The sequence below is a fragment of the Sus scrofa genome, chromosome 10, assembly GCF_000003025.6.
Source record: "Sus scrofa isolate TJ Tabasco breed Duroc chromosome 10, Sscrofa11.1, whole genome shotgun sequence".
In the NCBI taxonomy this organism is placed as follows: Eukaryota; Metazoa; Chordata; class Mammalia; order Artiodactyla; family Suidae; genus Sus; species Sus scrofa.
This window is the reverse complement of record NC_010452.4, coordinates 61,852,641-61,996,819: the sequence shown is the minus strand read 5'-3', so window position 1 is coordinate 61,996,819 and position 144,179 is coordinate 61,852,641. Positions and strand designations below refer to the sequence as shown.

The following is a 144,179-nucleotide window of genomic DNA, read 5'->3' as shown; positions in this document are numbered from 1 at the left end:
CATTTCCTGGTATCCAGAGACCTCGTCCTGTTCCCGACTGATTCCCAAGCATTCAGCCAAATGCCTGGCATTAGTCTGTGTTCCATATATTTTATTTTTTATCAACTAATAAATGCAGGACTAATAAGAATCATTTCTCAATTGAATTCAGTGGAAAAACCTTCCAAAATAACTGTGATGTTACACATCTATGTAATTGAAAAAAACCAAAAACACAACTGGGGTCGAAAGAAGGATTGATTTTAAGAAAAATAAGGGGGATCTTAATTTTAAATCTGCATAGCTGAGGCACTGGCAGGATATCTTCATAGAAATACTGCATTATGGGCTGGGAGAGAGATCAGGAATTGAGGTTAAGTCACCAAAAGAAGCGATAATTGGAACTCTGGTGGGTGTGTACAACTGCCAGAGTTACAGAACTACAAAAGCTGCTGGTTCAAATACACTGTCAAGTGAAGCAGTTGCTTGTGCTTGCTATTGATACTGAAATGTACTAACTATTCGCAAATGAAATATAATTTGTCTTTATTAAAAATGATGAAGTGCCCTCGAGGACAGATTTATCATATACACAATATTTATGAAAAAAATGATTTATCTTTAGCATTCCCTGATTAAAGCCACTTGACTGGGATCACTCCCTCGCTCGGCATTTCAAGCACTTATTCTTTACACCAAAGCTAATTTGTGCTTGTTTGTACATTGCTCGGTAAAGTGTTTTAAAAACCATGCCTGTGTATGTGCTATCCACCCAAAACTCATTTTCAGTTTCTAAGACTCTTTTTGCTTTCACTTTTATTCCATTTAAAATCTTTTATCAAGGTTACTAGGTGCCAGATACTATCCTAAGCACTTGACAAATACTATGTCACTTAATTATTCTATTGAGGCTGCGTATTTATTTTTAACAAGGATATCACAGAAACGGTGTGCTCTGCTCAGTGCATCATATTAGGATGTACATGACGTTGATAGGTCTTATTCGTGCTGAAGTTAACCCTGATCATCTCATTAAGGGTGTCTTTGGCTGAGTTTCTCCGCTGAAAATACAGTTTTTCCCATTGGAAAACATGAACGATTTAGTGCTCTGCAACTATCCTGTCTCTCCTCAAACTTCCATTCACTAATTTTGACTCCATCAGTGGCTCTGACCAAAAGAGTTATTATTCTGCATTCTGCCGGTAGTTTTTTCTTTCTCTACTCCTCCTGCCTTGATTAGGTGGAATCTTACATAACGAAGAGTTGTATCTTATCCTCCATTGATTTATTTATTTGGCTATTTATTTCAGTATGGAATTCTAGATATTTTATTTATGGGTTGTAATCTATTACTCCTACTTTTTTTGTAGCCCCAAATGTTCAGTCTGGGACACTGGGAGCTCTTTCAGTTGGGCTCCCATGATTTGCCCTCTATGTTTTGTTTGGGGGTTTGGGGTTTTTTTTCGAGCATGTTCTTACTTCTTGCCACCACAAGAGGCTCCAGCCTCATCTGTCAATTCGTCCTGCACCAGATCTGGAACATACCACTTCTTCAAGTCTCCTGTTACTGGCAAGTGGGACTTAGAAGCCAAGATTTGGCAGCATGATGGCTCATTGCTATTGAGGTGCCACTGCTTCTAGCCTTGCTTTGTTTACAAAGCTTTGGGAATATTTCTGCATTTATTAACCCATTCACATCCACATTTTTTACATGCCTATATGCGTACAACTGTGTGTCTATCTATATATCTACCTATACATTTATCTGTTTAAAATAGTGAGTTAATTTGATACCTCCAATTCAAATCTAACATAAAGAATTGATTTCACCTTTTTTTTTTCTTTTCTTATATTTCACTTCTTTCTCCAACAGCAAGAATCCTGGCTCTATAATTCTAAAATTCTAGACTCTTTATAGCAAATTTATTTCATTGTTGAACACTAATGCCCCCCCCCAATCCAAAGTCTTAGAATTGCTAACTCCTACTCCTGTGAGAAACTATTTTGGACGTGAATAGAGAATTTGTTAACAGTAGCTTGTGCCTTTAGACTGACATTACCCAATCAAAATATTTTGCAAAGTTGCATGGATTCTTTTCCCCCCATGTTTGCCTTCAGTGTATTATTGTTATTTATTTGTAGCAACGTTAGTTCATTTGGTATAATGTGTATTCTGTTTTGGATTGTCCCACATCCTGATTGATTTTTTTTTAAATGTTACATAGAGTAAAATTTGCTCTTTGTGGTATATGTTTCTGCTGGTTTTAACAAGTGCATAGAACTGTGTACCTACTACCACAACTGTGATACAGGAGACTTCAACCAACCCAGGAGATGCTCTTCTGCTGTCCCTTTTTAGTAATTGCCTCTCTCCCCTCCAGTCCTCGGAAGCCACCGATACATCCTCCTCTTGCCCACCCCATAGTTTTGCATACAAACCTTTGTGTCTGATTCCTTCCACTTAGCGTGTACATTTCAGATTCATGGTGCATTCATTATCTGAATCAATAGTTTGCTCTTATCACCAGAAGGACTCCACTGTGTACATGCATTGCAGTTTGTTTCTCCATTTGCTAGTTGAAGGTTATCTTGATTGTTTCCAGCTTTTGGTGATTACAAATAAAGCTGTTACAAATGTTTGTACACAGGTATTTTGTATGACCACACGTTTTCTTTTCTCTTGGGAAAATGTCTAGGAGCAGGAGGGCTTAGTGTTATGGTAATTGCATGTTTAACTTTTTAAGAAACTGTCAAAATGTTTTTTATAATGGCTGTACTATTTTGCATTTTCCCTAGAAATGTAGGAGACTCCCAGTTGCTCTGGACAGTTTACTTTGCAGAGTTTAGTGTAATTTAGAAAGTTTAATGGTATTTATTGTAATCAATTTAGTTTTCAGTCTTTGATCAGAGTCTAAAAATTGAGGAGGGATGCTACAAACTTGATATCTATCCACTCTTCAAGATGATAAAATCATATGGAGAGTTTGCTTTGAGAATAATAAATGATGCCCTTAGTAGTCCATTAAAGACAATTAAGGATCAAAGGCAAATCGACTTCATAGGATACTACGTCACCAGTTCTTCACTTTTACATGGTAGAAATAATTTTGGAGACCACAGAGGAAATACAATCAAGTAAGATATAACTAGCATTGGTTTATTATTACTTTCATAATAGGAAGGCGGAAATAGTGTTTTAATAATTGGAAAAAGACATTTCAACAGATTTTTTTTTTCTTTTTTGGCCACACCCACAGCGCATAGAAGTTCCCAGGCCAGGGATAGCATCCAAGCAGCAGCTGCGACCTATGCTGCAGCTGTGCCAAGGTGGGATCCCTAACCCACTGCACTGGGGCAAGGATCAAACTGGCACAGTCACAGAGAAAACACTGGATCATTAACCCATTGCGCCACAGCAGGAACTCAACAGATTCTTTTGAAAGGCCAATTCTTTTAATTTTTTAATATACTTCCCAATTATCTTTTTCTTTCTCGTGACCTCCACAAGTACTAGAAATATAGAGCAATGCATGCTTCTGTTACCTTCTTATATCTATGTATAAAATTGCCTGAAAATATATCTGAACCAGCCTTGCTAACAGTCTCTAAGGTCTTTATGTAGTGTATTCATTTCTAAATATTGTGTTCCTTATGATTTTCTGAGCCCTGGGCACATTGGTTCTCAGGACATGGTGTCAGATCTAGTTGTTCATGTCAGCTTAACTTACGTGATCATTTTCTCAGTTCCTTATCTACTATAATTATGCACCCTCAGTATTTTTGTTCTAGTCAAAATAGTATTTTTCCTGTTTTGGGTGATAGCAAATTGCTTACTAAATACTCAGTGAAGTATTTGCTTCCTTTTTTTTTTTTTTTTTTTTTTGTCTTTGTTGGGAGGGGAGCAGTTTAGTGCAAACCCTACAATATACACCTAGAGTGAGAGAGATGAGAGTAAGGCTCTCCGGATGGATATAAACACTTAAACAGATATATCCAGTGTCCCAAGTAATAACCTTAGCCCTCAGCTCAGCCAGAGCCTACAATAGGAAAGAATAATGCAAAAGATATGCTAATTAATAAAGTCTTACTAATTGGTCTATTTTGAGGATAATTTGTTTCATAAGTACCATCTTCATTAATGTTTTTATGGCCCACAAATAAATGAAATATGAAAACTTACACTCACACGCCCTCTGCAATCTGTAAGAAAGAACTGCAGGCAGTCACACTGATCACCCTCAGACCTAATCGGGGGGTGGCATCTGTATGGTGACAGGAGCTGCTGGGAGGTCACCCAGGTGACATGCACTCTTTTCACACACACCTAGAACAGCTCCTGGTAAACGAATAATGTTGTTGAAGCAATTTGCTGACCCAAATATTTAATATCTGCATAGGAGGAAGCAGCGTGTCAAAGAGGTTAATTGTTACCCCAAGCTACACAATTAAAAAGAGGCAAAACTGGAACTGGAACTAAGAATTTGTTTAAGACACTGAGCATGCCTGTCTCTCCAAGCTTCACTGTGCAGCCATAGGAACCACTGCCTGCAAAGATAAATTTCCCCCCCTCTGTCTTATGGCTTCGCAGCTGCATTCTGGCTGCTAGGTGAGTCATTCTTAGTGACTATCTGAGTTTAATGCTTTAACGTGGAGCACACTGTTCATTTTAAAAGTCACCCCTGAAATAATGACCATGTGCCCGTGCAGTCAAGTTACATCTCAAAATCTGAACTCTGCCTAATTAACCTGTGTTTCCCCAGTGTACAAGAATTGAGAAGATTCTACTGTCTCTGTGTCAGTCGGCACCTTGAACAGTAGCAATTGTTGGAATGAGAAAATTAAGAATAATGCACTCTTGGATTCAAAAAACAGCAGAGCTCCAATTCTCCTTTTCATAAACTAGAAAAATTGAAAAAGCTCATGCCATTTGTGTACATGTCTCCAGTAACTTGAAATTTAATTATTTTAGAACTTTTATCTTAACTAGGGTTTTCCTTAAAACCCTCTTTCCATAAACTTGTGCCCATTTCTTTGAATAGAACTCGAGGCACTACTCAGTCATTTCAGGAAAGTACATCTTCCTTTGCTTTGCTTGAGACGGAACAAGAGAAGCATTGAGTTATGATGTTTAGAGCTTGCTTCTTTTTCTGCCATGCCTAACTATTAGGGTTCGTTTGTTTTTTTTAATTGATAAAATTGATGAGATTGAGGGACCATGTTAGGGATAAAATGATTGCAGGGCACTAACATTAAGAGGAAAACGAGGGCTCCAAAATAATTCAGTCTGAAACGAAGAGTCCTGCAATAATCCTCTCTCCTAATCCTTACTGAGGAGAGAAACAATTGTCTGTATTTTTCTTTCTCCTCACCTGCCTCTCAAAATATAGCAGGTTTTCTCATCACAATTGTATTTCACAGGAAGGGTGTGAAGATAAGTGAGTACCATTTGTAAAACACTTTAAAGTCAGAGGTGCTATGCTCGATGATAGTGAGAAAGTAGAAGGAAAATAGGTGACAACTTGCTGAAAAATCTGTCATTGTCCATTTATGGACAACTTCAGGGTAGCTCATGATAAAGTCTTCACCCAAAGGGATCTTAGATTGATTTGCACAAAGAAGCACACTGAGTGTCACTGAACACTTTTATATCACTCTTTCAAAATGGCAACAGTTACACAGAGGCATATAAAAGAGGCTACGAGCTATGCTGATGTACAGAAAAGACTGAGAAAAAATTATGCAGAGCAAAATAAACTTCCTGCAATGAACACACACACACACACACACACACACACACACCTAAAACAAAGCCATGGACATACCAGTTACACTTATGCACAAGTATTGTGAATTCAATAAATCTCAAAGTGGCTTTTGCTCTTTCTCTGAAGTTAATATCTTAAATAAAAGCTTCATTATCCACTTAGCATTCCAAGTTAGAATAGAGGGCTAGGACATGACCGATGACGTCTCCTCACAACTGCCACAATCTTTTACAATTGCTTAACTGCAGCTCTGTAATGTTTCCTACCTGGCATCTTTACCTTCAAACTTATCTAACCCCCTAACTCATCCTAATACGGTCATCCAATTCCAGTTCCCCATGTGTGCCTGCACTCATACACACCCACTATGCTGATGCTGATATGGCCATTCCTGCAGAAAGAGCTCTGTTGAAGCTTTTGGCCAACAGGTAAACACAGGAACCCTAGCACTGCAGGCCAACTCACTTGATCTTGCTCATTAGCTTTTAAAGCTTATCGCATACCCATCTCCAAGGGTGGGCCAATTCCTGTAATAAGAGAACTCTGCATTTCCCAAGTTCTTCATCCTCTACTGGGATTATCTTCTCTGAGCTGGCTTTTCTTTTTTCTTTTCTTTCTTTCTTTCTTTTTTTTTTCTTTGCCTGCTATGTTATTTTCTTATCTCCTCACAAGAAACAAACTAAATAAGGAACAAAAACTGCAAGAAATTTGCTCATCATAATTAAGTTAGGGCATTATCTTTTTTGTAAAATTTTACAAGACGAGGTTGATTTTCCCTCCTCTTTTTTAATGCATCCTTTTGTTCACTGCCTTGTATCACAGTTATTTATTTACTTATTTATGCTTACTTATATATTCACTTGTCTGGCTTGTCTTTTAAGGTAAAGCATAGTTTACCTCATTTATGTACCCTTAGAGCCTGTTACAGGGCTCAAAACAATTTATTCTTGATAAACAGTTGAGAAAGGGAGGGAAGGAGGAAAATAATGAAGGGAGTGAGTGAAGGAAGGTGTGACGGCAGAATGGGAGATGTATTTCTGACAATGCAACTTGAAATTGCAGATGCATTTTCCTTCAGAAATACTACTATTTTGGTAGCTTCACATGGACTTAGACCACAGCATTTATTTCTCAAAACTTAAAACTTAGTTCACAAAATCTCTCAACTTTAAAATCACAGTATTTTACTCACGATATCTCAGATAGAATATTTATATCACTAATCGTGTGAGAAAATACGTTGAGATATTGGTTTATAAAAACATTACAGGAGTTCCCGTCATGGCTCAGTGGTTAACAAATCCGACTAGGATCCATGAGGTTTCGGGTTCGATCCCTGGCCTTGCTCATTGGGTTGAGGATCCGGTATTGCCATGAGCTGTGGTGTAGGTCACAGACACGTCTCGGATCCCACGTTGCTGTGGCTCTGGCGTAGGCCGGCGGTGGCTACAGCTCCGATTCAACCCCCAGCCTGGGAACCTCCATATGCCACGGGAGTGGCCCAAGAAATGGCAAAAAGACAAAAAAAAAAAAAAAAATTTATAGGAGTTCCTGTCGTGGTGCAGTGGAAACAAATCTGACCAAGGACCATGAGGTTGAGGGTTCAATCCCTGCCCTGGCCTCACTCAGTGGGTTAAGGCTCTGGCATTACCATGAGCTATGGTGTAGGTTGCAGACACAGCTCAGATCCCACGTAGCTGTGGCTATGCTGTAGGCCGGCAGCTGTAGCTCTGATTCGACCCCTAGCCTGGGAACTTCCATGTGCTGTGTGTGCAGCCCCCCCCGAAAAAAAGCAAATAAATAAATAAATGTAAAAGCATTACATACCCCATCCATCAACCCTGTAAGCAAATATGTTCTGAGCACGAAACACCTGATAAAAGGATATTTGGGGACATGTATCATTTGTAATTTACATTCAGTAATGTAACCCACAAAAGCAGTTCTTCCTCATTAAAAAAAAAAGAAGCCATTCAACTATACCTGAGGCCCTAAATCTAGATTCATCACTGGTTGGAGTTCCCATCTTGGCTCAGCAGAAACAGATCTTACTAGCATCCATGAGGACACAGGTTCAATTCCTGGCCTCACTCAGTGGGTTAAGGATCTGACGCTGCCATGAGCTCTGGTGTGGGTTGTAGTCATGGTTCAGATCTGGCTGTGGTATAGGCTCTGATTCAACCCATAGCCTAGGAATCTCCATATGCTGTGGGTATGGCCCTAAAAAGACAAAGGAAAAAAAAAAAAAAAAAGAAAAAAAAAAAAACACCAAAAAACAAAATACTTAAGATTGGTAAGGTATTGTAGGTAGTCTTGAGAGAAATTATCAGGATGGTATACATGGAGAAGATTCATTTTCACTGGGGACACTAGTTCCTGTTTCTTGTAACATGTACTCATATGTTTTGTTGTTATATTTGAAAACAAACTTTACCTAACATGGTAAGAGTGATAAACCAATCACTTAGAGCCATCCTCTAAGGCTTTATGGGTTTATAAGGTGGAATAAACCTAACTCCAGAGCAGGTAAAACATAAAGGACAAAGTGTGTGTACTGTTTAGATGACATTTAGTCTCCCTTAACCACGGTCGGTTGGCGCCCTGATAGAAAATTCCATCTAAACTCTACAGAATGTGAAATGAAAGGACCTTAATGTGGATGTTTATTCCCAGTATCTGAGCCGATTTTTGGTAGCCCCTGCCCTTTTTGGCTCCTGGAATAGCTTAAGTAAGATAGTAATCTAGCATGCAAGATCTCAGATTTTTTAAAATTAATATTATCATAATGTTTCTCCCAATAGGAGATAGTGCCCGAAGCTCTCCCAGATAGCTCCAGAATTAATTCTGGATAAAGAGTATATTAAAAAAAAGACAGTGAGAAAGTCCTTCTCCCACGTGATAGGTCACCGTCCTCCAGATCTACTCCCTGCCATCACTTTCGCGTGCAACACACCGAGAACCTAGCTAGCTGACCACAACGAGCTTTACCTGGTGCCTGGAGGAAATGCATGATGGGAGCCATCTTCAACAGCTTCTCACTGAAGACTCAACACATAATAACTGTGGTCTCTTTCCCATGTCCATTATAAAAAGAGCGGGGAGTATTGAAATCATGCACAAAATTTACATACTGATGTCAGAAAAAAAATGAGAGGAAAACAATCTTAAGACAGTGGGTAGCAAGTACCCATTATATTATAGCAGGCATCCTGGTGACTCACAGAGGATGCTTCTTGATAGTCCTCTGTCCAGTTGTGATGGTAAAAGGAGCAGTATTGTGGCCATGGCCTGAAAAAGGCTGGGAGACCAGAGGCCTATCCCACTAGGCAATGCACACAGACCAGCAGAGGTGGTGGCTGGGCGAGGGATTGGAGCAGAGGGGACTTAAGATAGTACAGTAAGAGCAGAGCTAAGTGGCAGGCTGTAAAGTGCAAGTGGTGAGGGCTATAGTTCATCTCACTCAGCTGCCTCCTCCTTAAGCTGCCTAGGAAAGGGGGACTCCCTCTGGAGGAGCTGTGCACAGACTGAGAGAGTATCAAAGCAAGTCGAATTAAATGGTGCAGGAGGTGAGCTCTGACAGATGCTGTGGTGCACCTCCAAGAGACCACCCACCCATCTTTGGGACTGAGGATCTCCCTGCTTCCTCTCTCAGCCTGGGTCCTCCCCAGGAATTCTCCTCGCACAGGCTCCACACCTCCTCTGAAAGCACGCTCCATCCCAGGACTGCTTAATGTGGAGGTCCACAGTCCCAAGGCCCTTCCTCAGCTGGAGGTGAGGTGCCTCTGAAGGCACACCCTAGCTCAGGTGTCACTAGTGGGGCTCTCTGAGGACCTGCTGGACTCCAGGATGGTCCCTCTGCCCATCCCCATGTCCTCCTTCTCCACCTGCACACAAGTCTTCAACCAACAGCCTGTTTCATGGGGCACACGACACATGGAGTGTGCTACTGACTGGCACATGCATGATGATGGAGGCAGTATCATACATATTCTTACTATTGATCGAAATAAGAAAATATTATTGAAAATTTATGAGAGCACCTTCGACTACATGTCTGTGCCTTTTATAATGAGGTTCAGCCTTCTCAATCTGCAGAAGAAAAAGAAAAACTGAGGCCCAGAAATTGAAACTATTTAAAAAAATTTTTTTTAATTTTTTATGTTTTTAATTATAGTCGATTTATAATGCTGTGCCAATTTCTGCTGTGCAGCAACATGACTCAGACATATATATATATAAAATCTTTTTCTTGTATTATCTTCCATCATGTTCTAGCTCAAGAGACTGGATGTAGTTCCCTGTGCTGTACAGTAGGACCTTGTTGTTTATACATTCTAAATGTAACTGAAAACTAAATTTTTAACTTCCAGTAAATTAGAAAAAAACTAGCACCAAAACCGAGTTGTGGGTTTTTGTTTTTTGGATGTTTGAGAAATGTTCTCAATACTGCCTCCCTTAAGTAGAGGTTCTCTAATCCAACTCTGCATCAGAATCACAGTCTAGAGGTTTTTAGTTTGGTTGCTGTTGCTTTTGGCTTGTTCATTCATGTTAATAAAGATTTCCGGATCCACCCCGAACATACTGAGACAGACTCTGTTGTGGAAGTTTCCAATGGAACCTATGTTTTTAAAAGCTGGACAAGCAATCATGACAGTCAGGTAAGTTTGGGAAATGTGATCTAAAGTCTATAGCTAGTGAGTTGTGTTAGTTTTCTAGGGCTTCCTCAATGGAATGGCACAAACTTCAACAACAAATCTATTGTGTCACAGTCCTGGAAGCTAGAGGTTTGGGAGCAGGGCTGGCACCTCCTGAGGGCTGTGAGGAGAAGCTCTTCCACACTCTTCCTCTAGCTTCTGGGGGCATGCAACCAGTCCCTGTAAATGCGTTTCTGCGTCTAAATTGTCCTTTCTATAAGGACACCAATCATACTGGACTGGGGGCCCATCCTCCTCCACTCTGACCTTACCTAAACTAATTACACCCGCAACCACCCTACTTCCAAATAAGGTTATATCCTGGGGTTTATATGAATTCGAGGAGACACAATTAAACCCATTACAGGAGTCCCTACCTCTGCAGGAGTTTACGACCATCCCTGCATGATTTGATCCAAAAAAGGAAAGAAAGAAAAAGGAAAAGCTAAGAAGGTAAGCTAAGGAAAAGCACCTGGCAGAGGCAAGGATGTCCTCTGTTGCACATGGTCTGATTTCAAGCTTAAAATGTCAGTGTGAGGTTGTGTGTGGGAGAGCTAGGATCCACCCTAGACTTAGACGATTTAATTCTGCTCTTTCCCATCTTAGAGGGAACACTTCACTCACTGTTCAACACTGCATCTATTGTTATTGCTAGCTTCATCTAAGACTTCGCCACTGATTCCATTAAATCAGATCCCTAAAGACAAAGATTTGCTCACTTTGATCATTAATTTCCTGCTGACTGCTTGAACATTCTTTGACCTCCAATACTACTATTTTTACTGTTTATTTTTTTCTTCCAGCTTTTTCTTTTTTTTTTTTTTTTTTTTTGCCTTTTCTAGGGCCGCACCAGTGGCATATGGAGGTTCCCAGGCTAGGGGTCTAATTGGAGCTGTAGCCACTGGCCTACACCAGAGCCACAGCAATGCCAGATCTGAGCCACATCCGAGACCTACACCACAGCTCATGGCAATGCTGGCTCCTTAACTGGTTGATCGAGGCTGGGGATCAAACCTGCAACTTCGTGGTTCCTAGTCGGATTCGTTAACCACTGAGCCACGACGGGAACTCCTCTTTCAGCTTTCTACAACTAACATAAGTTAACATTATTGATTGTCCAGTGGATAAAAGGGAATGATACCATGTACTACAGGAATAGGATATAATAGCTACTCTTAATCTAACGTCAGTGATTTTACTAACTACGGCAAAAGTGTAGGACCAACAAATATGTGTGCAGTTGTAGAACTGATATAAGTGATTATTAAAGCCACCCATCACTGCTTTAAATAGCTCTTGGGGAGTTCCCGTCGTGGCGCAGTGGTTAACGAATCCGACTAGGAACCATGAGGTTGCGGGTTCGGTCCCTGCCCTTGCTCAGTGGGTTAACAATCCGGTGTTGCCATGAGCTGTAGTGTAGGTTGCAGATGCGGCTCGGATCCTGTGTTGCTGCGGCTCTGGCGTAGGCCAGGGGCTACAGTTCCAATTCGACCCCTAGCCTGGGAACCTCCATATGCCGTGGGAGCGGCCCAAGAAATAGCAAAAAAATAAAAATAAATAAATAAATAAATAGCTCTTGGGTATTTTTTTTTTCTCCTGCATTTCTAGACTGTTTTTTTCTGAATGTCACCTAAGATAAGATAAATTTTCATTGCCTCCTAGACATAGTCTCATAAAAGAGGATGGTATCATTTTAGGAAGATAATCGATAGAGCGGCATTTTCTAAGAGTGATGTTTTATAGAGATTTAAGACCTAAATAAACAAATCCTAACATGTAGGAGTATCTCTATAAGATCTTTATTTTTTTTAAAGACTCCCCAAAGAGTTAATTTTAATTAGCGGCCTAGTGGAAAGCAAGCAGTATTGAAGACCTTTCCAAGATTTATGTGGAAGGAACCTGTTGGCTTATTTCCACGATCCTTGTAGGCAAGGAACCAAATTGTGTTTTAAGAAAAACAAGGTTAAACTAGAGGAGAATTTTTAAAGAAACAAGTTTTGTTTGATGTATTAATAGTCAGTTCTGTACAGAAATTTTGTATTCTTGTGCAGACAGAAGTCAGACTGACAAAGATCACCATAGGCTTCGTAAGAAATAACATTTTTAACCTTTTATTTCAACACTGTGATAAATCTTTCCCAACCAGTCGATGAAAGGAGAAATAATCCCTTCTGAGACGTATCTGTTTAGTCCTCAATTGAATAGCGCATGCTGCCTATGGACTATCAGTGCTATGCTTGTTTTGGGATCTAATTGTGCAGAATTAGTGCACAGTGTGAGAAAAAAGTTAACTAACTCTGGTTAATTTCTCCCGAGGGCTGGAGGTTGCTCACCTTCTGGGACCTCATTCTAAGTGGAATTGGGAGAGTAGAGGGGAAAACAGCCTTCAAAAGCTGATGTTATAGCCATTAATGTTCTAATTTTTATCACTCTCTCCATCCTTAATACATTCCTATTCTTTTTCTGTAAAAACTCAGTGTGTGGAGAAATCATGAGAAAAGGGTCACAAAACCATGAAGATTTTTGTCATTCTCTACGTGGCAATGCCATTTGCTTTGTGTGTGTACAAGAGACCGTAAAGTTGACTCCCTTCACTATTCACGTGGTGGGGCTTAGTGACAGTTGTTGTCACTGCACTGTACGCTCTCTGGGCTTCTGTTTCACATGTACCTCTTTCTTCAGGGGTGTGAGTCCCCTGGGGTGTCAGAAGAACTGACATTCCTGTTTACAGAATGTGCTGGCTTTTAAATGTTTTCACCTGATGCCTCGAGGAATCTTTCCAGAAGCTTTCCTTATCCAATTAGCAAATGTGGTCATGGTTACCTGGTGCAGGTGCAGGCTGGCCAGCCAGGGAGCCGAAGTAGAAGATGATGGAGTGTTTATCCCTAACAAGTGCAGGCATGGGAAAGGGCGAAGCTTCGTAAGAAATAACGTTTTTAACCTCAGGGAAAACATCCCAGACCGGAGGACCGTATAAGCCTTTAAGCCCTAGTCTGGTAGCCAATGAGGTTATAAAGGTGGAAGCTGACAGCATAACTTTTTTTTTTTGGCAGGAAATGTCACCGCTTCCTTGAAATTTAATCCAGTAATTATTTGACTCTCCAAGCCAAGGATGCCCTGAGATCCACCAAAACCTTGAACACCAGGTTCATTTCCTCGCAGCTCTAAAAGCAGAGGAGAGCAAACTCCATTTAGAAGACCATGAGTCTTCTGACTGGCATGCATTTGATCTGGAATCTTTTTTTTTTTTTTTTCCTCCTTTTTTAGGGCCACATCTGCGGCATATGGAAGTTCCCAGGCTAGGGTTGAAATCAAAGTTGTAGCTGCCGGCCTAGCCACAGCCGCAGCAACGCCAAGTCCAAGCCACATCTGCCACCTACACCACAGCTCATGGCAACGTCGGATCCTTAACCCACTGAGTGAGGCCAGGGATCCAGCCCACATCCTGATGGATACTAGTCAGGTTCCTGACCGCTGAGCCACGATGGGAACCCCTCATCTCGCATCTTAATCAGTAGCACTAAAGGCTTCCTGGGCGGAAGTCACCATTGGAGGTCCCCATGTCACCTAAAGAAGTGCACAGTTCTACCAAAAAGTAAGGAAGTGAATGTAAAAGAAATACCTTTAAGGGAGGTTGTCACAAGCATTGCCGAAATGGAAGTCAAGCCGTCATAAAAGGCACAAAGGAGGGAAACTGGGTCAGAGGGGAAGAGTGGGGGTAGGGGAGGGGATCAGTAAGCACAAGGCTGAAAAGACAGGATCAGCTACTCCCAACTCCATAACCTTCCCAGGCTAAGTAGATCTAAGTATTCCATTCCTTTGATGAATATCAGATGTATAATCTACTTAAAAAGAAGTACATAGGCTGAGATACAGTAAGAAAAAATTAAGGCTATCCTTAAAAAATACTGCAAAAGAACAGTCTGTATAAATGCTAACTAATGGTAAAATTTTATTCTGTACTTCATAGATGTGTGTTTAATTTATATCTGGCATTGACTTTTTTTTTTTTTTTCCAGTTTATTCTATGGATCTAATGTACTCTCCATGCCTGGTAAGTTCTGAGTATCTAATTGACATTCCTTGTTGACAAGTTGAACTAAGGATGAAGTTTGGAAACAGAAACACAGCTTGCATCTTGAGCATGATATAGTTATTAAATATAGACTCTTTCAAATTGAGGGAACAAATCCACAGGAAACTGGGTATATGTTTTTTGTTTTTTGTGTTTTTTTTTTTTTTTTGAGGGGGGCTTGTTGTTGTTTGAGGAGGCTGGTATTTTTTTTTTCCTTTTTCCTAGGTTTATTAACATATAATTGATATCTAAGATTATATAAGTTTAAAATGTAAAAGGTATTGATTTTTTACACTTACATCCTGCAAAATGACTACCAACATAGTCTTAACTAACACCTCATTATGTCAAATAATTACCACTTTTTTGTGGTGAGAATATTTAAGATCTATTCTCTTAGAACCTTCCAAATATTTTGTAAATTATTATTAACTATAATTATCGTGCTGTACATTAGCTCTCCAGAATTATTCCTCTTATAACTGGAAGTTTGTACCTTCTTATCAACATCTCCCCACCCCACCAAACTCAGACCCCTGCAAATAGCCATTCTACTCTCTGATACTATGAGTTTGGCTTTTTTAGATTCCATATGTAAGTGAGATCATGTATCATTTTTCTTTCCTGTCTGACTGACTTAACACATTAACATTATTAATATAATGCCCTCGAGGTCCATCTGTGTTATAGCAAATGGCAGAATTCCCTGCTTATCCATGGCTGAATAACATTCCATTATATATATATATATAGATATATAGATATCTATATATATATACACCACATCTTCTTTATCCACTTATCTGTCAATGGACACTTAGATTGTTTCTATATCTTGACTATTGTGAATAATGCTGCAGTGAACACAGTAGTGCAAACATCTCTTTGAGACCCTATTTTCATTTCCTTTGGATATATTGCCAGGAATGGGATTGCTGGATCTTATCGTAGTTCTACCTTTAATTTTTGAAAGACTCTCCATACTGTTTTGCACAATGGCTGCACCATTTACATTCCTGCCAGTCATGCCCAAGGGTTCTCTTTTCTCCCCATCCTCACCAACACTTGGCATCTCTTGTCTTTTTGATGACTACAGTTCTAAGCAGTGTGAGGTAATATTTCATTGTGGTTTTGATTTACATTTCCCTGATGTTAGTGATAGTGAGCGCGTTCACATGTACCTGTTGGCCATCCGTATATCTTCCTTGGAAGATGTCCATTTACTTTCTCTGCTCATTTTTAAGTCAGATTCTTGCTTTTATTGGATTGAGTTGTCTGAGTTCTTTATGTATTTTGGATATTAACTCCTGTCACATAGATTGTTTGCAAATATTCTCTCCCATTGCTTAGGCTGCCTTTGAATTTTGTTGATTGTTTTTTCGGCTGTACAAAATCATTGTAATTTTATATAGCCCCACTTGATAATTTTGCTTTTGTTTGCTTGTTCTTTTGCTATCATATCCAAAAAATTGTTGCCAAGACCAATATCAAGGAGCATTTTGCTTTGTTTTCTTCTAGGAGTCTAACAGATTCAGGTCTTATTTAAAACTTTAATCCATTTCACATTAATTTTCTGTGAGTGGTGTAAGATTAAGCTGATGAAAAAGCACTGAAAGAATCAATAAATTTGAAAAATAATGGCATGGATGGACATACCCTGTTGTAAAAGTGAGTTAAAATGAAAAAAATTGAAATAATGAAGCATTCATACAGACATAAACAAGTAGTCAGCACACAAAATGGAGAGTTCATAAACAGGCCTATGAAATGTGCTATTTTTATATAATTCTTATATTAAATTACTCAGAAATTATAAACTATTCAATAAATATTTTAGAATATGTATATAAAGATTTTATATATAACTGTTTTTACACACACACACACACTAAAATGAAGGGGGGGGGGATTTCCTGATGAATTCAAGAACTAGAAGAGTAATAGAATAAACTATAAAGTAATATTTTATGATCTTCAGAAGCAAGTCATACAGTCCAAGCATCACAAAGGGAAGAATTGCCAGATATGATTATATAACATCCAAATCTAATCTATAACACAATATAACATTAAAATATTCAAAAATTCAATAGCCATATAAGAAATATTAGCAATACATAAAACATAAACAGTGATGGTCCTTCAGGTTAAAAATCTCCAATATTAATCTTGATATGATTGGCAAACTGTCATTAAAAAAAAAAACTTTGTTGGAGTTCCCATCGTGGCTCCATGGTTAAATGAATCCAACTAGGAATCACGAGGTTTCGGGTTCCATCCCTGGCCTTGCTCAGTGGTTTGAGGGTCCAGCATTGCCATGAGCAGTGGTGTAGGTCATAGCTGTCACTTGGATCCCATGTTGCTGTGGCTCTGGGTAGGCCGGTGGCTAAAGCTCGGATTAGACCCCTAGACTGGGAACCTCCATATGCTGTGGGAGCGGCCCTCAAAAGGCAAAAAGACAAAAAAAAAAAAAAAAAACTTTGCAAAGATTACAAAGTAGAAAGTAATGGTGGCATACAGTGAGTAAATATAGGAAAAGCTGAGTACCTTCACTAAGAATCAGGGGAAGAAGATGTTTTCACCAGGAGATAGTCATAACCAAGAAGTGGGTTTCACCAGCAGGGCGGGGGATATGCCTTTTATTTCTTGGTGGTGAGAGAAGTTGTTGAAAGACTTTGGTTGGGATTTGTCAGTATCTGTAACTTTTTAAAGTGCATAACCTATGTCTGACTCACCAACTCCACTCAAAAATGCTCCCCCCAACATTAAAATAAACCAAAGTGTTTAACAACTTAAATTTTCATCAGCAGCAGAGAGGTGATAAACTTCCTGGAGCACCCATACCACAGCCATTAGACAGGAAGGTGTAGATACCTCTCTCTCTCTCTCTCTCTCACACACACACACACACACACACACTGTAGCCCCCTCTACACTATAGTGTCAAGAAAGAGCTTCAGGGCCTATTAAGGGATCAGAAGCAAAAGGCTGGAAAGCACTTTAATCAGCCTCTATTCACATACACACCCATATAAATGCTTGGGGTGAGGGCAGGGGGAGACACTAAATGATGAATAGAGCTTAACTCAGAGGTGGCAAGAGAAGGAGGAATATGGAAGGAGAAAACTCCTGACCTGAGCAGCACTTGAATGAATTTTTATGCATTGGGATCTAAAATTATCACTGGATTTTAGTTTGGGACAGACGCTCAACTGCAGGAGATGGAAGGATGACACAAGGCAAGTCACTGGCGTCCGAGAATGGAAACATTCTTTCCAGGGTCTATCTGTAAAGGGAAGGGTGACCCAAGGACAGAAGGTAACAGATAATATGATTTTTTAAAGCAAATAATGATATATTTGAGGTGTGTTTGTTTAGATTTTTTTTTAAGTTAAAAATGCAAGTACTCAATAAATGTTTACATTACAGACTAATTTACACAAAGCAAAAATTCTTTTCAATTATGAAAAAGAATGAAAACAGAGCAGGGCACCCTGAACTCCAGAGGATTCAGAAGGTGGGTGTGATAGTTCTCAATCTGCTATACCCTGCCCCCTAGAACAACAGACTCAGACACAAAGGAACCCTGCTTAAAGCCTGACTTTTAAATGCTTCATTTTTTTCTGACAGGCGTTATCAATCTTTGCTTTTAACTCTGATGCTAGCTTAACTGTATCTCAACTTCCTTTTCTCTGAGATTAAGCATTTTAAAAGCAGTGATTTCTCCCTTAAAAAGTGGGAAGATGACACTGAATAAAGGCTATTACTTTACTGCAGGAACAGTTCCCTGAGTCTTTGAAGATGCATAAATTGAATGTTGTACTGTCTTTATGAAATTCTCCCTAGATCCCTGACTAGTCTCCTCTCTGTTCACAGATGTTTCTGGCTATTTGATGTGAGGTTTGAGAAGGAGAGGGATCATTTATAGAGTAATTTGATTACTTCAAATTAAACTCATTTGGACAAAGAGCAGTTTAGTTCAGCCTGAAGTGTTTTTGTTGTTGCTTTCTTTTGTTTTTGTTTGTTCTTGTTGCTTGGAGATATAATCTTTACTTTTGAAGACTATCAACCAAGAGATAAGTTCATGTTTGCAAATCAATGAATAAAATGAGAATCCAAATGCTAAAAGTGGAGGGATGTGAATAAGCAGAGGGTTTATATTTTGAGTTGTGGATTTAATAGGACTAGTTTGGGCATGGGTTTCCCAATCTAGTATGCATTATGTATGACTTGGATACTTGTTCTGGGCATGCATTGTTTGGAGGCAATAACTGGTAACAGTGCAGTAGACTGAGAATAATGAGTTACAAGCTCTCACTTCCTATGTATGGAGTTTTCTTTCTGGCACATGAAGCTGCTCACATATTAACCAGAGATTTACAGATGAGGCACTATGCAGAATGATCTGGCTGCATTTTTTCTCTTATTCTCTGCAGCATATTTTACTAATCCACATAGGTTCAGCTTTTACTGTTTTCAGGCTGAGAAAGTCAGAGCTCCACACTCAGAAGTAAAGATGGAAACGCTGATTTTTTTTTTTTTTCTCCCGTTGGGAATAACCCTCTGGCCTCCAGGCAATTCTTGTAAAAATAGCTTCTGTCTGCCTTGTGCCATTATTATCACAGACACAATTCCCATCTTGACTGCCCGGGACTGAAATCAGTTTTCTGCATTCAAGAGCAGTTCATCTGTGCACGGGTTGCTTTTATAGAAGTCATGGTGGTCTATGTCCTCTTGAGTTGTTGGTGTTTCCACGAAGCTTTTATTTGGGATTCCTAATATACAGTGTAGAAAAAGCAGGTGATCCTAAGCATCTTTGTCCCACTCTAACTTACCTCAGCAGAGACCCTATTGTTCCAGGCATGTGGCCAGCTAACATAAAAACCAGAAGGAAGTTTCCTTCATTCACCCACAAAATATAAATATTTCATGGGGTCTTTGTACCAGCTGCACATATGTTTAATATGACTCATTATTTAGCCAAGGATAACAAAGAGCAGCATTTGAAAATGTGGGCTTTTTAGTACCAAGGAAGAAATGGTTAAATGAAAGTGGCCATGTATATAAAAGAAGCCCACACGCTTTATGAAATGTACAACATGGTAAATTTTTTTTAAATACCATGTCTTCAGATTATATTGTTTCTATGAACCTATAACTATAAATTCTCCCCAAAGCAGTATTGACTCTAGACTATAAATAGGGATGTCCACTTTTCTTTTTAACAAAGTTATAATAAAGCTGAAAATAAATTATGTATAAAGATATAGTCTATGACTTGACTATTATAAATATGATTGTTTGGGTCACGAAGGTTATTAGCTAATAAAATGACATCCAAAAGGTATGACAAAAAAGAAATAAGGGTTTGGATTTTTTCCTCTGATTTAAACAAACTATAAAGAGACCTTTAACGACCATTCAAGCAGCAAGGTTACATTTATCTGTGTGCCCTGTGACTAACAGAACGACTTGATTACAGGGGCTTTTATCTTTTATTATAACTAGCTGGGTGTTTTCTAAGCCAGTCATCTCACCCACACCTATGGCTAATGTCACTGCCAGCAGGGAGACCTGCCAGTGCCATTAAAGAAAGTACATGAAGTCAGCGGAAGCCTCGAGTTGTGCTTTAGATTCCTGGAGTGGTGTAGATCCTGACACATCATTCCTTAAAACTCTCTTCTTGGACAGTGTAGCATTCATGGCAGTGGCGAGAACTTCTTCCACTGCCATTCACCAATTTATTTACTCGTGATGTCATCTTTTATGGAGTGTCTGCAGGCCATGTGCTGGCTGTGTGAGACTGAAGGAAAAGGACATTGTAAACGGAGAGAGCAGACAACAGTAGAATGCTGCAGACTCAGAGAGTCAGGCCAAAATGCATCGGTTGTGTGCAGGAAAGAAGACAGCCTTTCCCTCCACAGCACCATCTCTCTGACAACCCCTTCGATGCCTCGGGATCCCCCTTCAAGCAGGAGGAGCAGAGATCTAGATGTGTTCTTACAGCTTCAGTCTCTCGTGGGCTTTAAAGTTTCCTTTTTGTGTTCATTTCATTTATTCTAGTGTGATGATTATATTTCGAGTTTAATTCTTCCTTTTCCTTGTCCTTGAGACTCCTATGTTGTGCCATGTGCCAAGTTCAAGGGTAGAGACACAATCTTGCATTCAAGGACTTTACAGGTTTGAAGGGGAGGCAGACATCAAATACTTACACAAATGCATCATTACGAACTACCGTAAGTGCTATGAAAAAAACAAACATGATTATGTATCGGGGTAACCTGCTCTAGTGGAGCAAGTCACTTGTAAGTTGGGAGATGAAGTTTGTGCAAGAAGTGACTAAGGAGTGAGGACAGTGAAGGTCAAGTTTGAGAAAGAAGCGACTAGGAAGTGAGGACAGAGAAGGTCAAGGGAACATCCTCTGCTGAGGGTCTCGGCTGGGAGGTGGTACCTTCCATTCAGGGAAAGGAAAGAAGCCTCGTAGGAAAGAAGAGGGCGGAAGATGCAGCTAAAACATTAGGCAGGAAGTCTGTTTGGCCTCCTTTCCAGGAGTGAAGAAGATGTACTTATTCAACATGTACTTGTTATTCATTAATTACTCTATACCCCCCACCCGCCCCCGAATGATAAGTCCATCACGTCTTCAGTTTGATTCATCTCTGCGCCTTAGCTTAATTAAACCATTTCAACTTTTGGATTTTTAGTGGGTTTTAAGTCAGTCTGCCTAAAAGGTATACTGACCCTTTTCTTATGGGTTTCATTTTATTCATTTTTCCTACCGCTTTCATTTTTAGTAGTTTAATCCTTATTCTTTTTTAAAGTTAATCTCATTAATGATTAATTTCTCTATGTATCGCTTTTTATGCTTTTTATGCTTCGCAGGGTTTGTTTGTGATTTTATAGTCAGAATATACTCCTTTTTAAATAAGTGTTTTCTTTTTAAACACACTATTCCAGAGATTTAAACCATGAAATAAAACTTTTTTTTTTAATAACTTCGAAAAAGAGCTGATACCCTAAAACCCCAGGCATCTGCTCTAGCAAAGTAATAATTCAGCTGGCCTTTCTCTTATTTCTTTTTTGAAAATGAATCAGATAAATGTGTGGTTAGAGCAATTGTCCTTAAAATAAGCTTATTTGCAAAGAGCAGTCTTTAAATCTCTTCCCAATTTTCAGAGAAGATTTAACTTAATAAATTAGATTTTTTTTTTCCAGTTACAGATTCCTGTCTGAATTTCTTTCATGCTTTTGGGCCTGTTCTTGCTCATTTGTTAGCAAGCAAGGTACATATGCAAAACACAATCTATGGCTCTTCTTCATGAGAAACATATATTTAATTTGTCTGTTTTTGTATTCAGAGTAAGACTGGTCTTGGAGAAAGAGTCTTAGGTAGAGTCTTAGGAAGCAGTTTCTCCTCTGAATGTTTTGGAAGTGTAGACTTGCCACTGTTCCTTCCTTGAACATCTGGTATTGTTCAGTATTACAGTCATGTGTATCTGAAGTTGCCTTTGTGGAAGGTATTTAACTATGAATTCATATTATTTAGCAGAGACACAGGATACCTAGGTTGTCCCTTCCTTAAGGAAGCTTTGGAACTTTGTGTCTTTGCCCTATCATCCAAGTTGTCTGAACTTAGTGGCACAAAGCTGGACATCATATTTACTGATCTTCTTTGTATTTGTAAAAATAACACTTGGTATACTTTGCATCTTTTCTTTTCTTCTTGATCCATCGAAGACTTGTAAATTATACTGATCTCCTCAAAGAACCAGCTTCTGGTTTCCCTGATTTTCTCTCCCTATTTTCTCTTTTCAGTGTCATTTACGCTCTTATACATATTACTTCCTTTTCTCTATTTTTAAATTTGTTCTTCTTTTCTAGTTAATTTGGAAACTGGGATCAATTTGAGTCTAATCTTATTGTCTAAAATAAACATTTCTTGTATGACCAGGGCCATGTACATTCATCATATTTTATACACATATACATGGGGGGTTTCCAAAATTTTGATTAGAGATGCAGTTTTTTGTGCTTTTCTCTCTAATTCAACTAATATGAATCAACCAGTGTCTCACCTGTTCACTTTTACTTCTTACTTGTCTAGTAAAAGATTATTTAAGATGGGAATTGCTCTGTACATTTTTTAAATACATACCAAAATAAAGTTTACAGAGTCAAAAAAAAGTAAAAAAATAAAATAATCATTTCTGTGCTACGCATTTTCTTCTAAGTATTGCTTATCTGCAGTCCACACATTTTGAAGAGTTATACTTTGATTCAGTTTGAAATATTTCTCCTTTACTTTTGTATTTCTTCTGTTACCTAGGAAACATTTAGAGGTATGATACTTAGTTTCAAATAGTTGAAGATTTTCCAGGTATATTCCTGTTAGTGACTTTATATTTAATTCCATTATAAGAGAAATAACTTTGTAATATTTAAATTATTTTGAATTCATTAAGCCATGTTATATGTCCCAGAATATGTCATTTAAAAATTAGATGGGTGTACTCAAAAAAAAAAAATCATATATTGTGCTGTTTTAAGAAGAGTGTTCAAAATGTCATGTAAGTCAGGCTGGATGATAGTGCTGCTCAAGTATTCCATTTACTTACTGATTTTTCTATTATTAATTAATTCCTGAAAGAGAGATATTGTAATCCTCAACTGTAATTGTGGATTTCTCTAGTTCTTCTTGCACTTCCAGTGGTTTTTACTTTCTGTGTTCTGAAGCTTTGTTATCTGAAGCATAGATGTTCAGGGCATGAAGGTATCTGCAATTTCCTTTTTCTGATATCAGTTTTATGACCCCAAATTTCTTATGATCTTGGAGTATACTCTTTTACATCCACTTTGTTTTGTTTGTTTGTTTGTTTGTTTGTTTTTAGGGCCACAGTGGGGCATATGGATGGAAGTTCCAAGGCCAGGGGTTGAATCGGAGCTTCAGCTACTGGCCTGTGCCACAGCCATGGCAACAACAGATCTTTAACCCACTGAGCAGGGCCAGGGTTCAAACCCACCTCCTCATGGAAACTAGTTGGGTTCATTACTGCTGAGCCACAAAGGGAACGCCTCTTTTTTTTATTCATTTTTAACCTGTGTCTTTATAATAAAAATACGTTTCTTATAGCAGCAAATAGTTGAATATCAGTGTCTATCCATCTGAAAATCTCTCTTTTAACCAAATGTCTATACCATTTATAAGCAATAAGACTGGATTTAAATCTATCGTCTTGCTCTTTGTTTTCTATTTTTCCATCTCTTCTTTTTTTTTCTTCCTTTTTTTATTTTTCTGGTTTGGAACTGAGTATTTGTCATGATTCCATTTTATTTCCTTTCCTGACTTATTAGAGACAACATGTTGTGGCCTGTTTTTAGGGGCTACTTAGGGAGTTTACAGTATACATTTTTAACGTAACACAATTTAAGTCATTATGACACCACTTCACACACAACATGAGAACCTTGCAAAAGGATATTTCCTTGTTCCCATCCTGAGCTTTGTGATGTTATCGTAAAATTTACTTTTACATATTTTATAAACTACATAGTGTACTGTTATGTGTATCTTATTAAAAATCAGTAATTTTAAGGGACTTTTAAGACGATGACTCTCCCCCCGTTGACCTGCAGAGTTACTATTTCCTGCTTTGTGTAAATCCGTATTTCCATCCGTGTCACTCTCCTTTCACTCACAGGAGTTCCTTTAACATTTCTTTTGATGCAGGTGTGCTGGTGCTAACTTCAGTTAGCTTTTTGTTTGCCTGAACAAACCTCTCTTTTGCCTTTGTTTTTGAAAGATATTTTCTTGGGTATAGATAAGAAGTTGGCAGGTTTCTTTTTTTCCTTTCGGTTCTTTAAACTATGCAGCTTCACTGTATTCTGGATTGCACTGTTTTGGATGAGAAGTCTCCAGTCATTTTCATGTTTGTCCCTCTGTGTTATGTTTATTTTCTCTCTGGCTGACTTTGAAACTTTCTCTTCATCATCTTTGAAACGGGCTGAATGGTTGTGTCTCCCCCAAATCCATATGTTGAATCCTTAACCCTCCCAGGTGATGGTCTTAGAGGTGTGGCCTTTGTGCGGTGATTAGGTTTAGATGAAGTCATGAGGCCGGAGCCCCCATCATGGGATTAGGGTCCTTACAGGAAGAAATAGAAAGATCAGAGCTCTCTCCACCATATGAGGACACAGGGTAGGAAGAGGGCCTCTCCAGAAGGCACCCTGAATTTGGACTTCCAGCTGCCAACACCAGAAGAAGTGCCTGTTATTGAAGCCACTCAGTCTGTGGCAGTTTGTTTGGGCAGCCTGAGCAGACTAAGCCACTGAGTATGAAGGATGGTTCTTGGTCAGTTTTCTTTATGCTCCTGGTGCCTTAGGTTCACTAAGCTTCTTGAAAATGTCCCTTTTAGTTGACATCAAATTTAGAAAACTACTGGCCTTTTTTATTCATATGTCTTTTCCATCCCTTCTCTCTCTTATCTTTCAAAGACAATAGTTGCATGTTTAATTTTGTCCTATTATTGAGACAAAACCCTTCTGACTACTCTTACTGATAATCCTTGAATTAAAACATTTTTCATGCCTGACCTATGATGAACTATTCCTGGGCCCATGTGGGCCCCAGTGACAATTCTCTTCTCGCAATGGTTCTTTTCTTGGTCTCCAGTAGGGTCTCCACATGTACGAAGAGATCAGCACTCAGCTGAAGACTGAAGGGCAAGTTCTTCTGATCTTGAAGCCCCACCCCCATGCCTCTCTCCAGGCATTCCTCTCTCCTCTCTGATATTGTACCCTTTGACTCTAGTTCCTGTTGCCTCTCCAGACTGCACTCAATCCAGGAAACTGCCAGCTGTACATACAACACAGGACCTCTCTCTGGGCAGTAAATTAAGGCAGTCCTTTGAGCAGTCAGGGCAATTGATGAGCCTATAGACTCAAGGGCTCACCGTGTTTATTTCCTGTTTCTCAGAGATCACCGTGTATAAACAATGTGTAGTTTAATTAGGAATAAATTGAAAGGCAGATGCAATTATCTGTACAACGTTTCCTGAAAAGCATTATGAGTTCCAGGTGCTTCTTCCTTCAAATAATCTTGACAACTCTTGGGACATATATGGTCATTCTGAATAGCTATATGCTCTGAACTCTTCCGTACTCTTCTAAGTGATGCTTTATTTAAGTTTTACTCTGTATGAAGATTAACATAGATACTTTAATTCAGCAAGTGTACACTGCACAAGTGTTTAGCTGCTAATTGCTACAGACATAGAAATTAATAAATACAGCGCCTATTACTGAAGAGAGTATATTCAAGAAGTAGAGATAGTTACAGAAGCAGATCATTTATTTCAGTGTAGTATTTTTTTCTATGAGATAGGTAAACAAAGGGTGTTACAGGACCACAGAGGAGAGGTTGTATCTAAGTTGGGTTCTAAGTGTTAAGCAGAAAATGCTAATGAAGACAGTGCATAGTGCTAGAGAACTGCAGAGCAAACATACTGATAAGAAGACAGGATTATCTACAACATTACACCATAAAATAATGTGGCAGTTGGCAGATAAGTAGTGTCACAGTGAACAGGACATGTTAAGAGGTGGCATTAGATTTGCTGGAGATATCAGTAAGGGCTTGGCAATTCTACTAAACCATGGAAGGAAAAACCCTGAAGTTTTAGCACATCTGGTTAAGGAATTAACCCTTTGAGAAAAACTCTCAAGTTCATAGTAATATATAGATCACCACTATTAGTGGAACAAAACTGTAGAATTAAGTTGGTTATCTGTGATGACAGAGTCAGTGCCATTGATTTTTTGAATTGTGGATAACATGAAATTATTTTAATAGCATCTCAGTTTCAACAGGAAGCACTGACTAGCAAAATCATTATGTAATAGAGGCATTTGGGGACTTTTTTGTTGGTTGGTTGGTTTTGTTTTTTTTTAAGAGAACATAGGAAAAAATAAAAATCTAACATATTTACAGCTAAGTAGGCACAGATTTTTTTCTTCAAACCCTAGACAATATCAATGTGCAGAAATAGAAAACACTTAAGGAGTTCTAAATAGGAATAAAATACAACCAAATGTTATTGTCTTAATTTTGCCTCAAACCTGAAAAGAGTTATCTATATTGCCAATTATTGTGTCAAATTCAATATAATATGACTTGGAAAAGTTCAAATCGGTGATTAATAAAAATTAGAAGTAGATAAGTCACAGCCAAAACTGATAGGAACAAAATGCAGGATTTTCAAGGACATAAAGGAAATATACAAAACTGAAAAGAATAATTTTAATGAGAAGCTCACAGTTACTAGATTGGTGACCAGAAATATGTACTCTTATTATTCCTAGCCTTTTACTTGTACTGATTTTTATAACATCCATCTTGGTTTGTAAATATAAGATATATTTGAAAAAATTAATATATGTCACTAAAAGCAATGCATGACAAGTCAACAGAGGTGTATGCTTTGTTTTACATATACCTGATGTAATTAGATATCAGCTGCTTTCTCTGAATACTCTGTACCCGCAAACTGTGGAAAATATAATAGACATATTCAAACTAATATCACGAGGGAGCTTAATCTTTTTGAAAAACAAGAAATCTGTATTTTAAAGAAGGGTAACAATACATGAATGTCACATGAGAGAATGAATTTGTTGTGGACAACCATCAGCAGAAAGTAGCTAATGGTTTTATTAAAATGACTAGGAAGTCTGACAAAACCAGCACAAAATAAAGACCTTAGGAGGATTAGGGAAGAATACCCTGGGACCCAAGTCTATAGAGATAGTCTAGGGAGCTTAAGGCTGGGGCCATTTGCATGCATCACAGCAAAGGGGATTTTCTTACTTATACCTTTTTTTTTTGTTTATTGGTATAAATATGGCTCCTGTTCTCATTGGCTGCTTCATGGATGATTTATATCAGTCCAGAAAGTTGAGTTCAGTGTGGTCAGGATAATCAGCTTCAGGAAAGAGATAACACTGCACATTCTAACTTTATCCTGACAACATTCTACAAATTAAATCGTCTTTTAATATTCTGCATTGTCAGTATTCACTACTTAAAGTAATTCTGCAGTAAAGTCTGTCAAAAGGGAAAAACTAACACTCTAAATGTTGATGAATGCTAATCAATTTTTATTTATTGAGTTGCTAGAAAGGAAAATAGATCATCATTCATAAGTAATAGTGCTTTAATTTGTGTCTCTACTTGTGATTGATCTGGAAGAAAGTGTAGTGAGATAGGCTTCATTCTGCAATCCTTGCCTAAAGAATCTGATTCTGTACTCCCCTTTGTTAGCACACAAAATATAATCTTTTACAAAAGAAACTGGTAAATCAAGAGCTGAGAAACTCTAACAAGAACTTAACCTTTGATGAGCCTTGGAGTAGGTATCTGAAATGGAAGAAGATGATAGGAGATACATACTTCTGTAGTATTCACGACTCTCATAAACACGAGGAAATCCTACACACGGGAAAACCAAGGCTGGCAGTGCTGAAAATAAGCCTACATCTAAGTAAACAGGCACATGAGGAATGAGAATTCTGCTCTGCATGGTGCATGGCTGCAGCCCAGAGGACTTAAAGATGTCAAAGTTTCCTTTATTTTGAGCAGCTGCTGTGTTTCTTTCCAAATTAAAAATGCCTGAGATGCACGTGATCGTATGTCATGTAACATCTCACAATAAATGAAATGCATAAAGAAAAACACATGTGGTATAGGAAAACTCCTGGCTTCTTTGTGATTGGTTGTTGCCTTCAGCCATTGATAATTTATTGCACTGCTTTTTTCAAAACGTTCTTCCGTTTGTGGAATCCAATATTCCTGCAAAGCTGATCCACGGTCACATGCTAATGCTCGCTTGGTTCCCTGTAGCACACCAGCAGACTCCCTGCTCTGGGGCCAGAGCATCCCTGTGGTGTATAATAACAGAGCAAGTTATTCAGGTGTGGGATTGAGGGAGATTAACGATGGCAAATACAATTGGGTTTAAAATGAAAATGCTCTCATTGTGCTTTTTAGGATTTAATTGCCGCTAGGATGATGCTATCAATTGTATTTTTAGGTACTGTCCTCTACCGTGGCACAAGACATATGAGTTTTAATATCAGCAATACTTTGAAGTTAAATAATGACCAGCTCCTTTGCCCTCGTCCAAGGTGTTCACGGAATTCAAAAACACATTTTTGCAGTTAGCCTCACAGTGACCCCACAAGGGAAAGAGCTATGGACACCTAGAAGAAAGTCATAAGACAGAGGGAGATGCAGGTTATGAAGAGCTGGTATTATTTTTCTTGACTTTCAGAAGCTTCAAGAGTAAAATCTGACTCAGTAAGAATAATGGTTACTATTATAATAAAAATTGTTAGCATGGAAGCATAAGCATACTCATGGATTGAATCATTATTAAAATATTTTCCATTGATAAATTTAAAAAAAACAATTTTAAATGCCAAATAACTATGCATAGAACATTGTAGAAGATATAGAAAAATGTTTCAACTTTTGTTCTACTCTCAAAAAAGAGCAAAATATATTATTATGTTATATACAACCAGAGAAATGGCACAAGTGTCGGCAAGTCTGGAGAAAAGGAAACTCTTGTGCACTGTTGGTGGGAATGTAAATCAGTTCAGTCACTATAGAAAACAGTATGAGGTCTCCTCAAAAAATTAAAAACAGAACTATCATATATGATCCAGAAATCCCAGTTCTGGGTACATAGTAAAGAGAAATGTAAACAGGATAGCAAAGGGACATCTCTATTCATGTTTGTTGTGGATTTTCCAAAGTAGCCAAGATATGGAAGCAACCTCAGTCTCCATCGTGAATGGAGAGAAAAATAATATGTGGTATATATGCATGTTAATATTAATTTCTATATTTGATGGAATATTATCCATGAGAAAGTAGGAAATCTTGCCATTTGTAACAATGCGGATGAACTTTGAGGACGTTATGCTAAGAGAAAAAAGTCAAAGATAAATATTGCATGATATCACTCAGAAGTGGAATCTAAAGAAGTCAGACTTGTAGAAGCAGAGAGTGGAGTGGTCACCAGGAGCTGGGTGCAGATGTAGATCAAGGGTACGGACTTCCAGTTATATGATGACTGAGTTCTTGAGATCTGGTGCCCAGCGTGGTAATTACAGTTCACAGCACTGTGTTACACCCTTGAAAGTTTCTAAGAGAGGAGACCTTAATGTACGTAAACATTTTCACCACAAAACCTATGTGAGGTGATGGAGGTGTTAACTAATGCTAGAGCGGTAATGATTTTTCAGTAACAAGCATCATTTCAACACAGTGGATGTCACAGTTACATGTCAGTTTTATCTCAATAAAGCAGGGAAGGTAAATAACCAAAAATTCCCTCTATTTCAATGTTGTCATTGTTTCCTTAGCTTTTATGTGTTTGCTTTCTAACCTTCTTTAATTTAGGCACATTTTATATATACTATCTGTATTATTTACAGTTTAATAGGGAAGCAAAAACACTAAGAATGATGTGGACTGTTAGATATATCATAGAGATTTAGTTTTAGAAAATTCTGGACACTGGTCAGGAAAGCAATGGAAAGCTGATGTCTTTGCATCTATAGCAGTCAAAAAGTTGCTGTGACTTTGTGCCTCTTCAGGGACAGTGGATGGGATCAAAGGTGGGCTGCATTTGGGGACAGCAAGAACAAACCGAAAAACATGCACCAGTGGAGCACCTGAGAACCAGTGAAACCTACAAAGATAAACTAAAACCCATGTCTGTCTCCTACCACCTCCAAACTCCAAAGATACAGATGCTCAGCAAAAGAAGCTACCTGTGCGCCTGCTCTGGGACTTCAGGAAGTGGAAAGAGACAGGTGAGCTGTAGATGAGTCCCAGCACACATGAATGTCATGGTACCCTCAGAGATCAGGACTGCCACCTCACTTTTACCCTCCAAATCTCACTATTCTGGTAGCCAAACCTAAACCAGAACCGCACGGAGAAAGAAATTCTGGAAAATACAATTTTATCTTAGCTCTATCAACCAATACAAAGTTGTATTCTATCAACTAATACAAAGGGATACAGTGTATCGCTTGTCAAAATGTGCCCTTCCTTTCACGATGCTTAACTTCCTAATAAAAACAGAAAAATCAGGATTCTGCATAACATGTTCAGCTACCCTTCCTACACATGAAAACATGCTAACTCCCTCCACAAAATGATTTACAAACTCCCACATCTCACTGCACCCATCGAGTGATTTCTCTCATTCCTGAGTCATATTTAACGATATCCTGCAACGTAGATCCTGAGATATCCACATACCTCATGTTAGGAGACAGGGGTGTGGGTTGTTGAAACACAAAAAGAAACTAAAGAATATGTAGACAACTTTTATACAAAAACCAGGCCATGTTTGGAACCAATACTATCCTCATTTATGCAACTGTACCCAAGGTCATAGCCAGTTTTTAGACCTCCCTTCCTCTGTTGGCCCCTGGCTTTCTGGAAGCATTCTCTTTTCAGCAATCCTTCCTTCTCCAGAGTTAGGATCAATCGCCCCAGTCATTTAAGCAATCCTATTCCACATCCTGTTCCAAGTACATGACGCCATTACTGCATCCCTTAGCAGTGTTCTTCCTCTGTTGGGAAGTAAGATCTTCAGAATCTAAGAGTACAGGCTTTGGGAAATAGGAGGCAAAAAAAAAGCATTAGTGGATTGCTGAGGCTAATGCAGAGGAAACATTTTCATGTTTAACTCTTGATTGCCAAGACCTAAAATTTGCTCCAACCATGCAAGATGCTGCCACTGAGATGGTACCACGGCTGGACCTTCAAAAGACCACGACACCATCCTGTCAGTGCAGTCATTTCAGAGTGATGAAGCAACTAGTGAGACCTAAGTTCCACAAGCATCAGCTCACTGGCAGACAATTTAATTTACAGTAAAAGTTTTTACCTTAGTGTTAGGAGGACTATGATGATGGTGAATAAGGCATTGACAACTTATGGAAGATGGCAAAGAGAAATGTTCCTGACAGGAAAAGCAAATTTATATCTAGAGTAAGAGCATGTTCCAGGGAGAAAAAAAAAATCCCCTTCCAGGATGGGGATGGTGTAAATAAACAGTGTCAATTGGCGATGGGTTGATTTTCCTGGGAAATGATGCCATATTAGGTCACAGAATGATCTCAGCCTTGAAGAGGGGGTCTGTGTTGTGGAGTCTCCGCATAACTTCCACCCGTGCTCCCAAGGTCCCTTCATGCCTTTGGTCATGGATCATGAACAATGGTGACTTGAAAGAAGTTGTCATAAACAGAATGGTTTTCTTGTCCCCTTGATGATTAAAATTTTATGCCTCTGAAAATTCACCTGGGACATTCACATGGGACCCACTCATTGCCTGTTCAGAGAAATCCATCCAACACTTCTTTCTAAGTTCTCCTGGTTATCACTTCTCCAACTGTGTTTCTTCCAATCCCTGACCATCCAGCCAACCATAAACCACTGTCTGTGTAGCTCTAGGCCTCTGGTCACTCCTCCTTTTAGACAAAATGAGTAAAATGAATTTCAACGAGTACTTTTAGAAATTCAGCTGATTAGGGTAATTTTCCTTCTACACTCTGTTTCATGCTCATGCTGAACTGAGGCTAAAAAGTGGCCATGCATTTTCGGATGGTAGCAGTATTAGATGGAAAATCATCTGTAAACCAGGCCATGTTATTTCTTCCTCAGTCACTTGATCATCAAAAGCTCCCTGTAAGGACATAAGGTGTAGGCTGAGAAGAGGGAATGCAGCAGAATAGGGGCTCTGGGCATCTGAGCCACTTACGTGTGAAAATTACTTATGCTTTCAGTACCCGACTGCACACATGCTACTTCCTTTCAATGATGGCGTGTTGATGTACTCACCCAAATTTACAATGATGGGTTTGATTGCTTACAGGAGGTTGCTTGTGACTGGCCTATCCTTGGTAAAGTTCTTTTTTTCCTGCCAGGTCTCTCATCTGGTTAATTTTGAGCTCTCTCTATGTTGGAAATCATAAAGACCAAAGAATCTAATTCATTCTGTGTTAACAGAGAGTAAATATGAAGGCTTGTAAATCCTTTCCCTTCTACCCTCAAATACATAAGACCCTTCCATGTAAATTCCAAGGAAGACCTTCCTCTGGAATGCCACGGAATCAACTACAATGTCAGATTCTTCTCAGAAGGATACTTTGGTTTCTCTAGATTATAATTCAGTCTTAATCTGGAGGGAAACACTGGTTACTCGTGGAGGAATAGGGACAAAGGTTGATGAGGCTGAATCATCCCGCTGTTCATTTAGAACATGCTGATCAATAACATTGATTTCCATCACACCCCTCATTCCTGATGCTTGGTTTTTATACCTGAGAACTCCAGATTCACAGGCTCTCTTGTAGGAGAATGTCTCCTCCTTCAGCTGTAGCTTTTCTTTTCTTGTGACGTTTCAAGATGTAGTTTCATCGCTATGGTTTCCAGTTCTTTGTACTTTTCATCACTATGGTCTAATTTACATTCTTATTTTCTAGACATTTTTCAGGATAGCTGTCTCACTGATACCTTTTTCTTCTTCTTCTTTTTTTTCTTTATAGAGCTGCACCTGTGGCAGATGGAAGTTCCCAGGCTAGGGGTCAAATCAGAGCTGCAGCTGCAGGCCTACACCACAGTCACAGCAATGCAGGATCCGAGCTGCACCTGCAACCTACACTGCAGCTTGCAGCAAAGCCGGATCCTTAACCTACTGAGTGAGGCCAGGGACTGAACCCATATTCTCATGGATACTAGTTGGTTTCTTAACCTACGGAGCCATGATGGGAATTCCCATTTTTATCCTTAACCATTACTTCTTGCTGTCATATTTAACTCCGTCATTAAGGCAGAAGGCATCCTTTTTTATGTATTGCCTGACTTCTCAGAAATGTGAGAACTGCTTTGCCTTCACCTGGAGACTGCAGGACTATACATTCTTTATATCTTAACATCAGCTTTCACTGAACCACTGGATGTGAGATTGTAAAAGAACAAACAAATGGTGTGGTCAGGTGGTAAGCTGGTCTATCCCAATTTTAGCCTTTCCTCAGATGCCACCATTGCCACATAAGCACTGCCATGGTTTCAGGGCAAGAAAGGACTAACCTCTGAGTCATTCTTCCTCCCTGGGCTACAGTTTGAATTAACATCACAGCAAAATTCTTGGCTCTGTTTTCACAACCTCTTCCCTCATCCTCTTTGTTTAGGTGCAATTAAATAGGAAATTTGATAACTGGGTATAAAAAAGGAGTATGGTGAAGTCAAAATTTAATAATCAAATTTCTATCTTAAGTTCAAATTTACTAGCCTCAGTCTCAGGAGTGAATACAGGAAACTGAGTCAGGATTAGGAATTGACAAGAAATTTCCCTTTTCTCAATATATAATTTCCCCTTATCCAGAAATTATAGGTCTGTAAGTTTAAATGATAAAATAATTATATGAAAACACTTAGATACCAGGTGTTTACTGCAGAGTTCTGTAAATAGTCAAAAATGTTTAAAGTAAACAGTCTAAATCTCTAGTCATAAATGAGTAACATATATAGAATATGTGTATTATATTATAAACATGTAACTATTGATAAGAAAAATTATCCTTTCTACAAAATCGCTTACTAAAGTGGAACAAAAAAATAGATTGTACCTATTACGATTCTATTTATTGTAAAATTAGACACACATGAACACACACATATACACCAACAAACATATTTACATGTTTACAACAGACAAGGATATGCTACAAATTATTAAACTGGTTACCATTACATGGAATAAACTATGGGGTGATTATTATTATTATAATTTTTGCCTTTTAGGGCCACATCTGCAGCATATAAAAGTTCCCAGGCTAGGGGTCCAATCAGAGCTACAGCTGCTGGCCTACACCACAGCCACAGCAACGCTGTGGGACCCAAACTGTGTCTGTGACCTACACCACAACTCACGGCAGCACTGGATTCTTTAACCCACTGAGCAAGGCCAGGGGTCACACCTGCGTCCTCATGGATATTAGTTGGGTTGATTACTGCTGAGCCACGATAGGAACTTCTGTTCTTCCTTTTTTATATCTGCAATTAAACTACTACTTACAGCAATAATTGGTATAACATTGTAAATCAACTATATGTAAATAAAAAATAAAAATAAATAAACTAAAAAATTACTACCAAGAACAATTTTTTTTAAAACTCTGTTTTTGATATTTTATGTAGATTCTAATTACAAACAAAATCTAATATGCTGAGTGTCATGATGGCTTTTGATGGCATATTTTATGTTTATCTCCTATTCAGAATATGGTGTAAAATATATTTGCTCTACCTGAGACAATGTGTGGTGGCCACTAAGGTTGTCCATAAATGCTTCAAATGCTGCTCATTTGAAGTCGATGATGGGCATAATTTGCTTTGGCCAGTGGAATGTTACTTCTAAAATGCAGAAATAAGATAATCTTTTAAAATTCATTTATTCCCTTTCCTTGCCGGGGAAACTTGTAATGTTTCAAATAGAAGAGTTTCCAGCAGCCTTGGTCTTAAAAAGAGGAGAGGTAGCCTGCTGCTGATTTTCACAATTTAAATATGTATTTTTAGGAGCCACTAATAAATCTGGGGGTTGATTATTACAGGAGTTCATATTAATACGTCATGTTTCAAAGATTCTATGCTGGAGACAAATATGCTGAGGGGCAAGCAGTGTGTTTAAGAATAAGGCAGACTTTAAAAATGCACAAAATTCTATAACAAATACTATAATAATAAAAATCATTTTTGTATACTTACAATATCCAGGAATCATACTAAACCATTTATATGTATGTAGTAACTCATTTTAGCTACACAGCACTCACTATAATCTAAATTTTGTCTTTGAGGAAATTTAGACACACACATATTCAGGAACTGGACCAGGGCACTTACCTAGTAAGTGTAAATCAAGAACAAATAAAAATACAAAATGTTATGAAATTAATAGGAACGAATGCTTCCAACTTTAGTAAATACCAGCTCTATGCCATGTGCTGAACTACGTCTTTTTTTTACATAAACCTAATTTAATCCTCCCAACACATTTCGGAAGTAGGGGCAATAATCACTTTTGCAATGAAAAAACTGTGGTATAGGGACACCAACCAACTTGCTAATAAGATCATACAAATGATCAAGCATAGATGAAAGATGAAAATTTAGGTCCATTGCTAAATAAAGCCCATGCCCTTTGCACCATATTATGCTAAGTTCTGAACAAACATCGTCATGTTATGAAAGGAAGAAAAACAGGTTTTATAACAGATCAAATGACACCAATAAGAATGGAAGGAATAATTTTTAACCAGCTATACTTAAAATCGGTTCAGCCGCATTCACTCAGCACAGTGAAATATTTAGGTGCTAACATTTGTTCACTCATTAAGGACAAGAAGACAATGTGACCTAAGCCATTTGAAATGGCAATTTTGTGTTGCTTTAATATTTTCTTTATAACCAATTATTACAAAACTTGTTTCTACTTATAGCCAGCTTTGCCAAAGTCATGATGTAATTAGTCAGTTGTCATTGATAGTATCCTCTGTCCTAGACCTGATAAATGTAGTACTTCCAGTATTTTAGTATCATGATTTATTCCTCTGCAGAAAAGATCATTGTGTTTTATTTAAAAATTATGACATATTTTTATAGTATACATTCAAACATGTATTCTTCAAAGTTTTGATTTCTGGTTACAAATTCTGCTGTTATATTTATACATTAGCAAATTCCAACACTTTTAAGAGGTCACTGATTAAATGTGGCCCCATTTAAGAGCTTAATTAATTATCTGCCATTAACAATTAAATCTCATTTATAAATTTAATACAGTCACTTTCATTTTAAAGTACTTCAGTGGTCTAAGTGGTAAAACTTCCCAAGTATTTAAGTAATTCTTTTGGTTCTATGAAATTAAACTTATAATTATGGAGAATCGAATATATTAAGTGTTCAGCAGTATATTTCAACTTAAGATTTTTTTCTTAAATTCACGAGTACAGATCAATTATTTTCTAACAATTTTAAATTCGAATCACAAGACTCCCTTTAAGTGTCCTAAATGATACAAGTAAATAAAACATCAAGTAGCACTTAGTTTTATATTAAAATATGCATTAACCATCTCGATTTAGTCCTAAATATTGCTATAGTGAATTATAAAATCTTCCTGGGGTCAAGGGACCTTAAATCCCTATGAGGACAATTCCTTCTCACTTAATAGGGGTTACTTATTAAGCAGAATTTTTGATAAGCTCTATGAATGAGGTGGCTTCCTTTTATTTAACATAACAGGGTATAATAAGCTGCAGTTGTAGTATACTGGAGGAACTTCATAACTCACAGAAGAAATTGCTCTTTGGGATTTTGAAACACATAGCCCAGGTTCCTGGTCTGGCCTTGTACATTCACAAAATATTCAGGCTACTACAGTACTTTAACTTATCAGGATTTCCCTGGCAATCAAAATACTTAAATATTTAAAGATACCAGAACTTAGTGTAGTCTTGCATTTTTTTCCCCATATTCTTCATGACCAATAGGCTAACACAACTCCTACAGATATTAAGTGATCTTAAAAAATTCCAACGCTCTGTGGATCTTTGATGGTTTCATTTCTAGACAAATTGTCTAACTCTAGCAATCTTGTACTTAGATAAAGTGTCAAGAAAGAGTTTAAGAGCTTTCACCTGAGATGTAGTAAGTTGGAGGGACTATCACACCCAATATAAAACTAAGAATAAGCTAGGTAATTTAGAAAAGCATACATTTTCTTGAAGTAATCAAAGACTATCACAGGGCAACCAACTACTCTGAAATTGAAGAAAAGGCAGGTGTTGGCAAAGGGAAATGGAATATGCACACTGACTCCGTGAAAGAAAGCATATGAGAAAGGTGCAGCTCCTAGAAACTGGCAAGAACTTGCATTAAAAAAAAAAAAATAGATGATCTCGACACAAAGGTAATCTGCACCCCCTTACAGGAGCCTCCTCTTCAGAGAACTTGCCAAGTGCTACTGAAGAAAAAGTAGGCATATAAAATTAGACACAGAAGAAACTTTACTTGGTGGTCAGGCTTTGAAGAAGGAAGCAAACACTACTGTGGAAACAGCACAGCCACTGCCACTCCTATACCCTCCATGAACCAAAAGCCTTCATCTACTCACGAAGGGACAGAAGTCCTGTGGTCCATGGAGCAGAGGTGAAGACTGACGGTGGTTAGGCAAAGAAAGAAGGAAACAGGCACTATTCCTGGAAGACAAGCAGAAAATGTTCCTTGGCTCAGACCACTAGACTTCTCTAACGGCTGAGGGAATATCAAAATTGCTGAAAATGTTGGGAAAAAATAAGCAGCACAGAACATTGAAGAATTACAGAAAACATCAAATGGTCTAAGATTCCTATAATTGGAATCTAAGAAGAATACAAAGAATGGAGAAGAAGCATACCTAAGAGATAATAATGAAGAATTTTCAGAAAGTAATGGAGACATTCACCCCCCAATCTAAAAGCTCAAAGAACCATAACAGGTAAACACACACACATATGCAGCTGGACACATCATATTCTAACTACGGGAAGCCAAAATTAAGAAGAAAATTTGAAGGTTCTCAGAAAGATGGGACTTTTTTCAGCAAACAAAAACTGATAGAATTCATTAATAGTAGAATCTTACTATAAGAAATGTTGAGAGAATTTCTTACCACAGAAGGAGTATATCAAACAGACACTTGGATCTACATGAAGAAATGGCTGTCCCTGGAAGTCCTTAAAATTCAAATATGACTTTTTTATAGTTTTATTTAAAAAAAAAAAAAAAAACAACAACACTGTCCTGTCCAGAGCAAAAAGGAGTAACAATATACCAGTGTACTGTTGATTAATGGCATATTGAGAAGGGAAATGAATGATGACAAGGCCACAAGAGATGGAAGAATTAAGATTAAATGGCTATAAGGGTTTAAACTGCATGGGAGACAGTATAACATTATTTAAAGTCAAACCAGGAGTTCCCGTCATGGCGCAGCAGAAACAAATCCGACTAGGAACCATGAGGTTGCAGGTTCAATCCCTGGCCTTGCTCAGTGGGTTAAGGATATGGCTTTACCGTGAGCTGCGGTGTAGACTGCAGACGCAGCTCAGATCTGGCGTTGCTGTGGCTGTGGCGTAGGCCAGTGGCTACAGCTCCGATTAGATCCCTAGCCTGGGAACCTCCATATGCCATAGGTGCGGCCCTAAAATGATAAAAATTAAAAAAAATTAAAGTCCAACCATGCTTAATGAAAGCTGTATATCACAGATCCCACAAAGGACCGTGAATGGACTTAGAGGTTAACAGAACTCTTCTGCATCTCAGTTGAACTGATAGTTACCTGACTGTACATCTATAAAATGTTACGACTATACATACAAAAGAGAGTGTGTTTTACTGTATAGAAATAATACATCAGTAAATCTAAAATAAGTAAAACTGGGAGGAAGACTTCTAATTCTCATCTCACAAAAATATTGTGGGGTTCAGGATCACTGGAGGGCACAGAGCCACTGTGATAAGATTCACGGTCCTCATCCATCCAAGATTTCAGAGACAAGAACCCACTCCCTGGAACCGGGAGTCCACTCCCCCAAGCTGCTTATCAGATGAGCTTTAACAGCAGAGGGAGTTGATGGAGGGCTTTGATAGAGTGGGGAAACCTAGAAGCCAAATCCTTACTAAGGCTCAGGAAGAAAAGGGTTCTCTTATTTGCATAATTTTAGTAACTTTATGGGCCTACAAAGGAATGATGAAATTTTTAATCTCCATAGTGATTCTCCTAACTCAGTTTTTGACACCGACAGAAGCCTCCTTTCAAAGTCGTTTACAGGAATATGGAAGATCTGAAAGGCATGGGGGTGAGCAGAAGAAAGAAGTTACTGAAAAGGGACAGGTCTTCATTGTACTTGGACGTCTCTCACAAGCAGCGGGTCTGACTAGAGAACCACGGCGGGGACCCTCGTGTTTAATTTCCTGACATTTCTCGAATCAAACCTAACGGTAAGGTTCGATTAACATAGTTTAGTAAGGACGTTGTTTTTCTGGGTCTCCTCTGACATGTAAGAGAGGCCAAACTAATACTAAAATCTAAGCAGGTCTTTTGTTAAAACAAATATTCTAAGCTGATCTTCCCGTCAAGAGCACAAACCCAACTACAGATCACTACACAGACTGCCCTTCTGATTCTGTGTTGCCAGCTGTCTGGCTAGGGCTGGACCCAAAGCTCCTCTCAATCAGAGGATGGAGGCTACCATTTCGAGATGGGTGCCAACGATTGGTCCATCTTCACCTCATCCTTCATGCTTGGCTGTGAGGCTTTGGTGGACTGCTAGTAAAACACCTGCAGGAAGCAGGCGCCGGTTCTAAGTGGTATGCCAGGACTCAGACTACATTCAGCCCCCTTTAAATGTGTGTCTCCAGTTTCTAACAGTTGTATGGCAATGATCACAAATTGTTTTGAAGAACATATTTATCCCTACATAGAAATGTAAAGCCTTTCTCGACTCTCAAAGGGGTAGAGAGAAGGAGAGCTTGGCTTTGGAATCGGGCAGACCTAAATTCCAATCCCTCTGTTCCTTCCCAAGCCAATCCTCTCTGTTCCTTTTTTTTACCTATGGTCACCTATAAAATGGAACTGATAAAATCCACAAAGCAATTGAAAAGATTAGAGGTAAATGATTTGGAGAATCTAAGCTAATTTAGTACTGAAACATGCCACATGCAAATTAATCTTTCAAGCAGTTACTTCAAGGTTTGTGTTCCAAATACACTCCTTGGGTGAAAAGGAAAGAGTGGATCTGTGTGTCTCCCTTCATGCTTTGTAGTCTGAAGCTGAGACTGGTCATGACCTGATGATTCTATTCAGGTATGGATACATACGTCCTGAATCTGGCCAAAGAAAATAAGAATGGAGAAGGCAAAACCATTTTTTGCTCCCTCTACAGGCAGTCAGCGTGTTGGGATCTGATCACCCTTTTTTACAGCTTTGGCATGAACAGCTATAAAAGGTAAGTGGCCATATAACTATCAAATTGTTTTTACAGTCTTTTCACTGAAGATAATCTTAAGAGTTGAAACCTCAATGAATGTTGAGCTGTTTCTTTTGTTGGTGTTTCTCTTTGTTGTTTTCAAAACATACCATGCTGTACATGAAAAAAAAAAATGTATTGGGGAAATAAAAATAAAGGTAAGCCAAGACCAAAAGTAAAAAACAAACAAAAAAAACCCCACTTATCCAGGAAAAGAATGGATCTATTCTTCCTTTGCCTTTTATAATGTAGTCATCACGATTATTCTATTTATACAACGTATGTACAGGTGATGCTTTTGTATACATAAATATTTTTTCCAAAAGCAGCTAAATATAAGGAATATTTAATCAGATTTTTTCCATACTTCTGTGGGATAAGACTCAACTTCTTGAATAAAAAAAAAAGGCATCTGTTTAATAATTTTGGAGGTATCCTGTACTTTTTTGGATATAATATAGAGGTGATGGCAGATATTGTTGAAGATGATGGAAACTAGTTTCTGCCATTCCTTGAATACCTTCCTACTGGTTTGGGTCAACAGAGTGTATACAAGTAGGTTTTGAGTTGATTAGTCCCATTAGGTTTCAAGTCAATTAATTTAAATGCAGGGAGTTCCTGTTGTGGCACAGCAGAAACAAATTTGACTAGGAATCATGAGGTTGTGGGTTCGATCCCTGGCCTCACTCAGTGAGTTAAGGATCTGGCAATGCCATGAGCTGTGGTGTAGGTTGCAGACGTGGCTCAGATCTGGCGTTGCTGTGGCGGTGGTGTAGACAATCAGCTGCAGCTCTGGTTAGACCCCTAGCCTGGGAACCTCCATATGCCACAGGTGCAGGCCTAAAAAGACAAAAATGCAAAAAGACAAAATAATAATAATAAATTAAATCCAGATCAACCTCACAATAGAGATGATGGTCCAGACAAACTGTTCAACAGAACTGTCTGTGATGATGGAAAGACTCTGCATCTGTGCTCTCCAATATGGTAGCCCTTAGCCACGTATGACTACTGACTTCTCGAAAAGAGAAACTGAATTTTTACTTTTTCTTATTTCAATTAGTTAAAATTTAAATAGTCATTTGTGGCCAATTCTTTCATATTAAATAGTACAGTACTAGATTACCTTTTATTTCAACATTTATTTCTTTTTTTATATAATGATTTCTTTTCATTATAGCTGGTTTACAGTGTTCTGTCAGTTTTCTCCTGTACAGCATGGTGACCCAGTTACACATCCATGTATACATTCTTTTTTCTCACATTATCATGCTCCATCATCTGTGACTAGATATAGTTCCTGGTGCTACACCGCAGGATCTCATTGCTTATCCATTCCAAAGACAAGAGTTTGCATCTATTTACCCTAAGTTCCCAATGCATCTCACCCCCTCCCCCTCCCCCTCAGCAATCATGAGTGTATTTCATCTCATATGACACCAAATGAGTATCCCATGAGATGTCTTTCACTGAGCTTCACTATTCCCTCAAAGACAGAAGACTGGAAAAGTGATGATAATATAGAAAACAATGCAATTTCTTTTGAGACACAGAGAGAAGGAAGCCCACTGTTAATAAAAACATAAACTGAATGAGCATTTACTCTTTACCTACTTTGTGTCAGATAATGTGCAAGAAAGTATGAAAACAAAGATAAGATATAAGACCTGGAGTTCCCATCGTGGCTCAGTGGTTAACAAATCCGACTAGGAACCATGAGGTTGCAGGTTCAATCCCTGGCCTCACTCAGTAGGTTAAGGATCCGGCGTTACCATGAGCTGTGGTGTACGTTGCACACACAGCTTGGTTCCCGTGTTGCTGTGGCTCTGACGTAGGCCAGTGGCTACAGCTCTGATTAGACCCCTAGCCTGGGAACCTCCATTTGCCACAGGTATGGCCCTAGAAAAGACAAAAAGACAAAAAAAAAAAAAATAGGTATAAGCCCTGCCTAAGAAGCATATTGACTAGGAAAGAAATAGGCAAATAAAAATGATAATGCAGGTAATAACGTATTATAGCAGAACAACATACTCGTGGCCATGGGCATATAGGAATGAAATTAGAAATTAACTTTGGTTAAAGTGGAATTAGGTGAAAAAAAGTTTAGGAGTGGAATATTCAGGACAGTATAAGATGCCTATTTTAATCCACAGCTGGATTAAAACATATATATATTATTATATGATAATATATTATATGATATATGATATATTATAATATTATATTATATATATATGATATATATAACATATCATGTATATCACATATAACATATATCACATATATTATATATATATATAATTATATATATTTATTTATATATAATATATATGTAATTATATATATAATTACATATGTAATATATATATACTCTAAAGCATATTATTAGTGCATTTTTCAGTGAGTTTTGGCCATTCAACTTCATATTCACTCTGTGAATGAAAGAAGTGAATACTATTTCAAGTAAACTTTTTCATTCTAGGTTTATATATTAATGTTACTTGTTCCCCCAGTAAGAAAATGTCACAGAAAACAAACTTACAGTTACCAAAGGCCAAGGGGGTTGGGGGGAGGGATAAATTAGTAGTTTTGGATTCGCACATACAAACTACTATATATAAAACATATAAACAACGAAGTCCTACTGTGTAGCACAGGGAATTATGTTCAATATCCTGTAATAAACCATAACGAAAAATACTATGCACATGAAACTGATCACTTTGCTAAACACCAGAAACTAATACAACACTGTACATCAATTATACTTCAATTTGAAAAAGAATATCTCATCCAATATAAAAGGAATATTTTTAAACAAGTTCATTTGGAAAGACAAGCATTTAAATATAGTCACCCTCCAACCATGCAAATACATGAACTCCAACCATTGCCGGGTCACAATGCAGTGTCGTTTAGTAAATGTGTAGAGTTGTGAAATCATTACCATGACCCAGACTTAGAACACTTCAAGGAGCCCACACATGTCCCTTGACCTGGTGCAGGTTCGTCCCTAGCCTCACTGCCTCAGACAGTCACTGATCTGGCCTCTCCGTGGAGCATTTTACATAAAAGGAACTTCGGGACTGTTTTGGAACTACACTTGCTATGTCACTGAAAATGCTGCCTTAGCTGATTCAAATAAATCTGAAATCACTAACATCCTCTAGAGGCCATGGGAGAAACACAGTGATTGAGAAGAGTCTTGAGTCAGGAGCAGGGTTGCTGCATCCTGCCTTTCCTGCTTGCAGGGGGCAGGATACTCCACTTTAGAGCTTGTCTTTGCTCCCTGTGCGTGTGTTGAGTGACTGCTGCAGGAAGAGGGCTCCTGTTCAGTGGTGGCTGCTGCCCTTAGTCTCAGACAAATGCCTCTAAGATGCTGCCCTCCTCTTCTCTGCTGGCAGACTTAGCCATCTCATGACGCTGGATCAGTAAGTAGGAAGCAGGAGAAAGGTGGGAAACAATAGTTTCCCGGAGGTTGTGCAGTTTCCTCAGAACGTGCTTGCTTTCTGCGAGGGAGCACTTCCTTTGATGGAGTCTTTTAAAAAGCATTGATTACTTCCACCCCCATACGTGCACACACAGACGTAAAAAGTCAAGTGCCACTTATGTAAGAATGGGGACTTAAAGTTCACTTGGGATTAATTTTTCTTCTCTTTTTCTTCCCTTCTCTGCTAAATAAAAGCAAGTGAGATAACGTCAAACCAATGTGTCCTACTGTGAGTTTCGCTGCATTATTTTTTAAAAATCTTTTTGGGCACGAGGAGAAAGCCATGATTAGTGATTTGTGATTTAGTTCCATTCTGATTAATGTGGATTTAAGCTGCAATTTCTGCCATTATGAATTAAATGTCACAGTTCATTAGAGTAGAGCCAATTCAGTCCATTCCAAGTTTATATTCATGTTTCTGATATTAAATCCTTTCCTCAGGATTTATTAACTTGGCATCAAGATGCCCCAAGTGTATCTTTTTTCAATTAAAGAAGAAAATATCAGAGCATAACTTTTTCAGTTGCATTAATGTTCAAGAGACAGGTGTGAGCTACAGAAGCGAAATGATCTCTTGGTTTAATTCTAATGATTTTAGAAATAACTTGAAATACAAGATATAAAGAATTTGCACTTGTTTCCACTATTTACCCCTATGGTTAATTTCCACACAGCAATTAGAGTTATCTTTTAAAATTTTAAATGAGTTATTTTTTCTTTCTTTGTCCAAATCCATCAATGGTTTACCATTAACCTCTATGGCAGAGCTTATCACACACTAAAGAAAGCAGTGGTTCTCAGCTGGGGCAGGGGGACAATTTTGATCCCCACATCCCTCCTAGGAGCGTTTTGCAATGTCTGGAGATATCTTCCGTTGTTCCAACTTGGAGATGGGATACTCGGGGCATCGAGTGGGTAGGGGCCAGAAAAGTGGCTAAGCATCCTACCGTGCACAGAAGAATCCAAAATGTTAATTGTGCTGAAATTGGGAAATTCTGAGCTACAGAATCTGACTCCTCACTGACTCACAGCCTGTTGCTCTGTCCGTGGTCGCCCTCCCTAGCCATGTTTTCAAACATGTCACACATATTCCTGTCAAAGGACTTTTGCACTTACTGTTCCTTCTGCTGCTGGGTTCTTAACCTAGACTTCGCATAGCTTCCCCTCTCACTTCATTCCATTTTCTGCAAAGTGCCACCTCTCCAGAAAAGCCTTCTCTGATGTCCTCATTAGTTTTATGCCTATTATGCATTAGTTTTATGCCTATTATTAACTTATCCTGCATTAGTTTTACACCTATTATTATCTGATATTTTCTTTTTATTTGAGCATTTATCTCCACTATCACCCCCACTACCCCAGCTAAAATGTAAGTTCCATAATAAATAGCAAGATTTTTTTTTTTTTTTTTTTTTTGCTTTGCTGACCACTCTACCCTTAGTATGGAGAACCTCAGAAAGACAAAGCTAAAAACCAAACAAGAATGACCACAAAAATTTGTGAAATAAATTAATGAATTTGTTAGGCTAGCTAATATTCCCTAGCCAGAAGTCAATAGGGAGCTGTGTTTGGAATATGAGAGCCCAGGAGTTGCCATCATGGCACAGCAGAAAGGAATCCGACTAGGAACCATGAGGTTGTGGGTTCGATCCCTGGCCTTGCTCAGTGGGTTAAGGATCCTGCGTTGCTATAAGCTGGGGTGTAGGTCGCAGATGCGGCTCAGATCTGTCGTTGCTGTGGTTGTGGTGAAGGCCAGCAGCTGTAGCTCTCATTCGACCCCTATCCTGGGAACTTCCATATGCTGTGGGTGTGGTTCTTAAAAAAAAAAAAAAGGAATATGAGAGCCCTACTGTCAATATGTAAACCCCAGCAGAAGGCAAATGGGAGAACCAGAACTTTGTATGTGACTGACAGGACCTCCCACCCTCCCTTCCCCTAAAAATGCCCAGACTCAGACAATTCTCCACCAAGAGGCCATTTGGACTAATTTCATCACAGGCACTCCAGGAAGCCAGGGTCTCCCGGACCGCCTCTCATCACTCTATGTTAAAAAATATACTCAACTTATGTTCAAACCCAGCTTTGAAGGTTAGGTCATCTAATCATACAATGCACAGTGCCACCTTGCTGGAGCAGTCTTTGAGGCTTTACGGAATTTCCTCTGTTAAGAATTTAGCTCCTGGTACACTGTCACTCTCTCCAAAATCATTCTTTTTATAATTCTTGATACTTTCAATCTTAATGTAGATTTTCCTTCCAATAACCCAAGCCTTTAGCTACTTAACCCACTTTCCTTCAATAATATTGTTCCCTATCCCAACTAGGGCACTCACTTCTGAGGTCTTATGTAAATCTTATATTTGTGAAAATATGCAATTTTTTGAAACCTCATTTTTAAGCATTCTACTCTCCTAACATCTATTTTTGTCTCCACTCCAGTTTAATATTTCCAGTGATTGGCAAACAAACTCTGAGTTAATCTTGATTTTTTTTACAATACCCTACCGTTTTCTTCAGGATCCAACCACTTCTTACCACGTTCTACTGTAATCAATTGCTTACTTTTTAGATAGCTTTATAATTATCATACATGAAAATAAAATCATTTAATTTGCAATGGGATAATTCAATGTTTTAATATTAATGAAGGGAAGATAGTTTTCAGGCTATTTTAACAATAATGGATATTTCCTTTTATATGATACATATATAAAAGACACAGGAAAAGGGATGGGGGAATCTGTAGGTAGGTCATGAGTCCATCATGAAATAAGCCTTGTGAATTAACAGAGTATGTTGAGGTTAGCATCAGAAGCTAAAACGAGTAATACTGTTTGTGGTGAGAATTTGGGTAACTTTGAATGTAAGGGAAGGTGATAGGAATCACGTCTGAGGAGGGGGCTCATTTATGAAGTTGACTCTCATTGTGTAACAAAGCCGAACAAAGGCGTTTTTGGAGTTCGTTTCATTGGTTTCATTGTCGTGTACTAAATGTTTCTTTACGGTTAATTTAACAGAAACCTGTGGACAGTCACAATCCTACATGACAAAGTTTTTCACTAACTAATGGATATAAATGATCAGAGGGTATAAATAATCTTCTGAGAGTTTTGCTTGAGGACAACTGGTTGTTCGTTTGCCAAAAAAAACCAAAAACAAAACAAACAAAAAAACACATTACTGATGTCTCCTAGTCAATAAAGTATAAGAAATGGTGAGCTTTTCTTCATTTAGCAGCTCAAATTATTGGTTGTATATTGAAAGAAACTGACTGGGAGTGTAGTTTTATATTAATCTTACTTGTCTCTATTTTAGAGTTTCAAAGCAATCATTAAAGGGTCAAAACATTTGAAAATCTGGTAATTTTAAAACCAGATGAGATGCTTGGCATCCCTTTCTTCATGTGTCTATAAGTTAATATCAGCAATTAAACTACATTTTTGTTCTGGCTTGTGTTAATGGCCCTTATCAGAATGATGAGTATGAAAATGTAAGAATCCAATATGAGAACTTTACCTTCTATGTCTCCATAATCACTTTTCCACATTATTTTTAAATGCACAGCTCAATAAATTATCACTAAATAAATACATTTGAAATCAACATGTACATCAAGAAATAGAATCTCAGCAACTCCTTTCACACTTCTTCCCAATTATTTAACGCTCCCTGCCATTTAAAGATAACCACGACGTGAATAATTTGTTAAATCTTCTCACAGTCTTAACCATGTCAACTTACATGCCAAAATTCTAGAGTCTAGCTTTGCATGTTTAAACTTCACAGAAATTGAATTGCATAAGATGTAATCTATACTATGGCTTGATATTATATTTATGGTAATCATTTTTCTGTTCCTTTTAATTATTGTTTAGTATTCTAGTCATGATTACAATACAGTCTTTTTTTTTTTAACTGATAATAGAGATTTGGATTTGTGGCAACCAAGACAGCTGGATTATTCCAGGCGATAAAATTTCCCAAATATCAATGATCTAAATCAACAAAGGATTATTTCTCACCCATGCTTCATGTCCATTGCAGATTGGTAGGTGACTCACAATATGATTTGTCATCCTTACTCCAAGATTTGGTCTGACAGAGCAGGCACTATTTACAGTGCTGCCTGACGCAGCAGTGGTGAGGTGTGGGGAGGAAACGAGCAAAGATCACACTAGCTCTTAAAGCTTCTGCATGGAAATGACACCTGTCACTTCTAATGTCATTTCATTGACCGAAACATGTTACATAGCCTTGTGTGACTTCAAAGGGCAAGGAAAATGAAATCTCCCTGGAAACAAGTGAACTGGGTATAGGAGTAATACTGTCTACCAGATGCTGTCTTTGATTTCTGCAAATATTTGTTTTATTCAACTTCACATAATCAGAACACATTAACATTCACCTTAATGGAGAAAACCTAAAGGTTCCAAACAGTTCCTATTTTGAACTCAAAGGTCAGGATCACCATATCATGTTAGTTAATTCTTATATCAGGTCTGGATGTGGTTCTGCCTGACACAGAGAACTAAAAAGAAGTAAAGAAGTATGTTCATCAAATAGCTGCAAAAGTCACCATCTTTTTAAGTGCATATGGAAAATACTTCAGGATAGACCATATGATGGGTCAGAAAAATAGTCTTAACAATTTTAAAAAGTTTAAAATCATACCAATTATCTCTTCCAACTACAATGGTATAAAACTAGAAATGAATACCAGGAGGAAAACTGGAAAATTCACAAATATCTGGAAATTAAACAACACACCCCTGAACAACCAACAAATCAAAGAAGAAATCAAAAGGGAAATCAAAAATATCTTGAAACAAATGAAAATGAAAACACAACATAAAAAAAGAACTACAGGATGCAACTAGAGCAGTTTCAAGAGGGAAATGGACAGTAAAAATGCCATTAAAAAAAAAAGATTTCATATAAAAAGGATTCCTAACTTTTCACTTCAGGAAATTAGAACAACAAACCAAACCCAGTTAGTAGATGGAGAAAAATAACAAAGATCATAGCAGAAATAAATGATACAGAGATCAGGAAGACAATATAAAAGATGAACAAAACCAAGAGTTTTTGTTTTTTTGTTTTGTCTTTTTGCCATATATTGGGCCACTTCCATGGCATATGGAGATTCCCAGGCTAGGGGTCTAATCGGAGCTGTAGCCACCACCCTATGCCAGAGCTACAGCAACATGGGATCTGAGCCACGTCCACAACCTACACCACGGCTCACAACAATGCCGGATCCTTAACCCACTGAGCAAGGCCAGGGATCGAACCCGCAACCTCATGGTTCGTAGTCAGATTTGTTAACCACTGCGCCATGACGGGAACTCCTTTTTTTTTTTTTTTTTTTTTGTCTTTTTGCCTTTTCTAGGGGAAGAGTTTTTTTTTTTTTTTTTTTTTTAAGAAAAACAAAATTGACTAATATTTAGTTAGACTAAGGGATAAAAAAAAGAAATTACAGGAATAAATAAAATGAGAAATGAAAAAGACATTACATCAGATTCTGCAGAAATACAAAGGATTATGAGATTACTATAAACAATTTATGCAAGGAAATAGAAAAAACTAGAAGAACTAGATAAATTCCCAGAAAAAATATAACCTATCAAGTCTGAAACATGAAGAAACAAAAAATCTGAACAGATCAATAATGAGAAAATAAATTGAATCAGCAATAAAACAACTACAACAAAAATCTCCCAAGAAACAAAAGTCCATGACCAAAAAGGTTTCCCTGGTGAATTCTATTAAACACTTAAATAAATATTAATGGCAATCTTTCTCAAACTATATACCTACCTTACAACACAAACACACAAAAGTGATGGAGGGAACACACCCAAACTCATTTTATGGAGCCAGCTTTACTCTGATATCAAAGCTAGATAAAAACACTACTAAAGAAGCAAACTACAGGCCAATAACTTCAATAAATGTAGCTGCAAAAATTCTTAACAAAATCTTAAACTGAATTCAACAGCACATTAAAAGGATCACATACCATATCAAGTGGGATTTACCCCTGGCATGCCAGGATAGTTCAATATACAGATGAATACATGTGATAAACCACATTAATAGAATAAAAGGGAAAAAAAGTACAGTTATCTCAAGATGTACAGAGACATTACTAAATAAAAATTATTTAACAAAATACATCATTTTATTATTGTTTCATTGATTAAAATCATCGAATGAACTAGATAGAGAAGGAAATTAACTCGGTGTTAAGATCGTATGTTACAGACCCACGGCTGACATCACATGTGATGCTGAAATCTTGTTCTCTAAGATAAGGAGCCAGACAAGGACATCACTGCTGCCACTCCTACTTAGTAATGCACTTGCAGCCCTAACCAAAACATCAGGCAAGGAAAAAAATAAATAAATAAAAGACATCCAAATCAGAAAGAAAGAGATAAAACTGTCTTTGCAGATGAATGAAAATCTTAAATACTCCACCAAAAAAAAAAAAAAAAAAAAAAACTTCTAGAACTAAATCAACAAATTCAGTGAAGTTACAGGATATAAAATCAACACACAGAAATCAATTGTATGTCTATATACTAACAAAGAAATCTCTGAAAAAGACACTAAGAAAATAATTCCATTCACAATAACATAAAAATATTTAGGAATAAATGTAACCAATTAAGTGAAACTATGTACACTGAAAAATATAACACTCTCATGAAATAAACTGAAAGAGACTCAAATAAATTTTAAAATATCACAAGTTTATGGATTTGAAGATTAAATATTTTGACAATTACCATGCTACCCAAAGACATCTTTGCTTAGACTAAATGCAGTCCTTATCCAAATTTTAATGGCATTTTTTTCAATGAAATACAAAAAAATCCTAAAATGTGTATTGAACCACAAAAGACCCCAACTAGCAAAAGTAGTCCTGAGAAAGAAGAACAAATCTGGAGGCATCACACTTTCTGGTTTCAAAGTATACTACAAAAATACAGAAATCAAAACAGCATGGTTTTGTCATAAATATAAACACATATCAGTGGAAGATAATCAGGAGTCCAGAAATAAACCCATTAAACTAGTATTTGATGAAGGATCCAAGCTATTCAATGGGGAAAGTATAGCATCTTCAATAAATGGTGTTGGGAAAGCTGGACAGCCATATGTAAAGAAATGAAACTGAACTGTTACCTTATAGCACATAAGAAAATCAATTCAAAATGAATTAAGGATTTAAAGAACTGAAACTATAAAATTCCTTAAAGAAAACTTAGGGGTTACAAACCCTGACTTTGATCTTGGCAATTTTTTTTTTTAATTTGACACCAAAAGCAAAGATTAAAAAGTGGGACAACCACAAACAAAAATGCTTCTGCACCAAAAAAGAAACCAGCAACAAAATCAGAAAGGAACCTCTGGAATGGGAGAAAATATTTTTAAACCAATATCCAAAACGTATAAAGAACTCATACAACTCAATAACAAAAATACACAATCTGATTAAAAATGGGCAGAGCATCTTAATAGATATTTTTCTAAAGAAGATATATAACTGGCCAACAAGCACATGCAGAGATACTCTCTATGAACATCACTGGGAAAAAGCAAATCAAAACCACAATGAGGTATCATCTAATACCTGCTGAATAGCTATCATGAAAACAATGGGGGATGGAGTTCCCACTGTGGCTCTGCTGTTAATGATCCCCACTAGCATCCACTAGCAATGCAGGTTCGATCCCTGGCCTCACTCAGCAGGTTAAGGGTCCAGCATTGCCATGAGCTGTGGTGTAAGTCGCAGATGCGGCTCAGATCCAGTTGCTGTGGCTGTAGTATAGGCCAGCAACTACAGCTCTGATTTGACCCCTAGCCTGGGAACCTCCATATGCCACGGGTGTGACCCTAAAAAGAAAAAAAATTAAATTAAAAAAAAAACAATGGGGGAGATGGGGGAGGAGCTGGGAAGGAGGGGGGAGAAGATATACATTGGTCAAACATGAATAAGGTAATAGTATTAAATTCTCCATTTGTGTAAGACTGGGTGATAAATACCAGCATTGGTTCACAGAAGTTATTAAATCTTCCTAGACAGACACTGAAATTAGCCCCTACTTTTCACCTGGGGAGAGGGTAGTGTTCTTTGACAAGGCTGATTCTGATCCCTGGTTTGGTATCTACCGTATGAATCAACACAGGCCTTAGGTCCATCCTCTTGAAGATGTTTTCTTCATAGTCCTTGACTTCATCTGAATAGAGCTTTGCAGAATATCCTTTAGCTGTTTGGTCTGTTACTTTGTTAGCCAACTTCCTGTATAAAAGTTTGGGGGTTGACTCAAATTTCAAACAACTATCTTTAGGCTGGAAATTCCATTAGCAATATGACTACCTCAAAACCCCAATCTTCTATACTTGATTTGTGTCACCTTCACATTTTAATAGCTAGATACAGTCTTTTTTAAGGCATACTTCAGAGACACTCCATAGTTTGTGCTTTTTCGTCTGTATGCCTCTCTGTTTTAAATAATCAACTGGACTTCCAATGGGAAATCATATCTTTAAAATCTTTTCCCTAAGGTATTCTTCGAATTAGAAAGATATATTTCCAGCATTTTATCGTTTTATTAATCCGATTAATGATCATTAGCACTTGCTTTGATTTGACTCTTGCCAATAAAATAAGTTTTAATAGAGACTGAATTAAAACAACTTTGGATTTCTGACCTAAAACCACCTTGGTCAGATATAATTCCTCTCACTTTTAACAACAGTGGCTTAAAGCCACAGTTATGTATTTAGGTTACAAATGTGCTGAGTAGTTCTGGATTTGGGATTGCACTAGACTTTTGAAATTCTGCAGGTAGTTTTCAGTTTGGCTGGAGGCTGCAGGTTCCTGAATGACCTCCCAATTTTTGCAGTTGGATGGCTGTCAACTGAGGCAATAGAGGTGACTTGGCCATATGTAACTCATTAGCTCTCAGGTGCACACAGATTTATTCACATGACAGGAGGACTGTAAGAGTATCAAGCTGCACTGCTCAAGAGCTTTTTAAGCTTCTCCTTGCCTCATTATTTATTTATCAGTGTTTCTGTGGCCAAAGCAAGTTACATGGTCAACAAAGTTTCACTGTGGGAAAATAAGCTCTCTGTCTTGCTGGAAGTTACTGTAAAGTATTGTTATCATTTTTGCAAACTACGTGTTATCGTACTTATATTCAGATTTAATTTGTATAATAATTGCTTCAGATTGTTGAGCATAGATTAATATAGGAGGTAGGCAGAGTTCCTGCCGTAGTACAGCGGAAATGACTCCAAATAGGAACCATGAGGTTGCATGTTCGATCCCTGGCCTTGCTCAGTGGGTTAAGGATCTGGCATTGCTGTGAGCTATGGTGTAGGTTGCAGACATAGCTCAGATCCTGCGTTGCTGTGCTGTGGTATAGGCCAGTGGCTACAGCTCTGATTCAACCCCTAGCCTGGGAAACCTCCATATGCCACGGGTGCGACCCTAAAAAAAAAAAGACAAAAGACAAAATATATATATATTATATATATATATATGAAGTAGGCTTATATCACTTTATGAGTTGTGGAATGCTCCTGAATTTTTACTCCTTGAAAGTACGTATTAGCATTATTTCCTCATTAGACATTTGAATATAATTATTTTGGTTATTGTTTGTATGTTAATACCTCCTGCCACCTTTTAATATTCAACTTTATGTAATCTTTCCTTTTTGCTTTTTAGGGCCACACCTGAAGCATATGGAGGCTCCTAGGCTAGGGGTGGAATCCAACCGTAGCTGCCAGCCTACACCACAGCACAGCAACTCAGGATCTGAGCCGCATCTGTGACCTACGCCCCAGATCACATCAATGCCAAATAGTTAACCCACTGAGTGAGGCCGGGGATCTAACCTGCATCCTCACGGATACTAGTTGGGTTCATCACCACCAAGCCACAGTGGGACATCCTCCCATTTACTTTTTAAATAGTTACTGATATACCATGCTTAAACTTTCTCTTCTCCTGTTTGTCTTGATTTGTCTTGTGGTTCTTGGTTATTTTTCTCTTACGTCTCATCTTCTGTTTAATTGGGCATTTTAATTTCTCATTTCTCCCTCCACTAATTTGGAAATGATATACTTTAACCATTTTATTGGTTACACAGAAGATTAAAAAACATGCATTTGTCATTTATTAGAGTCTAAATTTCATCTGTAAGTTATCTCATTCCTAGATAATGTAACAATTTAGAACACTATTCCATTTACCACCATTCTGTTCCTCACTTTCTGATTTTATACTTTGGTAGTGCTGTATTTTAAGCACCAATGAAATCAGTAGTATTTTCATTCATATTTATAAACATATATCTATGTATTTATTATTTTTGTTTCTCTCCATTTGTTCCACATCCCTGAAAGGCCAAGTAGGTCCATTTATTCTATATTTAAAAAACTCCTGGGCTCTAACTTTATCACATGTCTATTGATTATGAGGTCTCTAATTTTTGTCCAAAAATGTCTATTTCATCTTGTTCTTACATAAATTATTACTGAGAATTATACTTTGTGAGCAATTTGCTTTATGTTAGTTACTATGCTTTTCATTATCTCTGCTGAGAAGTCAACTGATAACAAAAATTGTCACTCAGTTGAAAGTAATTCATCTTCTGGCTACTTGTAAGGTATTTTCCTTGTCTTTTGCTTTGCACAATTTTACCAAGAAATGCTTAGTTGAAAAGGTTGTTCTTCCTTCTCTTTCGTTCTCCGTCCTTCTCTCCTTCCCTTCTTCCTTTTGTAACATTCTTGGTGATTATAGGCCATCTTCATTTTGTAATATAGTGTCTTTCATCAGTTTTGGAAAGTTGATAGTTTTTGTCTTGGTAAATGTTATTTTTATCTCATATTTTCTTCATCCTTTTCTAGTTATTTTAAGTTTTTACTTTCCCACTGGAAAAAAATTGTCATGTCTTTTATCCTTTGAACATTATACGGATAGCAATTTTGGAGTTCCCATCATGGTGAAGCAGAAATGAATATGACTAGGAATCATGAGGTTGCAGGTTCCATCCCTGACCTTGCTCAGTGAGTTAAGGATCCGGCGTTGCCATGAGCTGTGGTGTAGGTTGCAGACGTGGCTTGGATCTGGCATTGATGTGCCTCTGGCATAGGCTGGCAGCAACAGCTCCAATTCGACCCCTAGCCTGGGAACCTCTATATGCTGTGGGTGTGGCCCTATAAAGACAAAAGACAAAAAAAAAACAAATAATTTTAAGTCTAAGGCTTTAATTTCATTATTTAGAACTCAGATCTATTTCCATTTTGTATTGCTTTGCATTTTTTTGTCCATGTTGTTTGTCTTCTTGGGTGCCTGCTTCTGTATAAAACTGTCACATATTATATTTTTAAACTCATATTTTTAACTACTTGAAAATGGGGGTGATTTTTATTTTACCACAGAGAGTAAATAAATTGGGTACTTTCAGGTCGTTGGGAGCTAAAGAAACAGAGGTAACTGCAGTTGTAATTTAGAGAGTGAAATGATGGACAGCAATGCTGCACTGACTCCAGTGTGTTAAGATTACAACAGACATGGAATCAGGGGTGCAGATGTGCTCAAACTCACAATGAGAGAGTGAGTGGTTGAGATTATCTGATAATTCACCCTCATCCCCAGTAGAAGTGGAATTAATGACTACACATCTTAGTTCTTCATTCTGGTTCCAGTTCCCATTACTCTCAACAATATGGTTCTTTAAACACCACATCACAAAGTAAAAAACATTCATGGTGGGGGTCCAACAGGCATGCCTCTGTGAGACTGCCTTCTCCCTGCCCGAGATATTCGCTGTTCCATTGGTTCCCTGTGAGGTTCATTTAACACTGTGGGAAAAAAAAATCTCTTTACATCCAGGAAAAGATATGCACAGCCCTTGGCATATCCCTTCAATAGAAAGATTTATAATAGTTCAGGATTTGCAACTTAATGGGGTAAAACTTCTCCCACAATACCCTAACTGAGAACCAAGTCTACATCAGAATGGTTTTCTTAAGGGGTTCTTCATATGTTAACAAGCCTCATTACTTCTGAAATTTGATTTAGGAAACCCAGAATAGCAAACAAAAGACCACAAGCTACCCTTGGCACTCCACTACTCAGATAAATGAAGGCCAATATCTGACTGAGGAATGTCTTGTGACCAAAGACCAATTCATTATTGAGGATCCATTTTAAAGAATTATAAGTACTTCAGGACCCAGGAGAGCAACAGTCATTTCTGGTTTGTCTGTTTGGTGTCTCCAGCACCTGGTACATAGCAGATTCTCAACAAATTTCAACAACTGGCAGGAATGCCTTCTTGCTGTCTTCTATCCATCAGGCAGAAGAGCAGCCTTCCCATCTCAGAGACAAGGGTGTCCATCTGATTTTTGAAAGCCTCCAGGAAAGGCATGCCGCCACCACCTCTCAGAACCCTTTTGCATATCTCCCATAGTCCGGCTGGGCCTCTGAATGAAGTCTGTTTGCCAGCTGCTGCTGCTTCCTACGGATCTGGCCTGAAATGCGCTGACCACTTCCCATTTCAGTAAGCTCATGCCTTAATTATTTCTACAACAGCAAAGGGGGTGTTTAGAAACATCCTGAGCTCTACTGCAATATTTAAATGTGTCTAAGCCCAAGCATTGAAAATATTAAAAAACAAACTATCCATAAAATGACCCTTAAATAAATGTCATTTGATTTGGACAAATCTTTTCACAATGAATATAAGGAGATGAAAATAAGACCTTTGTTTAATGTCTACCAGGATGTCAGGTTTTACACTAGGATGAGATTATTTCTGTTTTCAGATTTACTTATCATGATTATATCCCTCAATGTTTTCTTCTATTAAGGCAGAAGAAGTCTGCGGCTTACATTTTAGGATTGAAATATATGCATTATTTTCAGTTATAATGTAGGTTCTTAAAACAATTATTTTGCTGCAGAAAACATGAGATCCTCTGTCTATAAATTCTGAAAGACAACTTGAGGGATTTCTACATAAATAAACAATGCATATGATATCTCAAAAGGAGAAGGAGTGTTAAAACTGGGTTACAGATTTCACATCTGTGAAATTTTAGTTTTTATCAGTAATATAACTCCTTTTTTTTTAAACCCCAAAGATGGTGAGAGATGAGGAAGTTTTACTTGGGAACAAAATGATTCACTTTAACAACATCTTTTTCAGCTTCTTTCCTTTCATCACAAGTTCTGTGAGTAGAGTTCTCTGTTTTGGTGCTGATGTATCTACAACTCCTAGGACAATGCTGCACACACAGGCAGCACTGAATACATACAGAGTTCTGATCGTTGTTTGTCCATTTATTTTTCAAAAAAGGTAGTTAATTGTTATTAGACCTTCAGAAGATAATTAGCAGGCTCAAGAAATCAAGAAATTTCCCTAAGATAAAGATCTAAGACATATATCTAAATTTAGTTTCATAGAGATCACACGTCTTAAAACATTCCTGTTATACTGCCAGTAGCATGAGGACTTTTGGAGTGTGGGAATACCAAGCCCTATTGAAAAATGTGCTTTCAAAGGCATTTGGCCTATGAATTAGTGGTTCATCCATCAGTGAACACCGTCTTGTCTTAGACAATAAACTCTTAGTGGGAAAATACTATGTCTTTACAACTGGTATGTTGAGTGCATAACCTGTGGATTATGATGAACAAAATGTCAGTACCTCTTCCTCCCAAGATGCCTTTCACATTTACACTGTGGCAGCAACTTCTTTTGCCTTGGAATGCAAAGGTGGGCAAAATCTTTGGCTTTTCTGTTGGCTATTAAGTAGATACCATATGGCAATTCTATATCACAAAATATAAACTTGATCTACTATCTAGAATTAGATCAATCAAGGCATTAATAAACACTTCAATCTTCATTCAAAGTTAAGACTCCTTCCTCTCCTGTCCCAGGACCACCTTTAGATCCAGATAAGAGAGCCCTCTGCCTTGCACCCCAGGCTTCACAGAGCACAAAAATAATAACTAAAACATTTATTAAAGAAAATATGAATCTGGAGTCTGGAACTCAGGGCTGGCAAAGCAGGATCCATAACCCTAAAATCCACTCTTATGGTTAATATCATCCAGGCTACAGTGAAACACTTAATCAAATCCCTTGTCCCATGTTCTTGAAACAAAAGAACACTGTGTATGAACGCCAAGAAGATGTACGGGCTGTGCCACTGCTCATGTCAAAGGCAGACCCTGGATGGGGTGGCTGGAATATTTAAGCAGTAGAAATGCTTGAATACATGAACTAATCGTATAGACTGGGATCATCCTGCTGAAAGTATTTCTTAGACAAGGGCTCCCCGACTAGCAAATGCTACTAGTGTTAGTGTCTGGGCCAGAAGTCTATGACTATCGTGTTTACTAGGGATTTTATTGGGTCACCTGCTTTCTCCACTGCTTAGCCCCCTAAGTTCTGAAAATGGACGAGAAATAAACTGGTTAAATGCCTAACCCTTTCTTTACCAGTAAGAAAAAGAGTAAATTTGTCAAATCCTTCTCAAGAGAGCATTGGCACAACAGATTTTTATATCATGAGGTCCTTCCAGTAGTGCTAAATAGCCATTTTCTTGCCTTTATCTTCCAGTTGATGGTTCTGGAAGTATTCATCAATTAAAGCAGAATTTGCAATGGTTAGTTATACCTGGTCACTGAAGAGAGCATTTCAACATCGTATTCTTCTGTGCCTCATGTGTTCACTGGCTCAGTTTACTTTGTTTTACTTTGTTAATGGCACAAACTGTTAACATATTTAAAATATTCTCAAGGGAACTAACTAATGCAACTTTCATGTAACAATGAAACCATTTCCCTCATAGGTAAGGGGGAATTTGGCATTTGCCATCCTATTTTGCATTTTAGAAACCTGTTAGAGTGAAAGCTTAGACTCTTTTGCTATCTGCTAAACACATTATTCACCCTCTGTTTAAACACAACTTTTTTAGCTCTTGCCAGTGATGATCAGCTCTGGTTAACAAATTATTCTTCCTTTTTTGAGCCAAAGCGTTCCCCATCTAACTGATGGTTTCAAATACATCCTGCGTGGTAGCAAAAACTGCTTTTCCCTAGAGGAAGATTTTCAATTATTTGAGTAGAGCTTGCTTCTCATTTGTATTAACTTTTCCATGTGTTTATGTGAATGTGTGTAGTTTCTGAATGTGTTTAACAGCTTTAAGTTGGGTATAAAATGGCATTAAATGAAATTATTATCTACCCTGTTATAATTTATACAAATCTGCAATTAGGATAATTTCTTTCTTTTTCAATCGAGGCTAAAATGTGTCCCATACATCTCTCTTAAACAGTAGAAAAACCATCCATGAACAGTGGCTTGGGGCTTTTAAGAGGAATTCTAAATGAGGGAGTTACGGTACACATTGCACTCCTTCCCTCCAAACCTGCCCTTTGTGCTGCCTCCCTGAGATGCTGTTTCCTTGTGCTTCCCATACAGTCGTCACTACATAAGCAACCTCTTCATGCTTGCTAATTCACGAATTCTGTCCAAAGCTATCAGCATTGAGTTCTTCCCATTTTCCTAAATACATTTAATCTCTTCTTCTTCAAAAACACCCACCCTCTTGGTTTCAGCTCATGGAAATTGTCTGAGTCATTTATATATTCTACAGATACTTAATGAGCACCTATGTCTCAGACACTGTTCAAGAACAAACAGAGGGTTTAGAAGTTCCCATCATGGCACAGCAGAAATGAATCCAGCTAGGAACCATGAGATTGCAGGTTCAATCCCTGGCCTTGCTCACTGGGTTAAGGATCCAGCATTGCCATGAGCTGTGCTGTAGGCTGCAGACACAACTTGGATCTGATGTTGCTGTGGCTGTGGTGTAGGCCTGCAGCTGTAGCTCCAATGGGACCCCTAGCCTGGGAGCCTCCATATGCAGTGAGTACAGCCCTAAAAAGTAAAAAAATAAAATAAGTAAAAATAAACAGAGGGCTTATAATACAGTTTAATCCCCCAGCAGAAAGCACTCTGTTATTTCTGTTTAAATTTTAAGATTTTGAGGAGGTGATAGCTGACACACCTGCAAATAATATGCCTACATGTACTCTTTGTATCCATCAGTGATTATACTTGAATGCTAAGAATAAAACTCCAAAGTAACAGTAGCGTGAACAAATTAGGAGTGTGCACATACACTGTTATGGAATGGATTGTGCGCACACACTTCCAAGTGTGTTTATGGAAGCCCTAACTCTCAGAGCCTCAGAATGTAACCATATTTGGAGACAGGGCCCTTACAGAGGTGATTAAGTTAAATGAGACTGTTAGGATGGACCTAATTCCGTGTGATCTGTGTCCTTATAAGCAAAGATGAGGTGATACAGAGAGACACCAGAAAAGCATATGCAGACAGAAGACCCGTGAAGAGGTAGCGAGGAGACCGTCATCTGCAAATAAAAGGGGAGACTTCAGGGAGAGAAAAACCTGCTGACAACCTGATCATGGACTTCCAGCCTCCACAACCATGAGAAAATAAACCTCTATTGTTTAAGCCACTGTGGTATTGTTTATGGCAGCTATCTTAGTTTAGACTACCCATGCAAAAATACCATAGACCGGGTAGGACTGAAGTAGCAGACATTCATTTCTCACAGCTCTGGAGTCTGGAGGTCCAAGATCCAAGTGCTGGCCAATGTGGTGCCTGGTGAGAACTCGTTTCTGGTTTGATGAGCTCATTTCTGGTCTGACGAACATCCTTGTTCTGTCCACATTGGGGAAGGGGGAGAGGGAGAGAGGGAGGGAGAGAGGGAAAGAGAGAGAGAGAGGCAGATGGATCAAATCTGCTAGCTCTCTCCTGTCTGTTCTTCTAAGGGCACTAACCTCATCATAAGAGCACCACCCTCAGGATTTAATCACCCCCTGCAAAGGACTCACCTCCTAACACCATCACGAGGGTTTGAATTCAACATACGGATTTTGGTGGGACATAAACATTCAGTCCCAATTAGCAGTAATATAAAACTAATACACACACACACACACACACACACTCATTCTCTCCCACCTTCCCAACTTGAAGTCTAGAAGCTGACATGGTAATTTGGGGCTCCCATGGTTGTTCTGAGACCAGCTCTTTCTACTTTCCTGCTCCATCACCCACCATCTGCTCCACTTTTAAATTCAAAGTTGACTCAAGGTGGCTCTTGGAATTGCAGCCAACAAGCCACATTCCAGGCAGAGGGAAAAAAAAAAAAAAGAAAGAAAAAAAACTTAATAACTTGACAATTATTATAAAACCTTCCTATCCATCTTTTTCTAGCTTGTAAGATAATTCTTCCCCTCATGGGTATCTTCTCTGTTCAAGTTAGAGAATGAAGTGATTTGGAAAGGGGACCAATTTAGTATATTCTATCTAGACACCCAATAAGTATTTTAAAAAATTAGAATATTCCCATCACTTTAAAAATTATAGAATATAGCAATAAGGTCTAAGACTAGGCCTGGGGCAGTGCTTTTCAATTTCAGAAATAAAGCCACCTGGCATCTCCTTCAACACTGACACACTAAAACTCAAGGTGCAGTTACACTTCTCTTTCTTTTCTGGACCTAACTAAAGCCCTTGCAATGCCCCCTTCAGTTGTTCTCTTTCTCCTCTATAGCATCCTCAAGGCATTCTAGGACATCCTAGAGCCATTCTGGTACAAGTACTTCAAAAACCTTGGGCTATTTTTCATCTTATTCATGAATTAAAAATTTCATTGGTCCATGCTTCTATGTTAGCCTCTCAGCAATACAGTTGCCTCCAATCATAATATCCGAAATGTTCCCTGAGGATAATAGAGAAGTGAATGGATAAAGAGAAAAAAAATCAAATATTTCTTGCAAAAAGGAAACAGTACATATGTCTGATTTACTAGGCACTACAGGGGGAAAACCATTAAAACATATCTTCCCTTAGCTTTCAGAAAATAAGTTCAGATATTCCGTATCACAAGAGAATTGTAAAATAACTTAAAAACAAATATCTTACTAAAAGTATCGCAATATTTTCTCCAAACAGCACCAGATATTATTTAAATTTGTAGAAAAACTCTTAGAGATACTATTTTCATATTTGCAAGTTGTTTTAAATTATAGATTTTTTTTTTTTACTACTTAATCCTTACCATTCTGAAAGATGTATTTTTGTCCCTCTCTCTTTAAAGATTGAAAGGGGACTGTAGAAAGGCATGTTTGTTTTGAAACTGGCCTGTAGGGCATAAAATTAATGATCTAATCTATTTTTAATTCTTTGTGAATTCTGGGTATACACTGTTTCTTCATGAAAAATAATAGCAATACTAACAGTTTTGTTTCTTACCTCCTTTTTTATCTGTGAAATGTGAAATGTGTTTGGTCATTTTTACTGCTAAAAAAAAAAAGAACTTAATATTTCTAACATTTTAGATTATCACTAAAACATAAGAGAGACCAAATTATTCACACAGTTTGAATTAAAGCTTCAAGATACTGGCCAAAAAAGATAGCATGCATTGTGTATGTATATGTTCATATGTATAAACTTCATTGGATAATGCAAATAAGAAAACGGAGAAGGATGAAATATCATAAATTGTACTCAGATGTGCTTGAAATATGAAAAAAACTGGGCTATCTTTGAAACTGCACCTCCCTTATGAACTCTTAGATACATTCTTGATTTTTTTTTTTTCCCAATAGACATTGTACTTCTCTCAGTAGGCAGATAAACTAGACATTTTGGAAGTATCAGACTTTTACATCCATATTCTCACTGCATCTCTAGAAAACTGGCCGTCTATTATAATTTTACCAATAAAAATATATGTATATTAGCAACATACTAATAGAAAATAAACCCTTGAAAATATTACTAAGTAGAATCGCATAGAGAAAAACTGCTTTTCAAATTAGAAAATGCATCGACAAAAATAAAATAAACAAGGTCCACTTGGTACATGAGAGGGAGCATCAACATCTGTTTCCTTGCCTCAAATATACAGATTTCTTGATGTAAAGTACTACTTCACATTGTGTTTATTCAAAAATTCATTGAATATGAATTTTTCTTTAATTTAATGACTATCTGATGTAAGCCATTCTGCAGGCATGGTGCTTGGTCCTGGGAATGCAGTGATTAGCAGGGTGCTTAAAATCTACTGGATGACGCAGATGTGAATCCATTAATCAGAGATTGTATGTAGTGTGTGAGTTAGGTGCCGTGATGAAAGGGAATCTGATGAGTGGAGCTTAGACAACAAAAAAAAAACAAATCTAGACTAAGGATCAAGAAGGAAGAAAAAAAGTTCAACCTGAGCTCTGGAATATGAGCAATTGTTAAATAGAAAAAGAAAGATCACGTTTCAGATAGAAGTAGAACAAGAACAAAGAGCCTGGGGTGGAGGGAGCACAGTGGATGTGAGAAATATCAGAAAGAAAGCATTATTGTTGGGCACAGAGAACCATGGGAAAAAGGAGAAAGGGGGCAGATTAAGGGAACGGGGCTGGGGGGTGCCATGCAGAGCCTGGTAACCATATGGAGGACTGTGTTCCATGCCTAGAGCAGAGAAGCCACCAAGTCAGACTTGGACTTCAAAAGGGTCAGTAAATAGTCATCAAGCTTTTGTGTTCTTCCAGTGAGAAATGATGACAGCTTCAGTTATGGAGGTGGCTGGGAAGATGGCAAAGAGGGATACATTCAAAAAGGAGAAGGAAACATTGGAAAGACTTGTTGGATTGTAGCTAATGATGTGACAGGGAGAGGGAGAAAGTCAAGGGTGAGTCCTGGACCCATGCTTGCACAACTGAAGAGTGATGACACCGTTCCCTAAGATAAAGGATGCTGAAAGAGGGTTAGGCTTTTGAGGACAGATCATGCACTAAAAAGACTGGGATTGAAGGGCTTTAAGCATTGTGTTAGTTAAAGTCCATTCAGGAGACAGAAACCACACCAGTAGTTTTAAGAGGGAGAATTTAATACAAAGAAAGCTAAATAGATATGAAATAATTAACTAATGAAAGCATAAAGAAAAAATTGAGAGGTCACTGAGGTGTAAACTGCAGCAACAGCTACCATCCGTCTAGCTGAGGGAATAAAGGGAACACCGAGAAAAATGCAGGCTCTTAGAGGAGAGTCTTGGCAAATCTGAAAGTCAGATCTTCGAGGAGAAGGAGGAACAGTTGTCCCATAACTCAAAGGTGGAGGCCTCTGGGCCCAGGAAACAGCTCTGAGAAGCGGGCCCTGGCAGCTGCTTCTGGTTCCCGAGTTAAAACTCTTTCTGCAAGTGCTGGAAAACATGCAAACTGAATTCAGTTGCTGTTTCAGGAAAGAACTGCTGGAGTGAAAAAGCCAGGGCACGGAGGGTGACCTCAAGGAAGAAGTAAGTCACTATCAAAAGCAAATACACACACACCCCCAGAAAGATAAAAAGAATGGGACTCTTTCAGCCTTCAGTCATCCCCTCATACCTCTGTTGGCAGCAGCTACGAGAAATGCAGTTTTCAGAGTCCAAGTCAAAGTATCACAAAGTGGAGCAAGAAAGGGTTGAGCTCAGCGCTGAGGGGCAATCACATAACACGTGACATAACATCCAAGGGGCAAGGACAGTCAGGCCAGTGGTTATATGATCCTGGGACTCAAGTCCTGGGGTGTCTGATGTATATGACAGAGTCTTCAGCATGAGGGACAATGACGACTGCCAGGAAGGGAGAAGAGTGCCTGGTGCAGAGTCCTGAGGAAATGAAAGTCTGAAGAGCTGAGGAAAGAGGTCCAGGGGAATCTGGGAGAGAAAAGTGTTCAGAGAAAATGGAGCAGAAATTGTGTACACATTTTTAAATGATGGAAAAATACCATTTAAAAACACAGGGCGTGTTCAACACTGTTAAATGCTGGTGAAAAATCAAGTTACACGATGAGTGTAAAACCACAGCCTTTAGGCCTGGGTGTGTGTGTGTGTGTGTGTGTGAAACCTTGAAACCTTGACTCTGCAGGGACGAACTGGTCTGAGGACGTGCCTGGGTGGTGTGGTAAGGTTTTTTGGTTTATGTACTTGTGAGTGGGTGGATGTATGTATGTGTTTGCGTGTCTTTATTTTTGTAATTCTCCCTACTGCACACAGTGCACTAATCTGAGTGCCTTGCTCTTTCTGGAGAGCAGTGCCCAGCTTGGGGGGCCCAAGGTACCGTAAGACCTGTGATACCTCTTTAGGATACCTTGGAGCTCTGAAATAAAGGTCAGTTTTTTTCCCCTTGGGCTCAACTTGTGCTGTGGTCACTTCATTCAATGAGACGGACACCCCGGTGTAGTTGTGGAGCCTTCTACTCCACCAGGGTTCAGGCGTCAAGTCCTTGTTTTGGAAGGTTGGTGTGTGCCAGTGAAATGTGGGTGCCTTGTGCACTGGAAAGACCAGATTCAGAAGCCTTTCTCCATGGTGTCTAGGACGGAGTCTAATCAGTCCCCTGTCGGCTCTAGATATGCATGTCCCCAGGCGGTGGCAGAGCTGCCGTGCCCTGCTCCTTTAGCTAAGTGAGCTCCCAGGCAGCTGAGAGGGACGTGTCTGTGGTTTGTGTGGCCATAGCGGCAAGGGTACTCACGTCCGCAGGAAGAGGAGGAGGAGGATGGCTGCGGACCTGGCAGGTGGAGACGGCCACAGATGTTAGCACTAATGATATCAGGCGAGCTTCCATTCAGGCTCTCTGCAGGCACGACACTGCCTATTGCTGGACACCAGAATGGAATGGCTGGTTGGGGTTCGCTGGGGCCTTGGGCTACGGCAGACATCGGCCTGCGCAGCAGAAGCAGCAAAGCTGCAGCGGCCTCTCGGGATCCTGCCAGGCGGTAGTTTGAGGGCGGCACATGCGCAGTTCGCTGCCCCGCGCCGCCGTGGGGCGGTCCCTCCCCTGCTCAGCCTTGTAGCCAGAGAGACTCCCCGGAGCCTGGCAGGAGCTCTGGGTGAAGGCACTGCTACATTTTGCCTCTGATTGTGGGCACAAGGAGTCTCTGAGCTCCGCGGATTGCAGGATAGGTGGTGTGAGCCAAACTGCTTGCCTTCGCACCAGGGCACCCACCTGTTTGTCATCTGAGGACTCCCGTGCCTGGTGCCCGTCACTCCCGAGTTCCCGCGAGATCTGGCTTCCTGGGTGGTGTGGTCTCGGTGGCAGTGCCTGCGGTGATTCTGCCTTTCTCTGCACATCCCCTCCGCGCCCGACGCTGGCAGCTTTACAAAGAGCCCTCCGTCGTGATGTGAACCACCGCTGACCGAAGTGGAGTGAGAGGTGAGTAGAGTTGAGGAAGCGAGAAGAGACAAAACTTGGGCTAACTCCAGCTGTGAACGAAGACGCCAACGAGGTAACTAGCAAAAATAATGGAATCAAGAGAGGTTTCTTGGCTCGATTTTCAAGAGTTGGTAAATTCGAGCTAAGTTTATGCGTGCCATGAAGTGGTCCCGGTGCGAAGCAGTTACATACAGCAGAAAAAGGAGAGGTAATTGATGGAAGGTGCTTGAGAAGGCTGGTGGCCCTCGGCACGTGAAGAAGGAGGGTTTTTTTTTAATTACCAGTACCGATCTATTGCTGTTATTAAACAGTTGTTTGTTAAAAAAAAAAATTCAGGAGAGAGAAGGCGAATATGCCCTAATCCTGTATTTTATAATCACGTAATTACCTTCACCTGTGCTCTGTGTTGCACTTGGGTTAGAACTGCCACCTGTGAGGTCACTTGCTTTCAGCCTGAGAACAGTCTCAGAAATTTTTATAAGGATATCTGTAGCAACATTTTTCTCAATTTTGTTTATCTGGGAATGTCTTTATTTTGTCTTTACTTTGAAAGATCGCTTTGATGGATATAGGATTCTTAGTTGACAGTTGTTTTCTCTGAACACTTTAAACATGCTTTTCAACTGCCTTCTAGTCTGTATGGTGTTTGATGAGAGAAGTCAGCTGTTGAAATCAAATATTTTGAACCTTATTCAGACTCCATATCAACGTTCGTGTTAATTTTAAAATTGAAGCTGAAAATATAAAGCACTGTTTTTCTTTTTAAGTCTTATACAAATTGGGAGACAGGCTACAGATTGAGCAAAATAGTATTAATTGTTTAAAAACTATATATTTGCTAAAACGTCTCCCATCACTCAAAGGACACAAATTCCTCTTACTAGACACTTCACACGTCATAATTTTCTTTGAGAAACAAAAGTATCCTCACAAAGTAATTGAAAAGATTGTATAAAACTGCTGAAAACAGTTGAGAAATATGGACCTGCAAACGTGTGTCAATTGTATGTTTCCTAAAATTTGTTTCACGGAAGATGATTCGTGTAAGAAGCTCACTGAGAAAATTTCTGGCCAAATAAGTTTGGGAAATTCTATTCCTCTTTGAAATATTTCCATGTTAAGGGTTCTGCAAAGTGTTACACTCGTAATGTGACTGTGTCTACACTAGACATTTTAAAACTTATTCGGGCAAAGGACATTTTATCTGTGGGTATATTAACAGCCTGTGAGCAAACGTTTTGTGGCCCACACTTTGGAAACTGTGACCTGAGAGAAGAGTCAGTTTACAAGCTATAGATTGGATGTCCTAGCTATATTGACATCATCTGAAAAAATGACTTAAGAGGAATGTGCCAGATTTTGATTTTTTCTCTTACTAGATTGTATGCACATTTTTATCAACATCATTATAATGAAAATCTCAAAATTTAGGTAAATTATTCTTTCAGTGTGAGTCCCAGATATTTTACTTCTTTTTCTCCACCCTCCTTTTTCTCCCCACTGCTCTTTCGCCTCAACGATTCCTGAGTAAGACAATATAAGTGAAAGTAATTCATTCAAAAATAAAACTGTGGTCTTCTGTATGTTACCTTGTTCTAGGGGCTTCGGTATTGCACGAGCAGTATTCTTTCATGTAAAAGACCCCCCCCCCACACACACACTTCCCTTCAGTAAAGGCTGTAGATTTTACTTGTACAGAATCGCAAGGCGATTCCTCCCCTGCCATCCTAAAGTCCCAGTGGTCAGTGATAATATTTTGCCGTCTTATTTGGGGTCCACGTGTACTAGTGCTGGTCAGAGTGGTTCACTGTACTTGTTTCCATATGTTTAAGTTGCTGTCTTTTAAAGTCATCAATAATCTCAACAGTAACACAGATGACAAAAAAGTGCTGTTTTCGCGTTGACTTTAAATGGAAATATGCCGTAGACTTGCATGAGGTGCAGTATTTCAGATACAATGTTGCCTTCTTATTGGCAAAATGCAATTATACAACTAATTGGCTGTTATAGTTCCGTGTGATGCGGGTTGGGCCCACACCACTTCTCCTGCTGGCAGTGCAGGAGTGGGTTTACTTTGCACCCCCCTTCAATATGTTTTATTATTTAAGCCAAGAGAATGGTCACTCAGTGGATGTTCCTGGCAACTCCAAGACACAGATGCTAGGCTCTCACGTTTATCTTTTTTTCCAACAGGAGCAATGTGGAAATAGTGCCTAATTTATTGGCTTGGAGCCACTTAAGCTTTTTGCTAGGCCTACTTGCAGGATTTGTGACAGCCACAAATTCACCTTTTTGCTAGTTACCTGTTAGATGGCTGATTAGCACTTCTGAACATTTTTGATGATGTGCTTTTGGCAGAATGATTTTAATTAAAAAGATTTATTTCATTGACTAATCCCAGCTCTTCATTGGTTTTATACTCTAGCCTCTAATTTATGATGTTATGCCCCTATATTTCTGCCACCCTTATAATTAATTAAATATAAATTATAGAATGAAAATTTGAAAATTTTAGAAAATTTTATGTGTAACATACTAAAATGGATATTTGTAATTTATTCAAAGTTCATTGATGGTTTAGAAGAGCAGCTACAGCTCTAATTCGATCCCCAGCCTGGGAACCTCCATATGCTGTGGGTTTGGCCCTAAAAAGACCAAAAAAAAAAAAAAAAAAGAGGGGGGAGATACAGGAACACATTATTACCAAAAATGTCAAATTGCCATAGGTGATCCTGGTGTTAGAATAAATACATCAATAAAATCTGAAATGATGACTCAAGGAAGAAAAGCAATTAATTTGGAGGTTTTTCCAATTGAATGGTGAAAACAATATACCAATTAGAGAAAGTGCTGGAAACAGATTCACAGGGAGGAGGAAGTGAGGCGGGGGAGTTTCAGATATTTTTTTGATAGGTTGCCCAGGTCTGAAAGGGCTTGTGTGCCGTCCTGAGGAATTTGAACTTTATGATGATCTCGTAAACAATAGGAACCACTGAAAGTTGTGGCAAGAAAGTTCATGTATGTGTTTAAAAAAAAAAAAACAAACACTTTTGGGAGTATGAGAGACAGCTGGTTTTAGGTGAATACAAGCAGGAAATTAGTGAGAAATAATTTCAGCAGGCTAAGAACTAATAAGAATTTCCGCTACGACCACAGCAGGGGAAGGGGTAATAATTAGCAGGGTTTCAAAAAGTATTTCTGGGGGAAAAAATCTGTATTAATGGGGGTAGCATCCTGAATGCATCTCATGGCAGCTTTTCCCTCTCAACGCCATGCTGAAACTCCATGAGGAATAAAATAAACCTAGTGTGAGAACCAGGGCTAAATCAGAGAATTTCTGAGGCTTTGAATTATCTAGAGGGAAAAATGGGAAGTACATTTTGTTGTCTGGGATCCCTGTCAGAGAACAGGAAAGCTATTTGGGAAGGCTGGCACAAGTGTTCTCAGAGCAGAACACTGCCAGTTCCCTGAAAGAAGTCTGTCCTCCCCCCCAACCCCGCTTTATATCAGGAAGTCCTGCGACTAGGGAGCCAACCTGGGAGGGAGATTTCAATTTTGACAGCATCTTTCAGCTGGCTTACTAAAACAAACCTTGAAGTAATAGTAACCTTGTATGGCTTTAGCAGGTCCCCAAAGCCACTATCAGCTTTGCCTCCTAAATCATTCTTGTATCAAAATGAAAAAACAAACAAACAAAAAGATGCTCTACATTATTCATGACTTAACTCAGAACCTAAACCATATCAAAACACACAGTAAAGAAGTAAAGCTGTGTTAAAAAGAACTTTAGAGACATTATTTTATTATTAAAAACAAAGACTGACAATGATTTAAATGTATAACAGAACAACGTTATTATGTAAAGATGAGCCATACAGGGAAAACTGGTCAAGTATTATCAGATGACATAAAAGAGGATAAAGAAAAAGTAGTGAAAGAATAAATAAAAGCAAATTTTAGTGCTTTGAAAATAAGATATGAAAACACTTAAAGGGAGGTCCCTGGCAGGCTACTGCTGTGGTGTGGGTTTGATCTCTGGTCCTGGAACTTCCACATGCCACAGGTGCAGCCAAAAAAAAAAAAAAAAAAAAAAAATTAAAAACACTTAATCTGATAAAGTCAAAATAAGAAACCAAAATAGGCAAGTTTAGGAATATAAATTGATATACGATGATAGATACAGAAAGCATTAAAAACACCATACATTATTAAAATATAATAAAGGATATTATATGCAACTTGATGGCAGAAAGTTTGAAAATCTAGAGGAAATTCATTTTTTGGCAAAAGGACCCAAGAGTGAAAAAAATTTAACAAATTAGTTGTAGAAATTGGGAAGATTAATAAAAATCTAATAAAAAAATAGTAAGGTACAACACTCAGATTTGCAAGCTGATTTCTATTTTTAAATAAAAATATATCAATTTGTTTTATTCAAAGACTGACAAAAAATATGACAGCTTCCAACTGATTTTAAAACCCAAACGTCTCTAAATTCTAGCCAGCTTAAAGGTACACAAAATATTTAATTTCATTTGTAAATAAAGGAGTGAAACTTCTAAATAAAATTTGAACAAGTTCAATAAATAGAGCAACATGTCATGATCAGGTGGAGTATTGTAGAAATGAAAGATATTTCATTATTAAGAAACGTAGCTTTATATGTTGGTTAATGTGTTATATTAAATAAATTATTGCAGTAAAAAAAAAGTATAAGTTCAAAATACCTAGATATTTCCTAAAACTCAGCTGTCATTCTTAATCGATTTTTCAAGTAAATTACAAAGAGATTCCTCCCTAATCATAAGAATGGATAGGTTCCAGAAATGTCTGAAATACTATATAAGATTGCAAATGCTTGACTATTACTGTTCAAATCAGCGAAGAGAAAAAGAAACCTATGTATGATTGTAGACACAGAAAACTCGAGATACATAATTCAAAACTAGCAAGCAGTCATTTTTTAGAATTAGTAAGACTTTGATAAAGCACCTACATATGCATAATAAATACGTAAAATTTCTATAGACTTTCTATGTTCACAATAAACACTTTGAAATGGAAATGAGTATAAAAGGAGATCTTCACTCAATAACATCAAAACCAAAAAATTATAATAAATGAAAGGAATGGAGCCTAATATGAAAATAATCACCAAACTTTATTGAAGAGTAAAAGAGGGCTGAGTGATTAGCAAGAAATGTAGCTTAAAAATGCCAGTCATACACATATTAACAATTTCAGTCAGAATCCTAAATTGTGGTTTAGCTGAATGGAATGGCTTTAGAGTCCACATGGGAGAACATGAGTAAGAATTTCACAGAATAGGGGAGTCCCCGTCGTGGCGCAGTGGTTAACGAATCCGACTAGGAACCATGAGGTGGTGGGTTCGGTCCCTGCCCTTGCTCAGTGGGTTAACGATCCGGCGTTGCCGTGAGCTGTGGTGTAGGTTGCAGACGCGGCTCGGATCCTGTGTTGCTGTGGCTCTGGTGTAGGCCAGTGGCTACAGCTGCAATTCGACCCCTATCCTGGGAACCTCCATATGCCACGGGAGCAGCCCAAAGAAATAGCAAAAAGACAAAAAAAAAAAAAGAAAAAAAAAAAAAAGAATTTCACAGAATAATTTTGACAAATGAATGGTAGTAAGATTCTCCTTGAGAGATTGTTAAAGGTATGAATTTTTGTCAGGTTTTGCAGTTACAACCACAATAGCCACTTCTCACAAATATAAGTGAGAAATTAATTCATTAATGATATGGGCAACACATAGGATTTTAGGCAAGAAGATAGATTTGGAGGCTCTGCAGCTAAGATCATCTCCCAAGACCACATAAATAGAGGCCCCTTGAAGAAACCTCTGCTACTGTAACAGAAAAGACAAACTACAGCCAACACAGAAATAGGGGAACAAACTAAAGGGAACTGTTGAAGGCCTACTTAGACAGAGACTGGGATACCAAAGGATAAATGATAAGAATAAAAATGCTCCAGAAATAGCCACACCCTTGAAAGAGATTGAAGCCTTTAAATCATCATAGTCTTTAAATTGAATAAAGTTTATATAGAATAGCCAGTGTCCCCAAATTCGTCCCAGTAATATAAATATGTATTTCTCTATAGAGAAATATAGCTTCCTAGAACTCAAAATATTTTTTTCAGATACTTGTGTGTTATGTCTAATGACCAAAACTAATAATGTGCATGAAAGATAATATGACTGAAAAGTAAAAGAAACTAACAATAAGAATAATTTCACAAAGGGATAATGGTTTGAAATAACTCTGTGTTACATATTCAAGAAAGTAAGGCATAAAATTAAAATTTTGGCAGAGAACTGGAAACTGGAAAAAAAATAACAGAATGTGAATTTTGAAACATATGTAGAATCTAAAAAAGCCAAACCGATAGAAAAAAAGAGTAGAATAATGGTTGCCAGGGGCTGGGGGATGAAGGAAACAGGGAGATGTTGGTCACAGAACATAGACTGCTAGTTATAAGGTGAATGTGTTCTACAGTACAGTATGGAAATTATAGTTACTACTGTAATACATACTTAAGGTTGTAAAAAAGTGTTGTTCTTAAATGTTCTCACCACACAAAGAAATGGTAATTATGTGGTATGACGGGGGTGTTAGCTGTGTTAGTTACTATGGTAGTAATCACGTGTGTGTGTGTGTGTGTGTGCGCACGCACGTGTGTGTATATATGTAATCAACACATTGTACACCTTAAACTTAGACAATGTTATGTGTCAATTATATCATGATAAAGCTAGAAAAATACAATAACCAAAATCAAGAATTTAAGGGGTCTATTTAGTATCATTTAGAAACAACTGAAGAGAAAATGAAAGAAAAGTAAGAATAAAATATCCCCAAACAAGGAACAGTGAAAGTTAGGGATTTAAAGCAAAGAAAGAAGGACAAAAGTTATAGGGGCATAGATTATCTAACAATTGTGTTATTGGAACTCCCAAAGGAAGAGGGAGAATGAGGTAATGTTTTCATTTTCCCCAAACTGACAAAAGATACCAAGTCATAGATTCAAGAAATACCTATGAATAGAAATTAAGGTTTTAAAAATTCTATGTATGCTACTTAAACCACTAAAAATGAGATGAAGGGACAGTCTTAGCACAGCCAGACATATAGTGACATGTTACCTTCAAAGATCAACATAAACGCCAGTGACAAATTTTTCAAATTAGAAAGTGGACGTCAAAAGACAACAGAATAATAACCTTGAAAGAAAATAACTACCTCAAAAAGAATTCTATGTAATTTAAAAATATCCAAAAGTAATTTAAAATAAATATTTAGAAAAACCAAAACTGAATTTTCCTCCAGCAGACCTATACTAAAGGAAATACTAAAGAGTGTTTTTCAGAGGAAGAAATGCTCTCAAATAAAAGTTTAAAGATTTAAGAGGAAATCTTAAATCTTAAGAGCAAAATAACAACAAAATCTATATTAGATGTAAGTACATCTAAAAAATACCAACTCTCTAAAGCAATAATTGTAATGTTTTTAGAATATGTTATAATATGGAATTAGTAAAACAGTACACATAATATGTAGTTAACGATTTCTAATATTCTTTAATTACTTGACAAGAGATGAATTAAAATTTGATAATTCAAGGATGAAAATATATTCCTTTAGTTTAACCACTAAAAGAAAGTAAAATATAAGCCTATGACATAATCAGAAAAAATGAATATTAAAAAATATATGCTCAGTTGATCAATGGGAAGGAAAAAAAAGAAAAGAACATAGAATAGAAATCAAATAGTGAGGTGGTGGATTTAAATCCAAACGTATGAGCAAAGACATTAACTTTAAATGAGACATTGTCCTAAAATACAAGATAAATATTGTCACGCTGAGTAAAAACATCAAAATCCATCATGTGTTTCTTAAACAAAAGCATCTAAAACTAAAACCACAGAAATAATATACAAATATAGAAAATTATACTTTGTAATGATTAACCAAGGCATTGGTTTAACTATATTAATACTAAATTAAGATTCAAGGCAAAAATTCTTACTTGAGATAAAGACAGAACTTTCATAATATGAAAGGTTCATTTCATATCAGAAAAATGAACCTTTTCTGATAAGATATAAAAAATACAACTTTTTATGTAACTAAAATATTGCATCAAACACATAAGGATTAATAACTATGAGAAACAGTTTAATTTATGTTAAAAATGAGAGGTTTTATCACAGCTTTGCTCCATTCAAACAGAATAGAGAAGTTAAATCAGTAGTTATATAGAAGCTTTAAACAACATGATAAGCTTTAAATAACACACTTAGAAATATATAAACCACTTAATCCTATAACCACATAATATATATTATATTCAAGTGCACGTAAGCATTTTTAATTGACCGTATGTTGAGTCACAAAGCAAATCTGAACACATATTAAATAACTTAAAACTTTTATTGTATATTTGTAACTGTTGCATAGTTAAGCTAGAATTTAAACACAAAAATATAGCTTTAAAAAAAACTCCATACATTTGGAAATTCAAAAATAAAATTATATTTCTAAGTTATCCATGGTTCAAGGAAGAAATAAAATAGAAATAATAAAATATTTCTAAATTAATGATAATGTAATCGATATTAAAATCTCCTTAGTGCAACCAAAGCTTTCCTATGAGGAAAATTTATAGCCTTAAATTTACACATTAATGTGGAACTTTAATTATCCAAAAATATAGGTAAGAAGTTAGAGATGAGCAAATTAAAATCAAATTGTACAAGTAATATAGAAAAAGCATAAATGAATGAAACCAAACACACAAAGAGAAGATTAGCAAAGTTAAAATTGATTTATAGGAAAGTGTGATAAAACTCAATCTCTGAGAGACAAATTAAAATATGAAAGGTTATACAAAAGGGGAATAAAAAGTATTACTCACTAGATTATAGAGAAATTAAAACAATAAAAATGGATATGGTGAACAAATTTTGCCAATAGGCTTGAAAGCTAAATTATATAAGTTTTCTTAAAAATACAGCTTATTAAAATTGACAAAAGAATAGAAAATCTGGACACTGCTATAAAACTAAATAAGTTTGATTTCTAATAAAACTTTTCATAAAAGAAAGCTTCATCAGTAAATTCCTAAGGAAAATTACAAATGTAAAAAAAAGCTCAATAGATCATGAAATTATAGCTATGATATTAAAACCTAATAAAGACATAATGAGAAAAGAAAATTATAGTTCAGTCTTAATATTAGATTAAAGTATTCTAAATAAAATATTACCAAATTAAGCCAAGAAATATAAAAATATTATATAATTAGCATATTTATCCTAGAAGTAAAAATTTTATCTGAAATTATAAACTCAGTTAATATAACCTTCATTCACACATTAGTAGGAAAAATAATGTGACCCTCAACTGGTGAAAAACATTTAATAAAATTCAATATTATTTCTTTATTAAAAAGAAAAAAGCAAACAACAATTACAAGTAAATTTCCACAAAGAATATATAGAAAAACACTTAAAGCAAGCAACCTACTAGAGATAATCTATAATCACTACTCCACAAAATGACACCTGTCTTTTTCATTGTATATACAGTCTCTCAAAATACAAAGCCCACACTACTGATAACCTCTGGGTAGTAGATGAGGCTGTTTGAGTGATAATACAAACAGCTTGACAAGAGGAATGAATTCATAAATTATTTCAGTGATTAAAAGCAGATTTTTAAACTATAACACTGCTTAATTGTATAGCTAGGGAAGAATTGCTCTCCCCAATTATGCCATGTCAATTGTTTGCCCCTAATTGCTTATTGTGCATAAATTGTCTTTCTCAATGTGTGGCTGGCTCTGTAGTTCCTCCATTCTCTCTGCACACGTTTAAAATGATCTGTGTTCTGTATCTGTGCTCTACGTCTTCAAGTGAAAGCAGATTATGGTCTGCTCCTATTGATTGGATGAGAGGGATGTTTTCCATTTTCCCATCTTTTACTGGAAGAGTTAACTAAGCAAAATTATTTAAGCCAAAACCCTATCCTTGTAAAAGTAGTAAACATCATTTCTGGAAAGACAGGGACTGTGTACTAGGTAACCCTGTGATACTCAGGATACATGAGATGTAGCAAAGGCAGTAGTGTGTACTGGATAAGAACATGGGTTTGTAATATAACATCTAATTTTCAGATTAAAGGAAAAAATGTATAATCATCTCAATCAATACAAAGAATCACTGATAAAATCCGACACCTAGTAGTGATAAAAAGTAGGAATGAAAAGAAATTTCTTAAACTGTTAAGATATCTATCAAAATCCAAAATCTTGTAATAGTAAGTTGAGGGCTTCATTCCTTTTCATATAAATAAAAAATAAAATAATACATCTATGTGATCCTTTACTAGCAACCTCAGAAAAATACAATGAGGAAAAGAAAAAGAAATACAGTCATTTTCCAGTATCCATGGGGGACTGGTTCTAGGACCTGCCATGAACACTGAAATCCACAGATCCTCAAGTCCCATAGTTGACCCTGTGTGTCTGCAGTTTCACATCTACAGATTTGACTAACCATGGATTCAACCAACTACACATCATGTAGTATTATAATACTTATTTTTAAAAAATTGCCTATAAGTGGACCCATGCAGTTCCAACCCATTTTGTATAAGGGTCAATGATAGTGCAGAGTTTGACAGGAAAAAATACATCTACTATTATTCAAAGATAATGTTGTGTACCTGGAAAACCCTAAATAATACACAGAAAACTTTAGGATTAATAACTTATTTTTTTAATTTTTATTTATTTTTATTTATTTATTTATTTATTTATTTATTGCCTTTTAGGGCCACATGGCGTATGGAAGTTCCCAGACTAGGGGTCTAATTGAAACTGCACCTGCTGGCCTACACCACAGCCACAGCAATGTGGGATTCGAGCCATGTCTGCAACCTACACCCTAGCTCACAGCAATGCCAGATCCTTAACCTACTGAGTGGGGCCAGAGACTGAACCCGTGTCCTCATGGATACTAGCCAGGTTTATTACCACTGAGCCACAATGGGAACTCCCAGGATTAATAACTTTTAGAAAAATGGTTGTAGGAGTTCCCTTAGTGGCTCAGCAGTTAATGAACCCAACTAGGATCCATAAGGATGTGGGTTTGATCCCTGGCCTCACTCAGTGGGTTAAGGATTCATGTTGCTGTGGACTGTGGTGTAGGTCAGAGTCACTGCTCAGATCTGGCATTGCTGTGGTGTATGCCAGCACCTGTAGCTCTGATTTGACCCCTAACCTGGGAACTTCCATATGGCAGAGGTGCAGCCCTAAAAAAAATAAGAAAATTTAAAAAAGGAAAAAAATGGTTGGAATAAGATTAATATAAAAAATTATATTACCTTTCTATATCACAACTAACATAAAATCTATCTTAATAACCTTTATATATAATTTGAGATGTCAGGTAATACTAGATTGATTCCTGCAGAAAGAATTATTATTTCCTCTTGCCAGGACCAAGACTGGATGTTTTCTAAATTATCCAAACAATTCTGAGAATACAGTCTGTAGAGCCTTTTGGGTGCCAATACAGAGCCAGGGTTGCATGCTATAATCTTTTGGCTTTGGAGAGTGGCCAGTTCTAACACTGGTTTCTCCAGTATCTAATGTCCATCAAGTAGGTTTATCTTTTGAAAGTCTCCTAAAATGGACTGATGTTCCAGTGTAAAAACTGTAACTCTTGGTTATACTCTAAGATAAATGAGGCGAACCAGTGTCATGTCTTATATTTAAGTCTTTAAGCCACTTTAAGTTTATTTTTGTGTATTATGTGGGGGAGTGTTCTAACTTCATTGACTTATCTGTGGCTGTCCAGTTTATCCAGAACTACCTTCTGAAGAGACTATTTATTCTCTTTTGCATATTCTTTCCCCCTTTGTTGTTGATCAGTTGACCACAGATGTGTGGTTTATTTCTGGGCTCTCTATTATGCTCCATAGATCAATATGTCTATTTTTGTACCAGTGTCATGCTGTTTTGATTACTGTAGTTTTATAGTATTATTTGAAGTCTGGGAGAGTTATGCTTTTGGTTGTTCTGTAGTATGTTATTTAATTCTCACATACTTATGATATTTACAATTTCCTTCTTGTAAATTGATTGCTGGATTAACCCTTTTATCGTGATGTAATGACCTGTATCTTTTATTACAGTCATTGTTTTAAAGTCTATTTTGTCTGATAGAGCCCAGCTTTCTTTTGGTCTCCATATGCATGAAACTTTTTTTTTTATATATCCCTTCGTTCAGGCTGTGTGTGCCCTTATATCAGGAGTGAGTCTCTTGTAGGCAGTACATAGATGGGTGTTGTTTTTTTAAATCCATTCATCCACTCTGTGTCTTTTGATTGTAGCATTTAATCTATTTAATTTAATTATGTATAGCTACATACGTATTGCTGTTTTGTTGTTTTCTGGTTGTGTTTGGTAGTTACTTTCCATTCATATTGATAATTTTGTCAATCAGAATGTTTTTGGTTGGAAGTGTTTTCCTTTCAGCACTTTGACTATACCATGCAATATCTTTCTTTAACTTTTAACGTTTTAATTACAATGTTTCTTGGTGTAGGTCACTTTGGGTTCCCCTCGTCTGGAACTGTCTGGGACTCCTGGAATTTGGTGTCTATTTCCCTCTCCAAGTTAGGGAAAATTTCAGACATTATTCTTTAAATACGTTTTCTGTACACACACCCCTTCTGGAACCCCCTATAATGTAAATATTAGTATTGTTGATGCTGTTACAGAGGTCCCTTGAGGTATCTTAACTTTTTAAAATTCTTTTTTTATTCTTTTTGATTGTTCTGTTTGGGTGAATTCTGTTGCCCTGTCTTCCAGATCATTGATTTTTTTCCTTCTGCTTCATCTAGTCTGCAGCAAAACTCCTCATGTGTATTTTTCAGTTCAGTTATTGCATTCTTCAACTCTTTGACTTCTGTTTTGTACTTTGTGTTTTCTACCTCTGTTGAGATTCTAGCTGTGTTCATAAATTCTTCTTCTGAGCTTTGTGAGTATCTTTATGAACATAGCTTTGAAATCTTTATCAGGTAGATTACTCATATCTATTTTAGTATCTTTATTCTGAGATTTTATCCTGTTCTTTTGTTTGGAACATATTCCTCTGTCTCCTCATTTTGCTTAACTCTGTGTTTGTTTCTGTGTATTAGGTGAGATAGCAATCGCTCTCAGTCTTGAAAACGTGTTCTTATGAATGAGATAAACCTTACCATTTAACCTTGCCCCAACTCTTGGTTGTCTCTTGAGCCTTTGTGATTGTTTAAGCAGCCTGATTTTTTTTTTTTTTTTCCTTTTTGCTTTTTAGGGCCACACCCATGGCATATGGAAATTCCCAAGATAGTCAAATGAGAGCTACAGCTGCTGGCCTGTGCCACGGCCACAGCAGTGTGGGATCCAAGCTGCACCTGCGACCTACACCATAGCTCATGGCAATGACAGATCACTGACCTGCTGAGGAAGGCCAGGGAATGAAGCCGCATCCTCATGGATACTAGTCAGACTTGTTGCTGCTGCACCATGACAGGAATGCCCTGATTTTTTTCTTGATACAGCTCAGTTGTTGAGGGTGGCAGGAGCTGTCTCTCTGATGGATTCAGAACCCTGGGGTACAGAAGTGCAGTCTTCTCTGACTTCCAGAGCCAGGCACTCAGTGGATGTTACCTATGTAGATTGTGTATTCCCACTGGCTCTGTTGGAGCTGTGGGAGTGGCATGAGTGTGAGATGCTCAGCTGGCAGGCTCTGACAGGCTGTGGGAACAAGGCAGGGGTTGGGTGTGCCCCCAGCTGATTCAAGGGAGACTGAAAAAATGGTACTCACTAGTGCCAGCACTAGAAAGGTAGAGGGAGAAATTTCACCCACCAGCACCTCTATCCCTTGAGAGTTTCAACAGGTTCCTTCTCCTCCAGCAGATACTCCAAGCCTAAGCTATAAGTCTCCTTCAGCTGCTGCTCTTGTGCTGAGTCTCGGGGTGTCTGAATCTGCATTTGAACCCTTTATGACCAAAGTCTTCATTCCTTGCAGCCCTATACTTCTCCTGGATACAAGACCCTTTGGTTTTCAAAGGCAGACTTTTGGGGGGATGTCTCCCCATTTCAAGTTGCAAGGGTTGGAGTGCTCAATGTGGGGCTCAAACCCCTCCCTCCTCAGGGAGAAGCTCCATATTTGTGAGATTTGTTAGCTCTCTCCAGCCTATGGGCTGCTGCACTAAGGGTGGGGTGTTTTGCAAGACTGTACAGCTGCCTCTTACCTGTCTCAGTGTGGCTCCTTTATCCTTCTTCAGCTAACATTCAGTTCCTTCCCAGAGGGATTTGTTCAGTATTCGGTATAGATTTGTTGTGTCCATGAGACAAAGTGAGTCCAGGATCTTCCTATGACACCATCTTCCTATGACCCACTTCCATGACCTGCTGTTAATGTGGAAAATCAGGCAGAAGTGACACTGTGTGCCTCTGAAGATTAGGGCATAGAAGGCACTCTGGATTCCACCTTGCTCTCTCTTTTTGGACGGTTTGTCCCACCTGCCCTTGAAAATGCATTTTCAGGGTGCACGTGCCTCACTGGGGAGGATACTTTGTATCCATCATCTCCACACCATGAGAAAGAAGTTATCTAGAATTGGTTTCCTGGCCCCAGATATCTGTTCTCACATATTAGAATTATGTATTTGTATTGCCCACTTACACTGTGCAAAATCCTGTAGAGAAGAATAATGTTTAGACATGATTCCTATTCTTACATAGCTGCCTGAAATTTTCTTGTGCTCACTATGTAGTAAGTTCCTGTGTCTAATTAGTACTTTATACCTTAATATTAGTAAGCTTTTTCATTAGTAATAAAGTTTTTTTTAGTGAGATGACTTCTTGCTTATGCTATTGCATGAGCATATTTTTGTTCTATAAGGTAGCATCATATTTCATAGGAGTTTCTATATATGTACATATAATCTTTGTTATATGCAACATCTCAAACTTGGTAATTCTGCATGTAGTTTTGTTTAAAATCACACACACACACAGAGCGCATAGTACACAGTGTGTCTGTCTTTCTATATATATATGCTTAATCTTAATCGTATATTAAAGGCAAGAAATTAACCCCTGTAGGAGATGGTAACATATTCAGTCATTGTTACCACATTTTAGATTCTAAAAAGAAACAATCTTGGGAGTTCCCATCCTGGCTCAGTGGAAATGAACCTGACTAGTAGCCATGAGGATGTGGGTTCCATCACTGGCTTTGCTCAGTGGGTCCGCATTGCTGTGAGCTGTGGTGTGGACATGGCTTGGATCCCAAATGGCTGTGGCTGTGATGTAGGCCAGCAGCTGCAGCTCTGATTTGACCCCTAGCCTGGGAACTTTCATATGCCATGGGTGCGGCCCTAAAAAAATAAACAAGGAAACAATCTCATTGGAAAAGATGCCCATTATTGTTCTAATCTGTCTGAGCTAGGATTTCCAAAAACAAAACGTGAAGGAGGTCACTTCAACCATTTATTTATAAATATGAAACATCTATTTTGCTTCTTTTCCAGGTGTATTGAAATGATCTAGTTCAGACTCAAGTTGCTAATGAAAACGTAGGCTTTGCATAGTCTGGTGGATTTTCTGACTCCCTGAGTAATCTGATACAGTTGGGCACTGTAGGTATTGCCACTTAAACAGACTCTCCAGGTAAAAGCTGCATCCCTGTGGTAGAGGATATGTCACTTGGCATCTCTCCTTCTCCACTGTTCAGAAGTCTTAGAAATGGTGAACTTCCCAGGAACCACTTGTCACCAGGTGTAGGTCCTTAAATTACATTAAAACCTGTTGGTATCCTATCAAAGTTTGTTTCAGGAAAGCATCAAGGAGCAAGGCCTTGTCTCTGTAGAAAGTCTTTTGTTTTTGTTTTGTTTTGTTTTTGTTTGTTTGTTTGTTTTTATCCTTTTGCCTTTTCTAGAGCTGCACCTGCGGTATATGGAGGTTCCTAGGCTAGGGGTCCAATTGGAGCTGTAGCCGCTGGCCTACGCCACAGCCAGAGCCATGCCATATCTGAGCCTCATCTGTGACCTACACCACAGCTCTCAGCAATGCCGAATCCTTAACCCCCTGAGAAAGGCCAGGGATCAAACCTGCAACCTCATGGTTTATAGTTGGATTCGTTAACCACTGAGCCACGATGGGAACTCATGTAGAAAGTCTTTTCAATCTATTAATACAGCCTTGGCTATAAATCTTGCTCTGAAGTTGTATATGGCATTTTTAAAAATTTTTTTTTTTTTAGCAGCAAAACTAAGTATAGGTTCAGATAATTTGGTTATATATACTCTATTCATTTTTGAAGAAGAGGGGCAATAACAGAAAGGCAAATACATCAGCCCACATCAAAACAGCCCTGGTATTTTAACATTTGCAAAGACTTTGCTCTTGTTGGATATGTCTAAAAACAAATCAAAACAGGCCAAAAAATAAAATATCAAAGAAACACAAAAAAACAAAATATTATTTCTTCCACATATCTCCACCTATGCTAGGCTTCATGCTTCCCTAATATATAGTCAGTACAGAAAATTCAACTATCATTCCTTGATTTTAAATAACCCAAGACAATAGTACCATGGGTCTAAGTTCATGAGAGATAATAGTTAAGCAGTTCTGATATATGCCTGCAGATACTCCTTCCACCTTATCCTATGATTCCAATTAAAATGACAAACCTAAAAGAAAAATTACACAAACAGGATGGACACATCAAGAGTTTAACTGTCATATGGTAAAAGTGTACAATAGAGTTATTCTTGCTATTTTAAAGGGAATCATGTATAACCAATTTAAAAAAAATGGAGACTAGAGAGCTAAGAAGAGTTTCATCAATTTCTGCACTCAAAGATAATCTGTATTAACACTTGGTTTTATTTCCAGAATTTCCACTCTTTATAGTTCTCATAGCACTGGTATCTTCCACTTTTTGAAAGCTTGCCTTAGGCCACTTTTTTTTTTTTTTTTTTTTTTTTTTTTTTTTTTTTTACAAGACCTCCATTGGTCCTTGCTTTGGCTAACCAAGAGAAATCCAAAGAGGAATTTCGCTTTTATGAAAAAAGAAGAGAAAATAATGTTTAGCATGTGTGATTTCTTTTTTGCTTCATACTGTTTTGGCTCTGCTTATCAGTAGAGCCCCTGCTTTACCCCAGATCTCAAAATCCATTGGTCCATAGTAAGGCTGGATATAATGGTATTTTTATATTTCCAAACTTTATATTAAATTCTTGTTTTAGATTTAACTCTTATTTGGGAGCAGCGCATCTTCATTTTTTTTTTTTTTTTCATCATCATTACATGTACACTACATTTTGGTGCATTCCCTGGAGCCAGAATGTCTGGATTAAGTTCCAGTTCTTCTGTGCATCAGCTGCCTGCCCTTAGTTAATTTAGCTTTTCTTGAAATTCAACTCATCTGTTAAATTAGAATAAAAATACACTCACTTCATAGATGTGTTGTAAGAATTAAATGTGTCAATACATATAAACCCTTAGGAACAGAGAGTAATGAACACTGAGTTCCCTTTATGTATTAGTATTTTGTTTTTGTATTATCATGACTAAAAAATCTCATTATTTTGAGTTACTGTTAAATATAAATAACACCTTAACATAATATAAAATTCTTAGGTCATTATCCATGTTCCCCATTTTGAAACCAAGTCAGAGCCACTATATCTTCATATTTCTGAGAAGTTTGAGGTAGCTTCATCTGTATTTTTGGGATTTTTAGCAAGACAAGAACAATATATTTTTAGTTTTTAATTATTTGTGTGTGTACCTAATGCCTAGATGTACATTGCTTTATAATTCAAAACTTTCCAGTATGCATGGCTATGTGTATCTTTTATTTTTCCATTGGCTTTTGCCAAACTCAGTAAATGGTTTTATTTGTTTATTAATCTTTTCAACATCATAGGAGTGTATCCTTAACTGTTTATTTGATCATTGATTTTATTTCTATTGATTTTTAATTTTTGCTTTCCAAGTGTTCCTCAGAAACCATTATAATTTGCAAGTTGAATTTTTACTCTCCCAGTTCTCTCTCCCACTATGTGTCTTTGTTCTTTCTTGTCCACTTCAGCGATCCTGGTGATTTTCTTAAGTTTTTCTTCCCATATCAGAGTTCTTCTTGTCCACAGAATCCACTGAACTGTCTAATGCAACTGGAGTAATTTTGAGTTCTTTCATTGTATATCACAATGTCCTAAAACCACCTTTTATCCCAGATGTGACAAGGAAGGATCCAGGACCAGGGAGACATCCCTTGAAAAGCAGCATTTAGAGCAAACCTTAGGAGAACCTAAGATACCTCTTTGACTTCCAGTAGGTTCTCACCATATAAACAGTCCAGAAGGATCCAAGAGGTAATAGGGGCCAGAGTCTCTTTCCCCTTTCTCAGATAGGAAGTGGTTTTGTAATTTTTCTCTTTTCTCTCTTGTGTGTATGTGTGTGTGTGTGTGTGTGTGTGCACGCGCACGCACACACATACACATCAAGAGCTACCTCTGTTCATTACTCAGAAATCCTCAACTTAGAGCGAGAAGCAACCTCCTTTGTGGAAGACATGGGTGCATTTTATGAAACTAAAGTTACTTGTTTTATGGAGTATTTAGGAAGAAATACATGCGTTAAAATGTCAACAAAAGCATTGGGCTCTGGAAGACTCAATGGGTGTCCATTTACTCTGATTTTGCTAATGTATAGTTTTCATTTTGTAAGTCTCTCCCCTCTCAGTTCATATGATTCCATGCACCCAAGAAAAGCAGGTCTCTCAGACTTGATCAACCAGAGTCTCATGGCCCCCAGGCCACAGTGATTGCTTCAGGGAAAGGCACACTGTTTCTTCAGAGACTGTAACATCATGAAAATTTTGCTGACTCTGCAGAGTGGCACATAACATCTCTGTCTGGACTTGAAGCTGAGAAACAGAACTGAGTGCTACTGCTCCGTCTTGCTGATGCCTGGAATCTGAAATCAACATAAAAGAAATCAAATCCTGAATGTCTGACCCATTCATCCATTGGCATTTGAATTCGCTCTACCCTGAGGCTACTCATTATGTGGAACAATCCATCACCTCTTTATCCAGCACATCTTCATTTTATTTACTCTCTTTTTATGTCAAAGAATCTGAAGATAGTCAGCTTAGACTATGGTAAGACTAATATAAAATAAATTAATTAAAAGAAAAATACAAGTTTTCCAGATTGAGAATTATAGGAGCAAGTGTCCCTCACCTTGTGTAGAAGTCAACTCTTTGTAAATTAAGGTATGCTCTGTTACCCTTGACTGTAACAGAATTATTATACATACAGCTAGAACATATATAGGGTTTTCTTTAATAGAAATAATAGGGAAAAAAATACACTGGTGAACAGAAGGGAAGAAAAGTATTTGTATCTGTTGGCATTGGCTGCCATAACAAAATGCCATAGATCAGGCAGCTGGAACATCATACATTTATTTCCCAGTCTTCTGGAGGCTGGAAGTCCAAGATCAGGTACCAGACAATACGATTTTTGGTGAGAACTCCTGGGCTTGCAAATGGCCGGCTTCTTCCTATGTTCTCACAGGGTTGGAAGAAGGCAAAAGAGGAAGTGCCCTTGATACCAAAAGATGATACCAGAATCCGGATTCTTGTTCACAGCAGTCGAATGAACTCTGGGAACACACAGGCAGCAAGCAAGCAAAGTCTTTATTGAAGAAAAGCAGATAGCTCCCAGGACAGCTGGAAGAAGGGAGAAGAGCCCCCCTTCTCTCTTGTCTTTAGGGGTTTTTATTCCTTAAAGATGGGAGGTGGGTACCAACGTGGGGTCCAGAAAGATGTGGTTTTCGCCCATTGGCTTTGCTCAGTTACCTGTATCAGTCCTTGTCCAATAGGGCTTTTAGGGTTGGAAACATCCCCTGTAGGTTTTGTGGTTTCTTTGTCCTTTTCTTTCCTTAGATTAAGTCACCATTCCTCTCATTCCCTTTTTATCAGTTGAGGAGTGGGCTGGAGATTTGCATTTCCTACAGTAAACAAAGCCTGTGGGAAGGCGTATTTCTTATAATAAAATGAGGCCTGTGGAGGTGTTACTCCCTGGAGTCTTTAAGCCACAAAGGCTAATCAATACCCATATCAAAAGAATGTATTGGAGCCCAGGCTCCTACACTAACTACCTGAGTTAGTATTCTGTCTCACTCTGCTGCATCTCTTTAGAAGAACACTAATCCCATCATAAAGGCCCTACTCCCGTGGCCTCATCTAGCCCTAATTACTTTGCAAAGGCCCTGTCTCCAAATGCCATCACGTTGGGGGTTTGAATTTCAACACCTGTATTTGGGAAAGTACATAGACATTCAGTCCATAACAGTGTTTAAATGTTTAAATGTCGAGTCAGGCAGATATTCCTAGATATTTTGTCTAATGCCATCTGATTTGATCTCTTAGGCTATGATGAGATAAATCTCCAAATCATTGTAGGTGTTTGAATGATTCTGATGCTTAATGGAATGAAATAGTTATCTTTGAGTCTGTGCCTGAGCTAGTGGGTTCCAGTCTCATTTGTTCAAAAGCTTTTTGCTTCTTTGTCACTCTCCAATCCACAAGAGTTCCAGAGAGTATATCTGGCTGGAAGCCTAATTTTCTAAGTATCTTCAGCCACACATGAGACAGGCTCCAAGCACGGATAAGGAAACTGGGAGGATCACTTTTCCCAAAACCTTTCAAATGTTTATCCCATGATTGGCTCTCATAATTATTCATCAGTCACTTCAAAAAACCCAGAAGTTTAAGGGAAATGGTACCCCTCTATTTCCTTTAGACATTCTTTGCATTTTGATTCCTAAAGAACTGTTTGAAGTCCAGGATGAGAGGAAGTTTTAGTATTTTATCAGCTTTTCAAATATGCTCTTTCTCACTCTCAAAAAATTGCAAATACTTTGTGATCGACACACACTAGCTCATTCCGCCCCCTTGAACAACCAGCCTGAACAGCTTGGCTTCGCATAGTAGGTAAAGAGCACATTGAAATCCTGGAGGTCAATGAAGGGAAAAGGGGCAGAGAGGCTCTTCTCATTATATTATTCTCTATTTCTCATGCTTTTTTCCTATTAAATTTCAAGTAATTTAACATTTGCTAACATGTAGAAGAAACGAATTTTCAGTAACATGCAGTGGGAAGAAGAAAAACATGTTCATTTCTTTTTCTTTCCTAGTTGCATCGGTAAAAGGTCTGAGGATAAAATTTGCTTATATCCAGACACTTTATTAAAAATTTTAACATAAGCTTCCACAGGTATTGAAAGAGTACCTGTCATTTTTAGATATCTTGGCATTTAAAAGGTGTAAAATAACACAAAATATATTTTTCTTCCTGTTTTGAAAAAGTACAGTGTTCAGAAAGTATATTTCCTAATCAACATATGGGCTGTATTTTTCTGATTAAGGCTAATAGAATGTCTCAGGCTCAAGGCATGCCTGTTGAATCAAGAGTGCTAGAAAAACCTTGAGAAATTCAGGTTTCAAAAAAGGCTGCTTCTGCCTAATGTACTCTTTCACTGCAAAATCAAACTTTATAAAAATGTTTTGATCCTGAAAATTTGACCACATTTTCATGTAACAAGTTAAAGAAGAAAAAAAATGGGACATTTGAAAGAAAAGAATGGCAGAATTTGCTATGTATGTAGGAAGAATTTGAAAGAAAAGAATGGCAGAATTTGCTATGTATGTATTAATTCATCACATTTATATAAAATGTATTTTAAGCATATCATCAAAATTGAGTCTCACATAGAAATAATTAGGCTTAAAGTAAACTCCAGTCTATAATATATAAATGAATATCATATAGAATTATGTTTTATCTAAACATCCCCCCCAAAATATCCCATTTGGAACTATATGTTTGGGCTGGTTTCAGAAACTTCAACATAATGTATTTTTAAAATTGTAGATTTTCAATAAAAAGGTGGATAGTCATCCATTGGTCATCAGGTAAAATTTACTGAAAATGTCATGACTAGCCTGAAATCTCTCAATGCTCAAGGCAAATGTATTGAAAGATTCTTAAAGTAATTTGATAAATATGACAAACTTCTATTTCAGTGAACATAAATACCATTCTTATCCTAAGTTAAGCTTATCTTTGGTAGCATCCTTATAAAAGATTATTCTTAAAATATTGAATCCTTATAATACCAATAGATACCAGTTAAAAATTGAAAAAAAAAATAATGTAGCTGAAGAATTCCTACCTACTAGAATAAAACCCAGGCTTTTTAATATAATAGAATAGAGTAGATATATTGGTGATATATACTACAATTTTGAGTTTAGTTTTGGGTTTATCATTCCTAATGTAAGCAGTGATACTGAAAATAAGTATCATGCTCTATTCTCTGACACAGATGTAAGGATGCTTTCTTGCCTATCAGTAAGAATCTTTATCGAGATAGTGAAAGCAACATCATATTGTCTTTATTGTACTCTTAGCATATCTGTGTGAGAGGATCAGTTCAACTTTTGATATGTAGGCTGATGGTTATACAAATGTGTGTGTGTGTGTGCATGTATGTATATATTACATACATACATGTAAACATATATAAATGCATGTGTATATGTCAATACATGCATCTGTATTTGTATCCCTGTGTTGATGTATACATGTAAATATACAACACATTGCATTAATTCTGGTCCTCTGGGAAACCTATGCCAAGGTGGAATTAATAGTGTAAGAAATTCATTGGGGTAAGTATTTGTGAAGGATAAAGGAATGAAGGAGCAGGAGTGGACTGGGAGAACCTTCGAGAGACAGTGTTGGTCTGGCACCTGTGGGAGAAGAGAGGGAAGGATGGAAGATGGAGTAAGAAGAGCCTTGGACTCTAGCACAACTCAGAGAAATTCTTACCAGGGTGACGGTAGCTCCATGAGAAGGGCTCTGAATGGCTGACCCCAGGACTCCTGCCCAGCCTCATCGTTGGGTGGGAACAGCCTAGGACACTGGAGACCTTGTGGTATATCCTGAAGGGGCAGAGGCTGAGAGCTGTCATCAGCTCCTCCTCTTAGAGCAGACTCTCCCTCTAGGGACATGTGATTAGAGGAAGCCCACACATATATATATGTTCATATATCTTAGATGCATCACTCCTCAGTCTTCTTGAGCCTGTGATTGTGTATGACCTTTCCAACATTTTAGTCCTTCCCCAGGATTCTCTTGTGATTAAATGGAAACAGAGTGATACACATTTTGAAGGGAGAAGATCTGTATAGTCGAAAATATTTCACATCATTTAGCCATTTATATAGAACAGAGGTTATTTTATTTAAAATGTTGTGGAGTTCCCACTGTGGTGCAAGGGAATCAACAGTGTCTCTGTAGTGGCAGGGACATGGGTTCAGTCCTCGGCATGGCACCGTGGATCGAGGATCTTTCATTGCTGCAGCTGTGGCATGGGTCGCAACTCTGGCTCAGATTTGATCCCTGGTCTGGGAACTCCATATGCCACAGGGCAGCCAAAAAAACTGTGTGTGTGTGTGTGTGTGTGTGTGTGTGTATAGTTATATAGTTATAGTTATGTTTCCAAGTTGGCTGATTATTCCATCATTTCCTTTGCCAGAAAGATGAATTATCCTTGGAAACTTATTCTGTATTGTCAAGTATCACTAAAAGTCCCTTAACCATGAGAAACACAAAGTGGTGTTGTGGATGCCTGTGGTCAGATATGCTTAGACTAGGGTTAGATTTCAAAAACCCAAGAGGCTTACGTGTAATTTAACCACCCCGCCTTCAACTGCCTGGGTCCCAACAGAGAGAAAGGGTGGAGTACAGATGCAGCAGATAAATGTGGCTGGTGTCAGAACAAAACTATGCCAGTTCCCTGTGGGGGTGGGGGGGGAGCAGCCCTGGAGGCAGAGGTGGGGTCAGAAGGAAGCAGAACAGAAACAGCCCTTGTTAGGGACTGATGGCCAGTGCCTCCCGCCAAGTCACATGTGGAAACCCTAACCCCTGATGTGAAGAGAGCTGGATGGGGGGCCTTTAGGAGGGGATTAGGTTGGGATGAAGTCATGAGGTGGGGCCCCGTGTTGGGAATAGAGGTCCTTAAATGAAGAGGAAGGAAACAGGCTCTGTCTTTGCCAAGTGAGGGCGTACCAAGAAGGCAGCCGTCTGCAAGCTGAGAGGGGGGCTCTCATCAGAACACTACCATGCTGTCTCCTAGATCCTGGACTTCTGCCTCCAGGACTGGGAGAAACACATCTGTATTATTTAAGCCACTCCATATGCAGTTGTGACAGCCAGAGCTAAGACAGCCCTGTACCAGAGAAGCGAGGGAGAGAGAGATGAATCAGCCAGTTCCGTTGTGGGTGACTCGTGTCAGCTGTGCAACACGGAGACACGGGAGCTTCCTGAGTCTGATGGGATGCTAGGAGGGGGACCAGGCCCAGAGCAGAACAGTGGACCTGAGGCCCCCGTCCTCCCCATTGACCAACAGCTCTGCCACTACCCACAGCCTGAAAGAGGAACAACCATTGTAGCCAGTGGGTGCAGCTCCCTGACATCTGCTCCAGCCAGGGAACTCAGGGGCTGTGTTCACCCCCATGCTGGGAGCCCAGGCAATGTGTGTATGAGAATATCTTCCTTTTTCTCCCGCTCTCCTGCCAGAGAAGAACCTGAGAAGGAGTCGGGGTTCCAGTAAGCCTGCTTGGGGAAGGAAACAGTTGGTGTTTTCTTGCCCAGTTTGTTTCTCACAGCTCTTCCTCGTTCTTCCCCTGGCAGGTACCGTGTTGTCTTTAAAGCTCAAACCTCCCAGAGCATTGAGAGTCTTTCTCCTGTCAAAGTGAACAGCTCAGATTTCTCCTTGTGTATTGTCAGAATCCCCGGAAGTAAAAGACAAAATAATCACGTTCAATATTGTTAAAGGCAAAACAGACCCGCTAGTAGGTAGTCATTTCACTTTGCAGACCCTTTATGGGTTTTAAATGCGCTTCCTTACGTGTTTAAAGCTAAATATACTCTTAGAAAAAAAATTAAGATATGATGGTATTTGGGGCTCTGAAGCCACCTTTTTGCTTTGGAATGGCAAATTTGCAAAAACACAAATATGAAAAGATGGTTCATTAAATACATATATCTGACAGCTGTTAAGATTTTAAAATGTATTATTTTGTAGGTGAATATGTTGATTGATACTATTTTCCTCAAAACAGACAGGAGTCTTTCTAAAACCTCATACCACAGTGCTTCAAGATCTTCAGGGGGAAAAAAATCCTAGCCTTGTATTGCAGACCTAAGAACTCTGGATTGTTCAGATACACTTTAGATAAAAATGTGAATGTCAAGTGCTGATTCCACAGAACCCACTGCCATTCACTGGTCTCTTCGGCGTGTGATGCAATGTGATGGATGCAGAGGGTGAATTTCTTTGAGCAAGTGAATAATTTCTTTACACTCTGGTCTTTAGTGCTGATTAGTTCTTTCTTCTCTGCCTTGTTCATACAAAGGCGCCTTGACATAAAGACTGGAAATGTCTAGGAAAAAAAAAAAAAAAAAAAAACAGAACTATACAGTTAGCCAAAAAAAAAGAAAAAAAGATTTTTCATTAGCACACTCTGTCTATACATAAATCCGCATATAGTCCCAAGGAATGGATGGTATATTTAACCATGTGAGTTAGTTCATTTTAATTAAAGTGAATGTAGCCTTTTGATCTACGGAATAAACAATCTAACAATAGGAAAAATGCAATCTGTCGAGACATATTTGAGTTATTTTGCAGTAATTGGCTTGGCAGCAGCTTCAGTCACAGATTTCTGTTTCACAGATTGTCCCCAAATGAATAAAGGTTTGCTTTGAAATGTAATTAATATTGCGTTCAGCTGCAAGACATTCTCAGGTTGTCAAAGGAATTTGAGGGAGGTAGCTGCAGAAAGTGAACAAAATAAAAGTGAAACTGAAAAGTAAATTAAGTCAAATTAATGCACACGAAGTAAACTGGACCGATGCAAAATGTCAGTGTCGTGAGCTGGATTTTCCCTTCAGCTCAATCTCCCATGAATATCAAAATTGTGAATATGGCCAGATAAATCACGGGATATATATCTGTGGACAATGATTGTCTCATTTTATCATTTAAACCTAAGCACCGAGGTTGGGGAATGTGAAAGCTATACTCTTCTCTAGTGAGATGACCAGTTCTGAAGGCATCAGGACTGCACTTGGGGAGTCTCCCCCCTACCCCTCACCCCCACGCATTCAACACTGCTCTGAGCGGTGTTACTCCCTTACTGTAATCGTCAGTCATCTGATTGCTGCAGGGCTAAAGATAAGTATTGTGTTCTATTGGTGAAGGGCATAAACACTATTTACATGTATTCAGTTACAAATGCTTTAATTAAATTTTTTCCCATATTTTCCATAAATCCAGCTATTCTGTTTTTAATGTGGGATATGCACCTAGGCAAAACACCCAAAACAAATGGAAATGCAGTTGCAGCTGATCATCCTCAGAGATATCCTACTACCCAGTATGTTTCAAACACCAAGACCCATGAAACAGCAACAATGAAGCATAAGTGATACTAATTGCACACACTGGTGGAATCTTGAGTATATCTTTCCCCCTTTTGACTAGGGAATTTGCAGATACATTTGTATTTATTAGCTGTAAGAGTTGACTTGGTAGTTAATATAAAGTTAGAAAAAAATGTTGCAATTTACAAATAAAAACATGGTTTATGAAAGGGAAAGCAAAGTGTTTTGTTTTCTGATCTGGTCTACTGGGATTAGAGTTGCCTTGCAATATATCTTAAAAAGGTACAGCTGATTCACACACCAGCAGAAACTTGGTGTTTTTGCAGAGGAGAATTTGTATTGGAAAATTATTTTATTCTGTGTTCAAACTCTCAATTATTTCCTATTCACATTAGCCTAGTCTTCTGGTGACATATTGATCACTATCATTGTGACCTATGGTTAGCTTTGACCTTTGCTACTCGGAAAATCTGATAACACAAAGAAGTTTGGGAAGGACATTTTGAAAAGGAAAGGGGGGAAATTGGAAATGTGGCTTAGTAGATATCCTAACTCTGGCTGGAAGACCAGCTTTTGAACAAGCTGTTATTTTCCACATGGGAGTAGCATTGCTACAGTAAAATGCCAGATTTCATCCATCATAATGTCATGGCTCATATTAAAATGTCTTCAGGGACTGCAGGAAGGGATGGGCAAAAGACATCAAATCAATTTTCAGGCAATTGCTATGGTTTTTAGAAACTAAGCCCTATGTGATAGTGTTATGGCTGCACAAAGAGAGGTTATAAATAAGGTCCATACATCAAGGGAGGAAGTAATTTAGAAAAAGAAAGCTGATTTGACTTTTGTGTGCATCTGAACATATGGTTAGGATACAGCTGGGCTACCCTGCTATACATTCTTACAAGAGAAAAGAACCAAATCAACACTTCAGAGAAATGAGCCCATCGCCAGAGTCTTGAAACTGACAGCTCTGAAACCATGTATCCCTCTTGATCCGTTGATAAAAACTTGGAAGTTATTTTGCATTTGTTATTTAATCACAAAGAAACCTAGTTAAGCATTATTATTTGGTGACCTTGTAAGCCAAGGAGAAACTTCTATATGAAGGTGTGTCTTCCTCGGAGGGCAGGGAGGAAGAATTGGCCCAGTTAAGAGACCTGCAACACAAATGACCTTTCATACATGAAGTTCCTTTTTCTTGATTGAGCAGTTCATTGTTAAATTTATAAGAGGTAAAGCAGCCTATATTTGGCAATACTGCCTCTATTCTGTAAATAGTCTGCCTTCCAAGAACTTAATCATCACTAAATAAGCCTTGTGTGGAGAAATTGAGAAAGAGTAGATAAGGGAGAATCTTTTGGTATTTCTCTACATCAGTATCACTGAAAAAAAAATCTGCATAACATCACATGATTTTTCCAGCAGAATAAAAATTAAAATCTAAAAGTTTATGATAGTCTCATCTTCTATTGGGACTTTATGACAATATAGACAATGTCTTCCTGATAAACTATAGAATCACAGTAAGTCAGCATGTGCAACACCAATACTTTCATCAAGGTTCCTAATATATTTGGCATTGAATTTGAAGAAATAAATCTTTGTTACACTTTAAAATGCTCCGTTCACCAAATTTTTGCATGTCGAAAGAAGCTGTGTTTTCATTTCCAGATCATGAACGTAAGTGAGTACACATCCCAACCTTCGTGAAGATGTTGTGTGATGTTGTACCAATGACGTAGTAGTAGGGACACAATCCCACATGCAATAATAGAAGACAGTATAAAAGCACAGTAGACACTTTATATGTGCAGAGATGACTAATGAACAGCCTAATTTGGGGGAATGACAAGCTACACAAAGACAGAAAATAAACTGCCTCAAAATTTTGCAATAAGCAGCTCAGTTGGAAATAACTTCTGGTATGTGCTGGGGGAAAAAAAGAAATAACGTCTCTTTTGAATATTCCGATATGCTTTCTTTGCATCCAAATTGGGAATTTTGTAGATTCTGAGGGGTCAAAATCAGTCAAGAAGGTCCAAACAGTTTTAAGTCATGTAGATGTCTTGTTTAACTTGATATAAACAAGGTTCTATTATTTACCAAAAAATAAGTGCTTGAGGCACCATTAACATTAAAGTAGTTTTGCTGTGTTTAACTATGTGGTCATTTGTGATTTGATTTTCAGTTTTAGTAGAAGGATACAATATAGTTTGAGTCTTCTGTTCAATAGAGAATATTTGTTTAAAATACATATACTGTATAAGTTTATGAGCAAAACAACACACTGAGCTCAAGTTTAGGCTAGTCATTGATTTATGAGAAACAGAGATTGGAAAAAAAGAGCTATTTTGTAAGTCTTGATAAAATTCTCTGACCAGAGTGAAAGTAAATCAACCAATGACCTGGTTATTGGTAGATAATTTTATAAAAATATTCATTCTAACTTTCCATAGGTAGCAGGAAACTCATAGATTACAAGAGCTACCACCATCTTACATACTCATTTTATGCCTTAGTTTTAAAATAATGAAGAAAGCCTCAAACCAAGAATCATTACAGGGTAATTTCTTGTGTGTACTCACTTTCCAAAAATGATGAAACATTATATTTTAATATTATTATTTATGAAATTAATAAAGTACTGCATATATAATAGTATAACATTCTCAAATCAAATGATTTATTCATGTAACAATTATTGAGGGTCTGCTATCATGCAAGATGTTGTAATAAGTACTGGGGCTACCAGTAGGAATACTGAGAATTATTATAATTGGTGCTGATGTAGTTGTTGCTGTTATTATTGCTAAAACCTGTGGAGTACTTTACATGCCAAATTCAGTGACGGCTCATAAAAGCATGATGGGCTAGTAGCTATCATTATCCACATTTCCCAAATGGGGAAAGTGAGGCTTTGAGAGCTGAAAAATACTTGTCTAAGAGAACAAAGATAGTAACTGGGCAGAGTTCCCTTTTGGTTCAGTGGGTTGAGGATCTGGTGTTGCCACTGCTATGGCTCTGGTTACACCTGTGGGGTGGGTTTGATTCCTGGCCAGAGAACTTCTATGGGTGTGGAAAAAAAAAAGAGAGGGAGAGAAAGAAAGAAAAGTTAGTAACTGGGAAAGTAAATCCAGGACTTCCTGACTGAATATTTGGCTGGCCCAGCTCTCAAGGAGCCATATGTAATGAGATAAGAGTTTTAAAAAGAATGTGTAATTCAAGTTGGAACATCCTCTAGGACAGAGAAAAATAATCATGTTGAAGGTGGATCATGATCTTTTGAGGAAATTTTTACAACACTGCCACTGACATATTTTTGAGAATCCCCAATTCTTTCTATTTTCTCACCTGATAGATGGAAATGTGTCTTCCATCATTTCTTTGTTGAGAAGAATGTTGAATGGTTGACTGAATTTTCTCAAGTGCATTTCCTTATGATAAATAAAGAACAGCTGTAATTTCTGGAATAAGAACTACTCTCCTGTCATAATCCCACTCTAGCTTCAGGACTCACCAATCTTTCCACTCAACGCCGATCTTTCCACCCAGCGGACAGCAGGTTGAAGGTACCCACCTGTTTGGAGACATTCTGGGCCTCGCCCGAATTTGAACACAGGATTTCCCTCTGGAAGTATAAAGTGGGATCTCCCAATCCCAAACATGGTTTGCTGCTGCTGATTTGCTTTACTGTGTTCCATTGATCTGTAATATAACCATTAGAATAAGGAACTTAGAATTGGGAATCAAAACCAAATGAAACTATAACCATTGCCCAAACCAATTGACTCTAACATTTATTACTCTTTAATACAGGGAATTAAAAGTAGGTCGGTGGATTGTTTATATTAATGGTTTAGGTATGTGAGAGACTACAGCTGAGCAGCTAAGAAGGCAGAGAACAGGGAGTTAGAAATAAATGAGATAATGTATTAACTCCTTTAAATTAGTGTCTGAAACTCAGTTAACATTAAAAATAGGGGGAAAGTAGTATTACGGAGTAGCAGCTTAACGTGTCTGGACTTACTCAGCTGTATGTACTAAAAAAGGATGGCTACAAAGATGAGAAGCAGGAAACACACACTGGGGCAGAAAGAATGGAGAGAATGATTCAGGCAGCCATGTCCGATGGTTTGTGCCAGTGAGGAATTTGAAAAGTAAATGTGTTTCCCCTCAGGAAGATTTCTTTTTCTTTCCTTTTTCTTTGATCTCTTTCTGCATTTTTTTTTCTTCATTGGAGTTTCCTTCCCTTCTCTCATTCACGTCTTATGTCTTGTTTCTCTTTTATGTGTGTTTCCATCTCTCCCGTGTCTTCACTCCCTTCTTTTTCATCCTTTTTTTTTTTTTGCTGCTGCTTTTCTACTCTTTCGTACGACCACTCTACTCTTTTCTTTTATTGTCATTCTCTATTTTTCCTTGTCACCTATTGCCTTTTTCTTCTTTGTTTTTCTTTTTCTCTTCTCTCCATTCTTGCTTTATTCCACTTTAAATCTCCTTCCTCTGATCCATTTGACTAATTCCTTGTATTCACATGTGAGGTCGCCCATAAGGAGAACCATGCTGCTCTGGGGGAAGGGTCATATTTTTAAAGTACTAATTGTGCATTAAATTTAGCTTGTCTTTTCATCCACTTGTACCTGAAGGGCTCCATCCCCTCTTGGGCAATGTGGAACAAGAGACTCACCCCCTCCAAAAAAGAGATAAATTTTGTATTTTTTAGGTTCAAAAACTTACATTTAGCAGTAAAAAAAGGAGAAAGGAAAATATGTAGTCTTTAAGTTCTAGACAGAAAACTCCACATGGGGTAGAAGAGTAATAGAGAAGAAGCAAGAAAGTTGGAAGCTGGTGTGGGTGATAAAGGGAATTCTGGCATCCCCCATCTTTTTTAAGTTTAGGATGATAGCACTTCCTTAAAATATGCAGAGTCAAGAGGAGAAGAGCATACATTTGCTTTCCATTTGGAAATCTTAGAGGCAGCAGCTTTTCCCCTGTGCCTCCACATGAGTGCTAGTAGGGAATTAACCACTCCTGTGGATGCATAGACAGAAAGTCCTTGAGGGGTCCCATATATCAGTGTGCTGTGAGTGAGCAGCTAAATATTTCCATTGTCCAGGAGGACAAGGAGGATGGATGGATGGATAGGTAGATAGCACAAGAGAGCCATGGATCCATATTGTTGTTTAATCCGTGAAGAGAAGATAGTAATGAGTAGGCTACCCATTCAGTGGGCATAGAGAATTTTGAGAATCTGGGAAACTGTGGATACTGCTGCTCATAACACAAGACCATACGGGAACAGTTAGGCGTCTTGGTGAAAGCTAGTGCAGGATGAATCAAAGGCAAGCAGTGTTGTTTTTCTCTATGAGTATGTTCACACTGCATAAAGCCCTGAGGTTAGAATTAATCTCAATGAGAAACAGACATAAGAGGAAGAGTGCTCAACCTGACAGAGCATACCTGGAAGTGCCTAGATTAAGTTTTAGCTGTAAAGTTGAAATGGACACTCTAAACAGAAATTATTGCAGTTGGAGACACACCAAGATTTGTGACTTTGGACAAGCAAAACAGCTATACCACATTCTCCTATGCCTATATTTGTTCACACTATTGACCACATAAATATTGTAGTGGGTGTTTGCTATAGTCATCGGTTTAACATGGGCTGTGGAATCAGATAGACCTGTCTTCAATTTCTCTTTCTACTTCTTGCTACTTATATGACCTTGGGATAGTCACTCACTGCTTTCAGGTTTCACTTCCCTGCTTTATAAATTGGGGACAGTAGCACAGAGCTTAATGATATGCTGTGGGTGAGGCACAGCAGCTTACAGGTTGTAGCACTCAGTAAACACTAGCTCATACAAATAGTTAGTATAAACTGTAAATGGATGTTTTCCAGACTGACAAATACAAATCGTAATTCTAATTTATCTTATAAAAATTTATCGCTATCCCAATGTTCAGTGTTACTTAGGTTGAATAACCTCATAATTTTTCATTCAATTCCCCTATTTGAGAAAGGGGAAGCAATTTTTAATTCTAGCAGGACTGGACCATTCCAGACACAGCAGGTTGTGTGTTCTTCCTATGTTTAGGAAAACTTACGCCATAGAAAATGTATAGTGATGATTCAGACACAAAAAGAATGAGTTCTTAGCATCCAGGAATAAAAATCAAACTTACGATAGAAAATTTTAAAGTGTCTGAGTATTGTTTGTATAAAAACAGTATTTATTTTTCCTGCAGTCTGCTTTTTATTTGAATTAAAATACTTCAAAGAAGTTAACTCAAATTGTAATAATGTTAAAATGTACTCTACTAAGGGAGGCATATTGCAGATTCAAAAAAACCTTTCTAATCCAAAATATTGTACCCTTATTAATACAGAAATATATTTATTTAATTGTCCAAAATAAGTGTCTAATTTCCTGTACTTTGTTCTGGGTCATTTGTAGTTTTCAAGTAAAATTTTGTATTAAGTTTTTTTTTTTTTTTCTGTTAGAGATCTTTGAAATTCTTTAATGTTTTGAATCATAAATTTTTCTTAGGAGAAAAATTCATTTTTGCTTTAAATCAAATTACCAGTTGAAACTACTGGAAAACTAAAGCATGAATTCTTCTCTGTGTTAAGTAGAGTTTTAATTTACATAATTTTCATCTACACATTATAAAAATATCTTATTTTTAAGCTCTTGACTTATGTAATCCCCATCCATATCTATGTGTCAATCACTGAAAAGATTGATTTATGCAGCATTTGAATGCATTTTTCTTCATTATTAGCAAGATACCGGTTGCTGTGATAATAGGAAGGAGGGCGTTTGTCACTGAGAACATGACAGTTTTACTCACTGTACTGAGCACATAAATGTTTTACACTAAAACCTTCTTAATCTACAGAGAAACAAGAAAATGCATGTATCACTTCCATTCTCCCCAGGAAACTCAAGAGTCTCTTTTATATAGAAAATGTATGGATGACAGTTTCTAGGCATCATGTTAACATAAGCAGTGGTAGATCAAACATGGCTTTGAAAGAGAGGGTGATGGTTTCTTGTGGCCTCTGGTCATTGTCTTAAAAGCTGATATTTGTAGGTGGGAGCAAGTGTGAAGGGTTGAAATAGGATCACATTGGGAAAGCTCATTAGTACTTGCTTTTATAATTGTAGCCCCCTCTCAGCATCACACAAGGCCATTATGTTCTCTTCAGCTGATGGCTCTATATCCTAGCATCCTCTGTCCTGCCCAGCAGCACCTGCATCTTTGTCTGCTCCTTGCCAGCCCTTAGTTCTACCCTTGTTGTTATTAGGCAAAGTTATTTCAGTTTGTCTTTGATTGTACTGTTTCCTCTCTGCATGCTTCTTCCCACCTAATTTTCCATTTATTTACCCTTCAAAGCTTGCTTTATGCTCACTGGTTAAGCCTGTACTTGGCCATCAAGTTTGGGAAGATTTATTTTCCCCATCCTGTTATTGTGACTTACTGTGCCAGGCAGGGTATAGCACAGTGGCTTTTACCATAGATCTCTTAAAAGCATGCATGTGGATTAAAATGGAGTAAATACACTTAAAAATGAATTGGCTTTCATATTTTTAACTTTGAGCAGCTGATCCTGTATCTCTTGGGATTCAAGAATTTTGTAGAGTGAGAATGGTTTCTTAGCCCATTGATTTTCTACCCCACCCCCGAACCTCCCAATCCTATGAAATTCTCTATTTCCATTAACCAAACCCTTTACTCTCTACCTCATTCTTTCCAATATCCTTCAAAGAAAGCTGTCAAATTGAACTTGGATGAATATTGATTTGAAGTTTAGCTCAAGAAACAAACTTTAGACCTAGTTTCTAAAAGCACTGTTATATGTTACAAGACTGTAAGTTTCCACTGGAATGTAAGTTGCATGAAAGTAGGGATTTTTGACCCATTATTCCCTGGCATATCCCCATTGTCTAGAATCCTGCCTAGCACATGTAGTTGTTCAGTAGAAATTTTCAACAGATGGATCATTATTCATCATAATCTGCCTAGCTGAAACTAAATACATTTCACACAAAAAATGCATACATTTCGGTTTATTATATCCTTCAAAATAGCATTATCTATACAAAGCTGTGTTTTCAGAATAACAAAAATTAGACCTAGTTTTCTGTTTACTGTTTGTTTACCATGTAATGTACAGTCACAGTAAGAATGAATTCAAAGTAAGGAACACTGAACAAAAAGAAGTACTTTATTGTTAACATGAAATTTGCAAAAGTCAAGGTACATTTCATAACTTGACATATGAAATATGCATCCATGCTTATGTCTACACAGGGAAAGTGTTCAGTCATTTCCTGCTCTCTGCCTGAGACTTACTGAGCATGGATCCCAGGTATTTCATGTGGGGTAAAAGAACCTGAGAGCACAACCTCACTTCTTTGTACCACTCACAGTTGCTTTCAAGGCTTAACGAAAACTTGTGTACATACTTTTGCCATCCCTGAATGCAAGTCCATGGGGGAAAATGCAGTTCAGTACATGGAACTTGACCTTCTAAGCAAAATTTTCAGGACATATCCAAATGCGTTTGTTCGGCAGGGAAGGAGAAAGGGAGCTACCCAAGAAAACAGAAGAAGACGGCTCCGCAGCAGAATGAGAGTAACGGTGGGTGGACAGGCCCTGGTGGAAGCACCTTCTGCATGGCCATGAGGTGGCTGCAGTAGCTCTCAGCCACCTTGTTCATAACAGTAACAGGATTTGGATGGGGGGACCAGGCCTGTCTGAACTGCCTGAATGTTACCAGTGGAGATAATACTATTAATGTGATCTTATGCAAAGGCTGAGTCTTATAATTAGCTTTCCAGTTTGAACTTTGTGGAGTTTGGGGGCCGAATACATCTTTCCTCTACAACCCTGGTCTCTAACGGAGCCTCCAAACCTTGCTCAGAGGACCTTCAGGAAGCAGTTCATGACTCATTCTATCCTCAAATATTGCCAGGATCCTGATGGAGGAGACAGAGAAGGAGAGAAATCTTTCAAATATACAGAGTTAATCTCATTGCATTTCCAGTTGTCAGTATATTGGGGTTTGTTATTTCCTTTTAACTGTGTCCTGAGTTTTAAATGACGCAGGTTTGTTTGGCAAGAAGATATATTTATTTTTATACTACGGGTGTGTGTCTTTTTTGAAAAGGCATGGTTAAAGAGATGTTTTAGGTTGAATAGTAATTGCAAAATAAAATTTGAAGTGAATCCTATTGTGAAGAAAAGACCCCTGCATCATAAAAACAAACTCTCCTGAGCCACTTACTCAAATATAGATCCAAGAAGCATTTACTAGCCCAGTGGTTCTCAACCCAGCTGCAAGAAGCTTTTTAAAAAATATTTATTTCCAGGCTTCACCCCAGGCCAATTAAATTAGAATCTCTTGGTGTGGTGCCCTGGTAATCGTATGAATTTAAAAGCTCTCCAGTAGTTCAAATATGCAGCCTGAGTTGTGAGAAATTGATCATACCCTTTTCTAATCTATCACTTTCAAAGCAATTGTATTCCAGAAGTTGGGTAGCATTTGTTTGCATTTGGGAGAACATTTTCTCAAATGAACAATGTTATACATTGTGGTTAATTCCCCAGGCCTTTCCATAAAAGCCTAATTAAGTCCAATGTATCTGAAGCTTAGTACTCTGCTAATGGAATTATAGAATTTAATCACCGTGTGTAACAGTGTTCCTGCTAAAATAGTCTCCCAGATCTAATGGGGAGGGAGGAGAATAGAAAAGATCACTTCCTGCAGCCCCAACAAACAGGAGCCTCTCTTTGCTCACCCCCTGCCACCTCTCCCCCCACTTCCTGTCCTTGGGGTCCCCTGGGTGTCAGGAGGTTTGAGGGACCCAAAGAGTGCCTCTCAGGTCCCTGATTTCCTTCATCAGGTAGAATTTAACCTGCCAGCTTCCCTTCTGCTGCCACAGCAGTGCTTCTGGCCAGGAGTCGCTTCTTTCTCTGGATATACATGTGGTGCAGAGTCCCCTTGTGTTACGTGTGTGTGTGTGTTGTGCTTGATTGGTTGATTGTTTTTTTCTCTCCTGCTCTTCCTTACTGCCTTTTTTAAGTGATGGAGTTTTTTTGTTTTTTTGTTTTTGTTTTTGTTTTTTTTTTTCTGCCAGCAAAATGAACCAGACCAGAGATAGAATGATTTTTTTCTTATGCTGACTTGTCCCCAGCATATTTTTAAACTTAGACCTTGTAAGCATAGTACCCATATACTTTGTCTTCAAAAAGGGCACGTTTGAAAGGAAAGAAAGGACATTAAATAGTTGTGCTGGACAACCCTAGGTGAAAAAGAATGCTCCCCCTGAAAGTGGCCCATTGGCAGCTCAAAAGATTGAGGTCACATTTATCTGCATTTCGCTGAGTGGTGGCAAGGGTTTAAAGCAAAGATTGGGAATGAGGCTGAGTAGGGAGTCTTCCTGTTATCAAAGGAGAGAGACTATTAGGTAATAATCTCAGCCATATCTGTTTTTTCCCATTGCCACCCAAATCACCACACTGGTCCAGCAGCCCCGGTTTGGGGCAACATTCATCAGTCAGATGGAGTGAGTGGATGGAAATCGAGGGAGTCAGAGAAGTCTCTGCTTATCAGTGGTCAGAGTGAAAGAAAAGAAGAAAATGTCCCAGGGGGTTAAAAGAGAGAAGAGAGTTGTTGTAGTCACTGAGCTGCTGACAAATGTGTTGGCTCTTTTGTGAAGGATAATAACAGGTCACACAAGTCACACGAGGACCATTCGTACAACCTGAATGTTAAATAGTGTATAAGACAGAGTCCTAGGGACATGGGAACTTTTTATACCACCGTTCTTTGTTCACAAAGACTAAGTGGTACTCAGCTGAGCTGTGTCTGCTGCTCCTTATCCAGATGTCTTCCCCTGTGGCCCCTTCCAGTTGTGTGCATATGGTTGGCATCTAGTTAGTCGAACCAAGATGCCAGTGTCTGGTGCTCCCACCTCGCCTGGGAGGGAGTCCATCTCCACGTACGTGGACATCTGTCAGAGGACATTTCTCATCCTTTCTACAGGGCAAATAAGGGGGAAAAGAGTTGGGGAAATCAGCATACGAAATGTCAACCTCATGGCACATTGATTTTTGGATTTAGTTATTTGTCCCTCTGGGAATCTCATTCATGTGGCACTTGGCACAATTACTCATCCAACCTTATGTACTGGGATTTTGAATGCCTTCAGTTTCTGAGCAGACAGACTGGCAATAAGATTGATCTTGTCATTATTTTCTTTCAATTTGAATTTATGATCTCATGATCAATTTGATATCTAGGGAACAGTTGAAATTACCTGGTTTAACCTCTTTTATTTATTTATTTTTCTAGTCTTATTTTCTTCATAAGACTCCCACTCTGTCAAAGACATCTGACAACAAAACCAAGTCTTTTGGCCCACATAAAAATGACTAATACTAGAATGACCAGATACTATTTTTTCATATGATTAGAAGTAGTCTGTCTTAAAACTCAAAAGCTTTTCATAGTATTACATCACTTTTTTAATATTTCTAATAAAAAATGTCAAATGAATACAACTATCCACACTGATAGGATGCATAACAATCATTTTAAAAGAGTATATGATTATTTAAAATAGTTATTAAGCATATATTATTTGCTAAGCACTTTCAACTTTCTAGATATTTTATTTGCTCTTCATAGTCGAGCCCTGAAGTAGCATTGCTTTGAGGAAAAGAAAACTGAAACTCAAAAATATTTGAGTATTCTAAGATTATGTAGCTTTAACTGGCTGAATCAAGAATTTGACAAATTTAATTTTCTGGGTTTTTTTTTCCCCTGACTTCAAAGCTTTGGTCTTACCCATTCTACTCCTCATCAGCTGCTAACATATTTTTCAGACTCTCTCTATATACATTGATCTTTTATATTAATTCTGTAGAGCACTGAACAAATGTTATAGTTTTCCTGTAGCTACAAGAGAGCTTTCTGTGACTGCTTGGAAATTAATCAATCCCTGTTTGTGCTGCAGAGGAGATCTTTCTCGAGCAAAATACCAATCATGTTATTTGATTTTTCCCATCATTACTACAGGATAGTCAGATTTCTTAGCAAGGCTTCTGGAGCGCCACAGAGTATACCCTCCAACCTGTACCGATTCATCTCCCGCCTCTCTCCTATACATGGAAATATTCCCAGAGCAGTCATGGAGTTCCTAGGACACTCTGCATTTCCCACATGTCTGCACTTTTGTACGTGGTCCCTCCTCTGCTGAGAATCTGTCCTTCATCACCATCCTTTAATCCCTTGCCTGAGTACCTCCTATTCATCCTTCAGGTCTAGCCCAGAGTTCATCTGTCTACTGAACATGACTCTTGCCCAGTTATTATACTATGAGGTTATCCTGTTTTCTTGCCTCTCTTCTCTACCTATTGACTTAGATTCAAGGACCATGGTTCTACCCAGCCTTTAATCTCTGCATCCAGCACAGTTCCTGGTATTTATCTCATGCTAATAAAGATGGAATGCATAAAACAAAGATAAATTTACTGATAAGTTGTATGGTTAGACACTGCTCTCAATAACTGAACATTGTTAGCCTGGATGGAATTTGAAACATCAGTATATCATCTAATACTGATCTTTTTCTTTCCTTTGATGTGTTAGAAGTGTTCAGTGAAATATTTCTGCTTCACTTTTGGAAGTTCCTGAAGATTAAACTCTTCATCCAGTCTCTTTGGCACTATTGATACTTCGTTGGATATAATGTTAGGTAACCAGGGCATATAATGAAAAGGAAAATAGAAGAAAATGTTTGTAGTACAGGAATAAAAGAGAGTAGGCCTGGAATCTGAAGCAAAAAGAACAAAGATTTGGAAAGTTATCTGGTAGGGCTTATAAAACTGGGAGCTAGTCCTGGAACAGCTTCCAAAAAGAGCCCTCACAGCAGTGTTTGCAATGCTGGTTCTCAGTGCATCAATAATGGTCTTTGAAAGTGATGAAATACAGATATTTTTGCTGCTAAAGTGCCATTATTTCAGGCATACATAAGCAGTTCTTTCTCCATCATTGGCTCTCTTTCCTCAGCCTTCTCCTAATCTCTTCTACTTCTCTATGTCCTGCTTTCCTGGTGTCCTTTTTTCAAGCTAATGAAAAACTAACTAACATTTTCTGAACTATTGTATTTCTATGCTAATTTATTCTGATCATCTCATTGCAAGCCAGTGAAAATTTCATGATGAACTGGCACCAGTTTACGCATTAGCCCTTGAGAACCATGGCTCGAAGCCTTTAGCTCAGTTTTCTGTTTATAAAGTTTCCTATGTAGATAGCTTCTGATGGATTTTAATCCTCACGTGTCCAAATTTTTTTTTTTATTCTGCAAGTTCAATGCATTCTGGTCCTTAAAATGTTAAACTGAAGTTTAAATGTATTCCTTAGTAGAAATCCCCAGACCGATGCTGCATTGTCCATTTATAAGTTATTTTTAGTGTCTTCCCTTGATAAGGCAACTGTTGTTTTCATTAGACCTGGGGAGCACTGGAAGGCAGGTTCTCATGACTGGGATCATCTGGAGGAGACCCTGGAGGACATTTCTTATCTGAAATAAATGAGGTTGATCTTCAGGGTATGGGGGAGTCCGCATTCCTGCTGCTTAATAGTTGAGAGCTCAGGAAAGGTAGCCCAGTGGAATAGAATGAGTGTGTGTGCATGCAGTGGGGAGTCCATAAGTGCCTGGGGGACCATTCCTCCCAGGGTCTCTGCAGTAATTAGAGGATGGTGCAGAATATAGAGTCAGGAAAATCTGGACTGGAAAGATAGCTCACGCATTTGCTACTGTCATGATCTGGACAAATAACTTCTCTTTTCCTCTGAGTACAATTGTATGTAGAACCACAAAGGATTACCAGAATGCTTTAAAAAAAAAAATCCACAAATTAGTTGTAGCAGTAACTACTGTGTAAACTTTCCTCCTTTTCTGAGTCTCATGTTTTTCTTATTCTTTCTCTGATTAGCCTTTTTTCTAGCCTTGGAAAATTATACCCAGATTTTTGATTGAGTGGAGGTTCAATGCTCCAGACCTCAAAGGTCAACTGTATTTGTTATGGGAGGTAAAGGCGGCATTAAGAATAGCGTTGGAATTCCTGCTGTGGCACAGTGGGTTAAGGATTTGACTGCAGTGGCTGTGGTCTGTGCAGAGGTGCAGGTTTAATCCTTGGCCCTGTGCAATGGGTTAAGGGTATGGTGGTGTAGCAGGTGTGGCGTAGGTTGAAGCTGTGGCTCAGATTTGATCCCTGGCGTGGGACCTCCCATACCCCTGAGATGGCAAAAAAAAAAAAAAGAATAGCATTAGTGTTGTGTTTTGCCTAACTAAACGGTTAGCCATTTCATTTAGAGATAGGAATCTCTGACAGCGAATCCACTTGTGACTGGTTCAAAGTGGGTGATTCAGGGAATCATAGTGTCTCCTTGTAGGTATGTTGAGTTCAGAGTGCTTTTTAAATAACCAAGGGTACCAAAAGTGCATTGTCAGGCATATAGACTAAGCCTAGATGAAGATTATAAATATGCAAATCATCTGTTAATGGATAATAATTAAAACCAAGGATGTGAAAGCCCCAAAGATGGAGAATGAGATGAGATGAGAGGGCCAGACTGTGTCTGCAAGGATGTGAGTATTTCATCGTAGGAGGTAAAGATAAGGCTTGACAAAGGCATGAAGAATGAGTGGTCAGACTGGTAGGAGACACAGAGAGTGAACCGTACTGCAAACCATAGCCTCCAGGTGGTGATGATGTGTCTGTGCAGGTTCATCACCTGTAACCAGGGTGCCACTCCAGTGAGTGATGCTGAGAATTGGGGAGGCAACGTGTAGGGAGAACCACAGGGCTATTGAAAACTCCATATCCTTCCTTCAGTTCTCCTGTGAACCTTAAACTGCTCCAAAATAAAGCTTTAATAATTTTTAAAATTGTAGGAGACAAGTTCCCATTCTGGCTCCATAGAAACAAATCCAACTAGGAACCATGAGATTGCAGGTTCGATCCCTGGCCTTGCTCAGTGGTTAAGGATCTGGCACTGCCATGAGCTGTGGTGTAGGTCTCAGATACTCAGATCCTGCGTTGCTGTGGCTGTGGTGTAGGCTGGCAGCTGCAGTTCCGATTCAGCCCCTAGCCTGGGAACATCCATATTCCGCCAAGTGTGGCCCTAAAAAGCAAAAAAAAAAAAAAAAAAAAAAAAAAAAAAATTGTAGGAGACTAAAAAGGAAAGTGGGTTTTATAGCCAACATAAAAGAGGGTTTTTTAAGAAAAAAAGAGGTCATAGTGTCGGCTGTACCTGCGGCATATGGAAGTTCCCAGGCTAAGGGTCGAATTGGAGCTGCAGCTGCCAGCTTATACCACAGCTCACAGCAATGCTGGATCCTTAACCCACTGAGCAAGGCTAGGGATCAAACCTGCATCCTCATGGATACCAGTTGGGTTTGTTACCACCGAGCCACAAAGGGAACTTCCCATAGCATCAGTTCTACTGAGGAATCATGTAAGCTGAGGATGATAGTTAGCCTGTTGAATGAAATGATATGATCCGAGGAGGAAAAACTGGGAAAGATGAAGAATGCGGGATTGTATATATATACTTCCTAAGTATCATGTATTCTTAAAGTTCTATAATATCCCATTTCATAATAGGCTTGTGAAGGTATTTCCATGTTGTTAATATTCTTCTAGCAAAGTGCTACTGTGCTTTATTCAATGCACTTCATGTTGTTGGTCATTTAGTTTGATTCTAACTTTTTGCCACTATAAACAATCCTATAATGAGCACCCGCGTAGCTATGTCTTTATGAATATAATTATGTCCTTGGGCTACATTTCCAGAAGTGTAATTGCTAGGTTAAAAGTCATTCTATTTTTTAAATATAGGGTTCCATAATCACTAGAATGCCATTACCAAACCACTCTGAGGCTAAGGCTGCATAGTCTCTTAATGTCTTTTCTCTGGGGAATGAAGTAAATCTAAGTGTTTTTTTCATTGATTATATTTTGATTGGTCTGTACATGTCTCTGAGACTCTAAGCTGAACCACAGTATAAAACATTACTTCCAACGATAATCAATTGTTACACTAGGTTCAGGAAGCCTTCTAAGTTGATGGGCAGAGAAATAGATGATATAGGAAGAAAGATAGACATATGAATGGATGGATGGATAAATGGAGATCTAGAAATCAAGATAGAGGTGGGTGGGTTGGAAGACCATAGGTGGATACGTAACATACATCATGTTATAGATGGATGAATGGATACATGGCTGGCTGGCTGGCTGAGTACAGACATGATACAGGTAGTTGGAAATAGGTAGGTAGATCGAGAGGTAGGTAGATATACAGATTGGCATGTAATTCTGGTAAGATTCCCTTTTTTCCCTTTCATTATTTCTCTGTACATATCAAGCAGAAACAGTAGATTTAGACTGTTTCTGACTGTGGTCAGCTGAGTGAATTCTCACGTTGAAGTGCAAGGACATACTCTAGAGGACACGCACCCAAGGAACGCTGACAACCCCCTAATGATGGGACATGTTGGGGACAAGCAGCGGAAAGGCCTGTGTGCTCCTTGGAAATCCTCACTCAGGTCATTAAAATAAAGGTCCAAATGTTAGAGGGTATTTTGTATAAAACGTATTTTAGAATGTGCTTGTAATGTCATATTCTTTCTAATCTCCAAAATCAACCGTTTGAACAGACATCATACTTTGCACTGAAAAGAAGGGGAGACGGAATCAGAGGGGGAGGAGGGGGGGGGGGAGATGCAGTCCAAGGGGAAGGAGCTCGCTTTACTCACAGCACATTCATTGCAAAGTAAAAAGAGTAAAATAAATGAAGAAATCAATGGGGGAAGCTCTGAAGCAGCATTTTTTCCAACCAGCAGAGTTCCTTTAGCGTATGACGTCTTCCGAGAGAACAGAGCTGTTTTCCTGCGCGGAGACCAAGTTGAAAAGGAAGCAGATGGCTGTCACTTCTGTACCTTCATCCACGCCCTTTCCACGTTGGAAATCACAACGGTAGTGAGAGAACAATGAGGAGAGAGCACGTAAGATCTTTTGGAGGCGGTGGAAACAGGCCCTTGCTTTTTACCAACCCCTGAAGACAGAGACGCTGTTTTAACATAGCCTAACATGAAAAATGAGAGAACTTATTTTAAATGCCACCTTCCAAATGAGATGTTAAGACCTTTATGATCGGTGTAACAGAAGGATCCCGGAGCGGAGCTGCTGGGAGATACGTCTGATTGATCGGGGGTAAACTGCAGTGTTTGGGGCCATGCGTTTCATCTGGGGTGATGGCCCTTACCCGAGACACAGGCTCTCGTGGCCCTTCTTTACTCCTCGGGTTTCAACATCAACCCGGAGTCCGCGACCACGCTGGGCTTTGGGTAACTAGGTTGTGTTCATCATCCTGGAACAAGTTCCTTTATTTGTCCCACGTGTCTGTGTTGGTTCCTTAGTGCTTCCCGGAGTTGATTTCCTGACTCAGAGTTTACGCGTGGCACTCAAGGTCCATAATCAGGAAAGGGAACGACTCATTGGGACCTTTTTTAAACTTGTCTGTAAAATGAAGAGTTGGATTAGATACTTTCTAAGGTCCTCTCCAGCTCAAAAATAGGATTCTTATTTCCATCTCTTGACACTCGTTGTTTTTTAAAGTGCTGCTTTTACGCAGTTATGATATAAGTGTGGTAGATATCCCCAGTGTCGAATTTCAGTGTGTCCACACCGCATCCAGCTGATTAAGGCTAGACTGGCTTGCGGTGGCGTGGTCTTGGTATTCCAGGAATAACTCACTCAGTAGCAGAAACTAGAATGGAGTTTCCGAATCTTAAGCGTATATGTGTGCATCTCATGCTCATACTAACGTCATGATGAAATGCGTGATTATTACACACGTCCCATAGCTCAAAATCAGCTTGATTACTCTTCATGTTACTTATTTGTGTATTGATAAGGTCATAAAGATATTTGACCAATATTTTGCCTTTCTTCCAAGGACAATTTTACTGTCATTGACATTGCCGTTCTCAGTGCGGAATAAAAATAAATTGCTTGTCTTTGATCTGCACATTCATCTCGTACACATTTTCCAGCAGAGAGGGACGTCTCAACATAGAGAATGGGCTTGGTCTGCTTCCAAACCATATCCTGTGAAACTGACTTGGGTTTCATAATTTCAAACAGAGCGAAAAATAGGATGCATCTTATCTTCGCTATTCGGAGAAAACTAAATTTGCTAATCCTCTGCGTAGCAGAGTTAAATGGAAAGATTTGGACTTGGAGAAATTCTGATTCTCGTGTCTTTTCAATCTCCTCCTCCACTGTGTCCCTGACATTTTAAGTGACCTGAAGGAAGTCACGTAAATTCATCATTTTCCTTTAGCAAATGAGTGTTACTCCTGAGCCTCTTGGGGGTTGCCTAAGTCGTTCATTTGTCAAAAGCCTTGTGCATAAAGAGGTCTCTGAAATTGCATTTATTTTATTATCAATTTTGAAAAAAAAAAAAATCTGACCTAGAATCCCAGGCCCTTTCACAGTGCTGTTTTATATATTCCATGAGCTTTTATTTCTTCCCTCCACCAGCAACTCCTACCCCCCCCCCCCCGCCCCCAAGAACGATAACCTGTGTTAGAGGAAAAGGCCAGTGTGGAAGCGCTGTGAAAACTATAAGATGTCCCACAAGACCAAGCCTGTCTTAGTATTACTAACCCCCGAGTACGGTGTAATTACTACATGAAAGGTAATAATGGCTTTTAGAAATAAAATTGGTCATCTTGGGCGAAGTTCTCCCTGGAAGGAAGTGTCTGGCCACAATATCTCCTTGGAAAACCATACCTTTGAATAAAATAGGGGGTATCACTTTTAAAATAAATATCTAGCCTTGTGATCAACTTTAGTTATGCTCAGGGGGCTTGGATACAGCTTTACCATTCCTTAAACCTCAGTTCAGTGGCCTAGAATCCACATTTTTCCAAGTCGAGTGGCAAGGACCTTTGAGAACCTCAGAAGTTACAGGAAGCATTAGCCAACCTCACAGCACCCTCTTGTCTGCACTGTGGAACCTGTAGGTTTGTGTACATGTGTCATCTGAAGAATAGTATCAAGTAGGGCCTGTGTGTGGTCACTACTCTGCCTGCCCACCATTCTTGCATCTTCAGGAAAAAGCCCTCTTGTTACAAAATCAAGGATTTCTTTTCCTTTCTGTGTCTCACTAACCTCTCAGGAGGGTTTGATGCTTGTAGTCACTGCCTGATCACAAAGCCTCACTTTCCTTGGCTTTGGTGACAAAACAGTCTCCTGTGAAGTTCCTCTGAACTTTACAAAACAGCTGCTTCTCAAGCTCCTTTTCCCCAAACTCCACCTATTCTTCCTCTGCCACCCCAGGACCACAGAATATGCTGCAGCTAACCCCCAAACCTGCACACCCCGTGCAGATCCCGTACCCCAGAGAGAGGCACCCTCCCAGCTGCCAGCCGCTTGGATCCCTTGCAGGCCCTCCAACCCAGGGTGCCCCCTGCACTAGTGCCATCTGCCCTCTGCCCTTCACCAGCCAGGAATCTCAGATTCAGGATTCAAGGAACCCCCACCCTTGCTACCTGACAACACGGGCCCTCACCCGTGACCCTCCTCTCCCAGTCTGTCACCAAGCTCCGCCAATTCTCTTGAATTGTCTGCAAGGCAGATGAAAGACTGAACCAAGGCTCCCTGGATTCTAGCCCAGCTCTAGGCTTTTGGGAAGGGTCTGAGTGTGAGCCGATTTTCTCTTTGAACTTGATTTCCTGATCTTTCAGTAGAAAAATGGCACCTATATTATAGGACTTGGTGGGGGGGGTCAAATTCGAGAAGACAGTGCAAGCAAAGCGCTGAGTCGAACCTGTGGCACTCAAGACACTCTTCCCCTCTTGTCATTGGTCCCCTCTCTCCAGCCAAACCCCCAACCACAGGTGTTTCTCAGGGGGTCACTTCAGGCACTTCTCCACTGAGCTCTGGTTCCATGCATGTCAGCTCCAGCATTCCGTCTGTTCTGCGCCCTGCAGTCAGAGATCTTTTTAAACCACAGAGATGCCTGCACACTTCCCTGCTTCCTTAGTGTCCTCTGTTTACTTTCCCCCGCTGTTCAGATACAGTCCCACTCCTTCGCCCCGTGTGTGACCCCCCTCACCTGCTCCTCCAGCTTCATCTCAGGCCTCTTCCCGTTTGTACCCTCTGCTTCAGCTGTGCTGAAATTCCAGCCCCTGGCATGCGCCACGCTCTTTCTTTCCTCACGAGCCCCCCTCGTGCCCTTCTCGGTGTCCAGTGTAGGAACATTCCTTTGTCTTTCTCCCTCACCTGGCAGATCCCGTGCGTCCTTCTTTGTCCTTCTCTGCAGTTTCAGTTTGTGCCCCTGCTGCAGGCTCTCATGGTGCCTGCATTCATCAGAGCACAGGTCTTGTGGTTCTGGGAGTTTTAAAAGCAATCTCTCTCCCGAGATTGTTTGGTCAGCTTCTCTTCCCTGCACTAACCTTTGTTTTATACAGAGCAGCCTTATCTTCTGCAGAATAAACAGCCTCCGGGGGTGGGGAACATGTTGGCAGCCTTGGTCCCTTCTCTGGGGTCTCCTGGATGAAATTGCTAAAGATGGATCTCCCTGGTGTCCCCAGGGGCACAGGTAGCCAGCTCCCAGGGACATAGATCCCCTGTGCCCCTGAAATTTAAGTAGCTTTTGTTATACCTGTCAAGTCTGATATTTTTGTCATTTTTTTCTCTCTTGCAAATGAGGAAAGTAAGGAGCAGAAACGTTAAGTGACTTCAAATCATTTATCTAAGGGGAAGACAGTTCTCTTGCCATTGGTTCATATCATTAGCAAGGAGTGGGGGAGGCTTCAATGAGTAAAGCAGGCTGGCAAATTTGAGGAGCCTGGAACACCCCTGTTCTGAGGAGCAGGTTCAGACCTGAGCAACTTCTTTGGGCCCAGGAGATGGGGAAACGAAGAGGCAGAAATGCCAGAGCGTCCAGCACTGAAAATTAAAATGATGGCACCAAATGCAACAGCCTTTTCAGAAGAAAACAGATTAGTCTTTTCAACATTAGCAGCACATGTACAGAATAGTGCTGACACAATATGTTGAAAGCACCAGTGTTTAAAAGGTGTTTTCCTCAAGAGAGTACCTTTATATGCTTTAAATAATGCTTAAGTGTAAAATAAAAGTGATGCTTGAACCTGCACATTGGGTATTTTGCTTAAAAACCCTCAAACTTGATTTGAGGACAAACTCTGCATTTTTTATTGCTTAACTAGAAGGGAATATTTTAGCTATTTTTCAGCTCTGTTAAACATCAGCTCTGACTAAAAAAGTGTCTGCCTAGGTGGGTGTTGATTAATGCTGCTAAGAACACTTTGTGTAGGATTTTATGCTAATTACCCTTTATACCCTAACCCGTGTCAATTTTAACAATCTAAATTAGCATTTTCTCCCAGGACTCAGAAATGTGAGAATTGTGAAATTGGCTCAGTAAGCTGAGTTAGCAGTGAGAAAATTGAGATGTTCTGTATTTCTGTATTAACATCTGCTGCTTGTTCAAAGCGTGATCCTTTCAAAATGATGACGATATTGGGAAAAAAATAAGGAGAGATGGGAGAGTTGCCGCATACTTTATATTTTTTAAAAAAATTGTAATATTTGACATTGTCATCTACAATTCACAGTAAGCATGGCCGGAATAATGGATTTTTTGATGTACAGTGTTTGAGAAGTTGATTGCATTATTATAGATACAGATATTTTAGCTTCTTTGTTATTTTGGCACCTGTATAATAGAACATACTCTAAAAGATGCTTGGTTATAGAAAAAACATCAGGTTAAGTCCCAGTAAAAATTAACTTTCATTTTGTTTATTTTTGAGGCAGCTTAAATAGGAAACACAGGCATTTCCAGATGGCTTTTCTTTAAAATAGAATACCATATCTCTCCAAGGAGGAAGGTTTATAATAAACTTCCAGCTCATAGAATGGGATATGGACCGAGATATGTAACAATCAGATGCGGGAGTTGTAAATTGCATGGGGAAGAATCTTTATCCATCACTTGAAAGATCTCTCCCAGGTTTGCGAAAGACCCAGGTCCAGGTCGTTGTCATTTTCATAATCTGTACCACCCAAGAGACTGGGTTAATATGACACCTTATTAGAAGGAAATCTTTTGGAGTTCCCATCGTGGGTCAGCAGAAACGAATCTGACTAGTATCCGTGAGGATGCAAGTTCGGTCCCTGGCCTCACTCAGTGGGTTAAAGATCCAGCGTTGCCATGAGCTATGGTGTAGGTCACAGAGGTGGCTTAGATCTGGTGTCGCTGTGGCTGTGGTGCAGACCAGTGGCTGCAGCTCTAATTCGACCCCTAGTCTGGGAACTTCCATATGCCTCGGCCCTAAAAAGAAAAAAAAAAAAAAGAAGAAGGAAAACTTTCCAGCCTCAGAGGAGTACATACTCAGCTCCCTCAAGTTCAAGTCTGGTGGAGCCAAGTACTGGCTTTGTTGCACCCACCTTGTTGGGAAATCTGAACCATGGAGCCGTTCTCAGTTCACAGTTGAATGTGCCCCACATTCTTGACGTGTCCCCAAATCCGAACTCTGTCCGCATGACAGTGAAGATTGAGCCCACACTGCAGATTGACTCGGATTAGGAGTTAAAGGGTTGTGGTCTCCCCAGCACTGAGGAGGATGCTTATGCTGGGAATGCTTGGGCTTGAGGCTCCACGTTCCAGCAGCAGAAAGACACTCTGTGGAGGGAATGCCTTCCTCCCAAGACACTAGTCTAGGGGCCATGCAGGGAGGTGGCAGAGAGGCAGCTGCAGGCCACTGCTTCTTGGGATTTCCTCGAGAACTGACGACCCTGCATGGGGAAGGCAGGTCGTCTGACGTAGGAGGCACAGGTGAGCCAAGCTCAGACGTGCTACCTCCTGGCGCCCCTCATCCGCCTTCCCTTCCCGACAAAATCACACGCTGTCTCCTTGCAGTGTCCCTTATGGTCGGAACTTCTGCTTCATAAACCCCAGCACGGCTGTGTTCTTAGCCCCTGGATTGTATTACAGCACAATCACAATGCAAAAAAAAAATTAGGTTCATGCAAAAAACACTTCATTTAAGACCAGCTTTAGAGAGTAAATGGGTTTAAGGGGAGGGAGAGAGTGGCTGGAGTATTTCAGCGGCATATTAATCCGTAACAGTCTCATAACTTTAGGATCATATTTCTATGTTGTACTTACCAATTTTTTTTCATGATTTTTGCCTGGTTATGTAAAAATTTTTGAAAATGTAAAGCTTTACTTCCTCTAATATTGCCCATTTTCTCAAATTTATGCCTAATATTTCTTAGAGCACTTTATTAAATTAGCAGGGTATCATGGACATTGTTTAGCCATCTCCTTAGTGTTTTTATTGCATCTAATTTATGGTCCAGCCTTACTGATTCCCAGCTTGTTTTTCAGCACAAGCCTCATCGCTTAACTCATGTTTGGGAGACATTTTTATAGGACATTAAAAGTATTTTAAATTACAATAACAGAATGTTCAAATAATAGCACAATAATCACCAAAATAACTCAGAAGTTTCGATGCTGTAACAACAGGATTTTTTTACAAGCCACTAACAAGGGATGTTAGTAAATTTGTTTACCAACTAAAGTGGGACCACAAAAAATGTAAGCACAGCTGACAGGCTTGAAATTATGGAGGTCTTGATTTTTAAATATTATGGAATTTGCATTTCAAAAGAGTCCATAAAGCGATTATATCAGTATGTTATATAATATCATTTTGAATACTGGGAATGATCCTGAGAAACAGTCTACAGAACACCAAGCACTGTGCCCGGCACAGGCGAGGCAAGTCTGTTCTCTCATTTGAGTTTCTTTTTCCACTGCCTCACTGATCTTCTGTCCACACCATCAGCCCCTCCAACCAAGTGTTTGTTTCCCCTTATTTCATCTTCGTCTTTTTTTTTCCTACACTAGGTCTAATTTCTTGGCCACCTGTCTTTAAAGAGTTAACTGTGCCAATGATTGCTGAAACCGTGCCTCTGAACCAAATATTTGAGTCAGTCTTTTATTTCTGCAGCTTCCTGGACATCTTATCAGATTTCCTTCAGGCATCCCAAGCCCAAGTGTTTTCCTACAAATGGTGTTTAATTTTGTCTTGCTTTTCCCATCTATCTAATGAGACAGGAATCCTCTTGATCGCACCTCCTAAATATCGCTTGAATCCATCTCCCCGCCTTCACCACATCCCCTCTGCTGTGCTAGTGCAGACCCGCATGTCCTCTAGGTCAGCCCAGCAACCTCTTAAAAGCTCTCGCTGACTTTCAGGCTCGCATGCTTGCACACCCCACGCCAGCCTCCAAATCGTTTTGTCATTAGATGGCTCTTTCCACAGGGAAAATATTACCATATAATCCTCTGGCTTCATTCATTTTTTAAATTCTTTAAAGAAATTTTTCATCATAGTTGATTTACAATGTTCTGTCAATTTCTATAGTACATTTCTGTAGCGCACATTTTTTTTTCTTGTATTATCTTCTATCGTATTCTGTCACAAGAGACTGGATATAGCTCCCTGTGCTATACAGCAAGACCTCATTGCTTATCCTTTCTAAATGTAATGGTTTGCGTCTGCTAACCCCAAACTTCCCTGTCCATCCCACTCCCTCCCCCACTCCTAGACAACCACAAGTCTGTTCTCTATGTCCTAGAGTTTGTTTCTATTCTATAATAGATTCATTTGTGCCATATTTTAGATTCCACATGTAAGTGATATCATATGGTATTTACCTTTCTCTTTCTGATTTCACTTAGTATGGGAATCTCTAGTTCCATCCATGTTGCTGCAAATGACATTATTTTGGTTTCTTTTTCGTGGTGAGTAATATTCCATTGTGTATATGTACCACATCTTCTTAATCCATTCATCTGTTACTGGACATTTACGTTGTTTCCATATCATAGCTATTGTGAATAGTGCTGCAGTGAACATATGGGTGCATGTATCTTTTTGAATGAAAGTTTTATCTGGCTATAATTCATTTTTTAAACTCTTTGCTAATTTTACAATAGAATTCAATTTACAGGACCCTTCTTCTCATTCTAGATCTTGTGCTTTTGTGCATCCTTTTTCCTTTGCCTGGAACCTGTGTTCTCCCCTTCTCGGCCTTGTGAATTCCTGTAGATGTTGTAAGACTCAGGCCAGGTGCTCCAAAGAACTGTTCCTGATGCTCCAAAGGCAAAGCTGGGCCCCTTGGAATCCTATGCATTCCGTAATTCTAACACTTGGCCATTTGAGAAAGATGGGCTGCATGCTCTTGGTGGCAATCAACCTGATGAGAGCACTTTGAGAGTAATATCTGCTTCTTCACCCTTTTATTTCCCAGAGTCCGTACGTAGTAGGGATTGATTTCTGAATGAATGAATGAATGAATGAATGAGTGACAGTACGTGAAGGAAGTTGGCTCCTTTCTCTCTCAGTCTTGGCAAGCTCAGATGCATGTGTTAACTTCCTATTTTCACTTATGTGCTTGGGGGCTGCTAGGTATTCTAAAAGTAATGAGTTTGGACCCTGTCCATTCTTTCATTAAAAGAAAGCAGACTTGCTGAAAACCTGACTTTCATCTTAACAATCTCTGTCTTCAGAATAAACTTTTGCCCTCTCTCCTAGCCAGAAAAAATCTTCAATAATTTTGCTTTTACTTTGAGGAAGAACTGTGCTATCTATCATTTTTTCATACATAAGATTTCAAAACCTCTGAGATCATATTACAAATTAGATCATAGACTCTAAAAGGGATTTGCCATCAAAATTACCCCCAAATAAATACCAGAATATCACTTAATGCAGTTATCCTAATTAAGCATCAGAAATTAATTTTTTGTTATACACAAGAGATTGATACCTGTACTGTGCCTAATGGCCTGAAAAATGCACTGAAACAGTGGAATTACTCAGTATGCCACATACATCTAATGAGAAGTTGCACATCTCCAAACTACATTTTTCATCATTTTTTGCCTAATTTAAACTATATTCAGCACTGTACAAAGTGTTGCCTTCATTTCTCTCATTGAAGCATTTACACGTCTGAAGTTGAAGCTATTTCTTGCAAACTTGATCTTTATTAACTATATCTGATTTACGTTCTGCAGGCTTGAGAAAGGTCAAATTAATTTCATCATAGTTTCACTTTCTGCTGGCGTCTGTTATGCAGCATGGTACTGCTGTCATAAATAAGGCTTCCTCCTAAGTAACAACATGGTGTCTTAAATTATATTCATTCAGCCCTAAGATTCCAAGTCCCATTCTAATCAGGCTCCATGTCTTTTGCATATCACATATGGCCCTTTTTGAAATTTGTTCTAATGTGTCTTTATATTTCAAAGAACTGTGTAACCAAAGTTGATTTGCAAGAGAGAAATTCAAAGAACAGCATATATTCACTAAGGAGATAGAAGAAATTGCAAGGGTGACTTGGCTTTGAATACAAACATGAGTATTATAAATTTTGTGATTTTTTTATAGAAATCTGTCCTTTCCAGCTTCCTGTGCCTGTATGTTGTAACCCCTCAGCTTTGCCTAAAATCATTAAGACCTAGCAAAACCAAATAAAATGTCAAAACACTTTGTGGGTGGGCTTTGAACGAGGCAGATGCAAAGATCCTATACTTTTGAATATAATTAACAAAATCTTGAGTGAATATCAAACTAAGAAAAGCTGCCCATGAATAAACAGTGAAAAAGAAAGGAGAATTGGCTCCCACTGGATTCTGGAATTTTTTTGAACTCCAAATTAATTTTCCTTTTGTAATATGTACTTTTGCATTATATCTTTCCACTGGCTGTTGTCTTAATATAGACAAATTATTCTTTTTTATTTATCTTATAGTGATTTCATCATCTTTCAAAAACTTTTACACCTTTTAAATATCTTTCTGGAGATTTCCTTGCCTGTTCTTTGTATCAAGAAAAATCATTTAAAATAATGGCAATTCAGAGTTCCCGTCATGGTTCAGTGGTTAGCAAACCCTACTGGCATCCATGAGGACACAGGTTCAATCCCTGGCCTTGCTCAGTGGGTTAAGGATCTGGCATTGCCGTGAGCTGTGGTGTAGGTCACAGACACAGCTTGGATCTGGCGTTGCTGTGGCTGTGGTGTAGGCTGTCAACTACAGCTCTGATTTGACCCCTGGCCTGGGAACCTCCATATGCTGTGGGTGCAGGCCTAAAAAGACAAAAGACAAAAAAATAAAAATAAAATGATGGCAAATTTACCCTTTTTCCTTCTGATCTTTAAAAAATTCAGTGCCTAAAACAATCAAAAAGTAAATGGTAGTATTAAATACTGATCTTTGGTTCTAGATCATAACTGTGAATAAAATGATTGTATCGGTAAATATATTCTATACTGATTGCTTTTGATTATCTTTTAAAGAACAATTTTAAAGTCACTTCCTTTTATTTCTATATGCTACGTCTTCTTAAAATTAAGAATGTGAATTTTAACAACTGCCTTTCAACAATTATTGTAACAGCATTTTATTTTTCCTTTGAAGATAATAGTGAACCATAGATGTGTAGGTATAAAAGCGAAAATAGCTTTACACAGCAGAGACAGAAACATGTATAGGCTGGAGAGGTCCACGGGAAGGTGATGCCTTTCCCTGAGAAGGAACAGGGGTTATCAGTGTTTAATTGGGTGCTTATTTCTTGATCAGCTATCTAACCCCTCAGTTTATAAGTAGCATAATGTTCATTGTAAAATGTGCATAAAAGTAGATGGAACGGACAGTCAATCTTGTGAGATATGCTTGCTTCATCGAGAAAAAATTAGAAGTAAACAAAGGAGTGGGAAAACCCAGTGGACAAGTGACATGCACTTGTTGGGGCCCAAGTAAAACATAAAGAAACTTTTTACAACCTCTCCAGCAGCAGCAGCAGCAGCACCGCCACCACCATCCACACCCCTCTCCCCAAACTGGCAACATCACTTTTCAAAAAGACTCGTGATGGGAACCTAAAGTTCTTCAGCCTGAATGACGAAGAAAATTATTGACTTTAAGATTGGACGTGAATTGCAACATGAGCTAATTTGCCTGGATATGTTCCCTGCTATTCCCATTAGTTCTCAAACAGAGGAGGGGGAGATAAAAATAAAGGGGGGGGATAATGAAACCTCTGTATAGAAAAAAATTGGCATCGATCTCAGAAATGAGAATGTCAGTGACACCAGAAAATATCCAGAATATCAAATCAGACTACTTATCTAACATCACAGCGATGCTACAGGCGCGAATGATGCTAAATGCAATGGATTCCTGCAGCACTGCATCCATCTATCAGGATGAGAATTGGATTGTGACCAGAAAAAATAAATAAATAAATAAAAGGCTCTTTGAGACTATGATTTTGATGGAAAGTCGAATTAGTTTCCTAGAGAGAAACTTTGCCCTGCTATCGCGTCCTTTTAGCCATTCCCAATTATTTTCATGCCCAACAGACACGGTAACCAGAGAAGGTAATTTTCACTGCCACTTGGCCAAAGCCTCACATAATTTGCTGCAACTGCCTAAGCCTTCATTTCCTCCTAATAATGGGGCCTTGATCCTCTCCTTCACAGGGACCGTGGAAGTTATTTAGGATACCTGAAGCACCACTTCAAAGAAGATTCTAGAGAAATAAAAAGCGTTGAAAAAGCACTTGCAGACCACTTACCTGGCGGTGTAGGTTGTCTCTACCAAACGTCCCTGGATTTTGCAGTTTCTGGATTAGAGTATTTTTCAATCAGGTTTTCGTTGTTATTCACCTCTGTCCTTCTCTGGGTGTACATGCTGCAGCTGCCTGTTCTGTACCTACAGCAATGACAGAAATGTTGACACAAACGGTGGTAGATGGAGAATGATAGCATGGATTTAATTTTGGAATCCCACAGCTAATAATGCGAACGAATTAGACCCAAAAATGCACTAGGAAACGATTGGAGTCTTAGTCCACACACTCAAGTCTTTAAAAAAAATAAATCACATTGTCATTTACTTTACGTCAAGTTTATTTGACTAGGATGTCCGATCCTTCCAGATTTCAAGGGCATTCTCTCTTAGTTATCGTTGCAGCTTCCTCTCCCTACGAAAGGTCCGGCTCTAAGAAGCCAACATGGAACCTAAAAACAGGCAATGGTTAAAATTTCCAGTTCATCGTGCTTTTGCTGACGTTCATTTTTCTACTCTTTCAGCAAATACTTTTAAAATGCATTAGCGTAGGCCATAGAACCTGAAAGTGCAGAACCGCTAAGGAACTACTGAAATGCTTCTTAATATAGTTACTGGTTCCAGATGAGCTGGCAGGAACAACTCTAGGCCTATTATCATACTATATTTTCCATAGTTATTGATTTTTAAATACTCTCAGAAAATGACACCTTTTCATAGTAGTCCTATAAATAGACCCAGTGGAGTTCCCGTCATGGCTCACCGGTTAGTGAACCCGACTGGCATCCACGAAGATGCAGGTTTGATCACTGGCCTTGCTCAGTGGGGTGAGGATCCGGCATTGCTGTGAGCTGTGGTGTAGGTCGCAGATGTGGCTCAAACTTCGCATTGCTGTGGCTCTGGTGTAGGCTGGCAGCTACAGGTCCGATGGGACCCCTAGCCTGGGAACCTCCATATGCCATGGATGCAGCCCTAAAAAGACACACAGACCAAAAAAAATAAATAAATAATAAAAAAAAATACAGTTAGCGATGTTATACTCTGTCTACTTCATTGTTTAGAAATGTTTTCTAGTATTTAAGTCAGATCATATAAAAACGCATTGGAGGAGAGGGACAGAGCAGTCCAACCATGTTTGTCATGGAGATTATTTTCGAAGAACAGCTCGTGTTAAGAGACCAGAAGGCTAGAGGTTGTATAGCACCAGTTTTTTAAATGATGGGAAAGGAAATTCTTAAGGCATTAAAGACAGATGAAAAGGCTAGCTTTTTGCCTTAAATTTGTACTTCTGCAAATTATAGGTTTGGGGTACCTTACATTTGCTTACTTTCATAGCTACATGAGTATACCTAGATTTATATCCTTATAACGTCATGGCGTGCTCCCTATAATCGAATCCAGGCGCTGGTGTTGTAGGTCACCCCTTAAGGAAGTAGGGACATTTTCAGCCCTCTCGTTATGATCCTTTCCCAGTTTGATATAGAGCCTCCATTTCTTTGGTTGAAAACACCTGGGAACGTCCTCCTGCTGTCTTTTCTGAAAAATGTGGAGGTCAAAACAAGGCAGGGCGTTTGAATAACCTCTGACTAGCATGTCCTCATGTAAAAATGGATGCCCAGCCTCTAAGTTCCAAAGTGTCTACAAGAACTGTATCCTATTCTTGCTCTACTCCCGAGATACCCAAGTGGAGCGTGGGCTACCCAGGAAGTGCACTAAATGATTCATATGGGTGTGGGACAATTTTTCAGGTTCTTTTTAAAGAGCATATTAGAGTCGAGGTATAATTTGCATCCATAGAAATGCACTCGGTGTTAAGTGTACAATTTGATTAGTTTTGACAGACACATCTACTTGTGAAACCCACACACCTAGCAAGGGGTTGAATATTTCCATCTCCCTGCAGAGTTCTCTCCTGCCCATTTCCAGTCAAATAGATCCCCTCCCAGGCCACCACTTTCTAACCTCTGTTACCATAGATTAGTTTGATCTGGTTTCAAGCCTCAAACAAATGGAACTGTGGACTCTGTGCTTTTTGTGTCTCTTGCATTTTTTTTTTTTCCACACACCATCCTTCTTTGGAGAGTCTTTATTCTGTTACATATATCAAAAGCTGTTCCTTATATTGCTGAGCAGAATCCCAGAGCATCCCTCAATGGGTAATAGGTATGTATTCAAAATATCAGGGTTTGAAATCTCTTGTTTGTTTTTGGTTAGTGCTATCTGCTTTTTGTACCCCTGTTTTCTCTTCTCTGCCTCCCATGGGTAAAGTAATGTTTCATATTCTATGTTCTCTTTTGACTTTTAAAAAAATTGAAACAATTTTGGATCTACAGGAAGTCGAGTGAACAATGAGAAGGTCCCATGGAACCATAACCCGATTTTTTCTAGAGGACAGATTTTGTCCAGAGGACATCTGGTAAAACTGGAGTACGGTATCTGCCGCGACCAGCTCAGCAGGATGGGGCTGAAGAACGGGTGCTGGGAAACTTAAGAAAAAGTTAACATAAAACAAGACACAGAGACATTTATCTTAATTAAAGGTGGGAACTGGGGGACTCAAGGTCTCAGGAACTCAAGCTGCCTCAAGAAACCTGCTTTTATTGTACTCTTTAGGATTACGTCAAGTGAGGAGGGGCTATAGGTACAGGGTATAGTTCTTTCTATTATTTTAAAAGTCACATAGCTGGTAGCTGGTTAAGCTTTCATTCTGACCTTTAGACATTTAACAATCATTAGCATTGAGGGAGCTTGGCCTCCCCTCCTCTATCTATGCAGAAAATCACCATTGTGCTTCTATCTATGCATAGCATCTAGAGAATTACATTGTGTCTGTCTGTGCCTAGGTTTGCGCCTTTGGTTCTCCTTGCTGATGCATATCCTGCTAACGACCCCTCATAAACCCCTTGGGCCATGAGGCTCATCTTCCTCTTATTCTTAAGAGGACATATCATGCTGTGCAAATGGCATGCCAGTCTGCACAGGTCCAGCATACCTAGACCAACGCATTATGTCCCCATTCAGCTGACCACATGAATAACTTATGCCTTTAGGTCTTTGTTCTTAAGCTTAAGTCATCTGCCAGCACTGTGACTGTGTTTCAGGAAGGAAGATGGGGTAAAGTAAAGCAGGACAAGATGGAGATTTCAGCACAGAAAATAGAAGCAGAGAGGCTGAGAAAAGATCGGAGAAACGTGTCTCCCGACAAATATCAAATCCAGACTATTAACATCGGTGTAGTCCGTAGACCTTCGTTAGATGTCTCTAGCTTTTCATTCACTCTTGGGGAGTGTGTGCATGTGTGCCGTCCTCTGCAACTTCCTCACACACAGGTTACTTTAACCACATCCACATCCAAGATACAGCTGTCCTGTCGCCACAAAGATCCCTTATGCTGCTTCTCTCTAGTCTCCCACCTCCATCTCCCTGCATCCCTGACCTCTGGCAGCCAGTACTGTGTTCTTCCTCTCTGTATGTGTGCTTTTTAAGGCCACACCCACAGCACATGGAGGTTCCCAGGCTAGGTGTTGAATCAGAGCTAGAGCTGCCAGCCTACACCACAGCCACAGCCACACCAGATCCAAGACACGTCTGTGACCTACACCACAGCTCATGCAATGCTGGATCCTTAACCCACTGAGCGAGGCCAGGGATTGAACCCGCAACCTCTGGCTCCTAGTCAGCTTTGTTTCCACTGCGCCACGACGGGAACTCCCTCCTCTATTGGTTACATGTGTACAGATTCCTCTGCTGTCTTCATTTCGCTATCGCAGCTAGTAGCACATGCTAGACTTTTTGATATCATCCTATGCATCATGGATGGTCTCTTCTGTGTTGAATACTTTCCTTCTCTTTGTGTCTAAGTTTGCACCACCTCTGTATCCTACTCAGTCTAAGAACCAGCAAATACCTGAAGAGTTTCCCACATTTCTTCTGCCAGTGCTCAGTAGGCCCTGAGGACCTACACCTCAGGTGAGGGCGGGTCTCTCAGCTTTAAGCCTGTCCTCAAGCCTGATCGGAAGTACTGGATAAAGACCTGTGGAGAATAGTTGGCAGTTTGCTTCCAATTCTCTTGATCTGTTGGGGTCCAAAAATTGTAAACAATAAGCCAGCTCATCCTCCACTTTGAAATGTCATTAAAATTTTGGCTCTTTTGTCCATACCTGCATCTCTGGTGGCTACTTGTTGCATCCACTGTTCTGTCAAGGATGATGGCAGCCAAAGTTGACTTGTCTTCTGAAGGGAACCTTTCATCTTTTAAATTTTATATCATCAGTGTCTTTCCATCCTTACATCTCTGGCATATTAAAAAAAAAAATACATGGTTTTGTAGATTAGCTACCTGATTATCACGGTTATATTGGGAATGATAGTCTCTTGAGACTTTCTGTATCCTCTGTAGGGGAAAAGTCCTTTCTTCTTTTTTTTTTTTTTTTAACTCTTCTTTTGTCTTTTACATTATATGAATTTTATAATGCTCATACATTAGTTTTTATAAACAAAAATATTTAGGTCTTTTCTTGATTGATGGATTGTATATTATCAAAGTTTGGATACTGTATTTGTCAGAATATACTAAACTGTTTAGGTAAACAATAAGCTCTAAAATCTCAGTGACTTAACTAAATAGATGATTATTTTGGGTCACAAATATCATTTACAGGTTGGAGGATGGTTTTCACAATGACTCAGAATTCTGAGTTCCTTCTATCATGCATTACAGAAAGGCAAATCTTTAGTATTAAATTATTCGTTTTTTGTCATATATATATATATATAACAATAGGGTGGGCAGAGAAAAGTTTTGAGAGAGCAGAGGTAGGGAAAGAGAGGCCTTTGCAATGGGGTGTGTTTCTGTTCATCATTTACGACATTCAGCAATGACCCATCAGTGGAGAGTAAGTCAGTCCAAACATATTTATTTATTTTGCTTTTTAGGGCCACTCCTGTGGCATATGGAAGTTCCCAGGCTAGAGGTTCCAGTGGAGCTGCAGCTACCGGCCTACACCACAGCCACAGCAGTGTTGGATCTGAGCCACGTCTGTGACCTACAGCACAGTTCACAGCAACACCAGATCCTTAACCCACTGAGGGAGGCCAGGGATCGAACCCGCATCCTCATGAATGCCACTCAGGTTCGTAACCTGAATCACAAAGGGAACGCCTATAAAAGTATTTTTATGTTTTTATTCTTTAAACCCTCAGTGACAATAACCAAAGCATACAAATGCATCTTGTTGACTAAGAGAAAATAAGATTGCCTTTGACCAAACTACTGAACAGACTTTTCTCTTGAAACATGCATTGCTTTTAAGAAAGGAAAGAACACCCGAGAGGAGATTCATTCCCCAGTCAGATGAGTTGGAGACTTCTAGTGTCTTACTGGTGATGAGCTAGTGCAATTAGGTGCCTGAAGCTTGTCATTTCCTTCTTAATAGGCTTCTGGGTTTCCCTACAGCTTCCTTAGCTGAGGAAGACTGTAATCCACTTGACATCAGTGGGTTATTTATAGAAAACTGGCTCAGGAACTGCAACTTATGTAAAGCTGGTCTCCTTTATTTCCTGCATGAAGACGTATTTGCTGAAAATCTGTGTGTGTGAATTGTGAAGCACAGGTTGACGTGCAGCTTCCCTTTATATCAGGTTAATATTCCATGTTCACTAAGTTGTAAGACAAGTGTTGACTCTGAGTGAGCTCTCCCACAAGAGCTTATAATTGCTGGTTTTTCACTTTACCCTGTCACCTTTATCCTTGCTCTCGATCCTGTTTCATGTAGTTTTTTTTTTTTTTTTTCCCTTGCGAGGGCTAGCTTTTAATTTCACCTTTTTCTGAAATACAGAATTAGGTCTGGCTCTTAGTTAAAAGATTTCCTTAGTTGACACATAGCTGACATTTGTTCTTGAGTTACAAAAGCTAAACTCCTGTAATTTATAAAGTTAAGAATCCGTACCATCGTGCATTATCTTATGCCTTCGCATTATCTCAAGATACATTTACAATTATCTATCTCGGGGCTTAAAAAGTACCCAGCTAGTGTGAAATAAAGACTCTTCCTTGAAACCGTAGGTTGAAATTTCTGTGTTGATTTTCCTATTTTAATGTTGATTACACTTGTTAAAGTGAAGCATTTTTGCTCTGACTTTCAAAACATTGGTTATTCCAAAGTCAGATAATGTGCTCACACCTTCCTCATCGTAACATGAGACACACCTACCATCCATGGAAAATGTCTTTCATTTTTATTTAGCTTCTTATTAGAGAACTGCAAATATCAAGGCCCCAGATCTACTTTGGACAGTGTAACAGGTTTATAGTCATTGTATTCCCAAATATAGATCTTAAAAGTGTGCAAATGTGAGCACCCTCTCTCAGCCTAAATGTCCTTATTACTAATTGAGGATAATAAAGGCACCTGTCCATGGCTTTATGGTGATTAACGAGACAGTCCCAGTCATGATGCCATGATGCTTGCCTAGATAGTAAGGACTCATAAATGATCACTGTTTGTATTTTAGTCAACTTAATCTTCAAGTGAAAACAAAAAAAAGTTGGAATTCCACTCTTGCCACCATGATCCGGAAGAATAATATTCACCATTAGATAGCCGTGGTGAATATCTGTTACTGTCTCCCAGCTCCTGTGACCTTTGGCATCCTTTATTTAAGAGCAACCCAGGGTTTCTCCTCCCCAAATCTGAACCTCCAGCTGCTCTGTTTCAATCCCATGGTCTGCCTCACTGTCTGTACCATCAGATCCTCTTCCCAGAGGAGCTGAAATGAATGACAGCAACAGGGTTTGGGTGTTCGCCTGTGTGTGAATGTGTCGCCTTTTAATTGATGGGTGGACATGCCTGTGAAGCCCTGAGAAGTCTGCGTGGCAAAGAGAGATGAATGAGAGAGCCACACAAGGGGAGGCAAGACCAAGAAATGGAGAAGGTACAGGCTGTGTCGCTAATGCCTTTGCGAATTCCTAGTTCTGGATATTTCTGAGCCTCCTGGGTGCCTGGAAATGGACTGTCCTTCTTACAGATGCCCTCTCCTCTACCCTCAGTCTTTGTTTTTCTCGTCTTCTCCTTCCTCCTCCTCTTTTCACTAAAGCTAACTCACATCTGTTTGTGTTACTCGCACATGTGCCACTGCAAGGATTTAACATAGGTATTGCTTTCTTTTTTTTTTTTTTTTTTCCTCCTGTCTTTTTGCCTTTTTCTAGGGCCGTACCCACAGCATATGGAGGTTCCGAGGCCAGGGGTCTAATCAGAGCTGTAGCTGCCAAGCCTATGCCAGAGCCACAGTAATGCGCGATCCAAGCTGCGTCTGAGACCTACACCACAGCTCGTGGAGACGCCGGATCCTTAACCCACTGAGTGAGGCCAGGGATTGAACACGCAACCTCATGGCTCCTAGTCGGATTCCTTAACCACTGAGCCACGACGGGAACTCCAACATAGGTATTTCTTGATTAACCAAGAAATAGTTTAAAAAATTGCAAGTAACTTTTTGGTGTGAGAGAAATCAGATCCAGTTCAGATTTTACCCACACTAAGCGAATGCCTCGTGTGTTTTAAAAGGTGGTGGATAGAACCATCCCTATTTTCATGAGGAAATAGAAACTCAGAAAGGTTAAGGTTTTTTCCAAGATCACCTGTGGGATATGTGTGATTCAGATTCTCGTGTCTGGATTTTTTTCCACTTAAGTCTCCCTTTCAGGACTCAAGAAGCCCAGAATCAGGATTTTATAAGTATCTGTCTTAATTTCTCAATGGATAACACTCAGAAATGTTTACCATTCAAAGCAAGCATTGAGCCTGCCATTTACACTCACAGAATTATGAGACATAGCTAGGTATTTAACACTAAATCAGGGTCAGGCGTTGTTATGAAGCCATCAAATCTCTCCAGTTTGTCTTCCTCTCAGCCTTGGGATTAAGGCTGCCTTACCCAGATAGCCTTAAATGGTGATTCTGCTACTTGGCCTGTGACTGCCTGCCTGAGTTTCATGGCGCCCATGATGCAACAGGATCCACTCCGGGTCACGTGTTTATTTCTGTACTGCTGTTTTATAGCAATATCAGATTAATCCATCTGTTTTCATTCCCATTGACCATTTATTTGTCTTTTAAGTGTTGACAGTTAATAGGTAGGCTCTGTTTCCAACTTTTTTGGTAAACCTTTAACCTTCTTTTGTTTTCTCATCAATTCTACTGAGGAAATGAAAATCTTCTCAGTAATGAAGCTGCAAGGTTCCTAATAACAAGGTGTCCAAGCAGACTAAGAGGAGCTAGACCAGGCCACAGTGTGGTCCTGCAAACAACTAACATACCCTATTTAAAATATCACAACTTGCTTACCCTTTGCAATTCTAGCCCCACTTTAATCTTTGCACCTGAAGGACAAAAATCATTGCAGTCGCACGTGACTGAATTGTTCTGCTTCTCACCAGCACCCATTCTGGACAGGGCTTTGTTTCCCCCGTCCGTCTTCAGAATGATCTAGCACAAGCCTAGAGCCCGGGCCCCCATATGGAGCCCTTCCCATGTCTCTCCTACCGAAAGCCTCTTCAGGTTTTCCTAGAGTATGTTCTCCTTGCCATGGCAACCAAATAAACCTAACTTTGATGTTCACACGACTACGAACATGTCCCTGGTGGCCTCTGGTGGATGGGCTTTGACTCCTGCCCGTAAATATGTGACATTCCTTGTCCCTTTGAGCTGATTGTCTGTGTTTACCTCTCGGTGGCTCCTCTTCTTCATGGCAAATTTCTAAATCGCCCTGCATGAGAAAGCGCCTCCACGTCTTAAAGCGCAAATCCCTGCACGAGTTCGTGCTCCCTCAGGACCTGGCCGGTAGCAGACGGCCCCTCTGCTTCTCCTGCCCTGTTGTGATGGACGCCCGTCGGCCTGTGAACAGATGGGAAAGGGGGGCCGTAGGGGCTCAAGGGAGGAATCCAGCGACCACAGAATGGGGGCCTCAGCCATTTGCTCTCTTATTCCAAGAGTTTTACGGTGTCTTGTCTTATGTCTAAGTCTTTAAGCCGTTTTGAGTTTATTATTGTGCATGGCGTGAGGGTGTGTTCTCGTTTCGTTGATTTGCATGCAGCTGTCCAGCCAGATAGGCACACATTTTGCACAGAAGCACCTCCAGATACACAGGGTGATATTTTAGTTTCATTTACTCTCCCCCTACTAGTCCATGCCCTTTGCTTCCTTTTATTTATTTTGTTTTATTTTTGTTTTTTTAGGGCCACATCCGAGGCATATGGAAGTTCCCAGGCTAGGGGTTGAATCAGAGCTGCAGCGGCCAGCCTACACTCAGCCACAGTCAACCTCAGATCCGAGCAGCGTCTGCAACCTGTACCACAGCTCACAGCAACCCAGGATTCTTAACCCACTGAGTGAGGCCAGGGACTGAACCCACGTCCTCATGGATACTAGTCAGGTTCCTTTCCGCTGAGCCACAACGGGAACTCCCTTTTTACTTTTCATTTTCTGTGAAAGCCCAAGACTTAATATCGGTTCCCACTGGAGTTTCTAGCTATTTTTTCTTTTTTAAGTTTCCCTTCACAAGTCCCTCCACCCACTCCTCCTCCGGAAGGGACATCCTGATGGGAATTTTCTTGTTCTTCTGCCACATTACACTCTGTAAAATTTAGCACGTTGAAAATTATCTGGAGAATTGCTTATCAAATTGAAGACTTCACTTGCAAAGCCTATTCTGTAACTTTTCTTTGTAAATTTATAAGACTTTTATGAATCAAGGCAATATCTTATGACTTGGTACTCATTCTTCATACCAGTGGACACTAACCATTCGAATATTTTTTGGCCTTTTTCCCCTATGAGCTTGCATTTTGTTTTGTTTTGCATTTTTTAATCATTATAAACCACAAACTCTAAATATCTGAGGATGGGGCGACAGGAGAGAAAAATGAGAAAAATCTCATACCAAAACCAAAGCAAACCAAAACAACATCATGGCAACGGGATTCTGTTTCCTTATAATGGGGAGAACAAACATCCTATATTGAAGACATTTACATGCTGGTATCCAGCAGTGATTCCATATTGCATCGGCACATATGAGAGATGGAAAAACATGAATCGTTAGTCGGTGCTTTGGGTTTCATTTCTCATTTTCTTAAACTAGACAAAACATTTGATTTATTAAAGTTCTGTTATTGTGCAATTACATCTTTAACCAGTGCACCTGCGGGCTTTATTTTATGTTTCAAGGTACCCCCTAAAAGCTCTTTGAAGAATTGTCTCACCAGTTTCGTATTTCCAGGGTCATGGCTAGAAATCATTGGCATATTTACCTTGAGGATCTATTGCTGTCCCTGGGGCTGAGTTCACATCAGTGCCCTGGGGTGGGAATGGGGGTAGAATCTGAAAAGAAATTTGAAGCTTCTTCCAAGTGTCCTTGAAGTTTGAATTTGTGAGATTCTTAGAAGTGACAGACTCTTGAGGCCAGTCCTCTGAGAGGAAGCGCTCTCACTCTGCACCAGGAAGTTGTAAGAAAGAAACCAAAACCAACACGTGTTCACAGTTCAGAAGGACCATATTTTGTCATCTCTAAAACGCTAACCATTACGTAAGAAAATGTAATTTTTTGGTAAAACTAAGAAAGAAAATCCTTTGCTGCTAAACCATGGAACAAATCTTTATCACCACTTAGAATTTTTATTTTAGGCTGAATCGTAAAGCTACTTTAGAGATAGGTTGATGATTAATATAGTATCATTTTATATGCATTAAATTGAAAAGATAGGAACGTGCATCAATTAAGAGGTTCCTAAAACTTCTTCACATTCAAAATTAACACTTCTAAGTCAATTTAGGACCCAGAGGCATCGATATTAGTATTTTTTTTCATTCCCATGCAGTGTAATTCTCTGTGCCTTTAAGATTATCAGTGCAACGTTTCTCAAATGAGTCTGCACTATTATCTCTAATTTCCAGGCTGACGCTTGTTCTGCTGGAACTTTTTTTGTATCTTGCCTAAATGCATTGATAATACCGCATACGTCCTGACTACCATTTAGGTAACAGAGATTGTAAAATGTGTACCGATTTCAGAAATGTTACATTATTTTTAAAGGGTGCATTTTTAGAATCACCAAAACACCGATATCCTTCCATAAGGTAGTGTGGTTCAAAGAAAGGCATTTCAGACTGATGCTCCCACAAGTATATGTGTTTATTAGTTTATTAACATACAAGCAGAGGAAAGACAAGGAAAATGGAGCTCATTTAGGTACTGTGAAATTCAGCTAAATTTCCAGGGACAAAAATCCTCCAATAATTTTCTATTCACAGGCCACAGAAGGAAAGAATTACGATGGGGGCCTCCATGTCAACGGTTAGAAAATAGGAATCACTCACCTTCGTATACACTATTCAGCCTAGGGTGGTAGTGTCCCTGCCAGATTTCTCTCCAAACCATATATCTGTACATCACTAAATTCTAGCAATAAAAAATTATTTCTAATATCCAGCATTAATGGAAATACTACTGCTGCCTTGGCGTGTGTATATCCAATTAGAATGCAAATGTTAACTAAATTTGACTAGGTTATAATTTAAAGACAAATTGCCTGCTGTTGATGTGGAAAATTGAAAAAAATTATGGACAATACGAAAGAGGTATAATTCGATCTGTCTTGTCTTTAACAACATGGAGATGCATGGCTGGTAAATACGCCTCCCCTCTGTATGTAGCCTTTTTTCTCTAATTCCTAAATACCAGCAAACATTGAGCAAAAGGTTTAAAAATGTTTCTCTTTGACTCTTAAAACCGTAGTCAATATTTCAGGAGAATAAATTGGCCCTCTTTGGTACAAAGGAGTTATTTTTAGCAGAAACGTAAATGTAGAAAATATTTTATATGAGTACCTACAATGTAAAAATGTATAAAAACAAATGTAGTTAGCATAAATAAATACTAAATAAAATGGCCTCATATCATGGATGGCTTAGTAAGATCTTAAATCAAGAATTGAAGTCACTGGCGTTCCTGTTGTGGCTCAGGGGCTTACAAACCCACCTAGTACCTGTGAGATTGCAGGTGTGATCCCTGGCCTCTCTCAGTGGGTTAAGGATCCGGTGTTGCCATGAGCTGTGGTGTAGGTCGCAGATGCTGCTATGTATATACCATACACCATATATCTACACACACACTCACAGGGAGAAAGAAACCAGCAGAGTGACTCAGTCCTGGAGACCCCATGACCCAGATTTAGAGATGGCATAACTTTACAGATGTCTAGAAAGAAGTGTCTTATAAGCCATTGTCTCCAGACATTTACTGCTGAGAGCGAAGCACGTGACCTCAAGCAGCGGAAAACAGACGTGTTCCTGCCTTTTCCTGCTGAGTAAGCACCTTTATAAAAAGCGGCCCTTGTTTTAATTACAAAGAAACCAAAGCTTATTCATACATTCCCCGTCCTCAAAGTGGGAATATCCTACTTTGCTGCAGCTTCTTGGTCAGTCATTCTAGCTGTGGTTTTTGCCTCTGAGCTAGTCTCTCATTGCTTCTGGCCCCTTTTCTAATAGCATTCCACTATTTACAGCTGGTTTTTCTCCACATGTGATGCTTGTTAAAATCTACATTCCCGGGCCTCTTTTTATACCAGATGAATTGGAACTGCCATAAATTAGACTTCATAACAGGTTGCCCTAATGATACTTCTTCCCACAAGGGTTTGAAACTGCTTTCCAATCCACTTTCAATCCATCAGGTTCTATATATTCTACCACCAAAATACACGCTTATCTCACTCCCTCTTCTTCTGCTCATCTCTCATCTGGGTGACTGAAATAGCCGTTTAATCTAATTTCATTCTCTGTATTCATTTTTGACCTTGCTCGTTCCAACCCTGTGTTACACTGTGGTCTTGAACCAGAAATAATTTGCCTCCAGGAGACACGTGATCATGCTTGGAGATGCTCTTGGTTATCATGCTCTAGAACGTAGGGTACAACTGGCATTTAGAGGGTAGAAGCCTGGGATCCTGCTAAACATCCTACAGTGCGCAGGAGAAGCCAAAAAGAATTACGCAGCCCAAAATGGCAACAGGGCTGAGGTCCTGAGGTTGAGGAACCTTTGCTCTGAACCGACACGCTTCCACCCTTTCCCTGTTCTAACCCACTAGGTCAGTTTCTTTCAGTGGGTCTGCCATCTTGCCCTGATTACCTCTGTTATATACCTTTTTTATTTGTCATGTGATGTTTGAAAAAATGTATCTCATGCTCTGCCTTCCTCTCAAGAATGTAAACATTGGATGCCTCCCATCTAGCATAATAATTTGTATATTGTTGCTGCTGATTAAATTTTAACTAGACTAAGTAGGCCATGCTCTTTTGTATATATTGTGTGTGTTTGCCTATATGGGTGATGAAAAGGGAGCAATATATGTAAAAATGACTCAAACATGAAATCAGTAGCTTTGCAAATATTAATTATGATCCTCTAGAGGGCCTCACAAAAAAAGCTGGAAAAAATCCTCAAAAATACTTTTTTGTATTACAGTGAATTGCACAGAATGAACCACCATGGGTCATAAGAACATGATCTATCTATGACTTTGTATGTTTGGGCACAGTTCATCTGCAATGTAGATTAAGAACGATATTTCAAACTATTTTAGATCATTTCCAGCCAAGTGAAGCAGACCTGCCATAGGTCTGGAAAGGGAATCAGAATTACCAAAAAGTAGGTCATAGAGTTAGAAAGAGCCCATCCATCCCAGCCCCTTGGGCACAGGGAAGTCAGGTATTATTATTCCTATTTTTGAAATGAGATGTCTGAGTCCATGAGCATTCACATGTTTGGCCTAAATTCACAATGGTGATGCATTTCTGAGGCAGAATTTAAATCCCAAACCCTCATTTTATTTTTATAGACGATCAGGGTTAATGGTTAAAAAATTTAAAAATGAGGTAAGTTTATTCCTTCCTCTCCAGCCAACCCCTCTGCACTTTACTTTTTTCTTTTTCGCATCGTTGGGATGTGTCCTGATACAGGTGAAAAGAGCATTGACTTTGGCATCAGAAACCCCTGCATTTGAAAGCAGTTCCGAGTGACCTAGAGCAAGGATCAGCATTTTTTTTTCCTGTAAAGAACTAGATAGTAAATATTTTTTGCTTTGCGCTGCATGTGGTCTCTACAACAAATAGTTCTTCCACTGTCTAGAGAAAGCACCCATAGACAATATGGAAATGAATGGGCGTGGCTATGTGCCAGTACAACTTTCATGACAAAAACCTGTGGTGGGCACCTCTGGATCACAGGCCGTAGTTTGTCTACCCTCTGATGAAGAGCAAATTACTGTCCCTTTTCATCTATACGTGGAAGCATCAGACCTTAGATCATAGGTTTGGTATCACTCAGAGTAACTGAGCTAATGCAGGTCACATAGCTCTGAGAGGATGTAGCCTGTTACAGATATTAGGTGTAGCTATTGCTATGATAGAGGCAAGCAAATTAATGTTTAAGCTTGCTCATGCTATATCCTTTAGGCAAGTCCATGAGAGAGAGTTAATTATTTAAGTAACAAAAGACAGAGATTATAAGGTTACTTCAGCTTTAATGATAGTCATGTCAAAAGTTCTCTATTCAATGCACTGTATCTTGAAGCTTGAGTATAATTTCTTTTCCCCTACAAGAACAGAAAATTTTAAATTATTCTTTTAAGAAAACATTACAAGAAGAAATTGGATTCTCTAAATCTAAGTAAGCTACATCATTACAAAACAGGAAAAAAAATGTAAGTTTACTTTATAAATTGTTCTCACCGCTAGTAATTACTAAATGCCTCTTTAATGGTTTATAATGAATTCCATGTATTTCCTAAGAATTATTTGGCTCCCAGAATTATGTGGATTAATTTATGTATATTTAATTTAAAAATTAGCATCACTTTGGGGATTTATCTGTGTCCCCTCAACATTTCATGAATAAATTAGCTAGCGGAAGCTTTTTGAAAATGCATAAATATATGCACTTTAGCACATTTGCTTTTGAAAATAAACAATGTTCACAAATAATTGAACTTTTATTGACTTCAGTTAGCCAAAATTTTTGGAGAAAATGAAATGCAATTGTGAGCAGACTATATGTCTAATACTTTGTTCTCTACTTTATATATTGTTTAGTGTGAATATACATCTACCTCAAAATTTAAAATAGTTTGTATTACGTCTCTTTCACTAAATCAGTGGACACTTTCCAAGGTAGATACCCCCTGAAATTATTTCTAAGAAAGAGAGAGACTACACCTATTTTAAAGCATCTTGCTTTAAGAATTAAATTATATGTCCCACATCTAAATACTCTATAGATTACTAATTGTTTACAAATATCCATTTCCAAAATGCCTTACAATCATCCACCAGTTCAGTCAAATTACACTTACTGGGGAGATGTGCCAGCATTTCAATTCTTGTTTGAAGGATGAGAAATTGCTTTTTCAGGAAATGTGATCTTTCATTAGAGTTTCTATTCATTCACATGGGAAAAACATAGAAAATAGATGAACAGATGATTTTAGGTATAGATGTAGAGATAGATGCATGTACCTTTATGTATATATGTATAGTATTTTATAATAAAATAATGTGTATACCATTACACATTATCAAGGATCCTTCCACAATCCTGTATGTGAATAGTTCGCTAAAATTCTAGGCTCATGATTTCAAGATGAAGGACTTATTTCCATGAGGACCAGTTTCATTCATTCTATGCTATGGAAATGGACTGTACCCCCCATATTACTCATATCTTAACATTGACAGGAAAACAAGGACAGGACAGCATAAAATCTTTGAGCGTCACTATTGTTCAAAACTCAGTGAACCTAAATGAAACAAAAACCCCACAAAGTGTGAGTGGTAGGACACTGATTTTGTGCCTGTGTAATTGATCTACTTGTCCTCACTTTTTTTTTTCATTTTTTTATTACTCAAATGAATTTATCACATCTGTAGTTGTAGAATGATCACAACAATCTGGTTTCACAGGATTTCCATCCCACAGCCCAAGCACATCTTGTATTTCTCACATCTTTTATACTCGAAACTACATGCAAATAGAACAACTCTATTCTATCCTTTGTGCATTATCCCGAGTTGAATCAAATAGAGCAGAAGGACCTCCAGATAGCCCTTAACTATCCAACATCATCCTGCCTGTAGTTCTTTTCAGAGTATCTGGTTCTCACATGGGTGAGCCACAGAGAGTCATTGCTGTCTTTATGGTTGCTTCTGTATAAGCAAAGAAGGTTTTAGAGAGGTGTACTTACCAGAGGTTGTTTAGAATGCGTAGAATTTGATAGTCTTTCTTAAAGCAAGCAAATAAGTATATGCTGTGGGATATTGGAAATTTTTTTTTTAGTGCCTAAGAATATTATAGATCTTTCCTAAGATTTAGGAAGTCTGTCCCCTATAAACTTTACCTTCATCATGTATGTGTCTTAGGGATTATCAGTCTTAACTCTGTCTCTAATCAATAATCTCTTAAAGAAATATATTTTACTCAAGTAGAGCAGGCAGAGTCTTCTTTGACTTTCATTCACACTAAAATCAAACCCCTCTAAATTACTAATGCATGTAGAATAAGACTTTGTAAAAATAATAATTTACACATTATCTTCAGCAGTTCCTTGATTTGAGCCCTCCAGAAGTTAAGAGGAATTTATTATGTCTCAATAATTATTGGCATCTTTCTTGCCAAGAAGTTCTAGAAGGCTTTATCTGTACTGCTGATACCTACTTCAAAGAAGAATTTAGGACAGCAATTCATCCAAAGAAACTTCATTAAAGCGTAAATTAAATAATCTAATTATTTTCTCAATTACCTTTTTAATTCAAAGCTTACTTTGAATAACCTCTTCCAGTGGTCCCAACAGAATGTTTTCTTTGAAGAACTTAAACTTTGATTGTAGAGTCTTTCAGAGCCCATCAAATGTTTTTATTTTTATTCATTCTTTCTTTTTCTTTTCTTTCTTTTTGCTTTCTCTCTTTCTTTCTCTCTCTCTCTTTCTCTTTCTTTCTTTCTTTCTCTCTTTCTCTCTTTCCCTCCCTCCCTCCCTCCCTTCCTTCCTTCCTTTCCTGAGCCCACTTCTTTATTAGTCTGTACAAGCCATGACTTGTGGACTTTTGTTCCAGTTATATATCACTGCACAACAAACCATCCTAAAACTGAGTATTTTAAAGAAACCACAATTATTTGTTTTGCTCACAAATTTTCAGTGTGGCCAAGTTTGATGGGAAAGACTCAGATATGCTTAAGACAGGGCCAGCTCAGGGCTGGAGAGTCTGCTTTCAGTTTGGTCCATTCAGCCTCAGACTGTTGCTTACCAGCTATTGTCCAGAGGGCCAGATAGGGCCAGATAGGGCTGAGGGTCGGGGGCCTCTGTTCCACCTGACATGAGACTCCATGTGGTCTGCAGTGCTTCTGGCATGCGTTCCAAAGGTGAGTGTCCCAAGGCAGAGCCAGGTGGAAAGCTGTTTTGCCTCTTATGACCCGGCCTCCAAAGTTGTGTAGTGCTAGCTTCCCCGAATCTGTTAGTGGAGCAGTCAGTCGTCTATCCCCTTTCAAGGGGGAGGAGGACACTTAGACATCACCCCTTGGGGGAGGCGTGGCAAGGTTCTAGAAGAGCGTGTGGGTGGTAGTAGATATTATTATGGCCTTTAAGGGAAAAAAAACAAAACAAAACCACAATCTGACACACGTGACCTCTTATCACTGTGGCAGGTGTTACCCATGAGGACAGTTTAGATGCTTTGTTAAAGTTGTCACCACCTCCTATACTCCGAACAGCCCACACTTTCCTCTCCCCCAGCTCTGGCCACCTAACACGCCTTTTAAATATCTTTTGCACTCTTAATCAGAGATGTAGTACTCAGAATATTTGTATGATCTTATCCTATATTCCAAAGAAAGGTGAGGTGAATAGGTGGTGGTGCTCCTGATGCTAACGGTGACGGGAAGTTACTCTACAGGCAAACCCTTTGTAAAGAGAAGAAAGAACACACTGTTTCTTCTCTCTCTGTGTGTGTCTTCTCTTACAATGTCAAACACACTCAGTTCAAGGGATTAAATACTTTTTTACAATTGAAATATAGTTGACTTACAGTGTTTCAGGCGTACAGCAAAATGATTCCATTGTAAACACACACACATTGTTTTTCAGATTCTTTTCCATTATAGGTTATTCCGAGAGACCGAATACAATTCCCTGGTATACAGTAGGTCCTTGTTGTTTATACATTTTATGTATAGTAGCTTGTAACTGCTAATCTCCTACTCCCAATTCATCCTTCCTCCCCACACCTTCACCTTGGATATCTGTAACTTTGTTTTCTGTGTCTATGGGTCCATTTCTCTTTTGTAAAAAATAAGCTCGTTTGTATCTTTTTTCTTTTTTTTTAGATTCCACATGTAAGTGGTATCATATGAAATACCTTTTTTTTTTTTTTTTTTGGTAAACAATTTCCAAGCTGCTCCAAAGCACTTCAGAATCTTGAGTTTAGGCCTTTGTGCGACATTTCACCTCTTGGCTTCCGACACCAGGGAAGGAAGCTGGGTGAGAGTGGGGGATGATGGGGAGGTCGTGGTGGAGATAACACTGCTTATCAGGAGATGAGCATTCTTCTATCAGGATACAAATTCACCATGACATTAGACAAAGCAGCTTTTAAATTTCTAATCCATTTGAGCAAACTGACTAATACCAAGAAAATAGCAAAGCATATTTACAAAATGAGCACACTATGCCCAGCTGAGCAAGCAACAGAATATCTGTCTAAAGTGATTAGCTCCCTTTTGTCTCTGGATTCAGACTGCATGTGATTTCTCCTCTGGCTTGGTTTGCTTCTTTAGGGCAAAACAACCTGATAATTCAGTGTAGGGATTTCTAACGCCATGGTCAAGTGCCTCCTATGGAACACTGTGTTTGAGGTGGGGTCTTCATAAAATAAAGGCACCATCAGAAGAATTAAACAGCAAATACATCAAGATTTTATCAGAACTTAGCGTTATAAATGTTGGCAGATTCTGGATGTAGGATGAGGGCAGAAACCCCCTAAAGACACAAAAATTTAAATGTCATCTATCAAAAAATCCACCAACCTCCTTTGAAGATAACTCTTCCAGGTTGATCAAAACATCTTTCTTGTGGTAGTTTCAACAGCTCTCCAAAGTAATTCATTCTAAGACAAAAAGAACAAAACAAAAAACCCTACAACAGTAAGTATATTACATTTTGAGAATATATCTTTGTATTTGCTTTGTAAAGAAAAACATACTTCGTTTAAAATATAATTATAACTGTTTTATTCTGACCTCTATGCACATGTCAAATGTGTACAGTATAAAGGATACTAATCAAGAAATACACGTGCATGCGTTGTGTCTGGCTGAGTAAATAGAACATGGTTGATATTGTTGCAAATCCCCTGTAGGCAACTTTTGGATCTGATCCCAGTCTTTCCTCCCTGGAAGTTATTACTGTCTTGATTTTATGTTAATAATTCTCTATAAAAATTAATTTGATGACTTTTTTGTTTTGTTTTGCTTATTTGCAACATAAATAAAAATGGAATTATAACATGTATATATAATTATTATATAGTATATAATACATGTGTGTATGCATATATACAGATATAATATTCATTCTCCTGTGACTTTTTTCCCTTTACTATCATAAAACATATAGCTATAGTGTATATTTACTCTCGTATCATATTCCCTTGTATGAGTGCCAGTTATGCTACTGATAGCATTTAAATTGTTTTCACCTTTTGGTACAATATTCAGTGTGTCTTTTTTTTTTTTTTTTTTTTTTTTTATTTTCCCACTGTACAGCAAGGGGGTCAGGTTATCCTTACATGCATACATTGCAATATAGAAGTGAACATAGGTTCCTTTAGAGTAGTCACCAAACAGTTAAATTACTGGTAATAAATTATATCTATTTATCTTTACTTCTAATACTCAATTGCTTCCTGAAAGATATATGATTTACAGTTCTATCAGCAAAATATATGTGTTGGATATCCTGTTCCACACTCATTATTATCAACTTTTTATATTTACCCATCTAGTATACATGAAATTGTAATGTATTATTATTGTAATTTGCACTTTGCCAACTCTTTGATCAGGTGGACACTTTTTTCACACGTTTTACATCCATTTCCTCTCCAGCAAAATGTCTATTCAAGATTTTTGCTGATTTCTTCTTGACTTTTTCTTCTCTTTCTTGTTGATTCATTTGGGTTCTTTTTATTTTAATAATGATTTCTTCCTAAAGTGCAACCAGTTTTTTTATTTTCTTACCTTCTTTATAATGATGAATGAAATTTGATGATACGAAGACATGGTTTTAAATTTTCAAAGAACATTTAAAGTTTTGTTTTTCACCTTCAAATCCTTCATCTATTAGGGACTGGTTTGAAAATGGTTTTAAACAGAGATTCAGTTTCATGTATTCCCACATAGGTAACCCATATTTCTGTAGTACTTAATGTAAATTCATATTTTTCCCTCTTTGACTTAAAATGTAGATTTTTGCCAAATACTGAATGCAGTAACTCTATCTTGAATAACATTACTGCCTTTTAGACTAAATGAAGAGCACTTAATTATTAGCCTTAATGTTTGAGAGGATAAATTTCTCCAGCTTTTACTTTTAGAAGATCTTGGCTACCATTAGAATTTTACATTTCTATGTAAATTTTAGAATCAGCTTATCAAATTCTAGAGAAAATGGTGACCCCATTTAGATTAAAATTGTCCTGAGTCTACATCAGTTTCAGGGGGACTGACATGAAGTAAGTGTTTAATCTTCCTGTTAATAAAAGTGTTATGGTTCATCATAACTTGGGATTTTAATCTATTTCTTGAGGTTTGTTTTTTTCTTTACAAAATTATTTCCGTGTGTGTGCGTGTTTGCATCTAATGTGCTGCTGTTTATTTTTTTATTTTTTGGCTGTGCCTGCAGCACATGGAGGTTCCTGAGCCAGAGATAGAACCTTCGCCCACTGCAATAACCAAAGCCCCAGCAGTGACAGTGCCAGATCCTTAACCTGCTGCACCACCAGGGAACGCCATATAATGTGCTACTGTGAGTTACATTTTATTAAAATCATATTTTTTGTTTCTATAAATGAAGATTACTTTCACGTAAGATCTAATAGGCTCCACCATTGCAAGACTTGCTTCACATTTCTAACTACTGGCCTTGTAGAATCTTTGAGTGCCATAGACTATTGAAGTTTATAGAATTCTATGCAGTCACATCATCTGCAGTTGAAGTCTTTCTAGTCATTACACTTCATTTCTTTTAGCCTCAACTTGGGGAGTGACTAGAAGCTCTTGTACAGTGCTCAGGAGAAGTAATGATAGGAATCATTCTTATTTGATTTCTGATATTAAATAACTGTCCAAAAATTTTACTCCTAAGTATAATATTTCATATGGAATTGTTGTGGACACCTTTTATTGAGTTAAGGAAATTACTGTTTATTACTTTAGCTAAAAGTGTTTTACACTTTGAATGCATAGGTTTTACTGATATTGCTTTTTTGGTCTTGTTTTTTTATATCTCTTGAAAGAATCCTATGTTTTATTTTGCTCTAATCTGTTGATGTGGTGAATTACATCAATAAATGTTCTAAAATTGAACCACTTTTCATTAATAGGGCAAACCCAACTTAGTTAAAATGTAATATCTTTTGTCTGTTTAGATTTTTTTTTTTCACTCTTGTACCGATGCGAGATAGGCATATCATTTTATTTTTGGCACCAAACCCATGTTAATCTGTTACAAATTCAATAGCATCATAAACAGAGTTGAGGATGACACATAAAATGTTTTTAACATTAGAGTTATATGAATTTCTATTATCATTGATGTTTTTGTTATTGCAGATGTTGTTTTAATGTTTTAATAGGATCCCTTAATTTGTGGAAAATATTTGAAAACAGATTCACTTTACTAGATGACTACAAAACCAAATGGTTATTGTTTTGTTTAATTGTGAGCACAGGTCTCTTGTGGTTTTTCCCTAGGAATTCACCTAAGCTCTGAATCATGTTTTTCTCATCTAATATTTTGTCATACACAGTAAAATGTAAAGTCAGTTCTGAATATCCTGTATAGGTATTTGTGGGAAAAAAGCATAATTATATACACAAATAATGTATTAATATATATATAAATAAATAAAAGAATAAGTATAATAAACTGTAAAAATAAATAAATATGCTAGTATGTTTATTTTTCTAGATATTCAAGTAATGCCAAACTAGCTGTAT

The 144,179-nt window shown here is 38.5% G+C and overlaps 1 protein-coding gene across 1 annotated transcript; it reads right to left on the bottom strand.

Annotated features, from left to right (window-relative positions):
- Positions 26,504–89,537, bottom strand: LOC110255605. Its single transcript, XM_021064284.1, has 4 exons — positions 89,471–89,537; positions 85,414–85,544; positions 65,796–66,526; positions 26,504–28,445 (listed from the first exon to the last, which is right to left on the bottom strand). The coding sequence occupies exons 1-3, from the start codon at positions 89,535–89,537 to the stop codon at positions 65,873–65,875; spliced, it is 852 nt and encodes a 283-aa protein (XP_020919943.1). The 3' UTR covers positions 26,504–28,445; positions 65,796–65,872.

Coding starts and splice junctions, on each gene's coding strand:
- LOC110255605 (XM_021064284.1), bottom strand. CDS start 89,537: ATGAGGCTGGGCAGGAGTCCTGGGGTCAGCCATTCAGAGCCCTTCTCA. Junction 85,545..89,470: donor ATGGAGCTACCGTCACCCTG/GTAAGAATTTCT, acceptor TGTTGATTTCAG/ATTCCAGGCATCAGCAAGAC. Junction 66,527..85,413: donor TTACAGTCTCTGAAGAAACA/GTGTGCCTTTCC, acceptor CTTCGTTCACAG/CTGGAGTTAGCCCAAGTTTT.